This window comes from Camellia sinensis, chromosome 1, assembly GCF_055761805.1.
Source record: "Camellia sinensis isolate YWXY chromosome 1, ASM5576180v1, whole genome shotgun sequence".
NCBI classification, from domain to species: domain Eukaryota; kingdom Viridiplantae; phylum Streptophyta; class Magnoliopsida; order Ericales; family Theaceae; genus Camellia; species Camellia sinensis.
This window is the reverse complement of record NC_138961.1, coordinates 237,124,372-237,267,740: the sequence shown is the minus strand read 5'-3', so window position 1 is coordinate 237,267,740 and position 143,369 is coordinate 237,124,372. Positions and strand designations below refer to the sequence as shown.

Here is a 143,369-nt window from a genome sequence, read left to right as displayed (position 1 = left end):
ACTCACCAGTATTACCTCACCTTCATTGTTCTTCTTTGGGGAAAGTCTAAGGTTGTTGCATCGGCTTGTAAGCCCGCTAAAGGCTCTGTAAAGCGATAGTCTTCGCTTCAGAGAGCCTTTTGGGGTACGTGCAATATTTGGTGATGATGCATTCCTTTGTCGAAAATGCGAGATGTCTTTCAAGAGAGTTTTGAGATAGTTGTAGGCCATGTATGCTTCTTGCCATTCTTGCACCATCTGTGAAGCAAATTCCTTCCCAAACTTCATTGTTCTTGAACTAAACAAGGTTGACTCAATTAGGTTGAGCCATCAATCCAGAAGAGTCAAGAGAAAACCAATGTTTAAAATTGTTGCAGAACTGTAGAGGACACAGAACGAATATGGATAGACAAGATTTTTTCATGAAATGGGTCTCACCAACTATATCTGTAATGTGTAACTGTTTTTCTTTTCATTTGGTGTTGATCATACCCTCTTACTAATTTCAACAAACAATATGAACGCACATAAAGATCATATCAGAATTTTGAATCATTCATCTACATTTAAATAAACTAAAAATTCAAATGTAGATAGTATTAAATAAGCATAAATCAGTCCATGGCTGAGAGAGCAGTGGGGCCTCCCTTACTGTGGCGTTATAAATTGGGGTTTTAGCTTTTTGGTGAACTGTTAACTCCCTGCTGGTGAATGCATACCCTATAGGCTACAGCTATATAGTCTGCACTGTCGCGTTTAACATCGATACAAAGAGTACCCACCAAACTATGAAAAATTAGGGTTATTATTCAATAATCTCATAATATCATGCGATATTATTTATATTGTGTCCCAAATTAATCATGTAGTGAAAATTTTTACAATGTGACTTGTTGACTCAAATTGTACAGTAAATAAAATGATGACCCATTTAGTGTGTGTGGGGGGCTATTTTTCATTAGTTACGAGAGTAACCAATCACGTAGACAATGGCAACTTAGTATGGGTTGCAGCTTTTCATTAGTTGGGAGTAACCAACTACGTAGACAATGTCACATGATACTCTGAAATTATCTAATAATTTTCTGAAAAACAAGGGCAGCAATAAAGCCCTTATGTTAATTTATGCCAGCCTCACACCACTTCAGGTTGGCTAGGGATGCTTTTTTCTCTAGAATCTCTATGCTTTATTCCATAGGTTGTATTTGGATAATAAATTTTGCAATTCATAAAGAAAAAGAAAAAGTCTAAGGAAATGGGAGGGGGAGGGGGAGGGGGAGGGGGTGGAATAGCTTATATTTTATTCAAAATTTCCTTTCTTTTTCTAAATTACTACTTAAATCTATGGTTCAAATACAACCTTAATATATATTTTTAATCACACAATGTGAAAATTTTGAAACATGAGAACCTCCGAACTTTTTTACACAGATGATCTTAGGCCTTCAAGTCTTCAATAACATTGGTGTACTTGAATAGTGAGAATGAAAGAGCCAACAACATATTTAAAAAATGTCATATTCAAATAAATGCTTGGGCCCAACAACATATTTGCGCACTTGAATGATCAAAGGTGGTTGTATAAATATTTAAATGCCTAAGATGAAAGAGCTAACGTATGTTAATCAAATTCTTCAAAGGCTATACTTTTTTAACCTTGATATTACGGTCCCATGTCTTCTTTATCATTTTTACACTATCTATAGATGCTTTTTGAAAAATAGATCCATTGGCTTTCACCAATAGAATTGCTCTTCAAGTATTAATGTATTTGAGGCGTCTCTTAAAAAATGTATATTTTGAGAAGCATTTTCTAAATCAACCACTAAATTTTTGACAAAGGTTTTGCAGTTTTAGAGCATCTCCAATGCACTAGGCATATAATACTTGTTAGTTAAAATGCCTAGTGTGATTCACTTTTTTCAATTCCAATGCACTAGGCATATGATTAGGCATTTTGCCTCAACTCATATTCACTAGCTACATGTAGCTAGCCTTCAACGCTAGGCAAAATGTATTCATTCATGAGGATCATTTCCCTCCATCTTTGTTGTTGACGTGGCATTCTATAAAATTAATAGTATTTGGATAAATAGCTAAAATAAAGAGCATAGTTGGAGTAAAAACATAAAACAGTTGATAGGCAAAATAAAATATATATACTTTATAGTAATATTCAGATAGGTAAAATGCCTACTACCGTTGGAGATGCTCTTAGATGCAAATTTTAATGAAGTTGTCACTTTCTCACAAAGAAACTTTAAGCCTTGTTTGACATAACCTATTTTAGTCTATCTTTTTATCTTTTTTGGGTCACATCAATCAACATCTTCTCTTTACTTTTCTATACATCTTTTTATAAAAAATTAAAAAATACATTTATTTAAAACATCCCAAACCACCCCAAGATTCTATTATCTTTGCAGATGTGGCAAATTTGGCACAGGCTTTTTATGAGAATATAGCCAAAAATGATTTTGGCATACTATTAGAGATGCTTTAAATATAAGTAAAAGAAATTTTTAGCTAAATAGTTCTTTAAAATTTTTCAATATATATTGGAAAAAATCAAACTCTTACGATCTCACCCTTAAAATTTTGTATCAGAATATTAAAAAAGTACTCCATTTGTTTTGTGTCGCAAGTGACTGAGTGGTGGCCAATGAAACAATTAAATGATTGGCATATTAAAAAAAAAAAACAATGTCAACATTCTTAAAAATGTGAATAAAACAAAAAAGAAGAAGAAGAAGAAGAAGAAGAAGAAGAAAGAAACACCAATGTTATAGCAAGTTTGACATTGCATAACCGTTCCACACAATTTTTTCTCCTGTCACACACACTAGCACATGGATTCAAGCATAAACATCCTTATCCATCACAACTAATAACATGAAAACATGCACAGCCAAACCAGTAAGTTTTGGGATTTTATTATACTAAAGCAGAAAAACATCTGCACATGATAAAAAAGTTCAGATGGTTTCACACAACCAGAGGTTTATGATTCAAACACTCAGAAAAGAGTAGTGACAATGAGAGAAAAACACGCCTTCTCTTTATTTTAGTAGTAGCTTACTATGGCACAAATGTCATTCCCGATGCTATCCAGCAGCATTCCATTTAATCATCATAATGCTTGCGGTGGTGGTGCCCATGATGGTGTTTCTTCTTCTCATCATCATCATCATCAGAATCGTCATCTCCCTGCCAAATTCAATAAAATCCAAACAATCATAAACATGAAAATTACTTGAAATGACGATTCATATTTAAAAAACCCAAACAAGTAAAGTACAAGGAGACAACAACATTTTTTTTAACAAAAAAAACATAGATAAGTCGATAATTTTAGGGCTATTCTACTCATTGTAGTTTTTGTCCAGTATTAAAGTAGGTTTTATTTTCTGTGATACACTGAAGAAGGTTCTAGTAGTTATTGTCTACTGATAACCCATCTGAGCTGCTCACTTTCATATACAGATAAGGAAATTACATACAGGTATCCCTGGAGGGGATGACTCCACCACGTCACATGTAGGATCTGAGATAAAGTGGCTGTTTTTATAGCAGCAACACAACACCATATTTAATTTTTCTAGAACTTACTCAATCCCAAGGCAATCAGGGTAAGAAATGATTACCACTTCTCAATAGGCGATCGTGTTGACTAAAATGAGAAGCATGTGGAATAGCAACCGGGGGGGGGGGGGGGGGGGCGGGGATCACACTCCCCGTTCCCGATCCTCGATGGAGAACCTATTACTCTCTCCGTCCCCGCCCCTGATCGGGGATCGGGTTTCCCTGACCCTAAAAACTCCCCGGCCTAAATTTGTTTCAACATCATCAATAACAACATTACACATACATTTTCAACAACAAAAACACAGATCTGAGACTGAGACACGCACAAAACCATCAATATCATCAAATAGATCAACAATAACATAGATCATTAACACAGATCTCTTTAACAGATTAACAACAAATCATTAACATTTTCAACATCAACAACAACAAATCATTAACATTTTCAACATCAACAACAACAAATCATTAACAGATCAACTACAAAAAAAAAAAAAAAAATGATAACATAAGACACACAGATCTGAGGGAACGACGGAGGAGGGAGAGAGACAGAGAGAGAGAGAGAGAGAGAGAGAGAGAAAAACTAGATCTGTAATCGATCAATCATGCAGCAGCGAAGATCTTGAGTAAATCTGCACCATGCTCGATCGATCTGTAATCCCTGGAGTTAATCTGCAACGGCGAAGATCTAGTGAGGGACGAGTTCCACTGGTCAGGGGTAACACGGTGATAGTGGCGTCCAAGGAGGTAGGGGCGTCGGAGGATCGAGTCGACGTTGGACAACAGTGTCGGAAGAGAGAGTAGAGGGAACAGAGAGAGAGAGAGAAGTGGGTTTGTAAGGGAGAAGAGAAAGAGAGTCGTAGGGAGGGGAAAGAGAGAGAAAAAGAGGAAGAGGGGCTTGTATCAGTGAAAGGGGGTGAGGGAGCAGGCTATCTTCTGTTTATATATATATAGGGATAAAATGGTAATTTAACATCGGGGATAAACCGGGCCGGGGATCGGGGACGGGCCGGGTACGGGGATAGGACACTTATCCCCGTCCCCGACCCCGACCCGAATCTGTTCAGGGATTAATTTTTAAATACCATCCCCGTCCCGTCGGGGGTATTTTTCAGGGAAAACTCGCTCAATTCGGGGTAGGGGAGTCGGGTCCCCATCGGGCCGGTTTCAAATTGCCACCCCTAAGCATGTCTAGGCCTAGAGGCAATTATGGGTTATTATGAAAAGCAAGCAGAAAGAAAGTAAAAATGTCATTGTCTAGAAAAACAAAAGAAGTATGCACATCAAGGTGGAGCATTTATGTGCTCTACGAACAAAAATAGAGCCCACTTTGAAGCATTAACATATAAAACAGAACATAAGTACCAACTTATTTGGCGTGCAATCTTAAAAAATTTGCACAGATTAATAAAAGCCAGGGGATCCTAATTTTCATAACTGCTCCAATTCCACCATAAAGGATTTCCTCTAGAGCTCATGCAAATTCTCCACTTCATAACAGGGCATACAAACACAAGACGTGAACACAAACAATAATGAAAATAATTTGATATTTTTAATCAAACTTCAAAGACTTGGCTAAGCAAAAGGAGATGCGCTCAAGTGGAACTGGAGGGCATAGTACACCACTACAAGTTTGCACAAAAGCAAAATGTATGTGTAACTCATTAATAACCTGTATTGACTTTATCCTATCAGTCATGTACGATAATAAGACTACACCTTGTCTCATAATAACACAAAACAGCTTGTGCATCATAGGTTATATATGGCAATCAGCTCTTACCACAAACTTTCTTTTTTCCTTTTTTCTTTTTAACAATGCTAAAAATACAAAACCATATCTACTGATTTTGGCCTTGAACTATTTCCACATGTTCTCTACCAAACACATCAAGAAACGGGCAAAAAAAACACTTCAATTATCCAACTGCCAAGTAAAGGCATAATTGACCGGTGCCATAGGCCATGCATTAACCTTTTAGACCGTGTTAGATTTTATAAGACGATGCATTTTGGTCAATCTTATGCAGCCACTGTGTTCTTCAGGAAATGTAAAGATTTTTCGAACTTTATTGGCCTTATACTATGAAGCACAGACACTTCTGTGGAGGCAGTGTATAGGTGTTCAACACGTGTCGGACATGGACACGCAGTGGACACGTGTCGAACGCTCTACCTAGCGTGTCTGCCTTTTTTTTCTTTTATGAATTTCCCTAGCCAACCACACCTGGGGACATGTTGGAGACAAAGAGGGAGAAATCCTAACCCATCGAAGACAGAGAGAGAAAGAGAGAGAGGAGGGGGGGGGGGTGAAGAAGAACCTGTTGAAGCCCTCAGCCCTAGATTGGGGTATGTTCTTTTCTTCATTTTTCTTCTTCGTTCTTCTTCTTTCTTCGTTTCTGTTGTCTCTATTTCTTCGTTTCGTCGTCTCTCTTTCTGATGTCTGTGTTCTCTCTCTCTCTCTCTATGTGGTCGACTCTCTCTTGCTCTCCGTGTTCGACTCAAATCTTCGTCTCTGTTCAACGACTCTTTCTCTCGACTCACTCTCCTCCTCTTTCTCTGTGTTTGACCCCCTTTTCTCTGACTCTGTGTGCCCCTCTCTCTCTTTTCCTTTTTTTTTTTAACGAAACCCTTTTTTACCCCTTTTTTTTATTTTTTATTTTTTGAATATTTTTTTATGAATCTGAACATAAATACTAGAAAAAATTATTTTTATTCATAAATAAATTTAATTTATGAATGCTATTTGCTGTTAAAGTAAATAAATAAATAAATAAATAAATAATATTTTTAATTTTATATATAATAAATAAATAAAATTATACATATTGAGCGTGCCCTTAGCATGTCGTGTCCCCTATTTTTTGAAAATTTGCGTATTCTCGTGTCCGTGTCCGCGTTCGTGCATGATAGGCCTTATATATAGCACATTGTTGTGCATTGCCCAAATACCAATTTAATATTCCTTGATCAAGCAATCTCAATACCCCAAGCCTATCCCCACCAAAAAAAAAAACCAAAAAACGACCAACACAACATTTAAGCCATAAATTTCCATGATGTCCTTTGGTACTAGAATGTTTTTGGAAAACACTATTCCACCAGAATTTGTCTATCTAATATTGCACTAGAGTGATGTGGCAGTATTATTTGGGTAATTAAAAGCATCTCAATGGACTCTTTGTTCTAAAGTGATAGACTCAAAACTCAGCCAAGTCATTATGTATCAGTTTACAGCATGGATTTTTTGTTTCTAAATCACTACTCAATGTTTTTTGAATTATTTGTCCACCTTGCACAAGCATGTATAATAGTTGGAGCAATTATAGCAATTATTATATACTTGAAAAAATGACTTTTCGGTAACCCATGGGACATATAAACAACAATGCATACCATATATTCTATGAAGCATTCAAAAGAAAAAGAAAAAGAAAACGAAACCAATAAACGAATGACAAAGAAAAAAAATCAAGAAAATGAATGATAGAGAACATCAACAATAGTTTTAACAGATACTCAACAAAATTAACACGGGGAATATGAGAAGTTCAGTGACAAGGAACTAGGAAGCCATGAAAGTTGAAGGAAAAAAAGATGGAAATTTTTTAATCCTTGGAGGGCATGGTGCAGTTCAAATTTTGGTGTTAAGACGTACTATAGGAACATGCATTTTGATCAATACAATGAATTAACATAAGAGGACCATTGTTTTATTATCATAGGCCAACTAAGCATGTGCATTTATCATCAAAATGGGAATTTCCTAATTAACACTACAATGCAGAGAAAATATAAAATCCAAAGAGTTAGACTAATTTCAACATAAAGATCTGTGATCGATTGAGTAATATGGGAGCTAGTGAACAATACTCATTCAATGAAAGAAAAAGGCACGGCATTGGTGTAACGAGGAGTATAACACCGGAATATCTCAAAATCAAGACTAAGGAGGATTTAAAATTATGATTATTGCACACTCATGCATTGAAATGGGAATCTCCATTTCAAAGTTGTAATAGAGAGGATCTTGATCCAAAAATCTCAAAAACTAGAAATCCAAACACAAATTATCATGAATTATTAATATTAAACAAAACAAAACAACAAAAGAATTTGTAAAATCACAAGTAAACCAATCAAAAGGAGAAAGGAATGTTAGGCTCACATATTTCTTACGGCCATAGTCCTCATCGTCATCACCGCGCCTCTCATAACTCGGTTTCCGGTAATCTTCCTCCTCAGACCGCCCATAGCTTGGCCTCTCATAACTAGGTTTCCGGTAATCTTCCTCCTCCCCGTAACTCGGCTTCCTACCATACCCAGATCCATATTCCGACCCAGGCTGCTCATATTCACTCTTCCGCCCATACCCAGACCCGTATTCCGAACTGGGCACGTCCGATTGAGGTCTACGATCGTATCCCTGAGTGGGTTCATCAGATCCAGTCTTCCTACCATACCCAGAAGAACCGTATTCCGAACCGGGTCTCTCATATTCAGGCTTCCGGCCATATTCCGAACCAGATCCAAACCCAGTGCCGCCAAACTCGGCTTCTCCGCCGCCGCCGTAGGACGGAGCAGGGCGGGGCTTGGGGCGGGCATAGCTCTTGTACTCGTTGTCGAGGGCTTCGTCGGCGTAAGCGGAGGGCTGAGAGTAGGAGGAGTATTGAGGGCGATCGTAGTCGGAGGTGGAGGTGGAGGTGGTGGGGTAGCAGGTGTTCTCCGATGGGGGAAGAGGGCGGCCGTAGGTGAGGGCAATGTCGTAGCCGCCACCATAAGGGGTGGGATCGAACTCGTCGAAGTCGTCGACGTCGTCACCGTCGTGGTGGCCTTTGGGATAGTACGACATCGTTTCTTTCGCTCTTCTGTTTTTGCTTCTGGATTGATGACAATGGAGGGAGATCAGATCACAGACAGAGACAAGACATCCATGCAGTGGGCTATTCATATTATATCCATGTGTTGAAGCTGTTAAAACGATGTCGTGCTGTTCTCAATTCTTACGACACGACGTAGTTTTTAATGTCAAATGACAGTGGATAAAAAATAAAAAAATAAAAAAGATATTTTATTTTGATTATTTATAGATTAATGATTCAGGCCTCGAATTTGAGGCTCGAATTTGCCTCGAAATCATTTTTTTTTTCTTCGCAGAACTAGAGGGGAGGGGAGGGGAAGAAGAGAGAGAGAGGAAGGGGAGGGGAGGGGGTCCGGATTCGCCGAAGACTTGCCGTTGCAGCTCGTCGAGCTCGCCAACCGTCCGATCGTCGCCCGATCCAGCTCGTCACAGCAGCTGCACCGCCGTCGCCTCCGCCTCCGCCTCCTCCTCCTCCTCTTCCCGGTGATTATGGTCCCCTCCAGTCTGGCCCACCGGCGGCTCCCTCTTCTTCTCCCTTCCTCTCTCTCTTCTTCCCTTTCCATCCCCTCTGGTTCTGTTCGAACGAGGAAGAAGAAAAGAAAAAAAAAAACCAAAAAAAACCCCAAAACAACGTCGTTTTGGGGGCTGCTGGGATTCGAGCCGAATTCGAGGCCTCGAATTCGAGGCCTCTATCACGACTCTTATTTATATGTTGATTTAGAACATCTTTAGGCTCCGTTTGGCAAGAGCTAAACGGGGCTTTTTTAGTTATTTTAGCCACAAAAGACAAAATAGGTTATTTTAGTCATAAAAAATAAAATATCACATCTAACCCATAATCATTACATTCTTCTCTCACAAAAAAAGTCAAAAAAGCCAAAAAGTCCTTCCCAAACCAAACTTTTTAGCCCAGGCTAAAATAGCAAAAAAAGCCAAAAAACCAAAAAGCTAACCCACTTCCCAAACAGAGGCTTAATGTTGTATCAAAAATTTTAATAAATTTAAATAAAAATTTAATTTAATATTGTTCTCTCAATGTTAAATTACAATTTTTAATAAATTTTTTCACATTTTCGATTGTCTAGGTCCAAATGTGAACAAAAAATTTAATCAAATTTACTTTTGAGTAGATATCCAAAAAGATGTCCGGTGGAATGTTTAACCCAAAGGTAATAATTTAAATTTGACAAAAGGGAAAGGCTCCCTTCATTTAATGAATTTTTTTGATTTTTTCCTCCTTTGATATGGGTATTTAAAAAAAAAATATTTAGATAATTAACTCACTTTTCAAAATATTTAAAAAACTAACCTATTTTTTGAAGTCGTATTTTGAAAATATAATTTTAAATTAAAAATACTATATATCTTAGTGAAATTTATGTCATTATAAAATTGTATTTTTAACATGTGATTTCAAATTAAAATTACATGTTGAAAATGTAATTTTCAAAAAATATGTTAACTTCACAAATAATTTGAAAAGTGGATGAATTCTCTAAATTATTTTTTTTAAAAAAAAAACTCTTGATACTTTGACACAGAAAAAGTTAAATTTGATGAAAAGTATAAGGGTTGGAGATGCTATTAGGGATTGTTTGAGAAGTGCTAGATTAATATATTTTTTTAATTTTTTATAACAAAAAAAAATTATAAAATATGAATTAAATTTAAAATACTGTAGTAGATAAGTGATATGATTCAAATAAAATATTTATAATCCAAATAAAATAATATGTTAAAATAACATGTGTTATTTAACTCATGCTTAAAAAAGCCTTAATTAACTTAGACCTTTTTAAATATATATTAATTTTTATATATTATTCACAAAAAAATTAAATTAATCCTATAATTATAATTTACTTAACTTATAAATAATTCGAACCGCTCATTTGGACGAAGTCACGCAACCTCTCCCTCAATAAGGATTGTGGAACAAAATAAATAAATGACAGAACATAGAAAATAGGGGGGACCAAAAAATTTTTAAAAAAAAAATAATCAAAACGACGTGGTTTGACTCGCCGCAAGGACCGTCACAGGAAACTGCGGCCGAGGGTCCGGACTCATCCAGACTCGGGCTAGCAAAGCCAAAATTGGGACACGTGGAAGTGGACAAGGCATGGCAGTGTGACAAGCTCGCATTGACCACCCATAGATAGCCACGTCAGATAGATATCGCGCCCAAATTAGATAATGGTTGTCCTTGTTTGTTCCTTTTCCCCCAAATGCCTTACCTTTACACGTGTGCGTCTCTCTCGCTCTCTCTCTTTCTCACTCTGTGTTTGTTTACAGTGTAATGCCTCTGCAAGCAACAACAGACGAAGAAGACTGGGTGAGATTGTGATGGGTTCGCTGGTTCCTCCTTCATGCAGCAAGAGCTTGCTGTTAATGTCCACTACGACTACTGGGTTGCAATTCAGCGGACGAGGAAGACGATGGAAGGGGAAGAAGCTGAGTCCTCCAAATTGGCAATGCCTTGAGCTATTAATGATTGATAAATCACAATCAAAATCAAAATCAAAATCAAAATCGACAGTGATGATCATTGAGAACCAGATGATGAAACCCGCCACTTACTCCTCTAGAATTTCCACCGACATCCCTCTCTATGAATCCCCTCGGGTACTCTCTCTCTCTCTCTCTCTCTCTTTACGAGTGGAATTGGGCATTTGAAGTTGATGGTTTTCTTTTGCAGGCTTCTTTCGATCAATATTTGGAGGATAAACCCAGAGTCTTCAAAGCAATGTTCCCTGACAAACAAAGAAGCCAACGACTTAATGAGGTTTTTCCTTTTTCCTGTAAACCCTTGTTTTCTTCTCCCTCTGTGTGTGTGTGTGTGTGTGGGGGGGGGGGGGGGGGGGGGGGTGGGGGGGGGTTAATTTATGTAATGTTTAATTGTAGTAATGAGGCCATGAGGTTACATCTAGTCTTGCGTTGCGGTTGTATCATGGGTTTCATTCATAGATAACACCCATGGTAAACAGAGTGCTCTGTAGTCCTTAACACTGTGGAATCGATTCAATTGCTTGGCTTTTGTTTTCCTCCTGTTGAGATGCCAAAACTGTGTTTGAACATATGTTTGTGGTGATCTCTTCACATGCTCTATACGATTGCATCTAAAATATGAAGAAAAAAAGAAAAAAAAAGAAAAAAAAGGCCTCACATCAGTCAAATCATCATGCCCAATTGGATGTGCAGTTGGGGAAGGCTTTCTTGTTTTGGGTATTACTGTAATGTAGATTTCCAAATGAGTTGTAAAATTCTCAACTCTTAGACATAGCTGAGGTGTAAGGCACATTCTGGGTATTACTGTACTTGGGTTCTCATTATAGCTATATTGACAAAAAGAATTACATTCTGAAGTGTAAGGCAAAAAATTTCTTTGCGCAAAAAATTTCTTTGCACAAAAAAGAAAACAGAAGCTAAAAATAGTACAGTTTGAGGTTGGCCGCATTCCATGGCCGGGGTATACCTCTACCATCGAGATCCTCCAAGTGGTATGCCCCCTTGCCCGCCAGACTGGTTATCTTGTAGGGTCCTTCCCAATTTGCCCCTAGTTTGCCTTCACCTGGCACCAGGGTGTTACCCATAACTTTCCTCAAGACCCAATCACCCACCTTGAACGGTCTGGGGTGCACCGTCTTGTTGTACTTCCTGGAGAGCTCTTGCGGGTAGGCGGCCACATGGATAAGAGCCTTTTCCCGGCGTTCTTCCACTAGATCCAACTCCAGAGCAATGGCCTCGGCATTCAGCTCGGGCTCAAAATTTTCACTTCTGAGAGTGGGCATGCCAACTTCTAATGGAATGACCGCTTCCATGCCATAAGCCAAAGCAAACGGAGTTTCCCCGGTCGACCTTCGAGGGGTTGTGCGGTATGCCCAGAGGACGCTGGGGAGTTCCTCAGCCCACTTCCCCTTCGCCTTCTCCAGCCGTTTCTTCAGCCCGTCAAGAATGGTCTTGTTCGACACCTCGGCTTGATCATTGGACTGTGGGTAAGCCGGGGTGGAGTTGTAGAATTCAATCTTCAAATCTTCACAAAACCCTCTGAATAGACGACCGTCAAACTGGGTGCCGTTGTCAGAGATCAAAATTTAAGGACGCCGAACCGTGTTACCACATTCTGCCAGACAAACCGTTTCACGTCTTTCTCCTTGATTGTTGCCAAAGGCTCGGCTTCAACCCACTTGGTGAAGTAGTCGGTTGCCACGATGAAGAACTTCCGGTTGCCTGGAGCTGTCGGGAGCGGCCCCACTATGTCTAATCCCCACATTGCAAAAGGCCAAGGGCTGGTTAGGGGAACAAGTTCTCTGGCCGGCTGGTGAATCTGGTGCCCAAACTTCTGGCACTTCTCGCACTTGCGAACATATTTCTGGGCGTCGACTTGCATGCACGACCACCAATAGCCTTGCGAAATAGCGCAGTAGGCCAAGGACCTGCCCCCTATGTGACTGCCACAGATGCCTTCGTGAATTTCATACAAGAAGGTTTCCACGCTACTCGGGTGCACACACCTCAGGTATGGACCGGTGAAAGACTTTTTATACAAAATGCCTGAAGGAGAGAGCCAAAACCGCTCTGACTTTACACGCACTTTGTGTGCTTCTTTCTTGTTGGTTGGAAGAGTCTGTTCTCTGAGAAAAATGACGATAGGGTCCATCTAGGAAGGACCTAGCTCGGCACAGAGTACTTCCGTCTGCCTGGTTTCTTCAATACTCGGCTGTGGAAGATATTCAATTAACAGGGGGTTAGGAGATGCGCAATCAACCATTGAGGCGAGGCCGGCCAACTCATCAGCTCGGTTGTTCTCTTCTCGGCCAATCTGTTGAACTCTGATTGCCTGAAATTGCTTGATGCGTTCCTTGACCAAAGCTTGGTACATTGCCATTCTGTCATCCTTTGCTTCATAAATCCCAGCGACTTGGTTAACCACAAGCTGGGAACCACTGTACACCATTAGCTCGGAAGCTTGCATCTGAAGCGCGCTTTTGAGACCGGCCAAAAGCGCCTCGTACTCAGCCTCGTTGTTGGATGCTGGAAAGCCAAGGGCGATAGAGTGTTCAATTGTCAACCCGTCTGGCGATATCAAAACTATATCAAGCCCGGCGCCGTGACGGTTCGAGGCTCCATCAATAAAAGTTTTCCACATCTCCCCCACAAAGAGCTTCCAACATTCTGAGGGGTCTTGAGAAGCTTGAAGGTTGATGGAATCCCGACTGCTCGGCTGTGCGGTTTCAAGTTCTGTGTTGATCAGTTCCAATTCAGTCACCCTTGACGATTTGGCACCGGACTCAGCAAGTTGATCTGCAATGCTCAAGTCCGTAGGCGAATCACCAGGTTGCGGTATTATGCCGGCCGCAGGCTCTGAGCTGTGTGGTTCCATTTCTTCCCTCCTTGGTGATGTGGGACCGGACAGAGCTGGTTGGTCGGTGATATTCAACTCCGTCATTGCATTACCGGGTGATAAAACCGTACAGACTGAGGGTGCTTCAGTGGTGTGCGCAAACTCCGCATCGCTACCTCCACCAACCTATTGTATCCCGGATGGTCTTGCGTGTACCTCATCATCTGCCGCGGTAATATCGACCGGGCATACCGGATGAGTTCCAGGCGAGAATTCGGCGACGAAGTCGGCCAAAGTTTGGGCTTTGATGGCAGTGCGCGGCTGGAACTTCACATCAAACTGTCCCAACTTGACCGCCCACTTAAGAATCCGACCGGAGAAGTCTGCCCGCTCAAATAAAGCTTTGAGGGGGAATTCGGTCAAGACGATGACGGTATGTGCATGGAAATAGTGTGCCAACTTTCTTGAAGCCATCATTAATGCCAAAGCAAGCTTCTTCAACGGCAAGTATCTCGACTCTGGCGGTAGCAAAGTTTTGCTGACATAGAAGATGGCTATGTTACATGGACTCGGGTACGGGTGTTGGGTGCGGGTATGTATCTAGAGGTCGGACTCATCAAATCATAAATTTAAGGATACGCGGACTCGGCAAAAAAGGTCATATTTTTATATTTTTAATCTAATATGTGAGATAAAATGGTATTATATTTAACTTAGTGTCAAAATGACATTTATAGCAATTATATAACAATATATACATATAATAATAGTGTTATATACAATTATATAAGAAGTATCCGTTGAAAAGTATCCGACACATATCCCATACCCTTGTCCGAGTGTCGGGTGTCCGACACGGGTATTTGATTTAATTTGAAGAGTCCATGTAACATAGGAAGATGGGGAGGTGCTTGATTCCTTCAGCCCGGACAAGCACCGCACTGACTGCATGCTGTGATATGGCCAAATAAAGATAAAGCTCTTCTCCAGGCTCCGGTGTGACCAACAGTGGCGCTGAAGACAAATACTCCTTGAGCTCGGCCAAGGCTTGGTCACACTCCTCATCCCAGGAGAACTTAGATTTTAGGGACTGAAAGAAAGGGCGGGAGCGATCTGACGACCGGCTTATAAATTGATTAAGCGCGGCGGCCATTCCGGCCAGATGATGCACATCTTTTGCCGAGCTAGGCTGTTTTAACTCTTGCACGGCTTGGATTTGTGTAGGGTCTGCTTCGATACCTCGGTTCGTGACTAGGAATCCCAAAAATTTTCCAGATCCCACGCCGAAGGCACACTTAAACGTATTCAGGCGTAGCTTGTGCTTTTTGAGAATGGCAAACATCTCAGCCAAGTCGGACAAATGATCTGCCTGATGCTGGCTTTTAACCACCATATCATCAATGTAGGCTTCCATTGTCCGGCCCAGCAAAGGAGCAAACATCTTGGTCACCATCCTCTGAAAAGTCGCCCCGGCGTTCTTCAAACCAAAAGGCATGACTCGGTAGCAAAAGAGTCCCCTTGGTGTAGTAAAGGAGGTAATTTCTCAGTCGGGGCCATGCATGGAAATCTGATGATAGCTACGGTAGGCATCCAAGAAACTTAGTCTGTTATGTCCAGCCGTCAAATCCACAAGCAGGTCAATTCTAGGCAAGGGAAAGCTATCTTTCGGACAAGCTCGGTTGACGGTCTTGTAATCAACACAAACCCGCCACTTCCTATTTTTCTTCGGTACCGCCACTGTATTTGAGATCCACTGAGGATAGTGTACTTTTTGAATTGCTCGTGCCTCTAGCAAATTCTTGACTTCTTCCGCAACTACCTCGGCGTGATGCAGCGCCGATCTCCTTGTTTGCTGAATGACTGGCTTGGCACCGGGGAAGACATTGAGATGATGGCAAATAAAACTAGGATCGAGGCCGGGCATGTCGTAAGGCGACCATGCAAAAACTTCGATGTTGGCCATCAAAAACTCAACCATCTCGGTCTGTTCTATGGCCGTAAGGCTTGAGCCAAGCAAGAAGAACTTGTCCGGCTGCTCTATATCAATTCGCACCTCCATCAATTCCTCGACAGCTTTGTCTTCGGCCTTGGTGCCCACATCATCCAAGACACCCTGGTCCTCCGGTCCCTCAATCATTTGGACAAGTCCTTTGGCTGCCCGGCTCCCGTTGACCGCCACGAAGCACTGCTTTGACATGACCTGATCGCCCCAAATCTCCTCGATTGCCCCCATAGCCGAGGGGAATCTCATTACTTGGTGGAAAGTCGATGCCACGGCTTGCATAGCGTGAAGCCACCCCCTTCCAAGGATTAAATTGTAAGTAGATGGCACCTGTAATACCCAGAACTCCACCTGTTTGACCACGGATCCCGCTTTAACTGGCAGGATAATCTTTCCCAAAGGCCACTCTGGTTGTGAGTTGAAACCAACCAACGGCGATGTCACCGGGGCCAAGTCCGTATCTCGGAGCTTGAGCTGTTGGAAAGCATCGTAGTACATGATCTCGACCGAGCTTCCCTGATCGATCAAGATCCGTTTCACTTCAAAGTCTTTGACGCGGAGTGTAACTACCAAGGCGTCATTATGCGGTGTCTGAATGCGCTCCAAGTCCCTTGAGGAGAAACTGATCACATCTTTCGTTTCCGTCTTCCCCCTCTTGAGCGCAGGCTGAACTGACCCTCATGTGCTCTGCTTTCTTGATCATACCACGGAGCTCGCAAACACGCGCCGGTTCCACGATGCCGTGGATGATATTCACAACCCCTTGAGGAGGCGCATCTCGGTCATCCGGTCCTCGCGGATCAACCGGAACTTGATTTGCCTTAACGCCTCCATCAATGTAAAGATCCAGGTGCCCGGCCGCGACTAGCTCTTCCAGATGTTGCCTCAATGGCAAACAATCCTCAGTCTGGTGGCCTCGCTCCCGATGAAACGTGCAACGATACCAAGGATTGTAGCCCTTTTGTCCATCGCCCAACTTAGCAGGAAACCGGACATACTCCTCGTCTCGGATTTCACTAAGTATGCGATAGATCGGAATCTTGAAGACCGTGGTTATGCTAGTCCTTGCCTTCAACCTTCTGTTTGCATCTGCTACGTCATCTCGGGGGTAGTCATCCCGGTCATTCCGACGTCCTCTACCCCGATTTTTGCGATTCGAGCCACGGTCCGATTCCTCTGCGCAGTCACTTGAGCGGCTGGACTCTTGCCCAACTGCGTGCACTTTGCCTGCTGTCTTCTTGTCTGTTGCTATCGGAGTTGCCTTCACGGTAGATGCTGACGCATCATCCTTGACTCGGATGTGCTCATTGATGCGCTGCATGAGCTGGCCCATGGACGTCGGTTGGTGCATGGTAAGCGAATCCCGCAGTCTGTATCCGACCGGGAGACCACGCTTGTATTGAGTGATTGCAAGGTTGACCGGGCAATCTAAGATCTCGTTGAAGGTCTCCCAATACCTAGAGTTGTATGCCTTCAATGTGTCGCTCGGTTCCATCTTGACACTCAGTAAATAATCGACTTCCTTTGGTGTTTTTGTGTTGGTTTTGAAGCGCGTCACAAAGGCCTCAGCCAACTGATGCCACCGTTGTATGCTCCCTTCCGGCAACCTCTCGAACCACTTCAAGCCCAGCTCGCCTAAACTTGACGGGAAGATCAGGCACATAAGTCCGTCATTTCGTCTATGTCCGGCCATAACCTGTCGGAAGTGGCTCACATGCATGTAAGGATCGGTTTTCCCGTCGTAAAGTGTGAACTTTGGTTGGTGGAAGCCTGCCGGAAGCGGTGTAGTTTCTATTTCCAGGGAGAAAGGGGTGGCACTCAGCTTGGCCAAATCTGAATCCACTAGGAGTGGCGCTGCTTGGCGGGGTGGAGGCATTCCGACCTCCTCGCTGGCGTGAACCCCGTAGGATAGCCGCTGGAACGCCGGTATCCTCTGAGCCTCGCGCCGGCGAGCCCGCTCCTTTAAGACCGCCCGCAAATCCTCTGAATGAGCGGAGTAAGAGTACCTCGACGTCGTCGCCGGACGTGAGGGTCGGTAGGTGCTGTCTTGCGCGCTAGACTTCTCTGCATGCACGTCGGAATCACCAACCCGGTAACTTCTGGTAATAGAAATGGATGGAGTGCGTCGCTGACTCTGACCGCCTGAACGGCGGGATGGGGTGCGCTCACTGTGGTCACCCACTCCAGCTACACCCTTCCCTTTGACATGCCGCCTGAGCTCCTCCATCTCTGCCGCCATTCGCCGGATGACAGCGTCTTGGTCCCTCAACTTGTGTTCCAGACGTCGGGCATGTGATTCTCTCCGCCGCCGATGACCGTCCGGACTTCGTGAATGACCATAACTTCTTCCGCGCTTATCCCGCGTGTCTCCTGACTGTCCTCCGATGGGTGTCTCCAAGTCTGCCATTGGATGGATGGCAGGAGGTCCTTCTCTCCTTCGGGTGAACTCCGGGGTGGCTTCGTCTATGGTAGACAACGGAATCTCATCGTTGTTCGCCGTAGACGGCGATTAGACGAGCCTGGAAGACAAGGTTTTGTTTGTCAAGGTTCCCACAGACGGCGCCAATTGTACGGGGCGCAAATATTCCGGCAAGCCCGTACTCTTTTCTTCTGAGCTCCGTTACTGTCCGATCACCTGCGAGCAAATAACGATGAGCTACCCGGCGGTGTGTGGCCGGAAAATCCCTCCGACGATCAAGTTAGAACACACACGCAGGGGATAGATAGAGAGAAGGGAGAGTGTTGAGTGTTTAGTGTATGTCTCACCAAATGTTCATCTGTCGCGCATGGGGGGCGCAGATTCGCTTATATACCTTCTGCACCCCAAATCTACTCCCATTCGTCTCTCGACACGTGGTGCTACTATCCCATCTGTCAGCACAAATCTTGCTGGGCACCACCTAACCCAACTGCCCTCCCATTCTCCTGGGAGCTCGGCAGCCGGTCAGTACCATCTCGGCCATCGTCTGCCATGCTGCGCTTCTTGCTCAAGTATTCCAACAGCTATGCTCAGATGGGGACCGGACTCGGCGGCATCTCGGCATAGCCGAGCTTGGGACAACTCACGCTTGTCCGCGGTCAACCAACCTGCCGAGCAAACAGGTACCCCGGCGTCATTACCACGGATCCTCGCAGCTTTGTTCAATTCACGCGCTGCCTTAACCAAGCAGCTTTCTTCACGGCCGGGCCATACAACTTGGCCCAGCGCTTGTCCGGCATAACTCTGTCCGGCCCAAATCTGTCCGGCATAACTCTGTCCGGTCCAAATCTGTCCGGCTCAACTCTATATCATTAATCTCCCTCTCAGCAAACACTGATTATTGTAGTCTCTTCTGAGAGTTAACTCATCATGCCAATTAAATTTCATGGCATACAACAATGATGTATCATGTAGGATAACTGAAAGGTAATTCTGGGGAATTTTGAAGCTGGAGAACATATGTCTACCCACACACTGGTTAGTTGAATTTGTACTTCAAGCCCTGTCTTGAAAGGAATTGGTGAGGCAAAATGCTCTATCAGATAGCATTAACGGAGGTCAAAGTTTCATCAGAAAATCTTGTAGATGTTTATTAAGGTTCCATTTGGATAGATGGATTTTAAATTTGAGCTTTTCTGCTTTGAATGGCTAGTGCCCAATTCATTTCAAATCCAAATGCAACCTTCAAGGTTTTGCCCCACTTGATTAGTTAGAGGGCTTCTTCACACGGTAAGTGTTTCATCATTCTCTTAAAGCGATGCCAGGAAACTTATGCTAAATACCCTCATGTCAATTTCAACATTTCGGTACGCACCAGGCATCTTCAGTCGGGGGGACCTCTCTCTCTTTCTCTCTATCTCTTCATGTTTGTTTGTGCATCAGTGATGTTTTTGGGCATTTGTTCCATGCAGGAAGAGTGGAGAGTCCAAATGTTACCCATACAGTTCCTATTCCTGACTGTCTGGCCAGTGATAGACATGAGATTGAGATGTAAATCAGAAGGGGTTGATTATCCACCTGGAGTTCCTCAAGATATCACTAGGGTTGTTGAGCTTGACATCGTAAGTCTGCCAAAAAAAAAAAAAAAAAAAAAAAGATGCAAATATTTAATGTCAAGCTATATATAATATGCATGAACTATTCTTCATTCTCAAGCATTTCTAACATACATTTCAAGTCGTTCTTTGTGCAGATAAGGTGGGAACTCCAAGGTCTAAATGACATCGTCAAGCCATCTGAATTTTCCCTCGGTGTTAAAGGAGCCTTGCACGCTCAGAGACGGGGAACTCAAACCCGACTGAAAGGTCAATTACAGATGAGCATAAGCTTTGTTCTCCCTCCCGTCCTTGCTTTGGTGCCTGAAGATATTCGTCGGGACATTGCAGAGTCGGTTAGACCATCAAACCCATTTGTGCATTAATTACTCTCCGCTGTGATTTTAAATAGTTTCTACTAGAAATAAAAACTGCAGGAGGTCTATAAGTTTTTTACATTGGTATCATTTATGTCAGGTGCTCGAGAGATTGGTGGAGAACATGAAGGATAGAGTTAATGGTAGGTTGTTGAAAGATTATAGCGAGTTCAAGAGGGAGAAGCTCAAGGCCATAGTTTGAACTTGTGCTGTTTGCTCCATTGATATAGATTCAGAGAGCTAGAGTAGTTTTACAGGCCCCGAGCAGGATATAAGGCAGACCAAGTTTAAAGGACTAGAAAAGATGCCTAAAAGGGAACTAAAAGAACATGGAAATCCTGTAAAGAAGTTTTTCTCACTCTTTAGCGTTTACAATCTGTGGACAATTTATTAAAGATGCGTGGTTTATACCCAACCAAAAAAATGAGGAAGAAGTTTCACTGTGATGGCAGTTTTGGTTCTTCCAAAGATAGGAAATTATCAATATGGATGTTACCAACATCAATGAAAATATCTTGAGCTTTTACTGCTCTGTGGACATTATTTATCTATGGCATTCCGAGGAAGAAGATGGGTATTCATCTGCTTTATTATTTGTGGTAGGAATTTTACAGAAAAATAAGGGTTAGGAGGAGATTATCTATGGTATGAGGATGGATATTCTATCTAGCTTCTTGTTTATTGTTTGTGGTAGGAATTTTACGGAAAATATGGGTTAGAAAGCCCTTCTCTGTTTACTGTATATCAGGTCGAGATATGTAGGGTCAGATATAATATGAGGTGGCTCTTACATGTTTTTTTGTTTTCCTATATCTCGTGTTTAGTTGCTCCAGATATAGGGAGGCCGGATAATATATGATGCAAAAGTGAATATGCAATACTACCCCCCCATGATATGTATATCCTCACTGTCGGATATGGGGAATTTTTCATCCACAAGTCAAAAATAATCACTCTCTTATCCCATATTATACGGAATCTTTCATCCACAGGTCAAAAATAATCACTCTTCTCTTATCTCATCCTATATTAATCAAATATAGTATAAGTGACCTTACAATATATGTAACCCATCTCATATCTTACAACATATTATATCTTCTTTTTTTTTTAAGTATTATATATTCTCCTTAAATTTTTATATCAAATCCGGACAATCAAATCTTATCTTATATGTAACCCATTTCATATCTTACAACAAATTATATCCCATTTTTTTTTTAAGTATTATATATTCTCCTTAAATTTTTATATCAAATCCGGACAATCAAATCTTATCTTATATTAACCAAACATAGTATATCTTAAATTCTTATATTCAATCCGGACAATCAAATGGATCTGAAATGAGAATCACTCATAGAAAGAAAGGGAAAAAAAAAAAAAAGTAAAAGAAGCTTGGAGATGTGGGGGATCGAACCCAAATGGGTCTGAGATGAGAACCACTCATATAGAAAGAAAGGAAAAAAAAATGCAAAAGAAGATTGGAGATGCGGGGGATCGAACCCCGTGCCTCTCGCATGCAAAGCGAGCGCTCTACCATTTGAGCTACATCCCCATTTGTACCATCATGTGCGACTAGATATATGTATATACATAACTACACAACTTAATTAAACTTCCATTCTTAACAAAATTCAATATTAGGGAAAAGTTTGAAAACATGGCTCCGCCCATGAGTGCATGTCAGTTGCTTAGTATGAGGAACCCAAAAAATAAATAAATTACAATATGTAATAACACCATCCAATGACAGGTTGTCATGTAAATATGATCAATCTTATTATGGCGTGGTTTGGGAAGCCTCGACGGAGACTATTTTAGTCTCAAATGAAAAAATAGCCAAAAAGTCACACCTACCATTAATTTTCAAAAAAAAAAAAAAAATTGACTTTTGACCGGCTGCTGCAGCAGCGCAGCCTACACTGCCTCCAACAGTGTAGGCTGCAGGTTTGTTAAATTACAATATTACCCCTATATATCAATTTTGGGAAAAATAAAGTCAAGGGTAAATTTGTCATTTTAACTTCAAACATCATTTCAACATATTTTTCAATACAACAACTCAAATAAAATCCATCTTATCTTCCCAAACACAAAAAACTAAACTAGCGTACTAAAATAGCCAAAAAGCCAAATAGCCTACTAAAATAGCCACTTCTCAAACGAGGCCATGTATATGTAACAGTTATATAATCATGTTACGGTGGGTGATTAGATTTTAATTATGGAGTTTACCTATTCATGGAGAAATTTATAATGTGCACTCTTTTAAATGGTGCACATTATAAAAAAATTATGATTTTTTATGGTGAATATTATGATTGCTTGTAATGTGTATTATGACATTTTGTAGTAAAGTTATAAATAACGAATTTATGATGTGCACTCTAAAGTTAGGAATGATAATGTTATGACATTTTGTGAGTTTTGTTATAACACTGACATTTTGTTATGACATTTTTCAGTGAAAAAAAGTTATGACTTTTGTAGTAAAAAAGTTATGACATTTTGGGTTTAAATTATGAAATTTTGTGAAAAAGTTATGAAAGGCATACCATATGCATCTTTTTTAAGAGTGCACATTATAACATCTCTCCTTATTCATATATAAGTTCATTATCGATTGATGATAGCACGTATCAATGATAACGCGATATCATTAACATAATACTAAATCAGAAAAAATAGCCCAATTTTTCTTGTAGAAAGTATATTCAACCCTTTTTTACCTCGCACAATTAAAAAATGTGAATAGTTTTTCCTCCTCCGTTTTTTTTCTTCTCTCTTTAATAATAGAAAATGGAGCACATTAAGGTAGACAGAGAGTTTGAATAAATATGTAAAAAATGATTCATACACCAAATTTGAGCTCACTTGAATCGTCCAAATTTTGTAAGTCGGACTACTAGGATAACCCTTGTTGACCGTAGTTATCACCCTTGTCAACTGCAGTTGTCACCCTTGTTCTTAGATGACCAACCGAACGATTGGTATACACAAATTCAGAGCAAAAATTCAATGGATATAGCATTGCTCTAAATATTTTTGCTGCAATTGCCAGGGGAGGACGGTGAGAAGTTCTCTTATTGCACTGCCTTTCCAAATTCTCGTTGCCAAACAAGAATATCACAAGAAAGCACAAGAGCACAATAAAATAGACGAGGCACAACTTCTTTTTATTGATCAAATGAATGTCAAAACTCACTGTTGCAGAGAAATAAACAGCAAATGAGAACAACAAACTCATGTTTATCCGAAACACTCACAAACTAAGTCAAGGACATTTTGTCTATTTGGAAAGTTTGAAGTACAAGATCAAGATGATAGCAACGACAAGGACTGCGATTATGGAGCCAATAATCCACTTGTTCCTGCTCATCCTTCTTGATATGTTGGTTAAAATTTTCTTACTCCTGCCAATGTTATCATCCACTCCATGAAGCTGCAACAGAAATAGGAAAAACATCAGATAAATACACTTTGGCGCACATCATTGAACATTAAATCGGCAGTGATTCACAAATTATATAAAAGCTCAAATACAGAAGAATTGAGTTGTGTTCCTAGAAATGTGGAGTTGTCTTAAACGAAGACGGACACAGAGCAAGTGCATTTGACCCCACATGGAGGTACGCTAATGTTTCTGGAAAAAGGGTACCACAACTGAAAAATGATCGATAATTGAATCATAGACATTAGTCAGGTAATACCGTGTCATGGGTGTGTAAGAGAGACTGGCGCTGTTGATGCAAATCTTGAAGAATTGAAACACCAAGCTCCTCTGTCTCCAGCATGGTCCTTCTACTTTCCCTAACCCTGTCATTGGACTTGTTTATTCTTTCAGTAGACATTAACAATCTCGCCCTTTGATCAGCTGATACCTATTCCATCCATCCACAATTAAAATTATTGACAGAATCAAACAGGAGAGCTAGTGGATCTGAAATGTTCAAAACAATACAATTTCTGTAGTCCTGGAAATCGGACATTAAATGCATTTTTCGTATCATTTCAAAAAAATCATTAAAAAACATAAAATTTTGAGAACACAGACATTTTATGGGTTGTTTCAGTTTTAAATGAATCCAAATTTATCAAAATGTGAAAATTATTTCAAATAGTTTCCTATGAACTGCTAGTTTCCAGGGAAATTTTCAAAACCAATTTTAAATACTGTGCCAAACAGCTTCAAACAGGCCTTCCCCTGATGAGAAGAAGAAACAGGAGCTGCAAAATTATCCCAAGCAATAACATACCGTTAATGCATCAGCCATTCCAGATTCCAACAACTCATCCCGTGCAGCCTGGTTTAAGTTAGTTGATGTAATTCGTTTGACTTCGGCTTTCAAGTTGTTCAGATCAGATTTATATTCCCTCAACTTAGAAAGCAGCACAACCTTCACATTTGGCTGCAAACTTCGTGCCTCAAGGTCCATTTTCCGGATCTAGAGAAACAAGAAGCCAATGCCACATTCAACTCCTAGAATTTGAAAAAAATAACATTTTAGGCTACAAGAAGTCACTTTGATACCAAAGATTCCGCTTCATCCAGCCCAGCTTTTACTTCAGAAAACTTTTGCTTCTTTTGTTCTGCAAGTCATGAGATATTGTAAATTCATAAGTTCCATGCCTTAATATATGTAAATGTCCATAACAAAGGAAAAAATTTAAAAAGAAGAAAGATTGAACTTTTCAACATAAGCATCTGTGAAAAAGTCTTAATCACAACCTAATCAACAGTTCTCCAATCCACCAGTTTAAACTTCAAAGACAATGCCAGATACATTTCCAACACAAATAATGCAAAAGATTTAGGTAGTGCCAAAAGAGAAGTGTCGGCTGCAATTTGTAGTGCCATAGTTTTTTCTTTAGCAATCCAATAGCATTTGGCCATTACAGAAAATAACGGCATTTAATCTTTCACTGTTCTACATTACACCTTGCTTTTCTTTTCCCTTTTACACCCTTCTAAATTTCACTGCAAAACAATGAGAGGCAATACTGGAAACTAGTCTTAATATGGGTTTGGTGGGAATGTATCAGTCATGTCTCGTAAAGGCTTGCACCCTTAAAAGGTTAACCATTATTGAATTAATGGATGTTATGTTACAGAACATATTTAACTGCACAAACCAGTTGTGAGAAATACAAACTTCCAAAAAGAGGGCAACAAGATAATTAGTTAGAATATCCTCAAACTAGATAAAAATATTAGAAAGAATTTTTTCTTTTGTCGCATCATTTCTGTGTTGGCAATTTCCTTCCAAATTATCAAGTCTGTATTTGTTAAGTTTAGTTCAGTCAGGTGAGCAATTCCACAGTTGAAGATTCAAGAGACCATAACCAAATAAATAATCGTTCTATCACGAGGCATCATGGCTTACTAAAACCTAAAACAAAAGACAGTATATAAGTCATAACAAATTGGAGTGAGAAATTGATTAGAAATACCAATTCCAAATCATTTATGCAGCAAATCTACTTGTTAGGTTAGGAATGACTATTTTGTTGTGATACGCAAGAGGCAAGACCAATGTAGGAGGCCATATCATTATCTCACACGCCAGAATCCAAAAGAATGCCAAGTTTAACGTCAAAGTGTTAGCCATAGACTAAGGTCTGACCACCAAACTTCACTCCTAACAATTTTGTAGTCAATCATCTCACTTCCTTTTTGTCTTATTAAAACCCTAAACAATATAATAACCCTAGAATGTTTTCTTCTCCTTTCTATGTTTAAAAATGACTTCTTCATCCTTAAAGAAATTAACCCAACTTATTTACATGAAAGCTAAACATGTCCTGATAAGAAAAAGAATAAATAAATGAGAGAAGGGGCCACAGATCATAAATTTACAATGTTCACCCCCAAACAGAATAAATAAAAACAACTTGACAAAATCATATGCAACCTCATTCAAATCTTTCTAAACTCAAACCAGAGAGTTTTCCTATTATACTAACATATGTAGGAAAATTCCAACATCTGTTGCCTTGAAAACACACTAATTACACGGGGTTTCATTGGTACCCAGTTACCCAAACCAAAGAATAAGCTAAATCAAACAAGTAACCCAAGTTGAATGAGGGGGTTTTTTTTTTTTCCCCCTCTCACCTCCATCAAGAAGACTGGCTGATGTGCATTTTTTGGACAAATTTGCAGAAAGCTCGCAGTATTGACGCTCGTAGCCTTCGAATACCTCACTCATCGCGTTCAAATAAACTCTGTTCAATCAACAATCCCTATACAATCAAATCCAATGAACCAAATTAAAAATCGAAACCATTAATCGAGATTATCTTTCTGATTCAATTTGATTAACAGACCGCTTCGATCGCTCGATCCATCGATCGAAGCATTAAGAACAATAATTTTGGATTGTGCTAATTGGAAAGAAAGACAGAACCTGAAACTGTTGAAAAATCTGATATTCGCCGGAGAAGAAGGAGGTGGCCGGGAAAATTGTCGGACTCCGGTGGTGGATCTGATGACGACGACGATGAAGAATGATTATTTATTGTGTTTGGCCACAGAGAAAATGGTGGCAATGTTTTTTAAAAGTGAATATTACATTCAGAGCCCCAAAGATTTATACAAATTATAGATAGGCCCCTCTACGTTTTTTTTCTACAACTCTTCTCCGTGCATAATGTAAATCTATTATTGTGCCTAACGTAAGTCTTCATGTGTGTTGAACAAAAAAATATTCTCGTGCAATTATTCTGTGATTGTTCTATCTATTTGTAATTTGTGCTGCTGTTAAGGTTTATACAACTTATGAATACTTCCCTCTACATTTTTTAAATTACAATGACTTTATCATCTATACTTTTATTGTGGTGGGTGCAATTGTAATTTTATGTTTAAATTTTTTTAATGATGTAATAAATGAAGAAGATAGATGGATTTGATAACTATTTTACTCCTAGCAATTATTTTCTAAAGTAATAAAAAAATATGTGTATTTTTATAAGAAGAAAAATGTCGAAAAGTTTTAAAACCTTCTTAGTTATATGCTTTATCATGTAGATATAGATAATAATTTTTTTTTTTTTGAAGAGATATTTACAAGGTAAATTATGCTGATATTTGATAAGATTTGTGCTTAATAAAATTATGTCTTTACATTTTAAAAATTATACTGACTTTTTTTTTCTTTTTTCCTTTTTCCTTTTCTTTGTACATCGGATCGGAAACGACCTTCCTTATTTGTGTTTATTTTACATCTTAATTAACCTCTCTAACAAAAAAATATAAAACCATTTTCACTCTCTTCATTGTTGCTTTACTAATTTATCAGTTAGGACTGAAAATCTAAACATGTTGTTATGTCGTGTAGTAAAAAGGCTACCCATTTGTCTCAAGGAAAATGCTTCGGACTCCCGTGGGTGCTGGGTGTCGGTTGTGATTGGTTCAAAAAAACTGTTTTTTTTTTTTTTTTTTTTTTTTCAGCCAATAAAAGGTTGACACCTCACTAGGGGTGCCACTGGGTCGGAAGCATTGTTGTTTGTCTCAATAATAGAATTCAAATGTTGTGTTATCATGAATCGGTGTGGGAGGGGACCTCTGGCTTGTTGCTGCACTTCCACGTGGAGGAATAAAAATGGCTATGGAAAACACCATTAAAAAACAAAAAAACTAAGCTAATATATTGTTTTCTTAAAGCTATGGGCATCATCCACAACTCCAAATGGAAAATGCTAGGAAGAGCAAAAACATAATTTAATCAGATCTTTAGTGTAGTATAAATTATAATGTGCCCTTTTCTGTGAGTTTTGTTGTTCCGCTCTCTCTCTCTCCCCCTTGAAATATTAAAATGCTTTCAGAAAACACATTGTCGGATTAGCGACTTGGACATATTTTTTTTTATTGTTGTGGCGCTTCGTTAAAATCGTTTCTCTTCGACAATGACAAATAAATACCATTTGATTACAACTTTCATTGCAATGGCTCACTATCCAAAGCATTTTTGTTTTTGTTTGAGACCCCAATGTAGCGCTTAGTTCATTGCAATGGAAGTCAATTAGAACGGAATTTTCATTCTACTTACAACAATGAAGGATGATTTCTAATTCATTTCTATCATTTTTAAAGAGAAATTATTCAATATTTTTAAAATATCACGTATTTATATTCCTTAACCAATTATCATTTAATATGCAACTCATATTCCCTAATCACTTAACACAATACTCCACCTATCCACCTTCCCCACTAATTATAATACAAAAGAATATCACGTGTTCATATTTCAAAATTATTGAATAATTATCCCATTTTTTAATAAGTAAAACATGGAAAATAAACATTTTGATAGAACAATCATTTAATTTTACATTCATCCCAGTAAATCCAATTCGGAATAAATTACTTTTCATACCTCATCTCTTTATACCTTTCTTATAGGCCCCAATTCGGATTCACACAAATCATCCAAACCGTCTATTTTGTAAGTTTCGTAATAAAAGTCATCTATGCAAAAAATGAGTGTCATCGGAAAATTATTAACTCAAAAAAAAAAAAAAAATCACATTTTGTTTAATAAAATGCACAACAAAAGTGATTGTGAGCTTAAACCATCATTTTTATAAATAAAAAAATATTGTTTTTCGTTCTTGTGTTTATAATTTTTGAATAAAACTTAATTTTTGCATGAATAACTTTTATTATGAAAATTACAATATAAACGGTTCGAATTATTAATGCAGATCCAAATTAGAGCCTACAAGAGAAGTATGAATAGATGAAAGTATAGAAGGGAGTCCATCCCAACGAGCTCTTACCAAGAGTGCCACGGTTGACATTTTATTAATGTAACATTTGCACCATGCCACTAAACAGTTATTCAAGGCATTCAATTTCTCAATAAACTAAGAGTTAAAACAAAGCATATAGGGGGTAATAGTCAAAATGCACTTGGTCAAGAAAAACTTTGAAATGCATTGTTCTTGTTTGTGTCCCTCCCTTCTGTTTCAATTCAATAATTTATCTAAAGCTTGTATGCCAGACAATGAGAAGGGTACAATTAGTCCCTTTCAAGACAGTGATGACTTCTATGTAAAATTTAAAAGATAATTTACTAGCATCATAGAATAATCATTTAAGCGAGCAAAGCAATTTAAGATGTGTTTATCTACACACACACACACACACAAAAAAGAAGAAAAAAGATGTAACAAATCAAAAAACAAGTGTAAGGACCAATTCAGGATTGAATTTTTCAAATTAAAATTTGTATTTAAGCCTTAAATTAATAGAGCATAGAAGAGAAAGCAAGACACTATATACTCTTTGGCTACGTCAAAGCATCCCTAAGTTGCATCACAAGATTCACAACACAACATTTACCTCTCTCTCTCTCTCTCTCTCATAACAAAAAGAAGCCTCCACATGGTTTCATATGAAACTGCATCCCATAAAGAACAAAGAAGTATGAATGAGCATTAAAGACCCTTTCAACTTTCTTCTCCATTTGACAGGATATTCCCCTCTATAAATGTGTAGGTGTCTGTGTTCAACTTAGCACAATACAAGGAAAGCAAAGTAAACCTTCACAATCTTCCATATCACCCATTACTATTCCAAGCCAAAAAAACAAAAGAAAGAACAGGGGATTATCCAAATGGCTAGGAAGAGAAAGGCTGGTGAAGGGGCATCTAAGAGAAATTCTGATGACGCAAACTTGGTTTGGGATGAGATGATGAAGGAAGCAGCCACTGCTGCAGCACTTGGTGGGGCCCGACGAGCTCGGAAGAGATTTGTGGGGGTACGGCAAAGGCCATCAGGTAGATGGGTGGCTGAGATTAAAGATACTGTACAAAAGATTCGGGTGTGGTTAGGAACTTTCGACACAGCTGAGGAAGCAGCAAGGGCCTACGATGAGGCTGCGTGCTTGCTTCGCGGTGCCAACACTCGCACAAACTTCTGGCCTTCTTCTCCGTCATCTACTTCAACGCCTGCTCTTCCTTCAAAGATCACTAACCTTCTCCTCCATAGGCTCAAAGCAAGAAATAACCACTTAGCTGCTTCATCTACTTCTTGTGTGCCTACTAACCAACAGCAGAAGCAACAACAAGAATTTATAGGTGAAGTAACTGATTTTTCAGAAACCCAGTTCACTGATTTCCTTAATGATCCTGAAGTCTACTATTCCACCGCAGACAACATGATGATCACCAACACTAGTGCAAGTATTGGCGATTACACAAGCACAAGTACTTTAATGTCATGTTTAACTGAGAAAGATGAGTGTGGGATGGTGGAACAGGATTTTGACTATAACTGGAGTGATATAGCTCAGTCTTCCAGTGGTGATGGAAATTCTGGAGGGGGAATAGAAGAGGATGGTGAAGAAGAGCGGACCGACCCAGGGGTTGTGGATTTCCGGTTTATGGATGAAGTTGGATTGTGTTACTATTCTCCTTTTGAGATTGCTGAAGAGATCACAGATCCTATGGAGCAGGAATTTTATGGAGACGAGCCATCAATGCTCAGGGAGGCAATGAAGAGGATGAAATATGAAAGGAAGTTCTCAGCTTCTCTCTATGCGTTCAATGGGATAACCGAGTGCCTAAGGTTGAAGCTTGGATCGGGCAGTGTCAAGCAGAGCAGAAGGTCTGATCTAACCAATCTCCGGAATGCATGTACAAAGAACCAAGAAGAGAAGAAAGCAGAAAGCAATGCCATGGAAGTGAATAAACAGGACAAAAATGAAGAAAGTTCAACTGATATGGGATCTTCTGCTAGTAACGATGGTGAATTGTCACTCTGGAGCTCCCTCGACCTACCTCCTATCTGTTTTGTTAATTAACTGGTAGTTCATGGTTGAATGAATGAGCAAACAACTATCTTTTAGACTGTTTTACCCTTCCCTGATCTCTCTCTTGAATAGCAGGAGACATGTAATGCCATGCTTCTAATGTGGACTACCAATGTAATTTTATTTTCCATGACCATGAGAAGAGACTACTTAGGATTTACTAAGGGAGATATTGATGTGGAAGCAATTTGTTATTATCTGATAGCAATATACATTGGTGAGAAGTGTAAGAAAAAGATTGAGGCTTCTAGGGCTTTTTTGTACCAACAGTTCAAGTTTCCAGATAGATTTTTCTGATAGAAAGACTAATAATATTCATGTAATATGGAAATGACTTACAAGATTAGGATCAATTCACAAATGGAGCCCGTGGGGAAGAGCGTTGGACAACAGCAAACAGGAACAATTGTGCAATCCTGGTGCATAGCTAAAGTGATATTCTTCTCGATCTTTCTTTGTTTTTCTTAATTTTGAGAATCAAAAGACTTCTATTTTGCTCAAACTTTCTTCTGTATTTGTTTATATGTAACATACAATTGAAGGTAGATTGATAATTATAAAATGCAAGATTGAATACAGAGATATGAGAGGTGTTTTGTTTAGATCCTAGTACAGTTGCACAAACAGAATCATTCAAGGTCTTCAAATAAATATAAATTCGCCAAGTTATTTCAAACAAATTCCTGAAATATAAATCTAAAAAACAATCTCGTATGAGTTACGTTGAATCCATAAATCCAACTGAAACCTAACCGTTTCTATTCTCTTTCCATCTTTCAAATCAAAAATAATTTATAAACTTCCCTATGATATCTGGCAATATGCCGATACCTACTTCACCTTTCATTAATGCATAGTATCCCCATTTAGGAAATAATTAGAGGGCACTGCCCACCATTAAGCTTCAATCAAGATCCATCACTCAAATAATGTACCTAAAAAATTACTAAATCAATAACTTTATGGCTGCATCTATACACCCACCCTCTCATAATCGTAAATGGATCCCAGAATAAAAGAGATAAGAATGCAGGTACAACTATAATGCTCCTGGATTTAACATTCCCTTGCAACTAATGTGATTTTACAATTGAAATCCGAACAAAATCCTTCCATCATCTGCTCATCATCAGGAGCCAGATGGGAGCACTGAAACTAGCCCAGAAAAAATGTTCTAATAACAATAGTGTAATTCTAGCTCCCGGGGACATTCCTGAATGACAGATATCTGCTTGTAAACTCCTCTTCTTTATTGAACCTGCCAAATGGAAGCCAGCCATCTTTACCAGTGTACTGGGTGGCTTTGGTTTTCAAACTCTTCTTATTTAGTAGTTCCTTAGTTTCTCTTACCTTCACTATTAGACATTTTCCTGCTGAAATTTAACCAGCCTCATAAGCATTTCCAATCCTTTTCTAACTACACAAAACTTTAATAAGAACCAGTTTGAAAGTATAATGAGCAAACAAAATATGGAGGCATGCAGTTTGCACAATGACCTTCTTAATTACACAAAGTCTAAAACAAAAACAAAAAAAGAAGTGGCAGTGTTCACCAATGCATTATGCATGTCCTCAAAAATCTGGGATGGAAGCGAAGTGATATCCTTTGGCACCCCTCCACGAATAATATGCAATTCGAGTCTCATAAAATCCTGCAGTCGTTAGTTGGATAATCAGCAGTTTCTCCAGTGACAGATGGATAAGACGACGTATAATGTGCACGATTACAAAGAGCAATTTGGTTATAGAGAGCTATTTGGTGATGAAAATGTAAAAATAAAGAAAAGGTGTTACAACATATATTTGAGAAGCAAACCACAAAAAATAAAATAAAATAAAATAAGCAACCCTCATATGCCATCTTTTCTACGGGGAGAGTATTCTATTAACATAAAGCTGCAAATACTATAACACAAATTATAGTTGGCAGTTCAGGTGCCCCTAAATCTCTAGAGCCTTAATTCGGCAATTCAGGTGCCAATCCTTCGCGAAAATTCACATCTTAAATTTAGAAACCACTTACAATTCTCAATTTGTTTTCGAGTTTTGAGAAAGTACTCAATTCTTTCTTTCCTACTTTGAGCCAGACTTGTTTAAAATAAAAAAATTTATCAAAATATTTCATGACCAAGCAAAGGTCTTTGAGGAAAGCTTGATATCAACTTATATGAGAAAATCTACTTGAGAGTTAAAAACAAACAATTTGCTTAGAAGGCTTTATCTACTTAGAATTTTACATTAACTTTTCAATTGGGATAATAATTGCAATATGCTTAACCTATTCACATTTAAGTTGATATACATCACTGTTGGTTCCAACAACTACAGTAAGAGGACCCAGTATTGCAGATCTCATGAGTCTTTGCAAGCTAATAATGTTTTACAAACAGGAAGGCTCACTTCAAATTGTCAAATAAATTGTTTTAATTCAAAGAATGGCTCATCAAGGAGCACATATAAATTTTCCAGAGTATAAAAAAAATAAAACTAAAAAAGGGGCACAGAAATGCCCAAATGTGGATGCTCCAGGGTAAAACTTAATTCATTATATAAGCAGTGATCATTTTTAGCAAGCAAAATCAATAAATATAACGAGCCCAAATTTTTTAAACATACCTGGGAGGAAAGTAAGAATTCCAAGTCCTAAAAGACCATAAGCTTGGGATCGTTCTCCTCCCATGTGACCTATGAAGACAAAGTAGGACAGAAAGATAAGCATGCACCCTAATGTTGTGTTTGGTTGGGGGATTTGGGGAGGGATTTAGAGAGGGAAAGAGAAAAAGTGTGTGAAACTAAGTGAAATGTAGGTGTATTTTATTCACATTTCATCTAACTTTTCCCTTTCCTTTTCCAAATCCCTCCTCAAATCTTCCAACCAAACACAGCGTAAGGAGAGTAGGAAAAGTGCAAGGAAAATGGATTTCCAAGGCACTTTATCAAAGGACTTTGGTGTATAGTCATATCGAGGGTCATATCCACCAGCATGATAATCATTATCTTCATCAGCTGCAAGACGACTGTAACAAACGTGCCACCTAGATGCCATATCAATGCCCTGTTTGATAGAGTTTATTTCCAGTTTATTTCAGCTTTTAGCTTAATTTAAGCTATTTTGATGTGTTTAGTTCAACTTAACAATACAGCTTATAACTTTTTGTAAGTCAAAAATCAACTTATTCTTTGAGTGGGGAAGGAGAAGCTTAATTTATAAGTTAAAAATTAGTTTATGTTTACAGTTATAAGCTATAAGCTGTTAAGGTATAAGTTATAATCACTTTCCCACAACTCTACCAAACGGAGCCAATAAGTTGCAACTTTTAATTCTCCTTCTTCAAAAAAAAAAAAAAAAAGACATGTCTCTGAACACCTTGAGGCTTCTCAACCCACCAATTGATTACTGCTTCAAAAATTAAATGAATAAAGAGAATTCTTCAATTAATTAATTTATTGGTTCTAGTCCAAATCTAAATCCAAATCCAAATCCAAATTCATTCAAATTCCTGAACTTATCACCAATTTTCCTATTTATAGATTTTGTGGAGAATTTGATTTGTTAGTTTGGTTAGTCTTTTGAGGCCGCTCTTGTATTCTTTGCATCATCTTGATGCTTTCTCAATAAATTTTGGTTATTTATCAAAAAAAAAAAAAAAAATCACCAATTTTCCTATTTATATTATTATCTAGTTTCCATGCTATTCATTCAGAATTTCTGCTGAATTAATTAAAAGTTTAATTTTTTGAAGCTAATTTCTACAATTTTGGGTCATTGCCTGAATCTAAATTTGGCACTACTGCTAAATAGTAGATGAATTGAAAACACCACACGCACACAGAAAATTCCAAATCTTTGCAACTAATGAAGCATGACAATATTAACGAACAATAAAACAGCAATATTTGATGGGTTCAATTGCTTACAAGCAAAGGCCCCTAACAACAATTTACCAAAATCATCACAGATAGATATATCTAACAGATTCAGATCTCAAAGTCTATAAAAGGAAAGATGATAGATAGAATTGGACTACCGAGAAAATAAAATTCAGATCGGAATAACTCACCGGTACAAGCTAAAGTCGCTGACTGACTGGGTGTGGAGGATTCGGAAACGGGCCACTAGGGATGGAAAAACGAAGCTGGAGAGTGACGGTCTGTGAGCATTTTTAGGTCACAGCCCGATCCTGACCGTCTAAGCAGCCTCATGCCAATGCCATGATGGATTTGCTAGGCTACTTTTGATTTCTCGGCTCAAAACAGTGTATCATGACGTCAATATTGGGTCCATAAGTTTGACAGCCAAATATTTTATGAATCATGATGGGTATGAAGCCCGGTATTGCTATCCTCTGGGGAGTTCCAAACGAGTCGGGTTGAGTTGAATTTTATTATGTTTAAATTTATTTATTAAGATTTTAATGAGATTGATTTCGAATTAAATAAAAATTTAATGAATAAAGTTTGAGCTAAGTAGGTTTAGGCTCGACTCGAGTTCGAGCCTGTTCACGAGCCTTAACGAGCCAAAAAATTTATAAATTCATATTTGTATGTGAGACCAAAGTTAAAATTAAAATTTTGATTATATAATTATATATATAATATATAAACATACTAAAAAAAAGTTCATATTTTACTAAAATAATAATATCTACTACCACTATTATATAAATGTACTATCTATAGTTAACTATTATTTATATTTATATTTTTTAAATATATAAATAACATATTTCTCTTATTTTTTATACATATTTTTATATTATTTAATATATAAATAATAAATATTAAACAAGCCAGCTAACGAACCGAGCTTACGAGCCGAGTTTTAGAATGTTTGAGCTTGTTTATTAAAAATCTAACGAGTTCGAGCTCGAGCTCGAACTCGAACGTAAAAAAAAATTAACGAACCAAATTCGAACGAACTCTTACCGAGCTGAGGTCGAACCTGTTCACAAACGACTCTGTTCATTTGCAGCGTTTAAATTTAGTACTGGCTCCCTATCGTAGATTGGTCCAACATAGGGTTGGTTTGGCAAGGGCTCATTGGGCTTTTTTGGCTCAATGAGCCATAAAAGACAGAATAGGCTCATGAGCCAAAACAGACAAAACATCTCATCCAACCCCATAATCATTACACTCTTCTCTCACAAAAAAATCAAAAAAACCAAAAAGTCAAAAGCCCTTCCCAAACTAAGTTTTTGAGCCCAGGCTCTTATAGTCAAAAAAGTCAATCCACTTCTCAAACGGAGGCATAGGAATTCTTTCTAATATGAGTTTAATCTTTTTTCAGACCTCTTATGTTATGCTTATAGAATCCTAATCCTATCATTAGTGGATGAAATTTTAAAAATTTTAAAAAAATTCACTCATGTGATTGTGTTCAATTGTGCAATCTCTCGCTATTGTTCTTAAACTATGTTAGCGTATTTTTCAAGCTGGGCACAACGATAATGATAGCTCTCTTTATCTAAAATAATGCGAGATTTAGGGGTTGTTTGAGGTGTTTTAAATAAGTATACTTTTTGTCTTTTTAGATTAAAAAATTGAGATTGAAAATATATATGTTTGGGTTAATTTTTTGACTTTTTATGAAAAAATGTGTAATAAAAAATTATAAAAATTGATTTGTAGGGAAAAATTCAAATTGGGAGTTGTGCAGCCGTAATTGTTGACTTTTGGTGAATAGTATTAACTTTTTAACTTTTTGACTTTTTAATTTTTTTACAAGTTCCCAAACTTGGCCTTAATTCAAATTTTTTAGTATTATGTCAAAGAAATTTAACTAACGTAGTTACATAACACCTCCAACTTTTGGAGAATTTTGTTTGAACCCAAAATATATCTTAATACGCTCAATTTAAATTCATAAATTTTAATTCTTATTATATCTAAATTTACTAATAAGGACAACACATATTAAATCTTAAATACAAAAAAAAAAAAATTTCATGGTACACCCTAATTTATTATTTCTATTCAAATTTTTATATCTTTTCTCCAAAGATCAAAGTTATTTCTTCCTACTCTTCTTCTTTTTCCTCTTCTTCTTCATCCTCCTTCTAAAACTCCAATCAATCCTACCAAAACTCACAATTATCATCAATATCATTATTTTTTATTATTTTGAAATCCTAAACCCTAGAAGAAAATTTGAACAAAATCAAATAATGGATGAGAGTAATAATCAAAATAATTTTTTGAAGCAACCCATAAAAAAGGAGATGAGTATTCATATAAAGGAATTTCACAATTTTTGTAGAGCACCATCAATTATTTTCTATATCGTTTTTTTGATTAAAATTAAAATTTCTTAGTACTCTCAAAATAATTTTTGTAAAGCACCGTTATTATTTTTTATTTACACCCAATTTCTGTGGAAATCTTACGCACCATGAAAATTTCTAAGTACTCCCAAAATAATTTTTGTAAAGCACCATTATTATTTTTTATTTACACCCAATTTCTGTAGAAATTTTAATTTTTAGTCAAAAAAAAAAGGAATAAAAAATAATTGGTGGTAGTCTACAAAAATTGTAAAGTCTCTTTATATAAATACTTATCTCCTTTTTGATGGGTTACTTCAAAAAACTATTTTGATTATTACTCTCATCCATTATTTGATTTTGTTCAAACTTTCTTCTAGGATTTAGGGTTTAAAAATAATAAAAAATAATAATGTTGATGACGATGGTAAGTTTTAGTAGGGTGGATTGGAGTTTTAGAGGGAGGAGGAAGAAGAAGAAGAAGAAATAACTTTGATCTCTTGAGAAAAAAGATATAGAAATTTAAATAGAAATAACTAATTAGGGTGTACCATGAGAGAAAAAAATTTATTTTAGGATTTAATATGTATTATCCTTATTAGTAAAATAGGAATTTAAATTGGAAATATTGAGATATATTTTGGGTTCAAATAGAATCCCCAACTTTTGATGTTTTTTCAATCTGATGAAAAATATTCTAGAAGGTCATCTATAAAATCTATTTTGTTCAAAGCAACAAGCACCAATTCTGAGCTAACTTTTGTCAAGCTCCACTGCTCCATCTATATACCAAAATTTTTTAAAGAAAAAAAGTAAGGTTACAGTAAACTAATTTCAACCACATATTTATTATATCCATGTAAAAAATATGGGGAAAAAAATGACCTTCAATATTTATTTCTGAAATTGAGTAGTATATGGACAAAATCAAACCACAAGTCACAACACAAACATATATTAATTTGTATTAAAAAGGAGATGGCACTAACAATGCTGACAATCGCCATGATAATAAACAAATGTTCAATTGCACACTCATTCCTAATTTTATTCGAATTGACTTGAAATATACAGTGACATTAGCTTTTGAATTCCAAATCACTGAGAATTTCCCATTATCTCACAATAAAATCTGCAAAATTAGTTAATGCCATAATGGCAAGGCTATGTCACTGTCCAGAGTAAAAATCTTGTATTTTTTCTTCACAAACTTTTACTAAAATTCATAATTCAAATATAACTTAACACTTGCAAATCATGTTTTTCATGCATTTAAACCATTGAAGTAGTAATATATAAAAGAATAGTAAATTTCTGAATTTTCAAAAGAGAATAATTTGAATCTTAAAATTAAGAAATTTTTGTTGATTTGTTTCTAGATATAATTTATACGTTACTAAATTAGTATCATATGTTAGAATGAGATGGAAGACAAGTCATGTGTTAAATTGATCACAGAAATATTTGATTATATTTCTATTTTTCTTTATTTCTTCCCATGTCAATAACTAAAATGAAAAAAAAGAAAAGAAGGGAATGTTACCCCTATGACTACCTCCTAGTGAGGTGCAACATTGTTTCGGTCAACCAAACTAATCCAAATTAAGTATGTTTTTTTGGAAAAAAAAAGGAGTTATAATTCGGACACAATAATGTTAGGGCCACTTACACTTTCACCCACAAATACATCAGCACGAGCATAATTTTTGAGAGGATCTATTAACACTTGTAACCGTGTTAATATGTATAGTTATGCCACTAATTATTTTAAAATCTTAAGGTAATAATAAATAGGTCTAATAATATAAATCAAGATAATATTCTTTCCTCTTGTACCAAAATGCATATCCAACATACAATCAAACCAAAAGACGTTGCGACTCTTTTAGACTATAGTTTTGCTTCTATTTGGAAAATTGATAATCTTCGTGCAAGCTACGTATCACCCACAATATATAATAGATTGCCAATTGGTGGGGATATGTAGATATGTAGATAAGACAAGGGGTAAAACATACATATCCATAGCAATATGCGCCATCCATCCCATGTCTATCCAAAACAGTTTTTTGTTTTGCATCAGCCTAGGTAACAACATGAGCCCTCTAATCTCGCAATAAAAATAACAGAAAATATTTTCACAATAACAACGACCTCAAAAGATCAAGGAGCAAACCAAAACCATGCTTTAATTACTCCAATAAAATCTCAATCCTAAAATGTGCAAATGCTAGTGTTAAGAACACATAATTGAAATAAAGAATGAGTCGCAAAAAGTGTATTAGTTGACTGAGATTTATTCTGAATGTGGAGTGTGGATCCCATTATAACTGTGTTTAATTCCTGTCTAGCATTGTTGTTTTATGAATTTACTAGTACCTTGGTGGTTATGGGTTAGTTTCTGGTAGTTGAGATAGGAAGGAAAATATGAATCTCACTCACTAAAGAAATCTTGAAACTCTTCAATATTGAAATATCAGTTCTCTCTCTCTCTCTCTCCCTCCCTCCCTCCCTCTCTCTCTTTTTCTAAGGCAGAAGTGCATATATGCAATTCATTGCAAGTGCAAAACCGATTCACTCACTCACATATCTAATGGAAGAAGAATCCACATATGTTCATATGGAGAATCCAAGAAAGATCATGAGGAGGTCAATCCACACCTTTCTTAAAAAATTTGAGTATTTCACCACCATTCCACTTCTTCTTATTCTGCCCTTCTCAGCCTCAGTCCTCCTCTCACAGGCCCTTTCTTCGTCTTCTTCGCCGCTACTTCTGATCATCCATGCTTGCTTTGAACCAATCTTCCATCCCTCTTCCCAGTTTCTCTCTCTTCTCAACAGTAATCTTTCTCAAAACATTTTCACCTCTGTTTTCAGTCTAGTTTTTGCACTTACATCCCTTGTCATAGGCAAATTGCTCATAATTCAAACTCTGATTCACCACAAATCATCTTTTCCACTACCCTTTTCCTCATTCATGAAGCTGTACAAGTCCCAACTCTTGACTCAACTTTGCAATTCAGTCCTCATCGTTGTTGTCAGCGCAGCCGCCTTCTCTCTTCTCTTTGTTGCCTTCAATACCCTCGAATCATTTGGATTCTCAAAAACAAACCCTCTTGCCCTTCTGGTTGCCAAAGCAGTTTTCTATTCAATTCTTGCCAATGTCAGTCTCATCTGCAACCTAGCTTTGGTTGTGGCAGGATTGGAAAATTGTACCGGGTTTAGGGCAATTTATAAGGCCTGTTTGCTTTGTTGGACTAGGAACTCAATAGCACTTTCTATGAATCTTCCTATCAATCTGGGTATCCTTGCGGTGGAGGGCTTATTTCGCTACCGGGTGGTAAGAGCTTATCATCTAGTGGGAAGGGCTTGTCCTTCCATGGCTTTTGAAGGGATGTTCATTGCTTGCTTGTATTCCATCCTTGTTGTGCTCGACACGATTGCAAGTTGTCTCTTCTTCAAGAGTATCAAGGCAACTCTAAAAGGACAACTCATTGCACGAGACTCTTACCACTGCATAGTCTGAGAAGAATCAGATTCAAAAGTACTTCCATGAATGGCAGCAGCCAAGACCATTCCACCAACTCTTCTCTTGTGGAACCATTGCTTCAGCATATGATGATGTATGGAAGTTGAGAAAAGGTTTTGTACATCATTTCTTTTTGGCATTTAAGCAAACAGAAAGTGAGCATTTGTTAAAATTCTTTTGATTTCTAAGCAAGAAAATTGCAATCAGTGTGACAGTGCCTTGTTTCATTCAAGTATACAAATTCTCTCATTTTACATCAAATTCTTTTGACTGTTGAAATTGAAATTAGTTGACGTTTGGATCCATTCAAGGAATTCGAACCGGACTCAGCTGGTGTTTGTTACTGTTCTGTGCTTAATATTGTGTGATTGGTTTATGTGTAGTTATCTTAGTTTACAGAATCTTGTGTTTTGGTTCTGTTAACAGGATTGAAAGTGAGTCAAATTGAGATTTGAGTATTAAATTGTTGAAGTTTAATTTAACAAATTTCAATATGCTTGTTTAATTTTTTTAGTTCATTTCAAATGAGGTTTCATCGAGCCAAACTTAATAACTTAGCCTACGTTTGGGATGAGAGTTAATTTTTTGGTTTTTGGCTATTTTAGCTTGGGATTAAAAAGTCTTGTTTGGAATACTTTTTTTTTTTTTTATAAGAGAAAAAATGAAATAATTATGAATTAGATGTGACATCTTGTCTTATTTTGCTAAAATAACTTATTTTATTTTATATGACTATTTTAATCCAAGTAATCTTCCCAAACAGATCCTTAGTTTATTAATTTGAACCAAAAAAATTAATGAATGTTAAAATTTATTTAAACTATATTTTTTAGCTAATGAGATAATTTTAAATGAATTTTTAACAAGATTAACACAAGACTAATTTAAATAATTTACTAATTCATTTTACAACAATAACTGCAACAAAGCCCAATGCAATAAGAGAGTAAAAAATGATACTTGGCCTTTTATCTTTTAGACCAACAAAAATTAATGGGCTGAAAGACATAAGACATTCTTATTTATTTTTGGGAAAATTATTATGTAGTCCTATATAGGGGATCTATTTCCCTTCTAATCCCAATATATTTTTAATAGATTAATAGGTCCACAGTTTTTTAAGTTTTATACCCAGAGGTCCCGTTTTTTATTTTCGTATTTTGTAAATGACTGTATTACCCTTTGTTTTGAGATCTATATATACGTAAAAAATCAAAATTTTGCTCCGTTCAAAAAAGAAAATCAAATTTTCGTCTCTGCGATCTCAATTTCTCTTCGTTATGGCGATCTCATTGTGCTGTGTGGTCGATCTCATTGTGCTGTGAGGTGGATCTAGTTATGCGATCTGAATCTCTGTGTACAGGCGATCTCTGCGTACAGGCGATCTCTGCGTACGCTCTCTCTCTCTCTCTCTCTCTCTCTGTATCTGGTTTTTATCTGTCGATACATATATGTATGTGTACGTATGTATCTGTCGATACATACATATACATATATATATATATCTCTGTATGTGTATGTGGTTTGTATTTGTCGATACATATATGTATGTATATATAGATAAACAAATTTGCGTGATATCTGGTTTGTGTTTGGCAATGTTGTTTTAGTTCTTTGTTTTGTGATAAATTTTGTTTGTTTGATATTTATTTTATTTGATTTTTGTATGTGATATAGTATAATGATTTTGATTTTGTTTGTTGTATAGTGTAATGTGTTTTGAAGTTGTAGTTTGGAATTGTGAATTCTGGTGTTTTGATATTGATATGTTGTAAGTGTATAATTTTGCAGTTTGGAATTGTGAATTGTGTAGTGTTAGTACTGATATGTTGTAACTGTATAATTTTGCAGTTTGGGATCTGTGAACAATTATTTGTTAGTTTGTGATTATGTAGTATGAAGGGGTGTTTCATGTTAATGTGCAAATACAGTAATTGTTGTGCTGCTATTAAGATTAGTGAAGGATATAGTTATGATGAAGTTGTTGAGAAAATATGTGCGAAGTTCAAGGAGTTGAGTGTTAGTAACTTTTGTTTGTTTTTCTCTATTGCTGGATATTCTAATTGTATTGTTAAACGTGATGATGATTTGTGGAATATGCTGTCAATGGTAGGTGGTAGTGGTTGTCATGTTGTTGATATTGTTGTGGGTGATAAGAGAATTGTGGAGATTGATGATGGTAATTCTTGTAGGATTGATTCTGTAATTGGTGAGAGTTCTTTGGTTAACGATTGTGATGATTTTGGTGGTTTGTTGCCTAGTTTTTATCCAGAACCAGAGAGAGTTTTGTTGTCTACTAGTTGAAAGGGGATTATACATAGTGTTGGTCAAGAATTTAAAGGTGGAGTGCCGGCATTCCACATTGCATTGGCTAAGTATGCAGTTGAGTGTGGTTTTTGTTACGACCCAACTCCAGAGGCTTAGGGTTGAAATCGCAACTTACTAACTTATTCTTATTCGAAGCAAATTAAGCTGCGCAAGCGAAAATAAAAATAATTAAACAGAAATTTTACTTCATTTTACTATTTAAGAAAGAGGAAATACATTTCTAGGGTTTTCATTATTTTATTATTCAGTGACCAACCCGAATAGAAACAAAAGGGAGCAAAAATATAAAAAAAAGAAAGATAAAATAGTGATTCAACATCAGTCCATATGCAGGTTCCATTTTGTGGGGTTATGGATTCCCCTATATCTCGTCACCTGAAAAGGGTAACAGCTATAAGCACACAACAGAGTGAGAAATATTATGCCAAGAGTGTAGGGAATACAAAATAACCATGGATAATTAGTTAGGCTAAAATATTTACATAATTTAATTTGAAATAACAGTTTATTTAAAGTGGCGGAATACAGAAATCATGTACATAAATAATCATAACCACGGTATAAAACAGAACAGAACAGAGGTCACAGAAGTGACAGTCAGAACAGAGGTCAATGGATCCATGACAAACAGAGGACCACAAAGTAGCCAAACAGAGGCTCATGGCTATTTAAGTCCCTCAAGGCGTGGGACTCCCGTGGTGATACTTACAAAGCATAATTGTTTATAAGGTTATAGTCAAATATATTCTAAAATTTAAACAAACATATCCATGAGTTTCCTTTTAAGTAAATAGAGTTTAGAAAGTAATCCACGTAACTGAAATATTTATAAAACATAACTTTTATTTATATAACTTAATAAAATATAGCTTGTATAAAATAAGCTATGGTGACTCAAAACATCCGTAAAACATATAATGGTAAATCAAGGTATAATATAACTCACCTTAATTATAACCCTTAGCCTTACTTTACTATCAGAACTTCCCTACTATAAGTTTCTTACTCTCAACTTACGTACCTCTCTCTCAGTTTTCCACTCTTTCTTTTTTTCTTTCGTTTTTTTTCCTCTCTTAATTCACAACACCCTTGTCCCTTATATACTGCTAACCGAGCCCTAAAGTGAATGACACGTAGCCTCTCTCTATGGAGGCCATTATGATGCTAGAAGATTGAGTTTTTAATTGTAGATTCAAATATGAGATTTGAATCTTTATAGATAAGTATAAATCTTCTTAATGAATATACATACTTGGGCCTCTTTTTTTTTGCTTGGGCCAAAATTCACAAAGCATTGCTGGGCCAACTAGCTTATAAATTTTCTTTTTCTTTTCTTTTTATTCATTTATTTATTTGTTTTGGTGTTAAGTTTTTTAAAGTTCCTAATGTAAATTAAATTGCATCTTATCATTTAGCATTGTAAAATTAATTATTTTATTTTACTTTATAGATTACTATTATTATTCCATATTATTATTTATTTACTATTTTTAACTTTAATTTGACCCAACTAGTATTATAATTCCATAAATGTGTTAATTTGCCCCCAAATAATTTCTAATTAATCCTATATTTGATAACTCAATGCCAAATTAGATTTATATATTTATTTATTTAATAGTCTATCATCACATGCAACCATAATTATATATAATTCTAAATATTTATGTGGTACTTAATTAAACGTTCGGGTTGTCACAATTTTGCAGTGAATTATTTGAAGAACGATGCAACAAGAGTAACTGCTGAATGTATGATGATGTCGTCTACGGGTTGTAAATGGTTTGTGCATGGAAGGGTGTTGATGAATTCCGGTATTTTTTTTCATAATGAAGTTGGATAATATGCATACTTGTGGGGTTGTTGCTCGTAGATATTGTAGCAAAATTGTTGGTTCTAGACTTGTGTTTGATATTGTACAAAATAATATTAGTGATAATCCGTTGACTCGTCCTATTGAAGTTAAAAAAAAGTTGAAGAAGCAATATGGTATAGATGTTTCTTATCAGGTTGCATGGTTAGGAGTTGATAAGGCAAGAGGTGGGTTGTTTGGTGATTTTGCAACTTCTTTTGACCAACTTCGATAGTACCTTGAGACGATTATGAGAACGAATCCGGGAAGTGTGTTTGAATTAGATGTGGATGAAAGTAGTGGGTGTTTTCGGAGATTGTTTGTGGCATTTCATGGATGTTTGTATGTCTTTCAATTTTGTCGTCCGTTGTTGTTTGTTGATGGTACATTCTTGAAGGGGCGTTACAAGGGGCATTTGCTTGCAGCAACATCAAAGGATGATAATCAAGGTATGCATTTATTTACAGTTAGTATAGGTTTGGTTTGTCAGTGTGTTATTGTATTGTGAGTCTGCTAATTTTTGCAGTTTCATGTTATTTTGTTTGTAGGTCTGTTTCCTTTGACTTTTGCGATTGTTGACGATGAAAATCAAGATAATTGGATGTGGTTCTTAAGTCAGTTGTTAAAGGGTGTTGGTTCAGGCCGGAGATTGACCTTTGTGTTGGACCGTCAACATAGATTGCTAGATGCTCTTTCAGTGGTTTTTCCCAATGCACATCATGCATATTGTTTGAATCATTTGAAGAGAAATTTGATTGACAAATTGGTGGGACTTTGTACTAACTATAAGTTGAGTTTTATGAAAATATTAGTTAAATGTGCTTATGCGCTAACGGTTGCTTCTTTCCAACATTATATGGAGAAATTGAGGCATATTGCTGGGAATGGTAGAGTTGATAGTATGTTGGATGGTTTGCAAAATGATAAGTGAGCGAATGCATTTTTTAGAGGGAAACGATATGGTGAGATGTCATCTAATGCTGCCGAGTCTTACAATAATTGGATTGGTGGGGCTCGTGAGTTGCCTATTACTTGTATGGTTGATATGATTAGGGTTCAAATCGTGACTCAATTGTCGAATTGAAGAGCTGAATCTAAAAGATGGACTACGAAATTGTGTCCAGTTATGGAAAAGAAGTTGGTGGACTCTTTGGAGCTAGCTAAGTCTTGGGATGTGATTGTTGCTAGTGATACTGTGCTTGAGGTTCATTCTTCTATTTCTTTTTATGTTGATATTGGTAGACAGACTTGTTCTTGCCATGAATGGCAATTGAATGGTTTTCCTTGTTGTCATGTTGTGCATGCTTTGCGTAGTAGTGGTAGAGATATGTATGATTTCATTGATCTTTTTTTTCATGTAGATTGTTTTAGAGAGTCATACAAGGAATCTGTTTATCCAGTGCCTTCAAGTGAGAGATTTGACTTTGATGGTGCCAGTAGTTCGATTATCAAACCTCCTATAACGAAGAAGTAGCCCGGGCGGAACAAGAAGAAGAGGATACCTTTTAGGGGTGAGAATGTGAAGCAAATCAAGTGTGGGAGGTGCTTGAAATATGGGAATCACAACAGGAAGACGTGCAAGGCTGCTATTTGAGGCCACAGTCTATTCTTTTGGATTTGTATTTGAATTTGAGGAATTATGATAATAAAAAATGTGATACTTGGTATTATGGAAGTAATGAATAAAGTTGGCTGAATTTTTTTTTTTTTTTTTTTTTTGATGTGTTCTTTAGTTATTGAAGTTGTTTTGTAACAGTTTTGTTTTTTATTGTTTTTTTTTTTTTGCGGGTTTGGTTGGTTTTATTTTTATAGAATACAGAGAAGGTTATTGAAAATTTCTTATTGAAACTGTATAATATTGAAATGTAGTTTTACTACATGATTCATTTATTTCATATTTTATAGTGAGAAAACTGTAAAATTTTACAATTTTATTTTTAATTTTGAAATGTAGTTCATCTTTTTGTTGAGTCATGAAATTAGATGCATAATTGTGTAGCATAAATTTTGTTTGAGTAATGAAACTGTATAATTTTACAGTTTTAAGAATTATAAGAAACAACCTGATGAAACTGCATAATTTTGCAGTTTTAAGAATTATTAGAAATAACCTGATGAAATTATATAATTTTGCAGTTTGAAGAATTATTAGAAATAACCTTTACTGTATGAAAATATATGCAATCACAAACAAGTACGCAAACAATCAGAAGTACAAGCACAATAATAATAACAAGAAGAAGAGCAACAACAATATCAATGACAACAATAATTTTCACCATAATAACCAGAAGAAGATTATTCCCAAAAGTATATAAAGTACTTGTCACATGTTAAAAAAGAAAAGAAAAGAAAAGTACAAAGATATGTTTACTTGAATATTTGTATTGTCAAGAAATTTGTTCATTGTTTCTATGGTTTGGTATGTTTTGTCAACATTTGGTAGTGCTCGAGTTTCCAAGATCGGATTTCATCATTGAGGAATTGACTGACGATTTCTGCTCGAAATTTGACCCACTCAGTTGATCGAAGTGATTGCTGCACAGGTTGCCAGTTGATATATTGGTTGATAATATTGCATACGACGATTGCACAATCATTCCTGCAAATTTTTAGATAAAGTTAATTAGTTAGGTAAAACTGCAAAATTTAGCATATTGGAAGATTAGTTTATTGATTTTGTATCTTACGAGTGTGGGGTTTGTTGTGGGCATTCCTCAATTAATGCAATTATTGTCTTGCACTCTTGAGATGATAACATGTTTCCTTAATTGCTGAGTAATGCTTTATTCCATCTCAGTTGATGTTGTTGTTACAAAATAGTTAGTGGATGTTTTTGTTAGTTATAGTAATGAGTTGAGATGTTTTTAAAGGAATGGAACTAAGTAGGAAATTTTATTTAACTTACAATTTCCTTTGCAATTTCAATGTGCTTGTTGTGGCAATCTTTTGCTGGTCTCAAAGAGTCATAGTGTCTCCATATCCCATCAGCATTGTCAAAGACCACAATTGTCCAATGGTTGTCGTGGTTGATTGGGAAATGGATATATCTGTTTTTCATTGCTTCTGGAAAATGATTGTCTATCATTTTTTCTCTCAGTGCTTGATCTTGGTTTTGTAGTGGAGTCTGTAAGTTATATATATGTTTGAAATATGTTATAAAACTATGTAGTAAGACATGTTAAGAAAGTAGAAAATTTTACAGTTGAAAAGTATGTTAAGTTTTGCTTACATTGATGAGTGTTGAGAAAATGTAAGATCTTCCCGCGTATGGATTTCTTGCAAAGGTTAGATCATTTTTCTCAAATTCTTCAATGGTTGGTTGGAGTGCCAATTGCTTTTCTGAGAAGGCATCAATGACCTAAAACATGTTATATATGAGAATGTGTTAGGTTTGTGGAATAGGTTATTGAATATGAACAGAAACTGTAAAATTGTGTAGTTGGAGACCTGCATTCCCATATAAGGGTTCTCTCTTGGTCAATCTGCATATATTTGAAAAGTATACGTAATTTTTATCTTCGCTGCCAGACCAGACACAAGCACTTGATTGTGTGTTGTTGATGAGCTGAATTTGGTCTTGGTCTTTTTTGGATAGGCTATGCCAAACCTTGTTTGTTTTGCGACAAGAAATGACGAGTGGCTTGTTTTGGATTGATTCTTCCTTGAAATCATCATCACTTTCCAATACTTGAAGTTGTGTCTTCTCTTGTTTAGCATGCTCTTTGGGTTAGTTTCAGCAGCAACTGCTTTCTCTTGGCCAATATCTTCTTGCATCTTTTCTTTCTGCTGTTGTTTTGCTTCATGAGCACCCTCTTTTTGCTCGGGTTCAGTAGCAGGTTCTGTCTCTGTTTCGATTTCTTCTTTTTTCTTTTCATTATTCTTCTCTTTTTCTTCATCGGTACCCTCTGTTGGTTTGGGTACATCAGCAGCAGTTTGTGTCTTGTTCCTTGTGTCTTCTTTGACTTTTGTCATTGGTTGGTATTCAAAATTTGGGTCATGTGCTTGTTTTCTTGACTTTTGTTTGATTCTTTTGACCATTGATCTTTGTTAGGGACTGCCAGTTTTTTTGGTGGACATTTTCTTCAATTGATCTTCTTTTTTACGTAATTCAGCCATGAATTTTTGTTCCATATCTTGCATTTGTGCTCTCATAGCTGATATGAGCTTGTCCTTATTGTCCTCTTTGGTTGGTGTTTGTTGTTGGTCATGACCTATAAAAATGTTAGATTGTGTTTTGGTTAGTTTAATTAAATTTTACAGTTTGCTTTAGTACTAGACAATAGTTTACCTTGTGTATGAAATATGTTGGATTTCTCTTGGAGTTCTTCTTGTTGGTTTGTCAGTTCTTGTTCATTGACTTCTTATTGTTGGTTTGTTTGTTGTTCTTCTTGTTCTTGTTGTTGGTCTTCTTCTTCATCAGTGTCTTCTAGTTGATCACCTTTTGCTTCTTGTCTTTCTTCTGCTTCATCATTGTCTTGTTGTTCATCAGGTTCTTTTTCTTCTTTTTCTTCTTTTTCTTTTTCTTTAGTTTCTTTTTTTTTTTCTTCTTCTTCTTCTTCTTCAACTTCTTCTTTATCAGTTACTTGTTTTTTTTCTTCATCACTCTCTTCTTCTTGTTCATCACTTTCTGGTTCTTCTTGTGGTTTTTGCTTTCTTTTTTTTTTTTGTTGTTCTTTTTGTTCTGATTATGATTCTGATTCTGATTGATGTTCTTCTTCGAGAAAGTCATCATCATCACTGTCTAGAAGTCTTTTTTTTTTGTTGCTTTTGTTTTCTTTTTTCACTTATTATCCTTTTTGTGGTCATGTTTCTTTGTTGAAGAGTCTGTTGATGTGCTTTGATTGATATGCAATAATTGTATTTCTTGTTCAGTTGGGGTTAAAGCACTTTGGTTAACCTGCATTGGAACAATGTGGCATATATCAGTAATACTGTAAAATTGGTCAGTTTCATAAGATGAGTTGTACTGTGAGTAATGTGGGTTAAGTGTCGAAATATGTTGCTTGAAACTGAAATTTTTTACAGTTTCATAATATGAGTGATGTGAAAGAGATTTGTGTGTTTAAACTGTAAACTTTTGCAGTTTCATAACATGAGTGATGTTAAATAAGTGTGTGCTTTGAAACTGTAAACTTTTACTGTTTCATAATATGATTTGTACTGTGAATAATGTGAGTCAAGTGTTGAACATATGTTGTTTGAAATTGAAGAATTTGACAGTTTCATAACATGATTTTTACTATAATGACTGTGAAAAGAGTGTTGAATAGATTTGCGCTATGATAGTATAGAAGAGTTTGAATATCTTTTCAAAGTGAGCAAGGCTGATGTGTTTCCACTTGGAGTACATTTTGCCAAGGTTCCATTTCATAAACCTTGGGAAACCTTCTTTGTTGGATGGTCAGAGGAGTTTACTGTGCTCACAGTACCAGTACTGTAAAAAAAAATTAAAATATGTTATATAGTTAGAAATAAGTGGATGCCTGATATTTTTGTGTGAACTAGTTGAGTAATGTGTTTACCAAGAGTAACATGACGCATCCCGTGACATGCCTTGGATTGTTGTTTGCATTTGCCATTGAATTCATCAGTGTGTCTTTTATTACCTCAACTCAATTGTACTTCTTGATGTTGTTGAGATTGTCAACATAGTCGAGGAAACTCCAATTGAGTGTATGGCCTGTTGTAGGCATGAGAAGTTTCAAGCACAAGTAAAGGGTGATGACCCTTGCAAGATCTTGACGATCATTAGTTGATTTTCCTTTTTTTGTTTGTTGAAACATTTTGGTCAAAGACTTGCCATTCAATCTCTTTACTGATTTGCATTTGTAAAATGGAAGCTCAAAATCCTTTGGTCTTGCATAGGATTTGGTGGTGATGTTGTCTTCTCCATAGTCGATACCAAAAATGAGCTTGACATCACTGTTTCTGAGTTTCATTTCTTTTTTGCCAAGTATAAATGCTCTTTTCTTTTGTTGTAGAGTGTTGTCATTTCTGCTACAATGGAATTGTAGCATTTGCACCAAGATGCCTTCAGTTGTGTTGAGGAGAGAGCATTTATAATGGGCCAAAAAGGGATTTTTTCCAGCTCTGTCTGTTGGGCTTTTGTAAATTTGACCCCATTTAATAGTTTGATTACTGTTCCGATGTTGGAACGGTAATTAAATTGTTAGACTCTCTTTGCAGGGACTGCTGTTTTTTTTCCTTTTGATGCCTTGGTTTTTGTTATGGGAGTTGATTGTCTTTCTTGGAGCTTACTTTTTTTGGTTGGAGGAGCTTCTTGTTTTTTTGTTGGCTTTCTTTTGTTTGTTTTTGTTGTGGTTGAAGGCGTGGTTGGTGTTTGTTGTGTGGGTGGGGTCTGTGGTGTAGTTCTTGGGCTTTTTCTTGTAGGTAGTGTGGTTGATTTGTGGATTTTTTGGTGGGGTCTGTGGTGTTTGGTTGTTTTTGGTTGTGGTGGTTGGGTTTTTTTGTGGAGGGGGAGATGTTGGTGGCATTTCAGTGGATACAGGAGACGGACTTTCAAAAGGGGAGATACTTAAATCCCTAATTGGATTTTTGGGCATATGGGTTTGTTTCTTCCAATATCTTCCAACAGCTATTTCTGAAAAAATGAAAGCGACAGCAGGGTATGAGTAATATAATGACAAAACTGTATAATTTTGAAGTTTTATATGCAGTTTAATATGAAGTTATATGTATTTGTTGGTAACAGTTACGAAACTGTATAATTTGACAGTTTGATTTGCACTTTATAATGAGTTACCTATTTGTTTTGAGTAGTGATTAAACTGTGTAATTTTGCAGTTTCATTTGCAGTTTGAATAAATTTAGATATGTTACTTGTAGAGTGATGAAATAAAACTATATGATGTTGCAGTTTTTATAAACAATATCAACAATAGGAATAGCCCATTGTATTTTGTAAACAGTAACAATAACAACGAGAAGATTAAATATTCAAAAATAACGACAATAAGAAAAACCAATATTGAACAACAAGAATAAGAATAAGGTGTTGAATGTGTAAAAACAGGGATTTATGTGTAAAAACTGTGGATTAGAATGTTTAAAAACAGGGGACTATAATGTTGTAAAACAGGGGATTATATATGAAAGAGGGTTTATATATTTTGAAGTATGTAAAATGTGTATATACGAAATATGAAAGAATAATGTACAAATTTGAATGAAAAATAATGAATAGGTGAAGAGAGATGTTACTTTTTTTCCCCATTTCAGTGAATCGGAAGTCAGGAACTACGAAATTTCTTCAGAGTAGTGATGATTCTTCGTGTTGTTGAGAGTCGCCGATTGGAGAATATGAACGGCTTGGTGTTGTGTTGAAGATGAACGGTTTCGTTTTGTGGTTAGAGTAGGGTTTAAGAGGGAATGGAGTCGAACGGAGAAGAGATGGAGGAGTGAGAATGCGATTTCGAGCGGTGGAGATGTAACAGTGTACTGATCAGACTAAGATGATCGTGGGTGTTGAAGATGAACGGTTTCGTTTTGTGGTTAGGTGTAATGACCCCGACCTCTAATTAATGTTAATTCACACTTAATTATGCCTTGTAGAAGATTATGATGGATTTGGGATTTATTTGTATGTGTATTGCATCATTTACGTGTTTCTATCTGTTTGCCATAGAATGATCTGTTCATGTCTTTGACTTTAAACTGCAAATTGAAAGTCTTATCGGCGTTCGAATCAGAAATTGACTTGATTTATGTGCTAGTTAAGATTTATAGAATTTTATGGTAGGTTTAACTAAAATTCGGTTCGGAGCGATTAAATTAAATTAAATTAAATCATGTTAATTTATACTTGTGTGAGTTATTACACAAATGCCACTTAGTGACTTGTTTGAGACCAACTTCATTACACTTAGAAATATCTCTCCTTAGCCATTTTTCTTGTCCAAACCGTGGGATAGAGTGAGAGTGAGAGAAACTGATAGATTTTGGTTCTACACATTCCTTTGTATCGCATGCTTTCTCTCGAAAATTGACTAGACCACTAGAACCAATGACATATGTGTTATCTGTATCCACACCGTTTGGGGATTCTATGATGTGTACTCATGTTTATCCAGTGTGTGATATTATGATTGGTGATATGGTGTTATATGTGGATTTATTACCCTTGGATATTAGTCATTTTGATTGTATTTTAGGGATGGACTGGCTGACTAAATACTGTGCTACCATTGACTGTGCAAATAAAACCGTTGTGTTTAGACCACCGGGAATGCTTGAATTTATTTTTATTGGGAATGGGGTAGTTCTTCCCCCGTATTTGATTTCGGCTATAAAAGTTGGAAAACTCCTTAGGAAGGGATGCAGGGGTTACTTGTGTTGTATATTGACTGCACCATCTGACAGTACTACTGTAGAAACAATCCCTGTTGTTTGTAACTTTCCTGATGTGTTTCCGACTAATTTACCTAGGGACTTAGTTGATAGAGAGATTGAATTCACTGTTGAAGTGTTTCCGGGGACACAACCTATTTCCAAGACTCCTTATAGAATGTCTACCTCTGAAGTGAAAAAATTGAAAACTCAACTTCAGGAACTGTTAGATAAGAAATTTATCCATCCGAGTACTTCACCTTGGGGTGCTCTAGTTTTGTTTGTCAAAAAGAAGGATGGGTCTTTGAGATTGTGTATAGACTACCGAGAATTGAACAAAGTGACTATCAAGAATAAATACCCTCTGCCCCGAATAGATGACTTGTTTGATCAACTTCAGGGTGCCCAAGTGTTTTCTAAAATTGACCTCAGGTCCGGGTATCATCAGTTAAAGGTTAGAGCTGAGGACATAGAGAAAACTGCATTCTGAACTAGATATGGACATTATGAATTTTTAGTAATGCCGTTTGGGATGACCAATGCACCTGCAGCTTTCATGGACCTTATGAATAGGGTGTTTAAATCATATCTGGATGATTTCATTGTTGTATTTATTGATGACATTTTGATTTATTCTAAAGACAGGGAAGAACATGAGAACCATCTGAGAACCACCTTGCAGATTTTGAGAGAAAAGAAATTGTATGCTAAATTGTCCAAGTGTGAATTCTGGCTTGACAGTGTGGCATTACTGGGACATATAATTAACAAGGATGGAGTTTCCGTTGACCCTCAGAAAATTGAAGCTGTCGTGGACTGGCCTAGACCGACAAATGTGACAGAAGTCCGAAGTTTTCTGGGACTTGCAGGTTACTACAGGGGGTTTGTGAAGGAATTTTCTAAGCTTGCCCTGCCATTGACTCAATTAACTCAGAAAAACGTGCCATTTGACTGGAGTGAACAAAGAGAGGCAGCTTTCCAAGAGTTGAAAACCAGGTTAGTGATTGCACCAATCTTAACTTTGCCTAATGGTATTGATGGGTCTCAAGTGTACAGTGATGTTTCCTACAAAGGTTTAGGGTGTGTACTAATGCAAAATGAAAAAGTGATTGCCTATGCTTCTAAGCAACTTCGACCTCATGAAAAGAATTACCCAATGCATGATCTTGAGTTAGTAGCTGTGGTGTTTGCTTTGAAAATCTGGCGCCACTACTTGTATGGGGTAACTTGTGAGGTGTACACCGACCATAAGAGCTTGAAATACTTCTTCACCCAAAAGGAACTGAACATGAGACAGAGGCGATGGTTAGAACTAATCAAAGATTATGATTTGCAGATCTTGTACCACCCAGGGAAAGCTAATACCGTAGCGGATGCCTTGAGCCGAAAATCAATGGGAAGTTTGTCATGTCTGTTATCCAATCGGAAAGAATTGCTGAATGACCTAGAACAAGTTGGGCTGGTAACTGCTACGTTCGCTCAACCTACAATACTTGACGAGATCAAACAGAAACAATGCGAGGATGAATACTTTAAAAAGATCACGGAGGAATTTGATTCAAAGCCGAGGCCAGGATTTATGTTTGAGAATGATGTGCTGAAATTTCAGAACCGTCTTTGTGTTCCCGATTGTTATGATTTGAGGAAACGTGTTATAACCGAAGCTCACACTAGTAAATTTGTTATGCATCCGGGGAACACAAAGATGTATCATAATTTGAAACAGAATTTTTAGTGGCCTGGAATGAAAAAGAGTATTGCAGACTTTGTGGCTAGATGCCTACATTGCCAACAGGTTAAAGCTGAACATCAACGGCCCGCTGGTCTGCTACAACCACTCCCAATACCAGAATGGAAATGGGAGCACATCACCATGGACTTCATTATAGGATTGCCTCGTTCTTCTCGAGGTATGGACTCTATCTGGGTTATAGTTGACCATTTAACTATGTCTGCCCATTTTCTGCCTGTCAAAACTATTTATAACGCTGATAAATTGGCCAATATCTACATGACTAAAATTATGAGATTGCATGGAGTGCAAGTTTCTATTGTGTCTGGCAGGGACTCAAAGTTTGTATCGAGATTTTGGCAGAGTTTGCAACAGGCTTTGGGAACTGAATTGAGACTGAGCAGTGCCTATCACCTACAGACAGATGGCCAAACTGAACGAACGAACCAAACTCTGGAGGATATGCTCAGAATGTGTGTGTTAGACTTCCAAGGGAATTGGGAGACCTACTTGTCATTAGCCGAATTTGTGTACAACAACAGTTACCATTCGAGCATTGGAATAGCTCCTTACGAAGATTTGTATTGGAGAAAATGTCGTTCTCCGATATGTTGGGCTGAAGTAGGTGATAGACCTTTGTTGGGACCAGAACTTGTGCAAGAAACAACCGAGAAAGTGAAATTGATCCAGCAACGTCTGAAACTGCACATAGTCGGCAGAAGAGCTATGCTGATGTTCGAAGACGAGATCGGGAATATAAAGTTGGGGACCATGTGCTCATGAAGGTGACCCCGATGAAGGGTCAAACTCGGTTTGGTGTTAAGGGCAAGTTGGCGCCAAGATATGTTGGACCTTATGAAGTCCTCGAAAAGATCAATCCAATATCATACCAGGTAGCTTTACCACCGGTAATGGAGCATATGCACAATGTATTTCATGTATCGATGCTTCAAGAATATTTGAGAGATCCATTCCACGTCATTGAGCCAACACATGTGCTTTTGAAAGATGATTACACCTACGAGGAAAGACCTATCCAGATTGTGAATTGGAGGATCAAAAGACTGAGAAATAAAGAAATACCACTAGTAAAAGTTGACTGGCAAAACCAGGGAGAAACTTATGCAACTTGGGAAATCGAGGAAGACATGATGAAAAGATATCTAGATTTGTTCCCATTGGACCTAATGTTGATTCAGAATGAAGGTAATTCGAGTTTGGAGGACCAAACTCTTTTAAGGGGGGAAGACTGTAATGACCCCGACCTCTAATTAATGTTAATTCGCACTTAATTATGCCTTGTAGAAGATTAGGATGGATTTGGGATTTATTTGCATGTGTATTGCATCATTTACGTGTTTCTATCTGTTTGCCATAGAATGATCTGTTCATGTCTTTGACTTTAAACTGCAAATTGAAAGCCTTATCGGCGTTCGAATCAGAAATTGACTTGATTTATGTGCTAGTTAGGATTTATAAAATTTTATGGTAGGTTTAACTAAAATTCGGTTCGAAGCGATTAAATTAAATTAAATCATGTTAATTTATACTTGTGTGAGTTATTACACAAATGCCACTTAGTGACTTGTTTGAGACCAACTTCATTACACTTAGAAATATCTCTCCTTAGCCATTTTACTTGTCCAAACTGTGGGATAGAGGGAGAGTGAGAGAAAGTTGAATTCATCTAGAGATTGGGCTTGGAACATAGGAGAATTGAAGAGGCTTGGCAAATTTGAGCTCCTAGACTTGAAATTCAAGACTTAAGGTAGGAGATTTCCCTTTTAATTGTGAATTTCAGATTAATTCTTTCATGGTTCATGGTTAATTAGTGTCTAAAGTCAAGAATTGGTTTAAATGTTAAATTGAGTAGTAATTCATGCATGCATGCATAAATTTCCATGTTTTGAGTTTGAATTCTAAGATTTCTTCCATGCATGTATTAATTTCACTCACATTGTGGCCATTTATCTTGTTGTCCATCGAATTATCAAGTTTGATCATGTTTTGGAGGGTTTGGTTTCAAGGAGATTCTTGCGTGTTACATTCAAGTTTTGTTTTTGAGATTTTATTTGAAATTGTGTTCAATTGACTTACCCTTGGGCTCTGATTTTACAAATTGATCTTTGAAACACCTTATACTATGAGTTTACAAGAGTTTTCCAGAAAATTAGCCCAAGAGGATCGAAATTGATGCTTTAAAAGTTGGTCTTGAGCTTGGAGGTTCAATCTGGAAATTTCATATTTTGGACCCACGCTCGAGCGTACACTCAGAATACATGAGCCCCGCTCAAGCGTGGAAGGTAACGCTCGAGCGTGAAATACGTGCATCCAGTACTTTTCACATGTTTACAGTCCGCTCGAGCGAGAGAATGCACGCTCGAGCGGGGACTTGTGTCTTACGCTCAAGCGTGGATCGAGCGCCCATCGAGCGTGATTCTTGTGCATCCAATACTTTTACTGTAGTTTATAATCCGCTCGAGCGAAGGAAGTCATGCTCGAGTGGAGATCCTTTTTCTGCATGTCCGCTCGAGCGTAGAAAGCCAAGCTCGAGCGAGACCCCCTATTTTCTGAAAATTTTGAAAAGTGTTTTAAAGTGCATCTTTACATCCTCATTCCATCCTAGGCATTCCTAGGCCATGTTTAAGACTCTATAGTGAGGGTAAGAGATTAGAAACACACTAGAGCAGTGAATAAGTTTTGTACAATTAGAACGTGTGTTTCAAGTGTGCATCTGTTATGTGTTGTGCAGGTCACGTGCCACGTACCGTTTGGCCAAGTTTACTCCGTCTGTCTGACTCAAGGCCCACTGTGAGTAATAACTCTGTAAAGTTATGTTCAACTTAAGTATTTTCTGACTGGTATTGTATGATCTATTTTCTGAAATGCTATCTTACGAATCATTAATGAATGTCCAATTTTCTGAAAAATAATTGTGTCACCCTTAGTTCACGTGGCCCTCGCCTGGGGGTAACAATACCGTGGCCAATCTGCATGTGGCCCTCGCCCGGGGGTAACAATACCATGGCTAATCTGCACGTGCCCCTTGCCTAGGGGTAACAATACCATGGCTACTTGCGCGCAAGATATGGACCTTTGTGGTCGTTGGTACCAACTATGTATGTAGGTCTCTGGACCAATCTGATCTGATAGCTAATGGGTGTACCACATATGATCTTATGCAAAATCTGAATATGAAAATGTATATGAATCTGTTTTTGTTTGAAGTCTGATTATGCTCTTATTTAAATGCTGGATTCTAATTTGTGCTGGACATCATTCATATAACCCTTTACTCTGTTATTATTCACTGGGCTTTCGCTCACAGTTTATATTATGTATGAAGGTGAGCCGGCACATGACCAGGGCCAGAGTTGACGGCCTTCTGTACTGTTTTTGTTAGCCAACCGTTGTGCCTCTCGAGGAGGTTCCGAACGAAGCCTAACGCCATGGCTGTTTTTGTATTTCATGCTAGTGTTAGTGTTTGCACTGTATAGTCAGATCTTGGGAAGTTCACTTCTGTAATTATGTTGTAAATATTGGTGTCCTTGACTGGCATGCTTATATTTATATAAATAAGTTTTAAAATGTTCTGTCCCATGTACGTTATCACAGCTCATTGAACCTTGTCTATTTTGTATTATTGCTTCCGCAGCCCTTTATTATTTGCTAATCTGTTCTGAGGCCTTTGGTAATCCATGGATTACTGGCCGGTTACAGTGCTAAACCTACAGGGGCGGGTTTGGGTCGTGACAGAGTGGTATCAGAGCACGTGTTTTACCGTACACACAGGTCCGTATGAGCTTAGGATGTCCTAGTAAGAGTTAGGGGTATTCCGTCTGCATGTGTGAGTGTGTGGTAATGCAACTGAATACGAAAACTGAATGTACATTTAAATCAAATGAATTGAAGGGAACGAATAAGATTATGCCTGTGTTTATTATCATTTGATATCTGTATAGTAAGATGGAGAATGCAAGGGGAAGTGGTGAAAGTGAATCTTCAGAGGCTCGTATGGGCCGAATGGAACAGATGTTAGCAGCGTTGACTGAAGCCTGGACATAACAACAGAGACAACTACCTTTGCCCCCTCCGCCTCTACCGGCACAAGCCGAGGCAGATAATACTGACATCATCAATCTGACACAGAAATTTATGAAAATGAAACCGCCAACGTTCTATGATGGAATTGAACCTTTGAAAGTTGAGACGTGGTTGCTTGAGATGGAAAAATTGTATGAAGTGTTTCCTTGTTCTGAAACTCAGAAAGTCCTCCTAGCCACCTACACTCTGAAAGATGAAGCTCACAGGTGGTGGTTACTGATCCGAAATGGCAATGGAAATATGACATGGGCAGAGTTTAATGCTATCTTCTACGACAAGTACTTTCCCCAATGTTTCAGGGATGGAAAAGTGTCGGAATTCCAAGAACTTAAACAGGGAAGAATGGCTGTAGCGGAGTATGAAGCTAAATTCACCGAACTGGCATGGTTTGCTTCACATATGATGGATATTGATTACATGAAAGTACAGAAGTTTGAGGGAGGGTTGGACCTGGAAATATTTGACCGAGTGGGTGTCCTAAAATTACCTACTTATGTGGAGGTACTTGACAGGGCATTGATGGCAGAAGCCACAATAGCAGCTAAGAAACAAACTACAACACCAACAACAGAGTGGAGAGGAAAGAGGACTGGATTCAGTTTCAAGAAAGGCCGGTCGTTTTCGAAAAGGCAATATACAGGGTCCTCCGGCAGCTCTAGCCAAAGTAGCAGATCTACTCCAAATTACCCCGACTGCGGAAAGAAGCACAAGGGTGCCTGTTATCGAGCATCAGGTGTGTGTTTTCACTGTGGCAAGACTGGCCACATGGTGAGGGATTGCCCGATGAGATCCAATGAGGTTAATCGTCCTATGACAAGTTCCACCGGGTCTGTTTTTCGCAGCAAGACCAAATCCAAGGGCCGATATTAGAGGGAATGCAAACAATAAAACATTAAGGCAAGGGAGAGTGTTCGCCTTAGTGCCTGGTGATGTACCCAACACCTATACTGTGGTGCCAGGTACACTTTCTGTATGTTCTCAAAATGCATGTGTACTAATAGATTTTGGTTCTACACATTCCTTTGTATCGCATGCTTTCTCTCGAAAATTGACTAGACCACTAGAACCAATGACATATGTGTTATTTGTATCCACACCATCTGGGGATTCTATGATGTGTACTCATGTTTATCCAGCGTGTGATATTATGATTGGTGATATGGTGTTATATGTGATTTATTACCCTTGGATATTAGTCATTTTGATTGTATTTTAGGGATGGACTGGTTAACTAAATACTGTGCTACCATTGACTGTGCAAACAAAACCGTTGTGCTTAGACCACCGGTAATGCTTGAATTTATTTTTATTGGGAATGGGGTAGTTCTTCCCCCGTATTTGATTTCGGCTATAAAAGTTGAAAAACTCCTTAGGAAGGGATGTAGGGGTTACCTATGTTGTATATTGACTGCACCATCTGACAGTACTACCGTAGAAACAATCCCTGTTGTTTGTAACTTTCCTGATGTGTTTCCGACTAACTTACCTGGGGACTTAGTTGATAGAGAGATTGAATTCACTGTTGAAGTGTTTCCAGGGACACAACCTATTTCCAAGACTCCTTATAGAATGTCTACCTCTGAACTGAAAGAATTGAAAACTCAACTTCAGGAACTGTTAGATAAGAAATTTATCCATCCGAGTACTTCACCTTGGGGTGCTCCAGTTTTGTTTGTCAAAAAGAAGGATGGGTCTTTGAGATTGTGTATAGACTACCGAGAATTGAACAAATGACTATCAAGAATAAATACCCTCTGCCCCGAATAGATGACTTGTTTGATCAACTTCAGGGTGCCCAAGTGTTTTCTAAAATTGACCTCAGGTCTGGGTATCATCAGTTAAAGGTTAGAGCTGAGGACATAGAGAAAACTGCATTCTGAACTAGATATGGACATTATGAATTTTTAGTAATGCCGTTTGGGATGACCAATGCACCTGCAGCTTTCATGGACCTTATGAATAGGGTGTTTAAATCATATCTGGATGATTTCATTATTGTATTTATTGATGACATTTTGATTTATTCTAAAGACAGGGAAGAACATGAGAACCATCTGAGAACCACCTTGCAGATTTTGAGAGAAAAGAAATTGTATGCTAAATTGTCCAAGTGTGAATTCTGGCTTGACAGTGTGGCATTCCTGGGACATATAATTAACAAGGATGGAGTTTCCGTTGACCCTCAGAAAATTGAAGCTGTCGTGGACTGGCCTAGACCGACAAATGTGACAGAAGTCTGAAGTTTTCTGGGACTTGCAGGTTACTACAGGGGGTTTCTGAAGGAATTTTCTAAGCTTGCCCTGCCATTGACTCAATTAACTTAGAAAACGTGCCATTTGACTGGAGTAAACAAAGAGAGGCAGCTTTCCAAAGTTGAAAACTAGGTTAGTGATTGCACCAATCTTAACTTTGCCTAATGGTATTGATGGGTTTCAAGTGTACAGTGACGTTTCCTACAAAGGTTTGGGGTGTGTACTAATGCAAAACGAAAAAGTGATTGCCTATGCTTCTAGACAACTTCGACCTCATGAAAAGAATTACCCAACGCATGATCTTGAGTTAGTAGCTGTGGTGTTTGCTTTGAAAATTTAGCGCCACTACTTGTATGAGGTAACTTGTGAGGTGTACACCGACCATAAGAGCTTGAAATACTTCTTCACCCAAAAGGAATTGAACATGAGACAGAGGCGATGGTTAGAACTAATCAAAGATTATGATTTGCAGATCTTGTACCACCCAGGGAAAGCTATTACCGTAGCGGATGCCTTGAGCCGAAATTCAATGGGAAGTTTGTCATGTCTATTATCCAATCAGAAAGAATTGCTGAATGACCTAGAACAAGTTGGGCTGGTAACTGCTATGTCCGCTCAACCTACAATACTTGACGAGATCAAACAGAAACAATGCGAGGATGAATACTTGAAAAAGATCATGGAGGTATTTGATTCAAAGCCGAGGCTAGGATTTGTGTTTGAGAATGATGTGCTGAAATTTCAGAACCGTCTTTGTGTGCCCAATTGTTGTGATTTGAGGAAACGTGTTATAACCGAAGCTCACAGTAGTAAATTTGTTATGCATCTGGGGAACACGAAGATGTATCATAATTTGAAACAGAATTTTTAGTGGCCTGAAATGAAAAAGAGTATTGCAGACTTTGTAGCTAGATGCCTACATTGCCAACAGGTTAAAGCTGAACATCAACGGCCTGCTGGTCTGCTACAACCACTCCTAATACCGGAATGGAAATGGGAGCACATCACCATGGACTTCATTATGGGATTGCCTCGTTCTTCTCGAGGTATGGACTCTATCTGGGTTATAGTTGACCGTTTAACTAAGTCTGCCCATTTTCTGCTTGTCAAAACTATTTATAACGCTGATAAATTGGCCAATATCTACATGACTGAAATTGTGAGATTGCGTGGAGTGCAAGTATCTATTGTGTCTGGCAGGGACTCAAAGTTTGTATCGAGATTTTGGCAGAGTTTGCAACAGGCTTTGGGAACTGAATTGAGACTGAGCAGTGCCTATCACCTACAGACAGATAGCCAAACTGAACGAACGAACCAAACTCTGGAGGATATGTTCAGAATGTGTGCGTTAGACTTCCAAGGGAATTGGGAGACCTATTTGCCATTAGCCGAATTTGTATACAACAACAGTTACCATTCGAGCATTGGAATGGCTCCTTACGAAGATTTGTATTGGAGAAAATGTCGTTCTCCGATATGTTGGGCTGAAGTAGGTGATAGACCTTTGTTGGGACCAGAACTTGTGCAAGAAACAACCGAGAAAGTGAAATTGATCCAGCAACGTCTGAAACTGCACAGAGTCGGCAGAAGAACTATACTGATGTTCGAAGACGAGATCGGGAATATGAAGTTGGGGACCATGTGTTCATAAAGGTGACCCCGATGAAGGGTCAAACTCGGTTTGGTGTTAAGGGCAAGTTGGCGCCAAGATATGTTGGACCTTATGAAGTCCTCGAAAAGATCAATCCAGTATCATACCAGGTAGCTTTACCACCGGTAATGGAGCATATGCACAATGTATTTCATGTATCGATGCTTCGAGAATATTTGAGAGATCCACTCCACGTCATTGAGCCAACACATGTGCTTTTGAAAGATGATTACACCTACGAGGAAAGACCTATCCAGATTGTGAATTGGAGGATCAAAAGACCGAGAAATAAAGAAATACCACTAGTAAAAGTTGACTGGCAAAACCACGGAGAAACCTATGCAACTTGGGAAATCGAGGAAGACATGATGAAAAGATATCTAGATTTGTTCCCATTGGACCTAATGTTGATTCAGAATGAAGGTAATTCGAGTTTGGAGGACCAAACTCTTTTAAGGGGGGAAGACTGTAATGACCCCGACCTCTAATTAATGTTAATTCGCACTTAATTATGCCTTGTAGAAGATTAGGATGGATTTGGAATTTATTTGCATGTGTATTGCATCATTTACGTGTTTCTATCTGTTTGCCATAGAATGATCTGTTCATGTCTTTGACTTTAAACTGCCAATTGAAAGCCTTATCGGCGTTCGAATCAGAAATTGACTTGATTTATGTGCTAGTTAGGATTTATAAAATTTTATGGTAGGTTTAACTAAAATTCGGTTCGGAGTGATTAAATTAAATTAAATCATGTTAATTTATACTTGTGTGAGTTATTACACAAATGCCACTGAGTGACTTGTTTGAGACCAACTTCATTACACTTAGAAATATCTCTCTTTAGCCATTTTACTTGTCCAAACTGTGGGATAGAGGGAGAGTGAGAGAAAGTTGAATTCATCTAGAGATTGGGCTTGGAACATAGGAGAATTGAAGAGGCTTGGCAAATTTGAGCTCCTAGACTTGGAATTCAAGACTTAAGGTAGGAGATTTCCCTTTTAATTGTGAATTTCAGATTAATTCTTTCATGGTTCATGGTTAATTAGTGTCTAAAGTCAAGAATTGGTTTAAATGTTAAATTGAGTAGTAATTCATGCATGCATGCATAAATTTCCATGTTTTGAGTTTGAATTCTAAGATTTCTTCCATGCATGTATTAATTTCACTCACATTGTGGCCATTTATCTTGTTGTCCATCAAATTATCAAGTTTGATCATGTTTTGGAGGGTTTGGTTTCAAGGAGATTCTTGCATGTTACATTCAAGTTTTGTTTTTGAGATTTTATTTGAAATTGTGTTCAATTGACTTACCCTTGGGCTCTGATTTTACAAATTGATCTTTGAAACACCTTATACTATGAGTTTACAAGAGTTTTTCAGAAAATTAGCCCAAGAGGATCGAAATTGATGCTTTAAAAGTTGGTTTTGAGCTTGGAGGTTCAATCTGGAAATTCCAGATTTTGGACCCACGCTCGAGCGTATTTACGCTCGAGCGTACAGTCTGAATACATGAACCCCGCTCAAGCGTGGAAGGTAACGCTCGAGTGTGAAATACGTGCATCCAGTACTTTTCATATGTTTACAGTCCGCTCGAGCGAGGGAATGCACGCTCGAGCGAGGACTTGTGTCTTACGCTCAAGCGTGGATCGAGCGCCCATCGAGCGTGATTCTTGTGCATCCAGTACTTTTACTGTAGTTTATAATCCGCTCGAGCGAAGGAAGTCATGCTCGAGCGGAGATCCTTTGTCTGCATGTCCGCTCGAGCGTAGAAAGCCACGCTCGAGTGAGACCCCTATTTTCTGAAAATTTTGAAAAGTGTTTTAAAGTGCATCTTTACATCCTTATTCCATCCTAGGCATTCATAGGCCATGTTTAAGACTCTATAGTAAGGGTAAGAGATTAGAAACACACTAGAGCAGTGAATAAGTTTTGTACAATTAGAACGTGTGTTTCAAGTGTGCATCTGTTATGTGTTGTGCAGGTCACGTGCCACGTACCGTTTGGCCAAGTTTACTCCGTCTGTCTGACTCAAGGCCCACTGTGAGTAATAACTCTATAAAGTTATGTTCAACTTAAGTATTTTCTGACTGGTATTGTATGATCTGTTTTCTGAAATGCTATCTTGCGAATCATGAATGAATGTCCAATTTTCTAAAAAGTAATTGTGGCACCCTTAGTTCACGCGGCCCTCGCCCGGGGGTAACAATACCATGGCCAATCTGCATGTGGCCCTCGCCCGGATGTAACAATACCGCGGCTAATTTGCATGTGGCCCTTGATTGGGGGTAACAATACCATGGCTACTTGCGCGCAAGATATGAACCTTTGTGGTCGTTGGTACCAACTATGTATGTGGGTCTCTAGACCAATCTGATCTGATAGCTAATGGGTGTACCACGTATGATCTTATGCAAAATCTGAATATGAAAATGTATATGAATCTGTTTCTGTTTGAAGTCTGATTATGCTCTTATTTAAATGTTGGATTCTAACTTGTGCTGGACATCATTCATATAACCCCTTTACTCTGTTATTATTCACTGGGCTTTTGCTCACAGTTTATATTATGTATGTAGGTGAGCCGGCACATGACCAGGGCCAGAGTTGACGGCCTTCTGTACTATTTTTGTCAGCCAACCGTTGTGCCTCTCGAGGAGGTTCCGAACGAAGCCTAACGCCATGGCTGTTTTTGTATTTCATTCTAGTCTTAGTGTTTGCACTGTATAGTCAGATCTTGAGAAGTTCACTTCTGTAATTATGTTGTAAATATTGGTGTCCTTGACTGGTATGTTTATGTTTATATAAATAAGTTTTAAAATGTTCTGTCCCATGTACGTTATCACATCTCATTAGACCTTGTCTATTTTGTATTATTGCTTTCGCAACCCTTTATTATTTGTTAATCTGTTCTGAGGCCTTTGGTAATCCACGGATTACTGGCCGGTTACGGTGCTAAACCTACGGGGGCGGGTTTGGATTGTGACATTAGGGTAGGGTTTTAGAGGGAATGGAGTCGAACGGAGGAGAGATGGAGGACTGAGAATTCAATTTCGAGCAGCAGAGATATGACAATGTACTGATCAGACTGAGATGATCGTGGGTGATGGTTGCGCGCATGTAAATTGGATGATATATTGTGGGTATTTTTGTCTTATTGATAATTTGAGGACTTAATGGAGTATTAAATTTGTTTTGGGCCTAAATAGGGTATGATATGTTGGGCTTGGACCTTTGAGTCAGTTCCCCTTTATTTTTTGGTCCGTGTTATAAGTTTAGGGTCATTGTCAATAATATGGCTATGATCATGATAGTGGAACAATAAAAAAAATAGAAATCCAAATAAAAAAAAATTAATATTTGAAATAATTTTCAAATTAGGGCCATGATTATAGTTTTTTTTTTTTTTTGAACGAAGCAGATCACTGTATTAACCAGATAAGACTGCTAGCAGAGCAGCAGGACAATAAGAAGTCCAATTACAAGGGAGGTAGCCACCAAGGCAAGCTTGGGCTATCCAATGTGCTGCCTCATTGGCATTCCTAGCACACCAAGAAAAACTCAAATTACAATGCCTAGCAACAGATTTAATATCAATTATAACAGTGCAAAACTCCCAAGGAGGGGCATCTTCAGACACACACAGATGAATTACTCTCTTGTTATCACCTTCAACCTCCATCGAAGATAGTCCCAGGGAGCTAACCATGAGGCATGCAAGACGAATAGCGAGTGCTTCTCCCTGAGATGCTGAAGAAAGAGCAACCTCGCGAGCCAAGCCGTCCACAAGGCGACCTCTGTCATCACGAAGCAAAACTGCAATGGCCCTTTTAGATAATATTGGATGGAAAACTGCGTCACAGTTAACCTTCAAAAGACCATGAGCTGGGAGTATCCATCTGGGAATCGAGCTACTCCTAACCCGATCACTTACACTAGTTTGCACAGAAGGAGATGCTCGGGCATCAATAAATTCAGATTCCTCTCAATTAGCTTTTGCAATGACATGGAAAGGATCAACTGGCTCATGGTTGAAAATGTAAGCATTTCGGGCCTTCCAAATACTCCAGTAAAGCCAAATAACACGGCAAAACAGAGGCTTGCAACTCTCTTCCTCAGTCATCTGGCCTCTGATATCACTAAGCCATTGTTGGAAAGAAAGGATAGATTGAAGCTCAACACGGATGCCCAAACCGCTCCCAAACCAGACAGCCTTAGTCCAGGCCCAACCAAAGAAAACATGTTCAATAGATTCTGAGGATTGAGAGCAGACCTGGCACAAATCTGGGGTTGAATAACGCCTATGGTGAAGATTCTACTTGGTAGCTAAGAAATTATTGCGCACTCTCCAAACAAAGTGCTTGAGCTTGGGGGGGAGGTTGAGACTCCAAACAAATTTCCAATCAGATTCACACCATTGGGTAGAGGAGGATGAAATATTAGCTGGAGGATCTACTATCAAATGTAATGCACACTGATAGCCAGACCTGACAGTATAAGACCCAATAGAATTGTAATGCCAAATCAAGGCATCTACCTTGTCCTCCATTGAAATTGGAATTCGGGCAATGGCATCATGTTCTTCATGGTAGACTAAGCTTCTTATCTTCCAATGATCCCAATCCTCGAGAGTGGAATTTGTGACATCTTTAACCAAAGAAACCGAATTATTAGCTGGCTTAGGAGATTTGATCTTGAACTCACCCACAGTTGGAATCCACCTGTCATCCCAAAAGTTGATAGAAGCGCCATTATGCATTTGCCATCGTAACCCATCACGTAGGATCTTACGACCTTGAAGAATACTAGACCAAGCCCAAAATGCGCGAGCACCCCGCGAAGCGTGCAAAAAGTCTGAGTTGGGGTCATAAATACCCTTCATGACTTGAGCAAAAAAGAATGGGGGGAGTTTAGAAGTCTCCAACCTTGATGCGCAAGCAAGGCTTTGTTGAAAGCTGTGAAATCCCGAAAGCCAAGGCCACCTCTAGATTTAGGCAGGGTCAATTTTGCCCAGCTAGCCCAATGAACACCCCCACCGCCCGAGTCTTCTTTCTACCAAAAGTTGCGAATATACGAATTAAGTTTGTTACATAGTTTTTTGGGGAATAAGAAGCATGCCATAGCATAGGTTGGAATGGCTTGGACAACCGCTTTGATAAAGATCTCTCTACTTGCTTGAGATAAGAATTTAGCTTTCTAGCCGCTAAGCTTTGAGAGCACCCGATCACATAAGAAAGCATAGGCTTCAGATTTGGACCTTCCCCAACAAGACGGTAGACCCAGATATTTAGCACCAGTGTTAACAGAGGAAATGCCCAAAAGTCCACAGATTTGGTGTTGTGAGAGAAGAGACGTATTGGCTAAGAACTGAATACCCGATTTATGAACATTGATTGTTTGGCCTGAGGCATTCCCATAGAGTTGGAGGACATTGAGAACTTCTCTACAGTGCTCCACACCTGCTTTAAAAAAGAGAATAGCATCATCGGCAAATAGGAGATGGGATAAGATATGACAAGATCGCCTAATTTGTAAACCAGATAACCGGTGCTCGGAAACACTTTTGTTAATTAACCGAGACAACACTTCAATCACAAGGAGAAATAAGTATGGTGACAGAGGGTCTCCTTGACGAAGACCCCGTGTGGGCTGGAAACTGGTTCGCCGAGCCCCATTAACAAAAATTGAAAAGGATACCGTAGTGACGCATTGCCTAATCCAATTAACCCAAGTGGAACTGAATCCTAACTTGATCATAACAGCCTGAAGAAACCCCCATTGCACCTTGTCATAAGCTTTATTAAAATCCAACTTTAAGGCCAAGTTCGCCACCCTGCCCTTACGAAATTTCAAAGCATGGAAAGCCTCATGAGCAATAGTGATGTTATCTTGGATAAGCCGCCCAGGCAGAAAAGCAGATTGTTGTGGGGAAACAATAACGCCGAATACCTCTTTAAGTCTATTCGCAAGAATTTTAGTGATAACCTTGACATAGAAGTTACAAAGATTGATGGGCCTGAACTGTAACAATTTCTAAGGGATATGAACTTTAGGAATAAGTACCAAGTTGGTATGGTTCATTTCCTTGAGCAGGAACCCATTTCGGAAGAAACTTTTCACGACTACACAAACATCACCACCAACCACATCCCAAAATTGGTAATAGAAAAAGCCCGGGAAACCATCAGGTCCAGGGGCCTTCAAGGACCCAAGTTGGAAAGCAGCTTCCTTAATTTCCAAGTCATTTACCTCTCGAATCAAACGGGAATTCATAGCATCAGTAATCACAGAGTCCAACACATCCACGACTTTTTCTATACGACTGGGCATTTCGCTATTGAAAAGTTGACAAAAGTAACTGAATAAGTAGTTGTCAATCTCGGCATCAGTTTCCAACCACGCCCCTTCCTCCGTTTGTAATTTAACCAATTGATTCTGCTGACGCCTTTGATTAATTGTAGCATGAAAGAACCTGGAATTTCTATCGCCAAATTGAAGCCAGTTAATCCTTGACTGTTAATGGAGATACATTTCTTCACGGAGTAACACCGATTCCATCTCTGATTTTACCTTGTCTTGGGCACGTGAATTTGAGGCTGACATTGGTTGCCCTTGGAGTACAGAAAGATTGTGTCGCAAAGATTCCAACAAGAGTTTATTGTTGCCAAACTCCTTCCTACTCCATGCTTGGAGGTCCCGCCGATAGCTCTTCATTCTTTGCACCAGCTGATACATCGCTGACCTAGATTGCGAGTGTTGCCATGTGGATTGAATTGTAGGAACACACCCAGGATTGGTTACCCAGATGAATAAGATGTTTCCATAATTCCTTCATCGCAGGAGGTTAAGGAAGAGCATACACAAAAGTAGCAACCCAAGGAGGATACCCATTTCCGGAGAGGAGACACCTGATAATATTTTTTGATTTCGAACGAACATCCACTTGAACCTCATCTTTCCACCAGAGAGCCAATCTGCCAGAAAGACCAATCGGGTCCACATAACAACTCTGAGAGAACTGAAGTCTACGTCGAATTCTTTCTAGTTTTGTAGCTTTATTTTTGGTTTCCATCAAGAAAACCACAGCAGGGCGATAGGTTAGACACAGCCCTCGTAAGATCTCGATTGTCAGGTAACGCCCCAACCCCTGACAGTTCCAGCTGATCATTAACATGGGGTGAATGGCTGGATAGGGCCAGCCAACCCTCTGCAGTTTGAGCCTCATCAACATTACAAGAGAAAGTAGTAACAACTTGGGAACAATAGTCTTCAGGATGAGAATCAAGACGAGTTACAGAGATAAACCCACTCGAAAACACAGCCATGTTAGACTCAGAGTTGCCTACCACCACATCAACCAGTTGAACCTTTTTAGGCCTCTCAACCTTTCGCCCAGAAGACCTGGCCTTCTTCTCCTTCCCCACAACCTTAGACTAAGCACCCAAAGAAAAGTGCATTTCCACCTTGTCCATAGATTCATCCAGACCATCTCATTTCAAGAGTTTAGGATGACGGATTGTGGGAAGGTCCTTATGCAGAGCTTTCCTCTTGAGAGAGAGGTCCATGAAGTTTCGAGAGAGACATAGTGCCTGTTTGGTGCAGCTTAAAAGCTGCTTATTTCAACTTTCAGCTTAATTTAAGCTATTTTGATGTGTTTGGTTTAACTTGTAACTTATAGCTTATAGCTTTTTGGAAGTCAGAAATCAACTTATTCTTTGAGTGGGGCAGGAGATGCTTAATTTATAAGTCAGAAATCAGCTTATGTTCATAGTTATAAGCTATAAACTGTTTAGGCATAAACTATAAGCACTTTCCCACAACTCTACCAAACAGGGCCATAAATCCAGGCCAGAACTATGAAAACCACCTTGAATTGGGCTAGAAGCAGTCACCTTCAGCCCCAAGTCTATCGAATTAAAGGAGGGGGAGTGGTTAGGTGAAGATTGGATACCCAAAGAAAGTGGGCTATCTGCAGGTTCAGTGACAAAATAATTAGGTGTTGGAGATTCAGACACCCCCAATGGGTCCATATTGGAAAGACGAGGTGTAGAGCCCATGAGAGGCCCAGACCCAGAACATGGCCCATGGAGGCCCACAGAGCTCCCACCCAGACTTGGCCCAGAAGAGTTGTTAGGAGTAAAACCAGGCCTAGGAGGGCTGGAAGGAGTGGAAGCAAGCCCAACAGAAGCGATGATCTTCTTATCCTGCACACACTTAGAGAGATGGGGTACAGTTTGCATACCTGCAGAAATAGGTTAGCAAGAATCACCCTGCGACAAAGCAGATTCATGAGCTGGCGCACAAGCCAGAGGATCCCCTTCCTCACACTCACAACATACAAGCACGCCCCTGACCATTGCAGGGACATGGCCCCTGATCCCTCCACCTGCAGTAGTACGGGGCTCCGAAGACGTGCCCCTCTCGGAGCGACGAGCCAAATCAGCATTTGGTTCATTTTGGTGACAATCAGGATGAACCTCAATGGACTTGACCAAACCAGTGCGCATGTTAGGCCCATACCCAAAGGTAGCACCATCGGCTCTAGACGTGAACTTATAAGAAGTGTTGTCATGCCCTATTCTGCCACAGTCATAGCAAAATTCAGAGAGTTTCTTATACTTATACAAAACGTGAATATCAACCATGGCTTCTCCGGACGGATTTCGACGGTGTAGGATGAAACCTTGCAGCAAAGGCTTAGACACGTCTATCTCAACTCAAATTCTTAAAAAACTCCTTCCCAATAGGAGTCCATCAGAAAGGGCCTCAACTGTAATCAGTTTACCTAGATGATTCCCAATAGTTACCTCGTGCATCTTAGTCATTTTATCTAGGGGGAGGCCATGTACCTGGACCTAGAAGGGACACCAACGGAACTCGAAGTCAGAAACAGCCATCCCAAGATAGAGAGGTTAGAGAATCAGGTGATTCCCCATGACCAACCAAGGGGCTTCGTCTAACACTTTGCACCGGTCCTTACTATCGGCAAACTGGAACATATACACATTATCACCCCACGGTGAGATCACCAACTTCGAGCGCAACTTCCACGCACTTTGGAGAATGTTGGAAACGACTATCTGGTTAAGAATTTTAGAGGCTAGAATCTTTCCCACCAAACAGCGTTCCAAAACATCCTCACATTCATCGCAGCCTTCAGAGAGGTCAAGAGTTTCCATCAGTAAAGCAGAGCACCCAGAAGACCTAGAGCATAGTAAAATAGGAGAAAAGTCAAGCTCAGAAAAGGACTTAGAAAGAGGAAGAGAAAGATGCACACAGTGCAATAGAAGGGATTGAGATTCCCAAGGGAGCTACCAAACAGTAGACAAACTCTCAAGATTAGAGAAAGAAGCTCTCATGAAGAGAGAGAATAAGGCCAAGTTTAGCAACTCTAAAATAATTTATCTTTTTATTTTTTTTTTATCACATTATCTCTCTACTTTTCTGCACATCTTTTTGTAAAAAGACAAAAAGTATACTTATTTAGGTTATCCCAAACAATCCCGAAGTTAGCCTGTGTGCTACTGTTTGATTGTAGTTTGATAACAAAAAAATTGTTGGGCAAAAAAAAAAAAGATTAATAGGTATTTGTAAAAAAAAAAAGTATTTTTTATTTAATTACCCATAAAAATAAGGATTTTTTAGATCTCTCATTAGGTTCTTACTAGTATAAGGGTACATAAATAAAATTTGGTATTTCAATTCTTGCAATAATATGATTTATTTATTTTTTGAACAAAAATATTCTTACTAAATGTTAAATTTATCACCTCATCTACTTATATCAACATGAAATTATTTATAAAAAATAAAATAAAATAAAATATATACATGAGAGTTAAAAGAAATAATAATAAAATGATGAGACTCGCAGAGGAAAACGTGCATTCATGTTTCTTTTTTTTATTATTCAAACACATAGCATACCTAAAATGGTTTCAGTCTAGCAACAACGTGGCTTTAGGCTACTTCATTCATTTATTTTGAGAATTTTTCGTCTCCTACAAATAAAATTTAAGGAAAAGATATAGCCACAATATTATGTTTAAACCGTAAGATTATCAACATATATGTATTAGACCCACGTTGGGTTGTTTTGTAAAGTAAGTTAAAGACTAATTTTTTGATTTTTTTTTTAAAAAAATGTATAAAAAATAAAAAAATAATATGACGCAAAAGAAATTAAAAATAAAAAAAAACTAATTTTAACATTTTTCCCAAAAGAGGCGACACTCAAACTCATTGGCAAGGCACCAGTTCAAATCAAATTGCAAGTAAAAATTCTGCTCAACACTTTGTCTCGTATTTCAATGTACAAAGATAGGTTTGTAAAAAAAGAAAAAATAAATAAAATTAAAACCCTTAGAAATAAGATCTAATATGTTAACATTCAACAAGAGGAGCAATCCCAAATTTTAGAACTTTAAAGGGTCGAGACAGTCTCCAGTTCATATTTGAGACAGTCTGGTTCAGTTTAATTCATTGGGCCTATGTTTGGATCATTTTTCGATAATTCAAACCGTTCACATTTAAAGATTTCTTTAGTATATTATTTCTATAAAAAATCAAGTCAATCGGATAACAGATACTTTATATTCAGATCACTTTTGTCTAAAAGAATAGATGGTAAAAAAATTAACGATGCATAAAAAAGTGATTCGAATACATAGCATTTGTTATTTGATCGACGTGATTTTTTACAGGGATAATGTTCTCAACAAATCCTAAAATGTGAACAGTTTGAATTATCGAAAAGAAGTCCAAAAGTAAGTCCAATGGGCCGAATTGGACCCTCTAATCCATATGGTAGCCTGGAAGCAAGCCATTGCCAACTTTAAAATAGGACCTATATTACAATTAGATATTTATTGCTAATTTTTCTTTTAAAAAAGCTGTAAATATATATATATATATATATATTTTTACAATGGAAACAAAGGGATTTAGAAAAAGAAAAATGTTAGGAATACTAACTGTGGGGATATATTTTCTGTATACCAACACGTGGCATGGTGACGCCGACGTGTCAGTCGAGGTGCCACGTGCCCTGGTAGTTAAGCCGAGGTAATCTCGGAGAAGCCGAGGTCATCTCCGAAGATATCAGAATCCGAGATATGGGGCAAGAGTCCTAAGGCACAAAGAGGATTGAACCAAGATAAGGATAAAACTCTCAAGGAGTTTATCTATATCATTTAAAAGAGTCCAGAGTAAACAGTAAACTAGAATCCATAGAAGTCATACTTCTAGTGGGACTTGGATTGAGTATATTATAAAAGAGAGGCACCCCCATGGGTCTAAGGTATGTAACTTATACTTTGAGTATTCAATTTGGTACTTGATTATCTTTGAGAGATATACTGACTTGATCGTCGGAGTGCCCCCGGGTGGAAGAACCACCGCCGGAGCTTTTTCTTTCTGTTTCAGGTTACTTTAGCCATCTATTTTGCTTGTGCTCTCCAGCTGATCACTAAACGGGCAGTGTGGTCAGATTTTCACCCACACAATTTGGCGCCGTCTGTGGGAATCGAAGGAAGAATAGATGGCCAGTAACGGACAGCAGGAAAATATTGGGGAGGACGCTCCCACTGGGAGGGACAGCCCAATTGATCTCGATATCGAAGGAGATAACCGCAATGCAGAAGCCCGTGACCAGGGTCACAGAGAGAACGACGTCATCCCAGAAGGCGACACGTCAAAAAGAGCTAACCAAGGAAAATACTACAATGAAGATAACCTCCAGGTATGGAGGGACAGGTGCCTACGGAGGGATGAGGAAGTAAAGGAACTAGCAAACAAGTTGGCGGACCTCCAGTCAGTCGTCAACTTCATGATGCAGAATAATGTTATGCAGCCACCATACCCGCTGCAAGATACGCCGATGCCAGCGAACAACACTCAGAAGGAGGTAAGAAAAACAATCCCCGAGGTCCCTCAGCATACCAGAAGCGGAAGGCATTCACACCGACCTTCCAGGGAAGTCGGACGGGAAAAGTCGAGGCAAGAGGAGTCCCGACGGACACATCACATGAAGAATCCAGACCCCAAAGAACATCGACATGTTCAGGGGCAAGTACTCCATTTTGACACATCCCACGAAGAAAGATCCAAACGACCCCACCACGAGGCCGAAAGCAGTGTACCAAAAAGACTAAAATCCAAAGACAGCCGAGCTCCAGGGAGGAGCAAAGAAGACTTGAGGGACTACCTCAAGAGGAGGCAACAGAATGGAGAAGCCGAGGTAAACTCCCCAGTGAAACCAAAGACAGCCTTCTCGGCGGAACTGGACAAATTTGAACCACCCAAAAGATTCAGTATGCCGAGGTTTCAAATCTATGACGGTAAATCAGATCCGAACTTTCATGTTGGGTTGTACCTAAATTCAATGGCGCTATATAGCGGAAACGAGCCGTTGCTCTGCAAAGTATTCCCCTCGTCCTTTGGGGAAATTGCATCTGATTGGTTCCACAAGTTACCAAAAGGAAGTATAAAGACATGGGAAGGCTTGGCCGAGATGTTTGTGGCCAGATTCGTGACCAACAAGCTGCAACCCCTGAGGGTTGATGCTTTGATGGCTCTACGAATCACAAAAGAAGAAGGCCTCAGGGCCTATGCGAAGAGGTACTACGAGGTGTTCAACCGAATACCTGAATGCAACCAGGAAGTAGCAGTCGTATCCTTCAAGAACGGCCTGAAAGATGACTGCCCACTACGGAAATCTTTGGCAAAAACATTGCCAAAAAGCATGGAAGAACTCATGGCAAGGATTGAGAAATACGCCAGGGCCGAGGAGGATACATCGGGAAACAAGGAGGTGAAACAAGAAAAGGGAAACGGCTCGCCAAAGCGAGGCCGAAACAAAAATGGACCGACCAAACAAGAAATAGAATTGAGAAATAAACAGGCGGTAACAACGGTATTCCGGATCCCAATCCATAAAATCTTAGATCGGATTCGAAATCAACCTTATTTCAGGGCTCCAGCAAGAGCACCAGGGGAATTCATGGGAAGGAACGTTGGTAGACGTTGCGCCTACCACAATGAAGAAGGGCATCCAACTCAAGGTTGCAAAGCCTTAAAAGCACACTTGGAAGACCTAGTAAGACAAGGCCTTCTGAGGGACCTGGTCGACGAGGCCAGAACGAGGGAAGAACAGGCAAGGTTGCCTCAAGCACCAGCGGCACCCCCTCCCCCGGCACAGCTACCACAAGCAGGGGAACCGAGGGTGGTTAATGTGATCCACTCAAGGGTCAACGAAAACGAAGTCAGAGGAGAAACCCAGAGGGTAAGACATTTACAGCATATCTACCAAGTCGGGGAAAAGAGACATCGGCCAGAAGAATGCCAAGGGCCAATGATAGCCTTTACTGAAGCCGACCTAGACCTGGTCCAACATCCGCATAATGATGCCTTGGTAGTATCCCTCCAGGTTGGGGAGTGCCAAGTAAAACGCATCCTAATAGACCAAGGCAGCTCCTGTGACATCATGTACGTCAGATGTTACAAAGAGCTAGGTCTTCACCCCGACGACCTAGAACAATCCAGCGGCCCGATGGTCGACTTTAATGGAACGCCGACATGGCCACTGGGCGCAGCAAGCTTGGAGGTACAAGCCGGCACTAAGAAGATCAGGACGGAATTCCTGGTAATTGACACACCTTCACCATACAACATCATCCTGGGAAGACCGTGGTTGCATGCAATGGGGGCAGTTCCCTCGACGTTGCATCAACTACTCCGGTTCCCAACAGAGCATGGGATTGAAGAAGTCAGAGGGGATCAACTACAAGCCAAAAATTGCTCCATGGCAGCAATAAAATCCACCTGTAGTATACGAGAGCCAAAGAAAGCAGAAGTTGAAGACGAGGACATGGAAGTCCTAGAAGACGTTGGAAAAGAACCAGCCAAGAAAAGTGAAGAGGCGCTAAAAAAAATCCTCGTCCAGGAGGGCGACGAAGAACGGTTTTTTCTTATCGGCTCCGGCTTAGCTAGAGAAGAAGAAAAAGAACTGGAAGATTTTTTAAGGGCAAACATAGAGGCGTTCGCCTGGACACCTTATGAAATGCCTGGCATTGACCCCGAGGTCACTTGCCACAGTCTGAATGTCGACAGATCGGCAAAACCTGTGATTCAACGAGCCAGGAGGCCGAGGTTAATGCACGTCGAAGCAGTCGAGGAAGAGGTAGACAGACTCCTTGAAGCCAGGGCCATCCGAGAAGTCCAGTACCCAACGTGGCTGTCCAACACAGTAGTAGTAAAAAAGAAGAATGACAAGTGGAGAGTTTGTGTAGACTTCACCAGCCTCAACAAAGCTTGCCCAAAAGACAGCTTTCCTTTGCCCAAAATCGACCAACTGGTAGACGCCACCTCGGGACATGAAAGGATGAGTTTTTTAGATGCATACAGAGGGTACCACCAGATTGCTATGTACCCTCCAGATGAGGAGAAGACCGCGTTCATCACCCCGTAAGGCCTGTACTGTTACAGGGTAATGCCTTTTGGGCTGAAAAACGCAGGAGCAACCTATCAGAGGTTAGTGACAAAGATGTTTAGACACCTGATTGGCAAAACGGTAGAAGTTTACATCGATGATATGGTCGTAAAGACCAAGGAATCAAAAGGTCATCTTGCCGACCTAAAAGAGGTCTTTGACATACTCAAAACATATCGGCTCCGACTCAACGCCTCAAAGTGCGCATTCGGAGTTGGGTCAGGTAAATTCCTAGGATATCTGGTAACAAGAAAGGGCATTGAAGCCAGCCCAGACCAAATCAAGGCCATCCTGGAACTACAGAGCCCAACATCGGCAAAACAAGTTCAAGTGCTCACTGGAAGGGCCGCAGCCCTAAACCGATTCATCAGCAGAAGCTCAGACAAGTGCAGACCCTTCTTTAACCTGGTGAAAAAAGCCACAGACTTCCTGTGGACAGAAGAATGTGAAGCTGCCTTAGCCGACCTAAAAAAGTACTTGACCACAACCCCGGTCCTTTCTAACCCAATCCCAGGGGAGGAATTGTTTTTGTACTTAGCAGTCTCTGAGCACGCAGTCAGTGCAGTGCTAATCCGAGAGGAAAAAGGGGAGCAAAAGGCTGTCTATTACGTAAGCAAAACTCTGGCTAACGCAGAAACAAGGTACCTACCACTGGAAAAATTGATGCTAGCCTTGGTAATGGCCTCAAAGAAATTAAGCCATTACTTTCAGGCACACAAGATTGTGGTTCTAACAGAGCACCCACTGAAGTCCTTATTACATCAAGGAGACTTAACAGGAAGAATAGCAAAATGGGCAGTAACACTAGGCCAGTTTGACCTAGAATTTAGGCCAAGAACAGCAATAAAGGGCCAAGTTTTGGCCGACTTCGTCGCAGAACTCACACCTGAAGCCATCACACCTCGGGCTCCGTCGAGCCAAGAGGAACATTGCCCCGACAAGCAAAAAGAATCCCAGTCAAAGACAAAAAAGCAAGAGAAAGAAAAACTCAGACCATGCAGCATCTACATCGGCGATTCATTCAGACTATTCGTCGATGGAAGTTCAAACCGCCAGGGAGCAGGAGCAGGAGTACTGCTGATATCTCCAGATGGAGAAATTGTAGAACAATCCATCCGTCTGGGGTTCAAAGCCTCCAATAACGAAGCAGAATATGAAGCATTAATTGCAGGGCTAAAGCTAGCAGCAGCAGCAGAGGCAGACGAGGTAATTGTTTTTTGTGATTCACAATTGATTGTTAACCAGTCAACAGGGGAATTTGCAGCCAGAGACGAAAGAATGTCGGCATGTGCAAAGGAAGTCATCCGACTGGCAGCCCTATTCCAGAACTGCAGATTACTCCAAGTAAGCCGAGATGACAACACCCACGCCGACGCGTTAGCCAACTTGGCCAGCTCAATTCAAACTGGAAAAACAAGGACAATTATGATCGACTACATGTCGGCCCCGAGCATAGATAAACAAAGCATCGAACAAGAAACAATGTGCGTGGGCCTTGGACCAAGTTGGATGGATGCAATCATTGCATTCCTAAAAGAGGGGAAGCTGCCAGAAGACCATAAAGAAGCACATAAAATTAGGCTGAAATCGGCCAGATTCAGTCTAACAGCGGAAGGCCAACTCTACAGGAGATCCTTCACTGGACCACTTTTAAGGTGCGTACACCCTTTGCAGGTTGAAGATTTCCTTTACGAAATTCATGAAGGAATTTGCGGAAGCCATGCAGGGGGCAGATCGTTAGCCCACAGGGCCATTACCCAGGGGTATTGGTGGCCCTACATGCAAAAGGACGCCGAAGCCTATGTAAAGAAGTGCGAACAATGTCAAAGGTTTGCACCTTTGATACATCAACCAGCTGCCGACCTAAACCCAGTATCCAGCCCTTGGCCGTTTGCCCAATGGGGCATAGATCTGGTTGGACAACTTCCCCAAGCAACTGGGCAAAGAAAATACTTGCTGGTAGCAACAGACTACTTCACAAAATGGATAGAGGCAGAACCTCTTGCCAAAATCCGAGATGTGGATGTCAAAAATTTATTTGGAAAAACATAATCACCAGATTTGGGATTCCTAGAGCAATTGTTGCCGACAACGGGACACAGTTCGACAGCAAACTCATCAAAAACTTTTGTGCGAAATTCAAGATCAAGAATTATTTCTCAACACCAAGTTTTCCTCAAAGCAATGGGCAAGCAGAAGCATCCAACAAAGTAATCCTGGATGGAATAAAGAAGAGGCTGCAGGCAGCAAAAGGAAAGTGGGTGGATGAATTGCCCAACGTACTTTGGGCATATCGGACTACGCCGAGAAGATCAACAGGAGAATCCCCCTTTGCCATGGCTTATGGCACAGAAGCAGTCATCCCATTGGAGATTGGCATCCCAGGGATCAGAACCCAGGGAGTGGAAAATGGCACCAATGACATACTGTTAGCCCGAGACCTGGATTTATTGGAAGAACGAAGAGAGAAAGCTGCGATTCAGCTCGCAGTATACCAGCAGCAGCTTGCCAGAGCTTACAACAAGAAGGTTAATCCAAGAGATTTTCAAGTTGGCGACCTAGTCTTAAGAAAAGTCGTCGGGAACAAGAAGGATCCCAGGGAAGGCAAGCTTGGCCCAAACTGGGAAGGACCCTACAGAGTCACCTCAGTATTAGGCAATGGAGCATATCGGCTTGAGGACAATGAGGGCAAAGCATTGCCCAGACCTTGGAATACTTGTAATTTGAAATTTTTCTATCATTAGAAAAACATCATTGTTTAGCCGATGTTATCAATAAAGTCTTTTTCAGAATCCTTTCAACATGATCGATTGATAAAGTTATGCACAGATGTTTTTTGAAGACATATCAAACTCAAAGCTAAGCTGATTCCTTATCTTCACTTGTTGAAATTTGTAGCAATTTACAAGTTGAAGTTAAGCCGATATTATTCCTTAATCCACTTGTTGAAATTTGTAGCAATTTACAAGTTGGAATTAAGCTGATTCCTTATCTTCACTTGTTGAAATTTGTAGCAATTTACAAGTTGAAGTTAAGCCGATGTGATTCCTTAATCCACTTGTTGAAATTTGTAGCAATTTACAAGTTGGAATTAAGCTGATTCCTTATCTTCACTTGTTGAAATTTGTAGCAATTTACAAGTTGAAGTTAAGCCGATGTTATTCCTTAATCCACTTGTTGAAATTTGTAGCAATTTACAAGTTGGAATTAAGCTGATTCCTTATCTTCACTTGTTGAAATTTGTAGCAATTTACAAGTTGAAGTTAAGCCGATGTGATTCCTTAATCCACTTGTTGAAATTTGTAGCAATTTACAAGTTGGAATTAAGCTGATTCCTTATCTTCACTTGTTGAAATTTGTAGCAATTTACAAGTTGAAGTTAAGCCGATGTTATTCCTTAATCCACTTGTTGAAATTTGTAGCAATTTACAAGTTGGAATTAAGCTGATTCCTTATCTTCACTTGTTGAAATTTGTAGCAATTTACAAGTTGAAGTTAAGCCGATATTATTCCTTAATCCACTTGTTGAAATTTGTAGCAATTTACAAGTTGGAATTAAGCTGATTCCTTATCTTCACTTGTTGAAATTTGTAGCAATTTACAAGTTGAAGTTAAGCCGATGTTATTCCTTAATCCACTTGTTGAAGTTTGTAGCAATTTACAAGTTGGAATTAAGCTGATTCCTTATCTTCACTTGTTGAAATTTGTAGCAATTTACAAGTTGAAGTTAAGCCGATGTTATTCCTTAATCCACTTGTTGAAATTTGTAGCAATTTACAAGTTGGAATTAAGCTGATTCCTTATCTTCACTTGTTGAAATTTGTAGCAATTTACAAGTTGAAGTTAAGCCGATATTATTCCTTAATCCACTTGTTGAAATTTGTAGCAATTTACAAGTTGGAATTAAGCTGATTCCTTATCTTCACTTGTTGAAATTTGTAGCAATTTACAAGTTGAAGATAGGCCGAGGTTATTGCTTAAAGTTCTCATAAGCAATATGTGGGTTGTTTAAACCTAAGGGAAGATGCTTAGCACTTGTTGAAATTTGTAGCCATGTACAAGTTTATGTTAAGCCGACATATGATCACCCGCCGAGGTATACAGTAAGTTACAGGTTAAAATAAAGACATAGTATATTGTTCATTACTTGTTAAAATTTGTAGCAATTTACAAGTAGGTAGGATTAAGACTGCCAGTTAAATACTTGTTGAAATCTATGAAAAGATTGCAGGACAGTATCTTGCCGAAGTAAAAGTCTCATGGTTATACCCGAGGTATATAACTCCGAGAAAATTGCACAAAGGAAGTAACATGCAAAAGATTAAGCAGTCAACAGAATAGCGCAAGATCAAAACATCCAAAAGAAAGAACTGTTACAGTTACATGTTGAAAAAACCACGTCGGCCAAAAGAAAGAGTTTTGCATTTCCCAGAAAGTACAAAGTGCAAAGTACAGAAAAAAGAAGGAAAAAAGTACAAAAAACATTTTCAAGATTCTTCAGTATCAGCCACTGCAGGAATGGGGACCTCGGACGATTCAGGTGGAATCTCCTCGGCCACTTTCTCCGCTTGTATTTCGGCATCTATCTCTGCCAATGTTGTGTCAAGACTTCTTTCAGTCAGAAGGAGGTCCGATGATAGATACCCTTGAACAGACTCTCTGGGCACTTCCTCAGCATCATCACCCCCCTCATCTTGAGTTAAGTCCATAACCAGTTCAGCGGGAGGAGGGGACTTGACTTCGGCAGCATTCTTGGGTTTTCTCACCAAGGCCTCACCATCATCTTTTTCTTCATCTTCCTCCTCGGCCTCGGACTCTGATTCACCTTCAGGAGGAGGTGGAGGAAATGGTAACGGAATAGCATCGGCCTGACGCAATGGCGAGTCAGCAGGAAGGTCAAGTTTCTTTATCAAGGACATCCAACCAAGGGAAAATCCCCTGTTGCATGCCTGCCTGACTTGAAGCTTGTAGTCTTCTGCAACGTCGGCCATACCTTGAGCATAGGCCTTTTCATCGGCCTCTTTGGTGGCCAAAGCTTGTTGTAGTTCTTTCTCCGCTTGGGCCTTCTGAACCTCGGCCTCTCTTTTCTCGGCCTCAGCAACCTTTTTAACGGCCTCAGCAGCCTCGGCCTTCTCAAGAGCTAGAGTTTGAACCTTAGTTGCAGCCTCGGCTTGATCCTCCAATTTTTTCATTTTTGCTTCAAGAGACCTGATCTCTCTCTTCATAGAAGATGCTTCCCTCTTCATGTCAACCAACCTTTGACGATTTTCAAAGGCTTGCATGGAAAATGAGTGGGCATGCTGAATGGCCTGCAAAAAGAACAGAAATGTGAGACAGTACTCTCAGTGAAGAACGGAAGAAAGAATCACAAGTACAGATAGAAATACTTACTTGAGCAGAGTGTTGGAGCATCAGAGCGTAATTTTCATACTCGCTAAACTTGGCATTTCGCTCCAAGTCATTTGGTAGAAGAAGAGCAGTACTAAGGGCGACAGCGACGTTGATATCATCAGCACTTTCACTAGCCATGATAGGCCTATCCTCCAGGGATAGATCAGGGGCCCAGGGGACGTCGGACTTCTTCGAAGCCGAGGTCGTCGCAGACGATGACCTTGGCCTCTTTGTTTGTACAGACTCTGAGGGTTGGCCCTCAGCAGACCTTTTGGTTGAAGTAGAGGCTGATTTTTTGCTTTCAGCCAGCTGCGAAATCGGCAGAGCATCCTCAGCCTCGGCATCTGTAGCCTTGGCCTTAGGCTGAGCCTTTTTTACCCTCTTCGGTTTGGGTGGAAGCATTGTTTGCGTTGGTGCGGCTTCGGCGTCAGTTGGAATGTCGGCAAGAAGATCTTGGACGACAGGCTTTGGACGAACCATTTCGGCTGTTTTTACAAGCTTTCTTCGGCGTCTACGTTCTGGAATTGGTATTAAGTAGGGGGCCGAAGTTGATGGAAGATCGGCTGGGGCAGATGTGGATTCTTGATCCGTTCGGGATGTAGAAGCAGTTAAGGTTGTGGCTGTAGGTGGAGAAAGGCTCTTTTTCCTTTTTCTTGGGACGTCGGGTAAGGTGGATTTGTATGTAGGGATGAAGTTTAGTAATACTGGGGCTTTTCGTTTATGGATTGGGAGGCCAATAAGTGTTTTCAGATCTGTTCCTGGGAAGAAGGATTGGCGAAAATTTTTCGGTGGCTGATGAAGATCTGCAAAGGAACAGACGTCAGAAATAAAGTATTAAAATCTTAAGTAAAAACAACTAAGTGTTGACTCAGGGCTCTTACTCTTGCCCTCTGTAAGTGTTCGAGGAAGAGGGTAGAGGTGGACATCTTCATCTGGGCCAAATTCCCAATTTCCAGAAGCAATGAGAAAATCATCTCCAGCCCCCTTGTTGGAGTCTGGGAGGTCGGCTATAATTTTGTACTGAGTGGATCTCGGCTTAAGGTAATAGACAAAACCCCTATCCTTCAGATCGAGAGGACACATGGTATAACAATATTGAAGGTCGGCTAGGGTGATTCTAAGGTTTTCTTGCCTAGCTAAGGCAATAATACCGTTAATTACCCTATAGGAGTTGATAGTAAGTTGCATAGGGTTCAGCTTATAGAAATGGAGAACTTGACGAAAAAGGGGATCGAGTGGAAGCCGAAGTCCACATTCGGTAAAAGCAACTATTGGAAAGGGCATTGTATGATCTGTGGGCACGATGGTATCATTATCCCCAGCCAATTTAAGATGAACATCGGCTGGGATAGAGAATTCTTGTCTAAAGTATTCAAGTTTTGTTGGGGTATTCACCCTATGCCTCCACATACCCATTATGTTGGCTTAAACTAAGAGGAATCTGTTTCAGAAGGTGGGCGTTTTTCAGGTTTCCCTAAAGATTAAGGGTTCTACAGATAAATCCCAACTCTATAGGGTATGAAGATAAAAATCGAGGGCACAGATCTGGGGCAGATACAAAAAAGAGAAAATAAAGATGAAGTTTCAGATTCAAGAACAGAGGTATAGTTCTCAGAAACAATAGAAATACAGAAAAAATCAAGGACAACGGCAAAGAGAATGATGAAAAAGCATAGAAATTTAAGATACAAATAAATCCAAGACCTCGAACAAGATCAGTAATGGCAACAGACAGACAAAAGCACATAAAGAGAATGGAAAAATTAAAGAAGAAGATCTTACCAGGACAAATGAAGCTAAGGCTGTGCTCGCCGAACTCAGAAATTGATTGCAACAGCAAAGAGGGCTTTTGCAAGAATTAAGAGCAGTTCCAGAAGAAAGAATGAGGCAATGGCAGATTCAAAGAAGAATGAGCTTTTCAGAGAGAGAAGGAGCGAGAAGATGGAATGCAAAAAGTGAAGAAAAGATAGAGGCAAAAGAAAAGTTTTGTCAAAAATATGAAACGGCGGCAAAATTAGGGCAATCATTACGCCTAGGGTAACGCACGCGTCAGACGGCGCAGACGAAATGAACAGACAGCTTAAGGCGCGTCACTAACACGCTCCAATAAAGACGGAACACGTAAGAGAAACAGTTAGAGATGCATGACAGCTCATGCGCATGGGAGAGTACGATCAAAGCCTTATTCTCCGAAGAGAACACGTCGGCTGAAAGTAGATAAACTTGGCAAAATGGTTTTTGAGCCATTACTCAGGAAAGAAGCGATAAAATTTCGGAATAGGTTCCATCACCTCAGAATGCCGAGGTAATAGAACCTAGGGGGCAGTTGTGGGGATATATTTTCTGTATACCAACACGTGGCATGGTGACGCCGACGTGTCAGCCGAGGTGCCACGTGCCCTGGTAGTTAAGCCGAGGTAATCTCGGAGAAGCCGAGGTCATCTCCGAAGATATCAGAATCCGAGATATGGGGCAAGAGTCCTAAGGCACAAAGAGGATTGAACCAAGATAAGGATAAAACTCTCAAGGAGTTTATCTATATCATTTAAAAGAGTCCAGAGTAAACAGTAAACTAGAATCCATAGAAGTCATACTTCTAGTGGGACTTGGATTGAGTATATTATAAAAGAGAGGCACCCCCATGGGTCTAAGGTATGTAACTTATACTTTGAGTATTCAATTTGGTACTTGATTATCTTTGAGAGATATACTGACTTGATCGTCGGAGTGCCCCCGGGTGGAAGAACCACCGCCGGAGCTTTTTCTTTCTGTTTCAGGTTACTTTAGCCATCTATTTTGCTTGTGCTCTCCAGCTGATCACTAAACGGGCAGTGTAGTCAGATTTTCACCCACACACTAACAATCTTACTAACATACTCATAAGTTGATGTGAGTCTCATAGTAAATAATGACTAATCTTATCAAAACTTGTGAATGTGTTAGTAAATATTTTAGTAAATATGTAAATATTTCAAACATTATTGTTTAGAAAAGTAAGTCGCATCACATTGAAAGCAAAACCTGAAACTAATAAATGAATACTTGAACTACTACGCGAACCCTTGATCTTCTAATTTTTATTTGTAAAATACCAAAATTAAAACATATCATAAAAAATATAATATGCATAAGCTGATTTTTGTGGAAATGGTTGTATTGTATCCACAAATCTAGGAGGCTTGATTCACATGAAGAACAAAACAGCCGATAAAATATGGGACAAAAATAGGAAAAAGAAACGGTAGTTATGTAGAGTAATAATAAAGACCATTCATTCGTTCAAATAAAATAAAAATGTAGTAAGAAAAACGCGGAAAATATACTGAAAATCTAGGGACGGACCCTCCCTCCGTGTCCTCGTCTGTTTCTTTCTTGTTCTACATCTACTTATTTGTAGAATTTAAATTAGAGATTTGGATCCGAGCAGTCGAACCGACTCTCGGACTGTGCGTTTCGCGTCTCTCTCTCTCTCTCTCTCTCTCTCTCTCTCTCTCTCTCTCTCTCTCTCTCTCTTCCGGTGCCGGTGCTGTTTATTGTCTTTGCAGAGAGAGGGAGACGATCATAATCCTCATTCTTCCACTCTTCAGGTCTCTCTCTCTCTCTCCCTCGCCCTCTCCCTCTCTCTCTCATCTATGTATATGCATTGGTAATGTATGTTTAAAATTTTATGATTTATACATATATGTGATCTGTTTCATTGTTCTAGTTTTGTTTTGCAATCTCAATCATACTTTTTTTTTGTTTATGTCAATTGCTTCATTGCCATCTGATCTGTATTTTGTAAATTTTGTTTTCTTTTCCTTTTCATATCATTCTCTTAAAGTTTTGTTATTCTCTTTTTTCTGCGTTCAAAAAAAGAAAAAATGATTGGTTGGTTGGTTTACGAACTAGGTGAGAAAAAAGAATGAGAAATGAATGAAGAGAAAGATAACTCTATTATTTTGTCGGTTTCATTTGTCACCCAAAAAAAAAAAAAAAAAAGATAAGATTTAATGAGAAACAAAACGTTGAGAGTTACTAAATACATCATCAAATTTCTTTCTACATTCACATATACATGCATTTTTTTTCATTAGGTAGATTTTTTGTTTTTAGAATGCATATGATGGGTGTGTGTAGGAATTAATTGAATGCATTTAGAAGATCCCAAAATGATTGGTTGTGTATTTTTTATAATATTGAAATTGCCCATCAAAATTCAAAGGAAGAGAAAGAAATTTCACTGCTATCCTAATCTCACCTGTTTACATTTCTTATTCATCCGGACATGATAGTAAAAAATCACAATCATATATATATATATATATATATATATATATTCTCAATCAGATTAGAGACCATAATCATTAATTTTTTTTTCTCACCAATATATCAAATGGACTGTTAAAATCTAGAAACAGTTTTTTTGCATGGTACGCTGGTGAGGCTTGTACAGTGGATTGGCTTTTTACTTTTTCTTTCATTTATTTTTCAATGTGGACCCAATTGTCTTATTCTCATTGTATCTTTTGTTTGATTTATTCTTTGATTTGAAGTCAAGTCCATCCTCTCTCCCACTCCATCTTCTTTCTGTGTGACACGTTGGAATGTTTGAAAAAGACAAATAGGACTTCTTTGTGCATGTTGTAGTCTGCAATTTTTTTCTTCTTCTTTGCTTCAAGGTTTAGTTGTTTTTCTCTTATTTTCAAATCACAATGCAGCTGTTGAAAATTCTGTGATACTGCGTTTGCTAGCAAATTCTTTTACTGATTAGTCAGTTTCCTGGAATTTTGCATCAAAATGTTGTTGCCAGGTTCATACAAATTGAAATGCATTTTCTTCAAGTTTTTATTACATATGTGATTCTTGTTTTATTTTTCTGCAGGTTACTTTCAGTACCGAAACATCTAATTTTTGCAGCTTTTGACCTGTGATTTTTGCAGTAGGATCACTATCTGTTGTTCTTTTTCTTGCTAGCAGCGGTCACGTCATTGTTGGTTTTACTCTAAGATGGCTGTTGTTCGCTAAATAAAGGCAAGCTTTTCTGATTAAGTAGTGTGAGATTTTATAAAATACACGAACACAATATGATGATATTTGGATTATATAAAAAAATGCATTATATGATGATATTTGTTCAAATAAATGATAGAAGAATGTTGTGTCATTAAGATCAACATCCATATTGGTGGAGTGTTGTGTCCCCATTTTTTGTTACTTTATAATTGTTATTGTTTCTAGTTAATTGGTATTGCAAAGCCCATAGTTGGTTGCCATTTCAGCAAAATGGTTGTCCCATAGAGCAACATTAATTATAGTTCTTTACTTCATTCAATTGCTTGTGCATGAGCCTTACTGCCATTTAGGATTTTTAAGTTCAAATTAATGATTTTCACCGTAAAGAAAAGTGGGTTCTATCTACTTGTTGCATGTGTGTGAGTGCTTCACTGCTTGTGACGAATATGTATTTGCATGTTCATGCCAATATATTATGTGGATATAAAAGATTCTTGGAGTAGAAATTGTAGGAAACCAACCTGTAGGGTACTCGGTGTGAATCTCTGTTATTGTCAGTGGTGAGGATCCATTTGTTACATGTCTATTATCAGTTACAATATTGGAGTTTCTTCTCTAAGATGATGAGGGCTGACGTAGTACTATTCGATTTAGTAGTTAGGACTGATAAGAAATTGATGGTGAGGTACAAGTTACGACACTGGAATTAGAGAATGTAGTAACTTGGGGTCAATCTGCTTCATGTTTGTATGCTTATTCATTGTTTCTAGTAGACTTTATATCTATGATTGCTATTTTTTCTAATTCTTTTAAAACTTTCCCTTTCATGTGAAATGGAAAAAAAAAAAAATCGTTTAGAATATCCTTACCTGCCACTTTTTATGGACATTTTAGCTCTTTTTCTGTTTATTCTCAAGATTTTGGTGGCCAAAATCCCTGCCTGCACCCCTCTCCTCCACCACTGCCTATATGGTCTTCAATTACTAACACCAATTATTTGCTTGATTGAGAGCCTCTTAGCTTGGTAGCCATTGAAACTTCTATAAGAAATGGATGAGTTGCTAGTTTTCTTGTCATGCATTTTGATGAATGAAAATTGCTCTACTTCAACTTTATTGGCTGCTATCTGGTCTTTTATGCTTCAGGTACCTCTTTTTCCTTTTCTTGGTATTCACAATGGGCAGTTGTGCATCCACACCATTGCGCACGATTAAACCAAGGAGGAAATGCCATCATCATTCTGGAAAAAAGCATGGAAAGCGTTGTATTTCTATTCCTAAGGGAATAAGGAAAAGGAATAGTGATGCAGGAACTCTCATAACAGATTTTGCTGTTAGTGAGTTTGTTCAAACAACCACCTGCAGAAGATCTGAAAATTCCAATTCGACATTCCATCTCACTCAAATGCAATGGCACCATAGTCAGGTTGATGCTAATGGTATACTCTTTCTTCCTGTTTAGTGTTTAATAATTTATCTGAGAGTAATGTGATTTTACATGATTGGATGATCCTGCTTGGGTTTTTTAAAAGAAAAGTTTTGGCCTGATGAAAGAAACAACAGCTTGCTGTAAGCAATGGTCTCTGTGAGGTGTGCTCTTTCCTCCGCAGATTCTTCTTGGTTGGGTAATGTTTTGATTGGTGACTTCTGGAGCAATTTTGATTAATACAGCCTTAGTCCAAACATGTACATGCTCTGAGTATTCCCAGTATATGAGAAATTATATGGTCTAATTTTCCTGGCGTAAACCTTTTTTGTTATTGTATAAACTGTAACTGCTTTCTACATTTTTCCATCCATGTCTCATTTTTCAGCCAAATTTTCTAATTTATGGAAGAATATCAATTTGATATGTGCCCCCTGTTTGAATCAAATTGGGTTGATTTTGGGTAAGTAGTTGTAAAGAAATGTTATTTTTGAACATCTCGTTGCATCAATCCCCAAAGAAACCTGCAGTTTTGATGGTCTGAGAATTTTTATATTAAAAGCGTTAATTATTTCCCAGGTTCTTGTTCTTGCTTATAATAAGTTGTTTGGTATTACTTAGAATATGCTCCCAAGCTATGCAACCTTGATTTATCTGACGGTTCACATTTAGAATTGATCAATGGCATGTATATTTGATGTCTATAAGTTTTACTTTTTATTCTCTCTCTCTCTCTCTCTCTCTCTCTCTCTCTCTCTCTCTCTCTCTCTCTTTTTCTTTCTTTTCTTTTCTTTTCTTTTTTCTTTTTTTTTGGTCCCTATCATAGCCTCTCATGGATTAATGGTTGTTTGTGATGGAAGAGTGAGGTGCGGCAACTTATGCTTGTTTATTTGCCATGCATGCTGTCTTTTTTTTTATCGTATGCTTTTTATGTTGCTTGATTTTGCCGATGAATCAAGTATACTATTTTTTATCCTCTCAATCAGGAAGAAAAACTGCTGAAGTTTTAAGTTCTACAGCTACCAAGTTAGAGAGCTTAATGACTTGAAAATGACCTAAGAAATTCATCTTTGCAGTAATTTGCCAAGAGGAAGCATGGTTTGACTCGCTCAGTATTCTGGAGTCTGATTCAGATGATGAATTCAGTAGTGTGTTTGGAGGTAATGAACATCAATGTTGTTTTGACTATCTTCAAAAGATAATGAATTCAGTAGTGTACTTTTGGTCATCTAGATTTTATATTTTGTAAATATCTAAAAAAAATTTGCTCAAATCGTATTAGATGTGGGTATGTCTACATGACTATGCGAGACTACTTGCTGTATTGACGAACTGATTAGTAAAGTAATTACTACTTCTCATGTACCTAAATGAATTTTTTATTTGTTTTACTTTTTTTTTTCTTCATGCAGACAGTTTCCCTAGCATTTCGAGTGGCCAAGTGCTTCAATATGAAACTTCATCATGCTTTGTGGATAACAAGTTATACAAAGAATGCTATGAAAGGTATCTGAAAATTGATGGTGGTAAAACAGAGAAGTTACTGAGCAAAGATGCGTTCAAGGACTCGAATGGATTTGCACTTATAAATGCCCAGGGCTATGAACTTGCTCGCTTGGGAAAGGCTGAAGAATTTTCAACCAAGACGAAGACAAAATTAGACAGGTCTTATGGAAGCTTTAACTCTTTAAAGGAGAATAAACATGACTTTGAAGAGAAAACCCAAGAGAACTTTATGAAATCTGGCTTACCTCGGCTTATTCCTTCTTTAAGCTTTAATGACAAGATAATCAATGCAACGTGTTGTACAGCTCAATCTCAAAAAAGGAAATCAACAGTTATCAGGCTTTCATTAAAGAGGACATCTGTTGATGCAGAAGAGTATAGTAAGTGTACTACCAATTCATATCTCCTTCAGTATTAATTTCTTGGATTGGGTCCAGAAGACTTTAAAAAAGAATATTAAAAAAACAAAAATGAGCTGAGTGCTTTCCGTGTTTTCTTTTTCTTTATTATTCATATACACCTGCATGAAATTTCTAGGGGGGACCTGAAAACCACAATGTGTTTTATGTACAGATCTCTATAATTTCCAAAGCCAGAGGCTCAATTATTAATTGTTAGCTAAGAAGTGTGGATAGGGATGCATTACATAGATACGACACAATTCGGACACAATGACACAACAGCTAATAAATATGTAACTTTGAATATATAAATGAAATTAATATTAACTTCTTCATTTTATGTTGTAAATATATTTATATTTTATTATATCAAAATAGTATGAATTTTTTTCGATAAGCTTTAAGGAGGAGAGATTAATAGGTAAGAAAATCATGTTGTTTAGATTTTAATGGTTGACTCTCAAGGTATTTTCTTCAAACTTATGTGTTTTATATTGATGGACATGTGTGTCTTCCAAGTGTCTGAAGTGTGCCCAACTCAAAATATTTTAAAAATAACAGGACACATTTGGACACGTGTTGACAGGGTCACACCATCTTCTTAGAAGTGTTTGTGCTGTTTAATTTTTAGCTAAACACTTTATAATATGTTTAGATTAATGGACGATTCAAGTGTAATTTAAGATGTGTTAGCTCAGTTCCTTGATTCACCTGATTCTATATTAAAATTTTTAAACGCAATCCTTAATCTGATTAATTTACCTCAAATCTTGATCAGAAACTGGTAGTTTGATGTTTTAGTTTGGTTTTGTGTGTTCGGAAAGATTATAATTCTATACTGCATTTAGACAATTTCACATTTGTGCAGGTGCATCAAAAAGATTCGTGTATCGTCCTAGGGCTGGACTCCTAATCCCATGTTGCAAGGAATTGAAGCCAACTCCAGGATGTTGGTCTGAGATTGAACCCTCAACTTTTAAACTCCGTGGTGATAATTATTTCAAGTATGCTGTTAACTTCCACGTGTAACTGTTGACAAGGTATGTGTTATCCGAATGCTTGTTGTAGTATTTAATTGTCTGACGCATCAATATGCAGAGATAAGCGGAAATCCCCTGCTCCAAATTGCAGTCCTTATATTCCAATTGGTGTTGATTTATTTGTGTGCCCAAGAAAGGTTAACCACATTGCCCAACACCTTGACCTTCCTTCTGTCAAAGCAGATGGGAATCTGCCTCCGCTCTTAATTATCAATATTCAGGTTTTATTTCCACATCTCTTGTTCATTTATGTATTTTCTATTCACACTATTTACTCTGCACATGAATGCCATGTTGTTCTGGTGGAATATAGATATTAAACTTCATTAGTTTAAATTCAAAGTTTGGCTACTGAGCAGTTTCTCATCATTTATCTATTGGCTTATTGTATTTTGTGGCAGTTGCCTACTTATCCTGCTCCAATGTTCCTTGGTGATAGTGATGGCGAGGGCTTGAGTCTTGTCCTCTATTTCAAACTTTCTGAAAGTTTTGAGAAAGACATCTCTCCCCAATTTCTGGACGGCATCAAGGTAATTTACTTTGAATATCTCTTCCTAGACTGGTAGCCTAATACTTGCATTTTCCCTTTGTTGGAGTGGAATCTTATTATAAATTTTGATAAGATGAAACACTGGCGATTTACTTGTCATTAGAAAAAAAAAATATATATATATATATAAGATGATACACTTAGGTCTTACTCCTGTCCTCTTGACCTGTGGTACCTTATCTGTTTTTTCCTTCTGCTGGAAATCAAACTGCAAGTTAATGGTAGGATGCCTCCAATATTGTTGGATCAAGTGAGCATATATTAAATTGGAAAAAATTGTGTTCACTGGAATAAAGTCCATAATGCTTTGGCTCAGTTTTTAAATGAAGTTTGCTACTGTTGCCCAATTTCTTGATTCCTGTAATGCACCTGCAGCTATTGCATTTAATGTCCAGTTGATCACTTTTTTCAAGTCTGTATAAATACTGTTTCAGTTGGTTAAAAAATGTTGGTTTGTGCGACAGAGATTGATTGCTGATGATATGGAAAAGGTTAAAGGGTTTGCAAAAGAAACCACAGTTCCTTTTAGAGAAAGGCTAAAGATCATGGTTGGGGTGGTTAATCCCGATGATCTTGTCTCATCTTCTACTGAAAAGAAGCTTTTACATGCTTATAATGAAAAGCCAGTCCTTTCACGCCCCCAACACAATTTTTATCAGGTGGAGTATCATACCCTCTTTTTTTTCTTACGTAGCTAAACTTCATATTTGTTATGCCTTTGGTGTTGTAGTATCTGAATCTAAAAAGTACGGATATGGACCCGTGACATGACACGGATATGACACTGACACGCAGACACGACAATTTTCAAAAAATGCAAAACACCACACGTTGGGAACATACACAGAATATATAAATTTGTATATTTATTATGTGTCATATATATGAACATATCATTCTAAGATAATAAATAAATATAATATAACACTAACTTCTATAAATTGACATTATTTGTCTTTTATCATTTTATTCTAAGTTATTTTGTTCAAATTTACAATTAGTTTCATGTGTGTCTAGTCAATGGACATGCATGTCCTCCAACTGTCTAAAGTGTGTCCGAATCTAAATTCTTTTTAAAAAATCAGGACACATTTGGATGAGTGTCGAACACGTGTCGGGAAAGTACGGACACGACATGGATACGCCACCTTTTTAGAAGTATCCGTGCTTCTTAGATCTGAATCTTGCCTTAATGCTGAGGTGATGATACTTCTGTCTGAATCTTACTCTCCTGTCTGATCCAGGGCCCAAATTACTTTGAGGTTGACCTCGACATTCACCGATTCAGCTACATAGCAAGGAAAGGACTTGATGCCTTCCGAGATCGTTTAGGAAATGGAATACTCGATCTGGGTTTAACAATCCAGGTATTACTTTTGTCTTGTTAAACACACCATTGTTGGGAATTCCGGGCTTTTTAATCTATTGGAGCTCTTAGAAAGAAACAAACAGAGAAATGGTTTTGTTATTATTTGATGATTGATCAATGCTTGCTTAAAAATATAAGAGCAATATTGTTTGTCAGAAACGGATTCTGACTTATTGGTTCAATTCCTTTAAGACAAACGACTTTTTTGTTAGTTAGTTTTTTAATTTTTTAATTGCAGGCACAAAAACCAGAAGAACTGCCAGAAAAATTGCTTTGCTGTGTGAGACTGAACAAGATTGACTTTGTTAATCACGGCCAAATTCCAACTATAGTAGCAGCAGATGAGGGTTGATTTAACATGCATATCAAAGTTTTCTATTCAGCTTGTGGGAGGGGTTGATTTAAATAAAATGTATATCAAAGTTTTCTACGCGGCGTCTGGGAGGATCGTTCAATATGCCAGTTATACATGTACACATTTAAATTCCCTGCAATTCCAGCCTTGCATAATTGAAAGGAAAAGGGAAAAGGAAAAATTTGTTTTTTCTGTAGGCAAAAAATAAAATGTCCTTTCACCTTTGATGTATAAAAATTATGTTAACATTGAAATGCTTTATTATTATATTATGTTATATTGTTTCAGACCTTGTTATCTGAAGAAAGTGCTTGGTCACTGGCATTATAGATGTAGAACCATTGATTTTTAGTTGTTGTGTTGTCACTGTTTAAAGAAACACATTCCCCCCAAATGATTTCACATTTATCTCATTACTCAATACCAATCTTGGGACCTTTTCATTAGGTCTAGATCTCTGTTTTTTGAATTTTTTTTTTTTTTATATTTATAATTTTTTTGTCGAAATTTATCAAACAAAGCCCATGATAAACGTAAAATCTCAACAAAATAATAATAATGAAAATTTTGCTATCCTTGGTCAGTAAAATTTCATTGTTGTTGACTAAAAGTCAGTGAATTTTCAATTAATGGCTAAAAGATACAAACTGCAGGTTAATTAGGAAAAAAAAAGAGTATTTAGGCCTCGTTTGGCAACCAAACTTTTTAGCTAAAAAGCCAAAAAGTTACTAAATTAGCCAAAAAGTCAACAATCCATACCAAAAAGTCAAAGATTCTCTTTTCTCTCTACTTTTTGCACATCTATTCGTAAAAAGCCAAAAATTCATTCCAAACATACTAGTTTTTTTTAGCTCATATTTTAGCCAAATAGCCAAAAAGTTATTAAATTAGCCTCTACTAATAAACATTTCAAATTGCCAACTCAAAAATGCAAAAATTGAAAGGCCTTGTTTGGTTTGTGTTTTGAAATATTATTTCAAAAATAATTTTCTAGATAAAGTTTAGAAAATTTGTTTGGTTGTCAAATAGTTTTGGAGTTTTGGAATTTGGGATGAGTTATATTTTTTTGTAGTTGAACTGATGGGTGTGAGAAAAAAAAGTGATTGAGAAAGAAAGACGAGAGAGAAAAAGTGATTGATTGATGTGTATTAGAGAAAAAAGTGATTTTGGACTTTTTTTAAAAAAAATTCAACCAAACATGTTTTTAGAATTTTTTTCTCCAAAAACATGTTTTGAGATATAAATCAAACATACCCAAAATTTCTCTATTTCAAAACAGAGAAATTTCACTTTCTAAAAAATATATATATAAAAGAGAAGAACTTTTTTGGGGGATTTGGTGATAGCCCCCTCACTATCTAATTTGTCTTCCAAAATGATAAGAATTATATAAGTACTTTCAAAACTCCCTAATATTTTAAAACTTGTTTTTTTTACTATATTACCCTCATATCATTCAGCTCTCCTATTAAGCCATCTTCACTGTGTATTTCAAAGTAAAATTTTACTCTATATAAAAGTAAAATTTTACTCTGAATAAGAGTAAAATATTACACTCTGAAACTAAAAGTAAAATTTTACTCTGTATAAAAGTAAATTTTTACTCTGAAAAACTAGTAAAATGTTAGACTCTACACAAAAGTAAAATTTTACTCTGTATAAAAATAAAATTTTACTCTGAAAAATGAGCAAACTATGAAACTCTGAAGCTAAAAGTAAAATTTACTCTGAAAAACTAGTAACTTTACACAAAAGTAAAATTTTACTCTGTATAAAAGTAAAATTTTACTCTATATAAAAGTAAAATTTACTCTGAAAAACTAGTACAATATTAGACTTTACACAAAAGTAAAATTTTACTTTGTATAAAAGTAAAATTTTACTCTGAAAAACGAGTAAGGATTTGGTGATAGACCCCTCACTGTCTAATTTGTCTTTCAAAAGGACAAGAATTATATAGGTACTTTCAAAACCCCTTAATATTTTAAAACTTGTTTCTTTTACTATATTACCCTCATATCTATTAGCTCTCCTATTAAGCCATATTCACAGTGTATTTTAGAGTAAAATTTTACTTTGAATCATAGCAAACTTTACTCTGATTCAGAGTAAATGTTACTCTGAATCAGAGTAAAGTTTACTATGATTCAAACTAAAATTTTATATTGTTAAGCAAATCAACATGTTTTTAACCAGAGTAAAATTTTACTCTAATTCAGAGTAAAATTTTATATCGTTAAGCAAATCAACATGGTTTTAACCAGAGTAAAATTTTACTTTGAATCATAGTAAACTTTACTCTGATTTAGAGTAAAATTTTACTCTGAAAGTACAATTTTACTATGATCTAAGGAGAATATCCACTTTGAATCACACTAGTGTCATGTATTAATAACCTTGTGTGTTTGGTTGCTGAGAAAATCACATAAATGTAACAAGAAAACCAAATATAGTTTAGTTGCTGAGAAAATCAACATGTTTTTTAACCAAAGTAAAAATTCAGAGTAAAGTTTTACTTTAAATTATAGTAAACTTTACTCTGAATCAGAGTAAAGTTTACTATAGTTTAAAGTAAAATTTTATATTTTTAAGCAAATCAACATTTTTTAACCAGAGTAAAATTTTACTCTGATTCAGCAAACAGCAAAAACACTAAGCCTGCGTTTGGTTATGTTTTATAAATGTGATTTGAGAGTATGAGTTGTATTTTGAGTTTGTAGGTTATAGAATTATGATTTGAGTGTAGAAAATTTGTTTGGTTATGGTTTTTAAATAGAGTGTTGAATTGTGTTTTGAAGATGTATTTTGAATTAAGTTTTGAAAGTTTGACGTGACATGTGAAAGATGAAAATTTGTTTGGTGATGTGTTTTGAAAATAGTTTTCAAAACTTAATTCAACCAATAATTTATCATCAAACATACAACTCATATATCGATATCCATATTTTTTATCAACAATAATAACCAAACTATTTTTAAAATACTGAAATTAAAAATTGATTTTTTTTGTCAATTATTTTTTTTTTTGTAATTTTTTTGAATAATTATTTTTTCGAAATAATTTTTTCATTTTAAAATAAACCTATGTCAATTATTTTCTGCCAATTAATTTTTCTATCAATTCATTTGTAAAATACGTTTTTAATTTTTTTCTAACATTTTGTTAAAGTCAACAACTTTTGAAAATACATATTAAAAAGAAGGAATAAATACACTAAATTTAATATTTTAAAATACAAATCATAACATAAATCTTACAAAACATTATCAATTTTTTTTTCATTTATTACATGTTATGAATTTCGTCCAGATGTGGTAACAGAAATGCAATGCATTATTGTACTCGTTGAGCTCATATAATTGTGGGGATTGACATACGAAATGACTATTATACCCCTCTTGACTTAAATGGAAAGTGGTTACATAGAACAAAATATAAAGGGTAAGATAGTAATTTCACTTACTTACTACCTACCCCCTATTGTTTCATAGCTGTGTGTTCAACACTGAGGTAAAGAAAAAGGAGAGGCTGCAGCTGTGTACTCAGTACACGGATGTGATATCATTAAAAAAGTAATAATATTAAAAGCAAATAATATTTAACAAATAAAAAGTAAATAAAAAAAAAAATACAACATGAACCTTTTGAACCTCACCCTTTCTATTAAATCTGAATCTCATTCCGTTTACCACACCAACTTCACCATCTCAGAAACACCTTCTCCAGTTACATCAGAAAACAAAAATTAAAGAAATAGAGCATATCCACCATCTCATTAGGTCCTCCTTCTCCACTTCCATAATTTACAGGTTAGTTATGATGCCAGTTCATCTTCATATTAGCTTCAGATATTAGCTTCAGACATTAGCTTCAGAGGGAGTGAGGGAGGGGAAGAAGAGGACAACCGAGCAGTCATCCCACCGGTCTACTAGCCGGTCATCTCGGCCCAGTCACCATTCCACCTCCGTATCTGTTGGCTTTGTTTCATATCTGTTCCATTTTCATCTGTTATATTTTCTGATTTCTGTTCTAATTTTGTCACACTATCATTTATTTTTCTGATTATCAATTTCTAAGTTATAATAAACTGTATGAAACAAACCCAATATAAATGAGAAATATCATTCTTTATGATTTTTTTTTTTTTTTGTATAAAAATATGTTTCTATGGCATCTGCCTAATTAAATTTTGTCACCAAATTTTTTTATATTTATTTTTTACATAAAAATAAGTTTGTATGCACAAAAATGAACTAATGGTTGATATATTTTTCATACATTTTTCTTACCTCTCATATGTTTTAATATACAATTTTCTTTCACTTTTGCAGTCATTATGCCAAGAACAATCATGCCAAGAATAAAACGAACCAGGCCTGAGCTTGGTGAATCCTCAGACCCTGTACCACCACCACAGCAACAACATGATGGCTATCCAACTAATGATTTTGCAACAAATCATCATGAATAAGCCTATGAACATTTCATTACTCGACCAATTGTTACGGGGAGAAACGTAAAACTACCTTCTCAATATGATTCACTCTTACTTGGCAAATTAGATACAATGGGATGGTTACCATTAAATAATTTACCAAATAAGATATATCCCCGTCTTCTACGATTATTTTATGTTCACTTGACACCGGGTGACCAACAAAATGAACCGTTCAGTCTTACCTCTTATGTTAAGGGGAAAAGAATCACACTCTCTCTCCGTCGTTTTGCACAGATTATTGGAGTCGAAACAGGAGATTTACAATGTTATTTTCAAAATGAGGCCGCATTAGAAAAAATTGTTGATGATGTCACTCAGATTTATACCACAATTTGTGACAACCGATTTAGCGACACTAATTTACAAGTCAGCCATTTAAAATCTCACATTCGTATTCTCCATCGATGGATAGTTGAAAATATTACTCCCAAAAAAGGACATTATAATAGTGTTTCATGTTTTCAAGTTTACTTGTTATATTGTTTTGAAATTGGACAAAAATTAGATTTATGCTTTATATTACTAAAAGAAATGATGCTTGCAAAATTGGATATTCTGAGTGGCCGGTCACTACCTTTTGGAGCTTTGTTAATCATAATTTTCAAAGCCCATGATGTGAACCTTGAAAGCGAAGGATGGATCAGAATCACTTCACCAATTTCTGAGTATACACTGACCCGAGCTGGTGGTGCTGACACCTTGATGGGCTCTATTAATCTTGAAAATGAACCAATACCTGATGAGGAAGAACCTAATGACAATGCCATGCCACCAAATGAACAACCCCATTACTGGACTGATTATTTAGCCTTGGAACAAGAACGGTACAATCAGCGCCTACAATGGGAACAACAAATGGCTAATCAGCTCAATACGTTGGGTACTCGATTCGATGAATTTGGTACTCGGTTTGATGAAATTACCACCGCTCAGAACTCACTAATTCATCAATTTGGTGAGTTTCGTATAGACTTAGAGAGACGTGCTGAACTGACAAGGAACCGCATTGATCTGATTGACCATCGAGTCACTCAGCTGTACCATCAGCATTTCCCTCCACCTCCAACACCACCTGACAAGGATGCTTAACTTGTTTAAAAATCTAGTAAAATGGTTCACAGATATGGTAGTTATATTTTTTTTTCTTTTTTTGTTTTGGTTATTTATTTGGTGAGTTTTGTTGTGATTGTTTTACTTTTGTTATTTTGTTATAAACTTTTCTATTCACGTAATGAATAACAACGAGGGATTTTTTTTGGAATCATTTAATTACATAGTTATAATGTTATAACAATCTGTACAAAAAGATTATGCATTGAAAAAATTATTTGTACAAAAATTAATAAATAGTACTTCATAAATATCTACAAAATCCTTCATTTGAATAAAATGAATAAAAATTACACAATTATTAAATAATTTTTCTGCATCAATTAATTTATAAAATTAAATTAATGTTTCTGAAATTAAATAAAACAAGTTACAATTTAATAATATTTAATAAGAAACATTCTTTTTTTTAATGAAAAGAAAAAAAAAGTTAATATAAACTTCTGTACAGAAAATTAAAAAGAATACCCCAGCGTTTACACAAATTATACACCCATACTTGAAGATGTACCCAACAAATTTTTACACATTCTTCATATAAAATAATATTTTGCTATAAAATTGAGTGATATAAAACAATAAAATATAGTTTACTTTTTTATTTTATTTTATTTTATTTTTATTATTATTATTATTATTATTATTATTATTCTTATTATTATTATTTTTTATTTGTTACACTTTTAAATGGTGAACTTATCACCACCACCACTACCACCACCAACCACCCATCGCCAGCACCACCCACCAGCCACCACCATCCACCCGCCACCACCACCCATCACCACCCACCACCCATCACCCACCCATCTGCCACCCACCTGCCACCACCCACCTGCCACCACCACCCACCACCCATCTGCCACCTACCACCACCCACCACCCATCTGCCACCACCACATTTAATTTAATGACAACATATTTATTTATGAAAGTTACTAAGAAACACATTGCATATTAATAACAACATATTTAATTGTCTTTGCTAGACTATACATAAAATTGCATATTACACATTGCATGAACAACATATTTAAGCACACATGTACTAAGAAAACCATTATCTTCATTGCCCATGCGATGATGTTTGTGTTTTATTTCGTTTCATTGCCATTTAGCCCAATCGTTGTCCTCAGTATTAGTTATCCTACAAGAAGATAAAAGAAGTCAGTAAATCACAGAAATGATGGCTGGGCGAAGTTATGTAGTAACAGTGTCATAATGACTGAAATTAGTAAAATAATTACGCATTTACAACCAGTAGTCAGTACGATATTCACTTGCCTTGTTCACATCCCTTTTCTATGCATGGTGAACATGATTTTGCCACATAGTAGTAGCAATTGCATCCTTAACGTTCGATTGGGACGTTAACCCATGCTGTGACATGTCAATGTAGTTAGCTTGGTCTCCAGGAAGCCCGTCTGCTTTTGCTTCTGCGGCCATTTCATTATGAACTTCCATAAAGAATGGATCCATAGCTGCATGCAAACGGATCCAATTGTGCACTACACAACATGCAATCACGATAGGCCCTTGTCGTGTAGACTTGTAATTTGGCATGGACCGCAATATTGGGAAGCGCTTCTTCAAAATACCAAATGTTCTTTCTATGACATTGCGTAATGACGAATGTCGATGGTTAAACAATTCCTTAGGTCCTGCATAACGATGGCCACAAAACTCTTGTAAGTGATACCGTTGAGACTGAAATGGGGTAAGAAATCCAGGCATGTTCGTGAAACCAACATTAACTAAATAGTACTTGCCTACATGGAAATAATGAATACACAGTTCTGTCAATTGATATGTACAAAAACAGACAAGGAAAAAAGTGAACAGTATGTTATTCAGGGACAGTCACCATTGGATGGGTGTGGGAATTGTAGATCAACTCGTGTAATAGAGTCAACCATAATAACGTTGTTGTGAGCGCTACCTTCCCATCCAGAATTAATAAATGTGAACAATATATCGAAGTCGCAAGCTGCGAGTACATTTTGCGATACCGTTGCTTTCTAACTGTGGAATGTATTTTGTCTTGAAGTAGGGACCCATGCATCCACCAATGTGCCATCGATAGCACCAACACAATCCTAATTGACAGATATTTGTTTGATATTAAAAGCGAAACAAACTTCGATATTACTTTCATAATTAAAAAAATATATATATTTATTAACACTTATTGATATGAACAAACTTACAGGACAGTCATACTGCTCGTACCTTGAACCAGGGAAAAAACCTCCTGTCATTTAAAATTTTTCCCGGTATGCCCTCTAGGTTATGTGGTTTGATAACCGATGATGAAAGCTTGCACAATGCCCGCATAACAATTTTTATGTGCCAACAAATTGTTTCCGTGGAGTGTTGAAATCTATCTACCATTATTCGATGGCGATCATTTTGTGCAAAAGTGTATAAAAAATTCCAAGCGATTCCTCCACACTAATATGCATATGTTCAGTATCGATAAAGCCATTATAGAGTAAAGTGTCTTTCAATAAAATGAATGTTTGTGCATCCATTCGCATAACGTTCATCATTGTTTCTGGATGGCCATTTAATAGGCCGAAGATGTAATCATCACCTCTGAATGGACACGTTCGTTGCGGTCGACGACTACTTGACGCGTTGATATGGTCATGCATTAAAGCAATCATCAAAAAATCTATAAAATCATCAACAACCTCATCCTCCTCTGATGAGAGCTCCATTGTATTGTTTTCTCTGTCGAATGACATATGTCTTTGTCTACATCACAGTAAAAGCATAATTATAAAATATGTTATTCATGCTGTAACAGTTAGCGTTATTGGTGAAACAGTAAAATTCAGAGGAGAACAAAATTTATTTAACACATAGTCATATTATAATAACAGAACATAGTTTTAATATAACAGAAAACACTTAAAAGTTCCAAAAAAAAAATAAAAAAAATACAAACATAGAAAAGGAAAGAGGATATGATGGAATGAAAAAAATAATAATAAAAACCAAATCAGGAATAATGAAATCATCAAACAGTTCAGCCAAGAAGATTTGCTAACACAAGCAAAACAGAACTTCTCAGTTCACTGCAAAGCGAGGATCATGGCTAGGCGCAAATGGGTAGGAGTGTGCATAAAAAACCTTCGCCATTCCTTATCCTTGAACAGTGTCAGTGCCCTAACGTACTGCAACGGTGGTATGTCCCCAAGCTCAAGCAATGCATCTTGACATGCATCAAGGGAATAATCATCACCACCTGCACTTACAGCCTCAGTCTCATTTTTTCGTGCACGTGAATGTCCTGTTTTGGCTTGTACATAGGATGTGAAAGTTGCGCACACATCATCAAACCCACTTGACCGTGACTTTTTGGAACGACCACTGTCAGTCTGGCTGATTGCAGGGCCCCTCTTGTGACTTTTGCCCTTTGTTGGATCCATATACTCATCCCCGAATAAGTCAACAATAATGGCCTCAGCAGCATTACTCCCACCAGCATTACTCCCACCAACATCAGCGTTCCAAAATTTATTTAACATGTCATCTTCTTCTTCTGAGTCAAGGGGTCCTTGTGTGGATGCATGAGACAGGGCCCCTATGGCACAACAATTTTCAACAATTTCTGCCATTTCTTGAAAATATTCAAACCCTTTTGTCCTAAACTTCTTCACATTTCTGCTAGCCTACAACAATTACAAAACAAGAATTACGCACTGTATATATCATGAAATATTTAAAATAAAATTAGAAAATAGTACAGATTAATGGAAAACCTTATCCCAAAATTCATCGGGTGCAACAACGGTGCCTATAATAGGATCCCATCCCAGACCAGTCTGTGCCTGCAGTCACTTAAATGTCTGGTAATAAGCTTTCAATTGTTGATATTTTTGGCGCACCTTGACACCTGTATACCGAAATCCATATATGTTGTGCAACTGATTTGTATAATGATTCCAATGCCTAATTGTCCACGAAGTAGTACGGCCCGTTGTTTGATTGTTTCTAACCTCATCTCTCAACATATTTATTAATTTCGTTTCAATTCTGGGTGTCCACATTTTGGTGTTCTCATTGTCATTGGAATTATTTCCATCCATCTATAAACATACAAATTATATTTAAACTAGTTTGGGATGGATATACAAGCATAACAGAGTATTTTAAAGTAGTCTGCGATGGATATACAAGAATAACAGCGCAAAATGGTTTGAAGGAGAACACAGATAAAGGAAAAAGAACAGATGATTTTATTTCGAGGAAAAAAGTACGTAGCAGATTAAATGAATTTAAATAGCAGAAATATAATCACAAAAAAAAACATTCAGATAGCAGAAATATAACCACAAATAATAATAAAAAAAAATCAGTTAACATTGTGTTTAAATAGTAGGAAACAAATCAGTAAAAGAAAAATTAAGGAAAAAAAATTAGTAAAAAAGCCCAGTAGGTTCAAACAGTTGAGGGGAGGACCGGTAGATTCAAACCATTAAGGAAGAAATGGAAAATCGGAAGACAAAATCGGAAGAGGTGGGAGGACCGGGTGGTTGACCGGCCGGTTGACCGGTCGGATGACCCGGGGGACGACCGGCCGGGTGTCCCAGGCACTGCCGCTTCAGGTTCTGATCGATGAAAGGTTCAAACAGTTCATAATTTAAAATAACAACCGATCTAAAATGGAAAATATGCCTGTACAAATTCTCATAAACCATTTAAGAACTGATTTCAACTTCTCCGAAATCATTTATACATGATAGATGAAGATTGATTTACTGACTATTCTTGAAGAACAAAAAAGTTGAAACAATTCAGGATGAAGGATGAAGAATGAAATCATTTATCGACTCGTCTGAAATCATTTTCAGATAACAGATGAAGGATGAAAGATTTATTTACCAGATTAGTGTGAGTTGAATAGTTATCGCTAGTGATGGAATGTGTATACTGATTGAATGTGCCACTGTTTGCTCATCGAATTCGACAATAAATTTGATAAATTTGACCTAAAAAAAATAAAAATAAATTAAGATGAATTTCTCAAATAATTTCCCTATAACAAAATATGTAAATAAATTTGTGAGTAATTTCACCTCGCAGTCGTCGTTGTTTGGTTGCCCGTAATAAGAATCGTCCGCAACGCACAAATCGTAACTCAGTCGATTTGTGAAATATGATACCAGTACAGAGCGGGTTGGGTGGATTCATTATTTATAAAATGAGTCTGACTTCTGAAACCCACCCGTGATGAACCTAAAGTACAGATGTTTGATACAGAGAAGCCACCCGTGATGAATCTGAAGGACTGATGTAGATGAGGTTCATGTGAAAGTTGCAGAGACGATGAAGAAGACAGAAACGTTGAAAAGGAGATACAAGCTGCCAAACAGATTTTCAAAATGTAATTTGAATCAACACGCAGAATCAACTTTTGAACGTCGTATCCAAACGTCATGCGCGAGCTCACGTGTTGAAAATTGATTTGAATTAACAACCAAACAGAGCCTAAATTTTACAAAATGCACATTCATTGTTGATCTTTCAATTCATCAATATCAATTGAAAAAGCTCGTTACTGCTGATTACTACTACACAAGCTACAAATGTATGAAAAAAAAAACATATATACAATACTAATGATACGTATAGACGAATAATCAAGCAAACTCTACTGGATTCAGTTCTAATCTTTATAAAAACACTATAATGGCACATTATCAGATCTTGGAATCACACATCCATAGAAAGAAGATCTCTAACATACTGAAGAAATAATGATGTACCGAAGATTCCAGCAATCTAAATTGAGAATGTTAGATTCTGACAATCAAGAATAAATCTGTGCGATTTGAGTATGGGGCTTCGCTGCGGCGGTGATCGAGTATAGATTTGTGCGATCTTAGTATATATTTGAGTATTCTCCGCCTTCTCTGCATGTTGTTTTTCCTGAGGATCGGACATCGATGGCATTGGTGAGGTCGATGCAAGAGTTTCGGAGCGGTAGCTAAGCTTCCAGATTTGAAGCTTGAAGGAGTTAGAGAAGGGAGAGACGGAGGAGAGAGACAGAGAAGGTGGGGAGAGAGTGGATGGAGAATGTGGAAAAATTTAGTTGAGGGTATAATAGTCTAATAAAATATTTAAATAATAAATTTTGTCCTTTATGCAAGATTTTATAATTATAAGGGGGTTTAAAAAATATAATATTTTTCTTAGTCCTTTTAACCATGAAAGGGAGGTAACGGAGGTTTATAGCCAAATGAGCCAACTTTTTTCTCACATTTATTTTTGGAAAAATTACAAAAAAATAGAAAGCAAGGAAAAGTTCCAAAAAAATGGAAAATCAATTTAATTACATTAGGTGTGGGAAGTTGAAAAAAAAATGCAAAATTATGATTTTTTAAAAAACATTTTTTTCCCTTTTCTTTTCGCTATATTTTTATTCTCTGCAACCTCAATAATAGTAATTCCATACAGGCAATCACCCTTTCCCTTTTACACAATGGTCCCTTTCCTGCCACCCCATAGCACCCCAACCTTCTCCCAACCTCACCGTTCCCCTGGCTTTTTGTTTTATCTCTTTGGTCGCTACAAACCCAAGAAGAGGTGTAAGGAAGGATAAGGATGAGTATGGTGATAGCAGGGTTAGATAAGGTAAAGTGGGGGGATAAATTTTTGTATGCGGATAGGGTACTACGTGACACTACCTTCCACTAATCACAAATGTATATGTTTATTATTGTTCCCCAAACACTCAACATAAATGTAGTAGATCCTACTGTTAAAACCAATCACAATAGTAGAAGGTATCACATAATACATATCCTATCCGCATACAAAAATTTCTCGTGAGAGTGGGTTGGCTAATGAATGAAGGAAATGTTGCTTGACGAGGGAGGGGGTTGCAAAAGAGGGAGAAAGAGAAGGAAAAACATGAGGGTGTAATGGACATTTTTGTCAATTTCTAAACAGATTTCATATTCTTGTAATTGTTTTTTATTTTCATGTTTGTGTAATTTTTCCATCTAATTTTCATTTATTTTAATTTCCCCTTTACCCCCATTAAATGGGTATAGAACTGGGTGTTGCCTTATTTATTTCTTTATGACTAACTAAATATAAATTAATTTGTTGATAAACAATTTTTATCCCAAGATAGTAAAAAAGGAATTTTGGCTTCCTTCTCTTTTATTTTCTTTTCCATTTTTTTTTACAGCACAAATCTAAGATTTCAAACACCTAATCATGTTATACAAATTTATGTTGTTGACACCCTATAGAGCTGTCTTTTATTATTTTATTTTTTTTTGTCTTTTTCATTCCACTTCGTAATCCCCAAATGTGTTGGACTAAATACACACTTAGTTATAAATATTTGAGATTGGATTGAAACGTATACAAACAAGTTGATGTTTTAAGCCAACTTAATCACTACTCAACTTGTTTCAACCTCCTCTAAACATAAAAAATAAAATAAAAAATAAAAAGAAATGAAAAGAAGATGTGATATAATAGAAAGCCTTCTTTATCAAGGGGAGAAATTTATAAAAAAGAAAAAAGAAAAAGAAATAAGAAGAAGAAGAAGAAGAGAAAGGGAAACTCAATTACATTAACAAAGTAAGGGTGGGTTTGGCCACTACCAAAAAAAACTCATTATTTACATGCCTTGTCTCCGAAGCAGTTGGAAGTTGAAACCACCCTGTTTTTTGCCATGTTGAAGGGACCCATTCACAACATTTTGCTCAATCAACTCTTCATTTATACATTACCTTTGTTGGTGACTCCATTCTCTCTTCTAATTATGCATTTTTATGACACTTCATGAATTAACTAACTTCCTTTTCTTTCACTTCATATATGTTAGCAAAGCAACAGCTCAAATCTGCTCAATTGGAGGAGATGGAAAAGACTTTCGGATTTTTGGGGGGACTCGTGAAGTTTGGCCATGAAGTTCTAATCTCCTCTCAGTTTGTGAGCATCTCGGACTCCCAATTCCTTTCCATTACTAGCCTGCAATTTACAAAATACAAGTGTTAATATATGTTTTAGTTACGCATATACTAACTAATTCAATATTCTTGTTTAATCATCATCAACATTGTCTGCTATGTTCGTGCAAGACATTACTTTGGCATTGTCTGATTTTACAATGCAAACAAAATAAAATAGAACACAGAAACCTAGCTTGACAGTTAGGTACAGAATAATAATAGTAGTAGTAGTTTCCTACCTCTGTAAAACCGTGACCTATGAACACCTTGCCGGATATGATTTTCTTGCTCATCAACAAGTCTATTTGACCGAGATACCAATGGTCCTGAGTATTGAGTTCTTTCTTTTTTATCATTGTAATGCTGATACATTTTCAAGTTGACAAGTGATTTTAAAACCAAAATGTCGATGATAGAAAAACAAAGCACAACAAACTGAATTATGATCAACCCAATTATTTTTTAGTCTTTTAGTTTCCAAGTATCACTAAAACCAAAAATAATTCAGTTATTTGTATGAAAATAACTGATTTTAAAACTGTGTTTGGTTTATGGATTTGGTGAGGGAAAAAAATGCAAAGGAATCTTTAATTTCCTTTCTTTTCCATCATTTCTTGTTATTCCATAAAATGTTTTTTAAAGTACAAGGGAAAACTCGAAGTAAAATGGTCTCCTTCTCACTTACTTTCCTTTTCCTTTTCTCCCACCAAATCTAAGTTCCAAACAAAGTGTTGAAACATTCTTTTCTTTATTAGATAAACTCACCACCGAAAATTCCTGAGAATGGTACAAATCAGAATCATTGAAAGACTCTGGCCGATAAGGTTGGCTGTGTTGCCTCCACGTCGTACGCTTGGCAACCTCATAAGATTCATTGTCTCCTAAATCAATGTCAACCTTGCTTGAAAATTCTTCACTCTCTTGCTCCTCAGAGTCTGAGGTATTCCTTGCATGCAGAATGCTGGGCAGGTCTACATCATGCAAATTTCGACCTTTTGAACTGCCCTGTCTGTGAAATCTTGTGGAGACAGGATTGCCTTTTTGTTTTTTGGCCCATGAAAAATCACTTATTGTAGTGATCACCGGAACTGAGCGAATGCTGTCTACTTGAGATACCTCTGTTGCCTGAGAAGCTTCAGACACTGTATCATACAATGACATTGACTCCCGAGACTCAGTGACTCCTTTTGCCTTGAGAACATATGCATTTCCACGGTCCTTCACAGACAACAGTACACAAATTAGTTGCAACCAGCTTATTCTGTAACTGCTGAGGAAAAGAAAAGAAGGGTACGAGTGATAGAAAAGAGAAGGGAAAGCTCCTTTGGTACCATTTTAGAGATAGAGTTTGGTTCCTGCAAAGCTTTATGGTTTTTTCTTGAATTTCTTGAAATTCCAGATGTGCGTATTCTGCCACTAGCCTTCCTTCTGAAAAGATAGTGGTACTTCAATTCAGACTTTTGGGTAACAAATTATAGAATTGTTTGGGACAGAGCTAGCATTTTTTACTAGCAGGATTGGAATTGGAGGTTGGGATGAAAACTATTTAGGATTTGGAGGGCAATTAATAGCAAAATATATTTTGGAGGGCGGGGGGCTTCGTAGTTTTCAAAAAATTGAATCTAGTTTAAAGGGAAGGAAAAGGAATATTAGTTATTACATATTGTCCCCCTGAGGATACATGCGTGAACAAACTGCAGTCAAAAGGACCCACAAACAAATACAACTGCAAAGTTGCATAGATCTGACTCAAAAAACACTGAAACCAAGTGAACTTGTATACTAATGGTCCTTTTCTTTCATTTCTTGATTATTAGCATGTTCACATCAAAGAACATGTCATTAGAAAAATGCACCACCATAATCATTAGAGGATACAAAATAAGGTACTTCACCTTCGCTCTTCTTCACGAATTTTTGCATCCATCTCTTTGCTAGGCGGGTATTTTGGCAAGTTTGACGAATCACATGCAAAAGGCTTTGTAGTGAAATACTGAAAAACAAGTAGAATGCGAAAATAAAACTTGGTAAAGATTAGATAATTCATTATCATGATCCACAGTGGTGTAAATTGAGAAATAGTTCAGGGACTAAACTGCCTACAATCAAACACAAAACCTTAACTTAGAAGTTCATTAACTGCCACAATCAAAAGAAAAACACACACACACACACAAAAAAAAGAAAAGAAAAAAAAAAAAGGGTTCATTAATTTCAGAACATTCCACTAAACAAAATTACACGCTTAGAATAAGCATTCGTATTAGACCAACTTTTCCATTGAAGGTTACCTCGGAACCAAGGGCAGATGAAGCAGTCCCACGCTTGTGAGGTTCTATGGAAAGAAAAGATTCGAGGAGGTTCACAGCACTTTTTGGGAATTCTTTACACTTCTCTCGCAGAGAACTTATGTAAGGATGCTGGGGTTTGAACATACTTGCAAGAGGAAGTTTAGACCTTTTCCAGTACTCATCAGGTGGAGAACCACAAAGCCTGAAGATTTTGTGTAATTGCTCAACCTGTCAAAGGAAGGAAAACACTCATTAACTTAAATGTGAGATTAACAATAACTATCAACATGCATGTAAATAAGTGAGTTATATTGAATATTTATACATATACTTGCATAAACAAATTTTATGTTTTTCTCTAGGAGTATCTCATCTCAAGCAAAGAACTTCACTAGAACTTTTTTATTTTTTATTTTTTTTCAAAAAAAGAAAAATTGCATACCCAGTAAAGGAAAGGGGAACAAAGTCCTATACATAATTTATTACAAACACAATATATAAAATCTGCATATGATGATTTCATTCTCAAATCTAGACTACATAGTGTCTGCAAGGATGGAAAAAATTTCGATGTGGAGAGCTACGTCCGCTCAGGAAGCAGCTTGAGAATCATAAGTGAGAAATTTCTCAAAATTTGATCTAATCAAATTCTCCTTCCAAAAAGGCTGTAAACACATTTGAACAATGACGTGGAAACGTAAAGACCACAAAAGAATTTTGAAAGAACCAAAAAAACCACCCCCAAACCTCTAGACCACAAGATGTCTTATGCCTCTTTCTCCCCTCTCTCTCTCTCTCTCTCTCTCTCTCTCTCTCTCTCTCTCTCTTTTCAAGATAGTGAATTACTGTATAACTCTTTTGAAAAGCATATCGAAGACAACATACACATTAACATCTAATGTTAGAGCATATGAATTCATCAAAGGAGTTCACCTCAGTTCTCCCCTTAAGGATAGGCTTGCCAATAAAAAGTTCGGCAAAGACACAGCCCACACTCCACATATCCACAGAAGCCCCATAATTTGTTGATCCCAACAGAAGTTCAGGAGGACGATACCATAAAGTCACTACACGACTGGTTAAATCTTGCCGGTGCCTTGCACTAATATAATTTGCCAACCCAAAATCTGCTATCTTTAATGTTCCTTCATTGTTTACCAAAATATTGGACGTCTTGATGTCTCGATGCATTATTCCTCGTGAGTGACAATGCTCAAGTCCAGATAATAGCTGCCGCATGTAGCACTTGATCTACCAAAAGAAAGAAAGAAAGGAAGAGTCGATTAAATTTTCCAAGATGGAAGAACAAAAAAAATTTGCAGAATTAATCTCATATTTGAAAATTAGAAATAATGCAGAAGAAACATTCTAATAAAAACTGAAGTTGCTTATTTGTCAGCAACCTGATGTACAAAGTGATTGTGAACAAACCTGAGCGTCGCTAAATTTAATTTCAGAATATGATAGTAGTCCAGAAAGATCATGTTCCATGTATTCAAATACAAGGTATATGCTGCATGATAATCGATTAGTAATTAGCCCCTCCAATTTCATGATGTTTGGATGATCCAGCCTGCGAAGAATCATAATTTCTCGAGCCATAAACCTGACACTCTCTGGTTGAAAAGTGTCAAACCTGACCTTCTTCAAAGCAACTACCCTACCAGTTTGAACATCATGTGCACGGTACACACTGCTGTATGTCCCTTGTCCAATCTACAAATAAAATAGGAATAGAAAAGAACTATGGTCAGAAATAACTAGCATAAATATCAGTAAAGAAAATGAAAATAATGATATGAAATTGATCAGAAAACCGTAAAAACTATCAGTATCATCAAGAATTCGCCACCAACATCATCATAAACAGCTGCGTGTCACCAAAAGTGATTTCCTTGAATATCATTGTTCTTAAGTCTCTGTGCAAGTAAGGAACCATTTATTTATATGCTGAACCACACAACTAATTTTGTTTCCTTTTTTTACTTCGCCATTGGCTTCTTGTCGAAGTGTTTTTGACCAAAAAAAAAAAAGTTCATAGCACGTGTAAGTTGATTTCTTGATACACAATCACCTCTTCTTCTTTATTTTTTTTTTTGTTTGTTGCAAAATAAGACTTCATTACTCAAAAAGACAAGTACAATAAGGACAATCTGGCCTCTTTTTAATCCACTTGTCTAGATTTTTATTCATTATATGGGATTTTTATTTTTTTTTCCTCAGAGAAAAACACTAAGGAGTAAATGCATTGCATTGTTAAATTTAATGTTTTGGAATGAGAAGTAAATCATGTTTCAAAATATGCATTCCAAAACAAAAATCACTAAGGTATGAGAGGGTTTTCTAGCAACTATGGCCAACGATAATGAGATCTACATTGAATGACATGGTGTCTGGCAATTATGCAATGAATTTAAGGTGAAAAATAAAAAATTCAACGTTGAACGACCTTAACCTTGGAATATGGGAGTCAATGGTAATGTGATTTGCTACATAATGATTTGCATTCTTCCATTACTAAATGGACAAATATAACTATAAACTAATAAAACTAGAAAAGATGTCGAGATTAAAAAAAGACAGAGATAATATCTTGGGGTATTTTTCACTTACCTTGTCAAATTTCTTGAAAGAGTCAGCCCTGAGGGGAAGCCATCCGTCAATGGCCTCGCCGGCAACAGCACTGAGCCAAGCGGGCCAACCGGCAGCAATTTGTTCAGCTTCTGTGTACCTTCCAAATCTCAAACTGAAAATGGCTTTTTTCTCGGAACTTCCTTTCTTTGTGGACTTGGATCGCTTCAATTCGCGAGTATGGTTGTCCTCCGATTCCTCTTCATTCTCCTTCTCAGGCTCCTCCTTTATCTTCTCCAATTCCCCAAACACACCTCCTCGTGTAAGCAAGGAGGAATCGGCATAAGAAGAAGAAGAAGAGGCATTGGTGCGGCGAACATTGACGGTGTTGGTGGAGGTGGAGGAGGTGGTGGTGGAGGTGGAGGAATCGAAAGCAGGGGGAGGAGACCTCACCCGTTTCGAACTAACGCAACCCATCACCCCCAAAACCCATCAAAAGTCAGAGCGAATTCATGGGACGGGACAAAACCAACCCAGATCGACCCCTGATTGGGGGGAAATGGGTCAACAGATAGGGGATTGACTTCCCCTACATTTAGCTCAAATGGGTTCGCGTATTGTCGACCCAAAATGGATAAAAACCCTTCAAATAAGGAGATTAATTTGCGGAGACCTGCAATGCATCAAATATATTCATGTTTTTGGGGGGTATCCAGTGATTCTCTCTCTCTCTCTCTCTTCCTTTAAATTGAAAGGGGGGTTTGTGTTTGTGACAATCGTTACGAAACCAAAGGAATCGACACTCTTAGAAGGTACAAATTGCTTCATGTTTTCTACTTCCTCTTGTATTTTGCCAAACAAGGTTGGGTAGAGAGAGAGAGGTGAAATGTAGCCGTTAGGAAGTTAGTTGCTTTGGTGGGGTGGGGGAGATGGAGAGAGGGTGGTCCGGCGGTGGGTGCAGTGTGCAACTGCTCAACCAACTTCACAATTTAAGCAACTGGATTTAGATTAGATTAGATTAGACTGATTGGAGACAAAGTACTTAATCAACATAATTAAGCGGTGGGGCCCTGAAATTGTTGGGGGTAGGCCCCACCGATCCTCTCCAAGCCCAAACAATAATTACAGAACCAAAACTCTTCCACAAAATTTTATATAAAAATAATAATATAAAACATAGTTTCAATATTGGATTGTAGTATTAGATTTATATTTTAAAGGGTGTTACTAAATTAGGAAAGATAGTGGGTGTTGTAAGATGAGATGGTAGAACTTAAAAGGAGATAAACTATAAATATTGAAGAATATAATGAATAAGAAATGTACTTTGAACTTGAAAGATGATTCTAACACTATATAGAACTCGATGATCAATTGTATGAGGAAAATCTTATGAGAAGTTCTTGGAAAGTCGAAAGGAAATAGACCCAACTCTAAGGAAACTTGATGGTGGAGGGAAGAGGTTCAAGCAGTAGTGAAGGCGAAAAAAGAGTGTTTTAAAAAGTAGCAAAATAATAGAACTAAAGAAAACTTTAAGAGATATAGATTGGCTAATAAGTAGCGAGAGAGACTAAGTTGAAAGCTTATGATAACTTATATACTAGATTAGATAGTAAAGAGGGAGAGAAGATGATATACAGACTTGCTAAGATAAAAGAGAGGAAACAAAATATTTTAATCAAATTAAGTACATCAAAAGTGAGGATTTTAAGGTATTTGTGAAGGATGAAGAGATTAAGAAGGGGTGAAAGAACTATTTTGAGAAATTGTTAAATAAGGAATATGGAGGTACGTTAATAGGGAAGAAAATAGCCAATAATAAGGAAAACCAAGACTAAGTTCTATCGCAGGATTACGAATTTTGAAGTAGAGATTTCACTTAAGAAGGTGAAATCGAATAAGACTTTAGAATCCGATGATATCTCTATTGAAGCTTGAAAATATTTGTGTGATACCTCTAAATTTTGTAAATCCTAGTAAAACCCTTACTTTTGAATTATTATAATAAAAGCCCTTAGCTCCCCGTTTATTCGCAAAATTAATCCTAGAACTAAAAACATACCACGAATAAACCCGTACAAACCATGATTGATCCCAGTAACTTAGAAATCATTTCTAACACTCTAGTATTAATTATTTAACTCTCAAATTTTAGATTAGTAGCTTAAAATCTTAATTTTTGATTTTTATCATTTTCATTCAGTTATGTGTCTTTTAATTCAAAGTAAGATCATTCGAACCAAATTATTTTTCCTAACATTATTTTAATTAATACTACACTTGAAATAGATATTTTAATCAATTCCAAACCTACACATTTTATTTTAATTACATTTTGAGCCTAAATCATTCTTTATACATATAAAAGTACACCCCTAATATTATAATCTCTTTTTTCAAAATATCTACAATATGTATATATATAGATAAATGAGAAAAGTCCCTTAAATCTATATCAAATGGCCGGCCACCCTAGCATATACACTTGTAGTATACTTTTGAAAATAACATTGCATGATTCATGGAGACAAATTTGACCTTAGTACCATAATTCAAGCAAATTTTACTGCAAGAATCTGCACTTTTAGTGATCACTTTCCGCAAACAATATAAAAGTTGGTAACTAAAAGTTACCTTTTGGCGACCAAATATTAATTAGTCGCGAATGATCATTATTTTTGGCAACCAAATATTATTGGTCGCAACAGGTTATATTTTGGCGACCAAAAAATGAGTTGATCACAGAAAGTGGTATGCTTTTGCCGACCAACTACAAATTTGGTCGCGGAAGGTCACATATTTTTTGGCGACCAAAAATTTGGTCGCCAAAAACTTATTTTCAACAACTTATACTTTTAGCAACCAATATTTTAGTCGTCGTTGATTGAGATTTGGCGACTAAAAAAGTTTGTCGGCGAAGGTACCTTTTCTGCGACTAATATGGTCTTTTAGTCGCCAAAAGTTTGGGAGGGAAATTTGATTTTTAGTGGGGCGGGAATTGAAATTTTTTTGCGACAAATAAATTTGGTCGCCAATTTTAAAACGACGTCGTTTTGTACCATGAAAGCAGAAAAAAAAATTAAAATAAAAAGCCCTAATCTCCCTTGTCTCTGTCTCGCTCTGAGTCTCGGTCCGCCCTCTCCCTCCCTGTGTTCTTTCTCTCAATCGGTGCCCACTCTCTCTAGCTCACCGAAGTCCCTCACCACCGTTGCTCACATCTCTTCATCGGAATCCTCCACCAGAAAATCAACAGCCACCGAAGCTAATATGACGCCCAAGGACTGTAACAAGAGCGATAGCAGCATTATCGGTGGCAGCAGTAGTAACCTAAGCAGCGCTAGTATTATAGTATTGCCGGATATGGCTTTTGGTAATGGGAATCCGATGGATATCAATGAAGATCTGCACAGCAAACAGCTAGCAGCGTACGGACGCGAGACTATGAGGCGGCTCTTCGTCTCTAACGTCCTTGTCTCCGGGATGCAAGGCCTCGGTGTCGAAATTGGTAGGACTTTTGAACCTTGCTGGTTGTTAATTTTGTGTAATTTTAGTGATTAACACAATAGGATGGATTGTGTGATTTTGAATCTAGAGTAGTTTTTGACATCTGATTACGGAGTTGCACATTCTTAACTTATGCATCAGATTTTTTACATTTTTATTCAGATCATTCTTCATTTAGAGAATGGTCTAAATAAAACTTTTGAGATCTCTAAATTTACTGTTGTCGAATGAAAGTGTGTCATGTTTCAAAACATGCATATTAATATATAATTTGCTAGGGTATTAGTATTTTCTGGGAACACAAATTTAGACCCTATGCCCATTCACCCTACTGATTCGTATTTATTTGTTTGTTAATCTAATAGTTTATGTTATTTGATTTTTGGTTTCTTTCCGAAAAGGAATCTATATATAGTTTTTTTGTTTTTTGTGTGGTTATGTTGAACTCTCATATTAGAATTAAGTGTGTGATTTTCTACAATTCAATGTTTTCCTCTATATATGCATCAAACTGTTAATATTTTTCCAACTTGTGTCAGGAATTCGACTAAGATATTAGTAATAATAACAACAAACAGTTATGAAAAAACAATTGTAATAGAGTTGTGTTCCTTATTTATTTAAATTATGGGTTTTTTTATATTAAAAAAAAAAAATGGGCACCAGCAATGGGCATGAGATCGCGCACCTTGCGCAGCCATCTCAAGAGTATATATTAGTTACTGAACTGTGCCAATTTGATTAAGAAACTTAGTTCTGGGTTTGATTCTAAAGGTAAAGATTTTGGTTATCTGATTTAGAATTTCTCTTAACTCTTGAGCTTCACCGTTAATGCTCACAACTGATGAACCACATGCTTAATTAAATGTTGTATATAAATACCATAAAATATTATTTTATGTTTAGTTGTAAATACCACATGCTTAGTTATGTGCTTTGTAGTACCGTATCAAATTTTGGAATTAGTTCCTCTAGTACTTGCAATATATGTTGGTTGTACAAATACTTGAAATGTTATGAGAATGTAGCTGTTAGCATTTTTTGCTGTGGGCTTTTATGCAAGATCAACACAGTTTTAGTTTTCCCATCACATATTTGAAATGCAAGTTCTATTTTTTGTTTTGCTTGGGTGGTTCTCTCGGATGGCATTACAATGCGTGGTTGTGCAGGAATTTCAGTCCATGGGCATTTCATGTCGCAATTGATAAAACTGTATATATTGTTTCAGTGAAGGAATAATGCATGTAATTTCATAACCCAAAAAGTGCTCACACTTGTTTCTTATGATCTCTCATCTTTAAACTGTCCTTTTCCTTCTTCTTTATTTTTATTTTTTAAAGATGGGGAGCTTTAAGAAATCTTTAAGTCAATTTCAGAGAGAGGAAATAAAATATGCATGAGATCCCTAAATCATAGGATTACCATCACCTGCATTAAGGTTTAAACATTTAATTTTATCTAGGTGGAGATGGGAGGTTGATGGGGTTATGCTTAAAGGAGCTTAAATTTCCTTTTTAAACTAACCATTGCCCTTAAAGCTTCTTCTAAAAGTACAAACTTGCAGAATTTGCTGCATCATTCATTTTGAAGTGTGGTTCAGAAAGCCCAAGAGATCATAAAGTTTGTTCACATTTGTATAGTTGAAGGGATAGCCCGTAAGCGTGATAGCGTAGCAATGGCTTTCTCCTAAAATTGTTTTGAGGGTTATGGATCTTGATGTCATTGGTTAATGGATGATTTTTAAAGACCTGAAAGTGTGAAAGAGACCTTAAAAGTTTGTTTGAAATTTTTGGACGGGAAGGGAAAGAAAACATCTATTAGTATTTTTGATTGACTACCATAATTTTTCGAAAAGGCTTCATTATATGAGCATTTCTATAACCATATTTCAACAAAAGAAGATGGATGAATAAGGAGTTGGAATTTTTGATGGACTACGATAAGTTTTCTATCTGAAAAACTGATCTAGAAGAAGTAATATTTTTCTAATTTCTTTGAATTGGATAATAAAGCTTAGAACTGTCTATGTGTTTGACCATGCTTATATTTGGCTTGATTCTTCTAGTATTCAGATTTTGATATGAAGAACTCTGATAGATGGTCTGGTGGAGGTGGTGGAGAGGAAGCAACACAGGATAATAAAAAAACAGGGAGTCTAGAGCCAAAAAAACATGTACTTTTTGCCTATTGATGCATTTTGATGCAAGTTTTTTTAAAAAATTAGTGAGAATGGAGATATAATTCATTATACAAGATATAGTTTTACAAAAAAATTTGCAATAGAAATTATCCCTTTTAGTATCTGTCCTGTTTAAGTATTGATTAGATTCATGACTTGATTTTTCTGCTCTAGAAATTTTTAGTTCACACATTAATTCTCAAGTTGTAGAATGACTCTTATGTTTTCCAGTCAACATATTACAAAATCAAGGGACAGCCAGGGGACTTAAGCTAGGGAATTGATCTGTTGTTTTCTTACCATTGGAAGCTGCTAGATGGCAGAGAAAGCATGTGTAAAGCGCCTTCAGAAGGAATATAGAGCCCTTTGTAAAGTATGCCTTATTTCCTTTATATGTTTGCCAATTATAATGACCATAATCTATTATATATTATTCTCCCTTAGAACTTTAGTTTTTCTTTCCATTCTACTTTCCATCTAACGTTATGAAAAACCATCCTCTGGTTTATAGTTCAATTTCCTGTAGGACAGTGCTATTTGTGCTTCACTTCTTTATGGTTCTGTACCCCCTCTGCTTTACTGATTTTCAACCTGCACTTATTATGTGGAAAGTGGGACTATTGCTTGGTGCAATGGTGATAATGCGGAGAGCATGAAGCTGAAGTTGGGTTGCTTGAAAACTTTTTTCTTCTTTGTGGTTAAAATTATGTTTCAATTTCTTTTGCTCTACAACTTTTCCTGCTCTGCAAAATTTGTGGCCATCAGCTTGTCCTTTTGACTTTGCTTCTGTGCAATGCTTATTGTATTGTGTTATGTCCTACTAATATTGTTGATGAATAGGCCATTCACCACTAAAATTTTGTAGTGCTTTGACTTTTTGTTATTTTCTATTTTGTATTTGCAGATGATAACTAAATCTAAATATGATGAAATTGATGGGACTTAAGACTTGGTTTGGTTTGGTTTGGTTTGGTTTGGTTTAAATGTGATGAAATTCCATGTATTGATTTAAGGGGGGGGGGGGGAATTTATCAGATTGGTTTTGAAACTATTATGAGAGGCAAACCCTAAGTATATCTAATTGGTAGTTTTCTTTTCTTGTCTGCCTAAGGACTGAATAACTAAGAATTTTCATGTATTTACTAATAATATTGTGATAGTTTAAAAGAATAAAAATGTAAGATCTATTTACAAATTAACCATTCTTCATCTTGTTTTCACAACATCAATGTAAACTGTGTCTAGACAAGTGATGATTCAAGCTGCTCTTTTTTTATTTTATTTTTGTTTTAGATGCTGAAGTCCGATTATATTAGTGCTTTTTTTTTTTGGCCAAAAAACATGAGAAAATCAAGGTAATTGTCTCAAAAACTTTCTCACTCTACTAAATTTTTTTTATTCAGACCAAATGTTATAATAATGCAGAATTGTTCATTTGTACCTCGAAAAATTTCTAGAATATTGTCCCATACAGGTGTTTAGAAATTGTTATAATGGTAATGGGTTTTGGTTAATAATTTTAATTTTTATTTATGGATCGGGCGTAATGGATGACATGATAGGTCCAGTCAGTTTTAAAATTCTAATTAAGGAATGAACTAAAGCAGTGTGTTTCAAGTGAACTAGGAAAATGTAACCTCATTTGTGTTCCATCTTTTATTCTAGCAGTGCCGTAAATGAACGTCAACGTGCTATATTAGAAGAATTGGCGAAGGAGGAAATTATTCATGAAAATAGCACATATGAGGGAAATTGGTAAGTTTTTAATGTATTTGTTTGCATATATGTGGATTTTATTTGCATATACATTAAGACTATTGAGATTTTGAATTTTTGCTAATTTTTCATTATGACATTGCTTTTATGGGGTCATTGAATTATTTTATTAATTTTGGAAATGTTTTGTTGATGTTTTAAAATTTCTTGATCATTTCTTAATACCTCAATAAATATTTTTGTGGGTCGAAATTATTATGGGGTGTTCCCGTTGAGAGGTAAATTGCTTAATGTGAGGGAAGCAAGCCATAAACAGATCATGGAGAACGCTGAAATTCAGAGCATCAAGCAGATTCATGGACTTCAGCATGGAAAACAGTATGACAGTGTGAAGACTTTGAGATATGGTCATTTGATGATCATGACTGATCAGGTTTAAAACATTTTTACATTTTATAGTTGATCATGACAGTGAGATATGATCAGGTTTAAAACATTTTTACATTTTATACTTTGAGATATGGTCAGTTGGTCATTTGATGATCATGACTGATCAAGCCATAAACAGATCATGGAAAACATTTTTACATTCTTGATCATGGCAGTGCTGTTACTGCAATGGACAATGGTGAAATTTTATAGTTGAGTTACTGCAATCAACTAGTCTATTTGACATTTTTACATCATGTACTTTCAGTTGTCATTTTTGTTTTTTACTTTCATACTATTTCTGTCTACTGTGCATATGTAGTTTTGAGTGTTTCAATTATTATATGATGTACTTATTCAGTTTTCATTTTATTTTTCACATTCATACAGTTGTTATCTATGCATTTCTAGTTTTGAGGGCTGAATCTTGGCTAAATGAACTACTGCCCGAATCAATGTTTTTCCATCCTGTTATTGTTATTACTGTTAGTTTTTTTCTCTATCAAGGCACGAAAAGGACAAATCACAGCTCATTTATATGACAAAGAGTCTTGAATTTTGTTCACAAATAGTATATAATTTTTGATCATCATGCAGGTGGATTTTGTAGTTTGCCTTGTTGACGCATACGACAGAGAGAGATTTGCAGAGGCCAAAAAGGAGCTGGATGCCCTCCTCTCAGACGATTCACTTGCAAATGTCCCGTTTCTCATACTTGGGGACAAGATTGACATACCCTATGCTGCCTCAGAGGATGAGTTAAGATATTACTTGGGTTTGACTGGTGTTACTACCGGTAAGGGTAATGTTGACCTCGTTGACTCAAATGTCCGTCCTATTAAGGTCTTCATGTGCAGTATCGTGCGCAAGATGGGACATGGCGATGGCTTTAAGTGGCTTTCCCAATACATTAAGTAGGAGAATTGGAGAATGGTTTAAGAAGCAAGCGAATGTGCAAAGCCATCTAAGGGTAACTTTCATGCCACTGTTGCATGAATGGATATATTGGGAATGTAAAGTTTATTATGTAGCTTTTATCTTGTTATCTTGCAGACAGTCTTGCTATTTTTTTGGTGGGGAAGGTTAAGTTGATTCTGTTCTCTCTCTGTGTCTGTCTCTCTTTGTACTTGACACGATTGTAAAGAAATAAAGTTGTGTTGTAATGTTTATGATTGATGGGGAAACGTTCCGATCTTTTGCATTCCATGGCAACTGAGAGTGTGAAATGTTGTACATTTGTCCCAAATTCCCAATAGCTTTTGCTAATCAAAGCCCCAAAACTAGTAAGGGCACTCGTGCTCCAGTAAGTTATACTTTTGCCGACTAAATAGAATTTGGTCGCGAATAGGTCTATTGCCGACTAAAGTTTTAGTTGCGCAAAACATGTTTGGTCGCGGAATGTGACAATTGGCGACCAAAATTTTTTTGTCGTGGAATGTCACAATTGGCGACCAAACTTTTTGGTCGTTGAATGTGATAATTGGCGACCAAACTTTTTGGTCGCGGAATGTGACAATTGGCGACTAAGATATTTGGTCGGAAAAATATCACTTTTCGCGACCAAAGTGTTTTAGCGACAAAATGGATTAGTCGCAGTAATTCAATACTTAGCGACCAAAAATTTAATCGGCAAATCCAACTTTTGCCGACCAACTAAAATTTTGGTCGCGAATTACTTTTGCCGACCCTCAATTGGCAACCAAAGTAGCGATCAAAAAAATTGGTCGCGGATAACTTTTGCCGACTAAAAATGGACTTTTAGCGACCAATATTTTGGTCTGCAAAAGTGTTAATTCTTGTAGTGTTTGTCTTGTACTTGTAACTAGCTTAGTTCTAATTAAACATAACCCTAACTAGAACTTGTTTAAGTACACAATTAGGCCTTAATCACCACTCATTCCATTACATCCTAACTAAATCCAAGCCTATTCAATTGAATTGGAACTAAGAACACTTTGGACTTTTCACCAATTTTTTTTTTCCTCTATAAATACACCAATCCTCTCTACACTTTTGAGCACAAAACACACTCACACACTACATATTTAGAGAGGAGGGGGAGAGAAAAAGAGAGGAAATGAGCTTTGGTGGTAGAGGAAAGGAAAAAAGAGAAGAAATTGTGCAAACGCTTCAATTAGGTAACAAGTAAGCCACATCACCATCTCTTCTTCTATTTTCTTTTTCAAATACATGTTATTAGAGATTTAAAATCATATTTTAGATGTGTTGTAATGGTTTTCATGTGTTCAAAGTTGATGAATTAGGCTTGATCCTTCTTTTACTCATATTTCCTCTTAATAGATGCAAAACTATATTTTTCTTCCCATATCTCACATTATTTCCAAAGACATACCACCACTCTAAAAATCTGAGTTATTGACACATTATTTAGTATGTTTTCATCACAAAAGAAGTGAAATTTTTTCCTTAATTGGCCTCTTTACTCTCCAATCTTCTTACTTTGGAGTGTTGTGCATTAAAAACCTGTTTTACAGCCAACTTTTGAAAATTATAGAAAAATGTAGAAATATCTCTTGGACTTCGATTTTATGTCAAAAGCTTCCTTAAAGAGTTATTTTTCGAGAAAAATTGGTTTCATTGAAAAAGAGTGAGCGGTTTACAAGAAAATCTAATTTTCGTAACGGTTGACAAATCTGGACAGCGTTGGAATTTTTTTAAATAACTAAAAATCTAGAAAAGTTATTCTATTTCCGAAAAATATTCTGAAAACAAGATAAAATTCTCTACAAACCATAGGAGGTCCAAGCTCAGGAAAAATCTAAAATGGTCATTTTAATTTTAATCTTTAAATGGTATTGAATTTGAAAATTTAGTTTTGCATTGGTGTTTTCTACTCTTGTCTTCATGAATATGCTTATTAGTATATGATCATGTCTTGGTATGGTATTGCATGTGTTATGGTTATGTTCCTTATCTTCTTCATTTGATGAAGCTCATGCTTATATGGATATTACTATCTTGTTAAGTTGTTCTAACTTTAATTTAAAGCATCTAACTTAACGGAAACCTTGATTGGGGTGGTATTAGGTTTTTGATCACTTGAATAATAAAGGGATGATAATGTGTTATGTATGGATTGATGAGATTTGCTCCCTAATTTAATGTTAAGTCTTGCTCAAGCAGTTATCGTATAAACCCTAGAATGAAACGAACGTATTCGGACTCTTGCGATGATTTGATTTGGTGAGATAAGTTGGGTCCAGCTGGGACATTCAGGAGGATAAAATTTTTTGCAAGGATAAAATCTTTTCACCGTCTCTTTTGAGGTCCACCGATGGCGTTACGCGGTATGTAACCGTTGCAAGCATCCGTGGTAAGATCTGTAAAGCCGCAAAAGAGGGAGTTCCGAATAGTCCGGTGTCCAATTCTTGCGATTAGGAGAATCAAATCTCTTTGGGGGATTTCTAGATTACTAACATCTAACCTTGTAATCCTTTATTATTGAATGATTATCATGCTTCATTACTTACTTGTTATAATTGTGATGGTGTACTGGATTGGGAAAAATAAACGGGGTGTGCGTATGTTTATTGGGTATTCAAAACTCAAGGCATTTCATGCCAGGTGTTGAGGACTATTAGACCGGTCGAAAGCAAGACTGAAGGATTTGAAGATGTATGGCTACCCTATGAGAGTTAGGAAATAGTTCTGTAAAAACGTTTTGAGATTTTAAGTGATTAATTGCTTGTTGTATTTAAGACATGATTTTGTTAATATAATATATATATATATATATATCTATATCATTTGTAACCCATCCTTATGCTCTGTTAACTCATGTAGACTTTGTGTTAATACTTTGTCAAGATCTGTCAAAAAGATAGTTTTGCTATCTAAGGTGGTTGGACTTAGAAGGGAGACTATATTAACTCCTCTGACCTTCTTGAGATCTTACTTGGTTATTAGCTAAACGATTCATTAGTGACGTTTCCTACTCTTGTAACCTTAGATAAATCATATATTTATTTGTTAATATATTCTCTGATGTTCCCGATTTTTTGGGACGTCACAGTTTAGGTAAGAAGGGGCTTACTTGGTTGACTAGGTTATTTAACAAGATTTTATTAATTAAGAACATGCCAGATGAGTGAAGGAAGAGTATTTTAGTGCCAATCTATAAGAATAAAGGAGATGTCCAGAATTACAACTATAGAGGAATTAAGCTAATGTGTCATATAATGAAAGTGTGTGAGAGAGTGATGGAACGTCGATTGCGAGATATAACAAAGGTGTCAGAAAATCAATTTGGATTTATGCCAGGTAAGTCAACAATGGAAGCGATCTATCTTTTAAGGAGAGTACGTAATAAAAAAGTATAGAGAAAAGAAAATAGATATTCATATGATGTTCATCGATCTTGAGAAAACATATAATAGAGTGTCCCGGAATATAATCTAGTAAACATTAGAGAAGAAAGGGGTAACAAAAGATTACATTGATGTGATTAGAGACATGTATGAAGGGGTGTTGACCATTATCAGATTGCTTGTTGAAGTGACAAATGAATTTTCAATTACTGTAGGGTTACACCAAATATCTACCTTAATTCCTTATCATTTTACTTTAGTTATGGATGAGTTGGCGAGAAATATTCAAGATGATATGTCATGGTGTATGCTTTTTGCAGATGATATCATGGTAGTGGATGAGAGTAGAGAATGAGTTAACACGAAGTTGGAGATTTTGAAAGAAGCACTTGAATCTAAAGGAATTCGGATAAGTAGGACTAAGACAGAATACATAGAGTGTAAATTTAGTAATAGTAACAATGAAAGTAGATGAGAAGTGGAGATTGAGAATCAAGAACTATACAAGAGTGAACATTTTCGTTATTTAGGGTCTATTATCACAACGGCGAAGGAGATTGATGCGGATGTGATCTATAAAATTAAAACGGGGTGACTTAAGTGGAGAAGTACGTCTGGAATATTGTGCAATAAATGAGTATCCACTAGACTAAAAGAAAAGTTTTATAGAAAAACTATTAGACTAGCGATGTTGTATGAGACGGAGTGTTGGGCAACCAATAAACAACATGTAGATAAGATAAGTATTGCTGAGATGAGGATGCTAAGGTGGGATGTAGGGGTGCAACTTGGGCAGGCTCAATCCAAGCAACCCGAACCCAGCCCAAATTTTTTTAAGGCCAGGACAAGATATTTTCAAATTCGATACAGGCTTGGGCAAAAATTTAAAAACTCGAATTAAATTTGAACAGGCTTGGGCAAAGACGTCAAACAACCCGAGTAACCCGAAACCTGAATTATACATACATAGATATAAAAAAAATATTATATATATATATAAATTATTAGCCATTACATGATATTAAAGTAATTTAGATTATTAAATCATATTAAAGCTTCGTTTAGCAATATTACTTTTTAGCTTAAAAGTCAAAAAGTTACTAAAAAAATCAAAAAGTCAACAACTTACCAAAAAGTCAAAGATTCTCTTTTCTCTATACTTTTTGCACATCTTTTCGTAAAAAGCTAAAAAGTCATCCCAAACATATTTGTTTTTTTTTTACCTCATATTTTAGTCAAAAAATAAAAAAGTTATTAAAATAGAATGTTCCCAAACGAGGCCTGAATATATATTATATATATAAATAACATAAAATCTTACTTTTTTATTTTCACTCATAAATTGTAGAGACTACTATAGCGGCATCTTTTTTACGTTATATAAATTATTTGTTTTGATGGTATTAATGATTTTCTATAAATAAATTTAAAAAAAATGTAAATAGAGTCAAATTTTAATAATTTAATAATGCAACTGCCAAAAAAAATAAAATTCATTTACAATTCAGGCAATGCAGGTAACTCGGGTCGGCTTAGATAGGCAACCTCGGGTTACAATTCGGGCCTGAGCAGGTCTCAACACAACTTGGGTTAGGCTTGGACAACCTCCCTACCCGACCGAATTGCACCCCTAGATGGATATGCAGGCAGGCTAGAAAAGACAAAATTAGGCATGAGTATATTTGGAAATGGGTAGGAGTACCACCGATAGAAGATAAGTTGAGAGAGAATATATTGAGATGGTTTGGTCATATTCAACGGAGATCAATAGAGGCAGTAGTGAAGATATGCGATGCAGTGACGGTAGATGGAAGTGTTAGGGGACAAGGTAGACCTCAATTGATGTTGGCTAGTGTAGTTAGGGGTGTGCGCGGTGAGGGTCGGTGCGGTTTGAGAGAAAAATAGAAACTGTATGGCAGGTGGTGGATTGATAAAAGTGTCACTAGAATTTGTCATTTTCCTTATCAAAAACCGGCGGTTTGGTTGGCAAATAATGGCGGATTTGCCATAGCGGTTCGGGCGGATTGGCAGTTTATAAAAAATATAATTCAAATTACAAAACTTAAATCAAAGAGTAAAAAAAAGACGAGAGATACCGTGATGTTAAGCATCTTGCGAAGCTTTATTCTGATGCAGCAAGTGTAGCAACAACATGATAATATCAACGACTATGCCATCAGTTCATTACAAGCATCTGTGAAAGTTACAATGATCAAATACAATACATAAAATTAATATCATTCAGGGTTTATAATATATTGAAAATGTTTACTGTTGAAAAGTATTTAGATTGAAAAGTGAGCTGATGCAAGTTTGCAACATGGCCAGAAAAAAAAAAAAAGGATTGAAAAGTGAATTGGAATCCAACTTTATTTTGGATTACTGACATCTTGAATTCCCCTCGAGCAATAATGTAATACTATATTCTAAGGTATAGAATAACAAGCAAACTTAAGTAAAAAAGAATTTTTAGAATCTTATAAAACATGATTTAATAGCGGTGCGGGTCGGTGCGGTTTTGAAGAAAAATAAAAACCGGCGAATTGATAAAAGTGTCACTAGAATTTGCCATTTTTCTTACCAAAAACCGGCAGTTCGATTGGCAAATAATAACGAATTTGTCTTGGCAGTGCGGTTCGGTGCGGTTTTGGCGATATTATGCACACCCCTAAGTGTAGTAAATAGAGTTATGAATCTACGTAATTTGACTAACGAAATGATTGTTGATAGAGCCGCGTAGAGAAAAAAGATTCATGTAATCGATACCATTTAATGAGATTAAGATTTGGTTTGATTTGGTCTATACAATGAAACTAGTTTGGTAAGAAATTTTTTAAAAAAAACATGAATGTGATTATGAAAGTGATCCAAATTCACTTTATTAATAGTAATCTCATTTCTGTTCATTTTTAAAGTTTTTAAAATCATTCGAGTATAGAGTGAATTTGGATCGCATATTACTTTTATTAATTGAATATTTTTTATTTTTTGCATAAATTCTGCCGGAGGATATGGTAATCATGTAATTGGGAAATCATTGAAACAAATAGACATACAAATTTGTGACAGTTTCTTATAATTAGGTTTCAATCAATATTCATATTAATTCCACTATCATTATTACAGCTAATCCTATTTTTTCCGTTAATAAGGCAGCTAATCTTAATCGAGACTCATTGGTTGCCAACATTTCGAATTAGTCAAGTTTCTTGCCTATTATTAAATGATGATTTTACCTCCAAATTCAATGGAAAACTAATTATTAGATTGACACAATCACATTTCACTGGTTATGTGCCACCATTTGTGGCAAAACAGTTCAATAATGAATATAGAGATTGCCCAACTTTGTCCAACTTTGTCTTCTTCAGTCTAGTGATTTTGTTCACAAAACAATTAAAGTTGGTGACAATAAAACAATGAAACTCAAGAGGGAATGTGCATTTGGGCAAGCAGTGCTACTTCAGTTCATCACTTACATAATACAAAAGATAATGCCGGAAGAACTCACTTATAGATCACAACCCCCCATTGAAATTGTAAGTAATATCATAACCAAGTAAATTATCCAGATGGATTATGAAAACAAACAATCTCAAGCTAAAATTCCAAATAAAACATCACATTCAAACATTATATCCTATCACAAACTATGAACAATACACATACAAACCAGCTCTGATTTGCCATATACAGAAGATAATGAAGTGCAGATGCATATGGCACTTCATGCATTCACTGTACACACAGGAATCATCATAAAATGCTCAATGGCCTTTCAGATAATTTCTCTCTTCATTATTACTAACCTGTGCATGTGAAGCGGCAGGTCAGTTCAAATCCAATCCTCCATAGGAGTTTATGGCTGTGATTTTCTCTTCTTTTAGCTGTAAATAACTGATATTTGATCTTTGTTTCCAAAATTTATTTCTTCAAGTAGAGCAGGCTTCTTAGCCACCACCTTCTGTGGTTTTAACTTCAATGCATCACTATTTGCTGTGTTGTAACTAGTCCTTTTCTAGCTGCAGGGATATCATGGTTATGTTCCCCTTCGTATGTGGTTACGACAGCTTTGGGGTCCGTTGAAGCCCTCTCGACATGCTTACGAACGTTGCATCCAGCACTAGTGCATTTGTAGTAACTCCTGCAGCAGATAGAATCCAAAGCATCAGAGATGATTCTCATAGTAACTTAACTATTTCTCTTTTTTCTATTTGTTTATAATATTTTGGTCGCACAAAAAGTAAATGCAAATGAGAACATGAGCAGCTCTTAAGCAATAAAATATAGATAACAAAAATTTCCAACATCACAGACTGCAATAAATTTCTTTCCCAAATGATTCTCAGAACTGGTTATGTTACAATATCTAGAAGAGGGAGAAAGAGAATATTGTGTGATGTGTATATTCAATATTGTATTGAATAATTATGCAACAATGTATACAAGACTCTTTTATATAAAGAGGAGAGAAACCTAAATATGGTAATCCTAAATATGGTACTGAACATAATATGGTGGTATATATGATAGATAGAATATATAGTTACTATATTTAACACCCCTCGAATTGAAAAGCCCAGCCCACACTTTTTCTTAAAACCAGATATTAAGGAGAGGAAAACTGAAACCTTATAACTAGCACAGATGGGACAACGCCAGGCGATGTGGGACACATTCCAACACACCTGGCACACCAGTTACCCTCCTGGACCACAACATACACTAGTCGGACAAACGGCACACCAGTTACAGGCCCAACCAAGCTCTAATATCAAATTGAAAAGCCTAGTCTACACTTTCTCCTTAAAATCCAGGTATTAAGGAGAGAGAAACTGAAACCTTATAATTAGCACAAATGGGGAAACTCCAGGCGATGTAGGACACATTCTAACTCACCAATCACCTTCCTGGACCACAGCATACACTGCCCAAACAAACAACACACCAGTAACACGCCCAACCAAGTTCTGATACCAAATCGAAAAACTTAATCCACACTTCTCCTTAAAACCCAAACACTAAGGAAAGGGAACGGAAACCTTATAACTAGCACAAATGGGACAACTCTAGGCGATGTGTAAGGCACACCAGTCACAGGGCCAACCAAGCTCTGATACCAAATTGAAAAACCTAGCCCACAATTTTTTTAAAACCCAGGTCTTAAGGAGAGGAAAATTTGAGTCTTATAACCAATATAGATGAGGCAACTTCAAACAATGTGGGACACATTCCAACAGCTTACTGCACATAATTACTGTCAATTAAACAGTAAGGCCATACACCATCTATTCCATCAAGAGGCCAACAAAGTCGGAATAATAAAATTTGTGATTGAAAATTATATGGCAAAAAGAATCACATAATCAACTAGCATGAATCACGATGCAATTCATCAAAGAAAAACATAAGAAACGAAAATGAAAAGGATTTTAGGTCTCCTGTAAAATTATCATAGCATAGATCATTCTTGATGATATGGTATAAATAGGTAATATTAAGACCAACATATACCACCTTGGATGAGGATTTCCCTTGACCATTTTCTGCCCATATTTTCGCCACTTGTACCCATCGTCCAAATGATCAACTTCACTCTTTGTCTTCACAACATTTCTAGGTTTTGTGACCATTCTATGTGACGAAGTCGGCGCAGATGTACCAACCTCTGTGTTCCTGTACTACAACGCAATCTAGATAAGAAAATAGGAAGATAAGAGAAAAGTATTCACTTCAAGAAGAATTACTAGGAGTCAAACTTGCCTTTTCTTGGGATTTGGTTCGTCATTATTTTCCTCATCTAGTCTTGTTTCATCACTTGTTTCTACACAATCACTTGATGCTGGTTCATTTGGCCTGTTCATTTCTGTCTCACCCTGCAAACCAAGTTCAGACCTCACCCGAGAGTCCAGTCTTGGGTTCATATCAATAGTATCTTTTGCAAGTTTATTAGAATGTGGAAGTTCATGATTGTGGTGGCCATTGTAGATAATCTCAATTATCTGTCCATCAAGATTACGCTCAACCTTCTTCTTGGCAGGGCAATTGAGATGTGTACATTTATAGTAGCTTCGAGGATATTCACTAGCTTTGACCTGTTTCTGCCCATATTTTCGCCAGTTGTAGCCATCATTTGCAGATTTGTCAACAGCAACGGGAGGTAGTGATTTCCCATCGGATTGAGAAACCTCTGACGATTCCATTATGGAACTTTCGGGTTCTGATATCACGCTGTGCACCTTTTGTTGTATTGTTGTTTTGGAAGCACGTGATTGATGGTGGCTTAAAGATTCTGCAGAAGCTGCTAGTGAAGAAGGTTGATTTTCTGCTTGGACGTGCATATAAGATTGAGATAATGCAGCCTGAGCTGTAACTTGTGCCAGAGCCTGCTGGTGGGTCATTCCAAAGGGGCTCTGCATGGAATTCAAAAAGCATGTACATTAAAAATAATAATAATAATAATAAAATAAAAAACAGAAGTGAAAACATATCAAGAAGAAATTACCTAGATGGACATCTGAATTCCAAATTCAAATCTTTTGATTTATAAATTGCATTTAGTTAAGAGGGGTGAATCTCATGAACTTCTTCTACATTAAAAGAGGTAAAGAAAGCCTTTGGCTACCAATATGTGCATCATATATGAAGTTTTCATAAGTAAGGAATCCTATACAGAAAGGAACATTGATAAGTAAAACCAAGAAACTGCAACCATCACAAAATCCACAGATTTGAACGTAGGTCAAATTGCATCAGTTTCTCATCTTCCGATGTGAAACAATGTTTTGTATGCCAGGTATGGGTATTATAATAAATCATGGGTATCTTCAAGATTTTCTGGAATACAACTTATATTTTATTTTCTGCATTTTTTCAATAATTCTATATACTAACACTTTCCACAATGTCAAAGCAATAGCTCACTGCAGATGTTTTCAGATCAAACAGTGTAAAATCTCACATCAAACAAAAAAACAAAAAAACAAAAAACTAAAGCTTTAATCTCCAGGGAAAAAAGAAAAATTATAAACATGTATATGTATAGGCATTAGTTGCATAATCTGTCAATATTAGATGATCCCCTGAATCACACTGACCAGTTCCTATAATAACCAAAGGCCCTCATAATGTTGATAGCAAAGCAATTTCAAATCTTGATTGGGTCGCCACTTATCCAAGTGGAAACTAAACCTCAATATTTTTTCAAGCAGTGCCAAATGATGAGAGTAAAGAATTGAATGTCAGAAAACAAGCCCTTGTGAGCATGGATGCATTAACACAGGCACAACTACACATGTACACTATACAGGCCCTGCATATAGCACCAATCTATTGTTGTAGCAAAATCACAGTTGTTTTTAGCTTGAACACACCAGAGCCTATTCTGCAAAAATTATGCATAAAAAACTTGGTTTTCGAGCTTATAAACATTTTACTCCATCAATCTATGAATCTGACAGCCACAAAAATAAAATTGTTTCCAATTTATGATATTTCATGCATATCGTTAAACATAAAAACAAAACACTTCCACCAACAATTTCATAAAATTTTAGAAATTCACCTGAAGAGGCGAGAAGAAAGCGGGTGAGTTAAGAAAACCAGGACTCGACACAGGAGGAATCATGAACATAGGAGAATGAGCGAGCACCAAATTCACCGGCCGATTCTGCTTAAACCCTAAATTTCGATCCCAGCCACTTTCAGAATTCACTTCCTTGGGCGAATTATCGGCTAAAAAGCTGCTGGGCATCTTTGTGGCGGCGACCGGCGAAGCTATGGCGGCGGCGAGGAGCTGAGAGAAAGAGCGGCAGCCAGAGTCGGCGTAAGTCTCAGAGAAGAAGTTGGAGACGAGGGTTAGAGGACCAGGGCTTAAACCGACCACGCCAGTGAAGAGGGTATCGATGGAGGAGCGAGGCGGGAGTGTAATCGTAGGGCGTGGAGGTGCTGAGACCTTGGAAGCTCTGTCTTTCATGGCGATTTCACTGTAAATCTTCTCTCTCTCTCTCTCTCTCTCTATATATATATATATATAGAATTTGAGTTCTGCTGAGCCTTTAATTGCGGAAAGAATCGAAGCAAAACTTCTTCAACCCAATTCTCATCTGTCCCCTCTCCCTCTCTCTCTCTCTCTGTCTCTCCACTGTACAATATGAATATATATAGACACACAAGCATGCACTATATTGGGTCGACAATAAGGCAAAAAGAGAGTCAAACAGACCCATTTAATGAAAAGAAATCCGAAGACTTATGCATCAATTAATAGCAGCAAAGCAAGTGAAACGAAACACTCTTTTTATCAACATACACAAAAGTGAATTGATTTTTGAAAGCAATGAACTCACAGGACAGAGAGATGAGACGCGGCATTGACAATTTTGTCAGGAGTGAAGGATGAACCCATCGAAGCCGTTGGGGCGAGGCGTTGGAGCTTGGCATTCCAATATCCTTCGTCGAGGCCGCCATCTCCTCCATCCAATTTTCGCCATAATTTCCATGAAAGTATCAGTACAGACACCATTGTTAGCTCGAACCCAAAATTCAGATTCGATCATTCTGATTTTCTGTGTGGAAAATTGGTTAGAAATTGGACTTTTAATTTTTTTTTAAAAAAAATATGTAAAAAAATAAAAGAATAATAAGGTCTCGTTCAGGAACATGCTATTTAGACCAAGTTTGACAATTGCAAAATAATCTATCTTTTTATCTTTTTTTCATCACATTATCTCTTTATTTTTCTGTACATTTTTTCGTAAAAAGACAAAAAGTGCACTTATTTAGGTCATCCTAGACAACCCCTTAGTAACTTTTTACTTTTTGAGCTAAAATATGAGTTAAAAAAAATTAGTATGTCTGAAGCGACTTTTTGACTTTTTACGAAAAAATGTGCAAAAAGTACAGAAAAAAAAAATCTTTGACTTTTTGGTATAGGTTATAGGTTTTTTTTGGCTTTTTTAATAACTTTTTGACTTTTTAACTAAAATGTTAACTTGCCAAACGAGACCTAAGACTCAAAATAAATTAAAATTTAAAATTTAACTTTTAATCATGAGGGTAAATTAGGCTGACACTCTTGAGATTTGATTCAATTATATCTTACTTTTTAATATTTTAGAAATTATATTCTCACCATGTGATTAATAATCTCATTTCATAAACTACTATTTATATAAAAGACAACATCTCTTAATAGAAAACAAAAAAAATTACATTGAAAAATAATAATAATAATAAAATAAAGAAAAGGAAAAAAAAACAAACAAACAAACAAAACAAAATTTTAAAAAAAGAGTAAAACAAAGCAAGAAAAGAGAGAGTGAATTCAATATTTTCATTCCGTCTAAATAATTACAATAACAGAGAATTAGTGTAATTTTTCAAACGTCAAAAGATAATATTTAGTAAACTTAAATCTCAAGGGTGTATGTGTAATTTACCCTAACCATGATCCCAAATTAAGCCAAAGGCTAGTTTTGAAAATTAGGTTAAAAATTGATTTTTAATTTTTTTTAAAAATATATATATATATATATATAAATAATATAACTTAAAATAAAGTTTTAAAAAAAAAAATACTTTCAACCTCGTCCCCAGATAGGCGAATGCGACAGACACAAAGCAAGCAAATGTAATCACACCCCTGCCCTTTTTCTTTTTTCTTTTTGGGACTCCTGCTTTGTTTTTTTTTTTTTGTTTTTTTTTTTCAAATTACAATTTTATATTAACATAATTTTACTCTCATTTTAACCTCTCAAGCTTTAATGAAAACAAATCTAAAGACTTATGCCCTTTCACGCCATTTTGGGTATTTTTTGTTGATGTAATTATTGTTTGTATTTATCATGTAAAGCGGCATATTCTATAACTTTTATATATTACCTTCTATTCACTAACTTCTAGTGAACAAAACAAACGAGAAAAAACTTGTTGGCTATGCTTATAATTATTTTGAAGGCAGTAATTTTTTTATATGAAAAAAGTAAGGCTGTGTTTGGTTTAATCATAATTTCACCCCTTCATGTGAAGTCTTTGGTTGGATGGAATTTTCAAAAATTAATTCCACCACAAATTTCAAAACACATTTCTCTTTCATGTTTGGCAAAACTCCTTCCAAGCCAAAGCTATCACCTTTTCACTTGTCACCCTTTCATTCGTCTTTTCCATTCTGAAAAGATTCACGTGCCAAAGAAGATCTAAATTGAAGATGCTTCATGAGTGACCTATCACTTCCTCCTCTTTTTGAACAATACTCTGACCGTCAAATCCAAACCATGCATGTGAACCGATTCCTTCCCATCCATAAATTGGCATTGACAAGCTCCCACAAAGCAACTGACTTTCAATTTGTGCGTTGTGGTCGATTCACCCTCTTATTGTAGTAATTATTTACAAATTATTTTTTAAAAAGAAAGAAAATTTCAATTCGGTTGGAATATATATATATATATTTTTGAATGTTTTCAGTAAGTAGGTTACAAGAATTTTACATGGTATATCAAAAAAAATTTCAATTAAATGTGATAGTAAAATCATATCATCTTAACATTACCTTATTTATATATGATTGGTTTTTACAGACATAAATACTTATATTGATGGTTGTGATTTCTTAAGAAAAATATGTGTATATATATATATGGTATTATATAATGTGTATACTCAATTTGATGTGAACATTCTCTCAGTTTTTTGTGTTTGTTTTTTTGTTTTTTGTTTTAATATAAATTGGCCTCCAAAACAAGCTCACATTCTAGACCCTTGTAATTGTTTTAAATATTTTAATAATTTTTTTCTTAATTTTTAAATTCACTTAATCTTAATATACTTAAAAAGCAAAAATTTGTACAAATTTCTTTAGAAAAATTCATTAAATACAACAAATATAAAAATATATTAAATTTTTGCATTTTTTTATATTTGGTAAATTTTTTTAAGTTTTTTTTCACAAATATTATATTTTTTAAATATATTTAGATTAAGTATATTTAAAAAATAAAAAAGTTTACATAAAATATTAAAAAAATTCACTAAAAATACAAAAAATAGAAAAACTCAAGATTTTGAAAAATGAACTCAATTTTCTGAAACCAAACATGGTAATATTTCCAACTAAATTTTTTTGCCCTTAACGTTTTTTGGACCTTACATTTAAATTAAAAATTTTATTAAATTTCTTTGACCACCCCCACATAATATCAAAATTAATCTCAACCATTGACGGGTTGGCATTGCATGCATTTGTGGAGGTTCGTAATCAAGCAACATGATTTTCCTATGGGTTATTCGTGCAAGAGGAATACTGATAATCCCTCTCTATTTTGTTTAACATCTTTGTGCTTGCAATTCTTTGATGCAAACACTCAATTTGTGTAAGGTCGACTACCGAAGCACCTGAGATTCCATTATGTAATGTGAAAAATGGAATGCAAATTAATTTCTCAATCTGATCACTCAACTAAATGATACAGTTCAGAAGGAAAACGTATGCATAACATTTCCAAGACATTCAAAAATAAATAAATAAATGTACAGTAAGATACAGGGGGCACTCACAATTTGGTCTCAAAAAAATAAGTCGAAGAGACGGCTAAGCCCTCGACATCATAAGTGCGAACCAGTCTCTGTCTCTTGCCAGGTGACTCAAGCCAACAGAACTCCAAATGGAATGACTTGGATTCTGCAACACTCTTCGCCACATCAGATGGGCATCCCATGTACATGCCCCCAGGTAATAAGGTCACCTGGAAGCCACCATCAAATTTGACCAAGTTGTTGGATATGGTACCGGTCCAGTGTACATTAGTTGTGACATAATCTCCGCTAGATGTAGAGGTTATATCCTGTTTTAATTAAAAATAGAAAAAAGACAGATGAGGAAGAAGTAGAAAAAAGAAGAGAAACTCAGAATATGACATGTTACATGAAATTAAGAACAGAGGGATACACTAAACAATCCAATCCTCCAGTCACTCAATTTGACTAGGAGCAACAAACTTAATTCATCCCCCAAGCACAAGACAAAAAGTGTTAAGTGACTGAGAGATGGAGGAAAGCTACATGTGGTACATGCACTAGGGCACTTATTGTTTTTCATTTATGTTAATATTTCTACCAATCATGTGTTCAATTTACTAATCGTTTCATGCCAAAATAACGGATTTTTATTTTATGAATCCCAAGTTTCAACCAAGCCATCCCACAAGGAAACAAAGAGAACTATACACAGACTAAATGGCGGATATGTACAAGTTAGCATGTTAAAGTTGGTGAATCCTACATTTTCTTTTGAAATTGGAAATTAAGAAAAATAAATAGTCCTACAAATATTGATTCAACTGCAAACCTATACAAATCTATAAAAGCAACTAATTGATCAATGGAGGAAATGACAGTTCTACAAAGATCAGCAAGAGGAATTTTGTCATATGGAAAACCAGTGTTTTTTTTTTCTTTTTTCAAACCAATGTCTAGAGTGAACAGTGTTATGCCTCCTCCAATTAAAGATTTCCCTGGAATTCTACCCTGACCATCAATTCGTAGCATGCTTCTGAGTGACAGAAAAAACAATGTTATAAGTGCAGCCGACTAACTAAAGGAAATGAAAACAAATAAAATCTAAAATTTTCCACGGCTTTGGAACAGCATGCAGAATAGTTGTTGATGAGTTAAAAGGAACATGTTCCATCATCAGCCAAGAATTCTCTTGCATTCTCCAGTCTCCATTTCATGAAAAGTCAATTCACCTTTTCCTCTAATGCTACGTTTGGTTCACTAGAATGAAAGTAAAATGGAATGGAAAGCTCATTCCATAACCTCCCTATGGAATGACCATTCACTTACAATGGTTAATGATAATTCCATTTGCAATGTATTTTTCATCATTTTTTTTTTAGTAAACTAAACATGGGAAAGGACATTGTGATAGAATGATCATTCCATTCCATCTTCATTTCAATTTCCAACGAACCAAACATTACCTAAGAAGGATTAATTGCAAAAACTGCCACAAACCTGGATTAACTGACCCTCATCATTAATTTCAAGCACAGTAATTGTCTCAGCTTCAGCAATTGTTGCTCCATAAACACCACTGCGCTTTGTTATAGAATGACCTTTCCATTTACCAAGATATGGTATTATCCTGTTTGTATTGTCCTGCAACCAAACAAGAAATATAATACTGTAAACGTCATACTTTTGAGGACAATATAGTATACCATGTAGTGGCAATTGTCTAAATGGAATGAAGATTAACCTGAAGAAAAAATTTCAGCGAATGAATTATATGAATTTTACCGTAGAATTGTCCAAGGAAGGAGGAATAAGCACCCCACAACCTCTTTCTTCAAGGAAGATAAGAAGCATTTCTACAATCCCTTTTGGATCCAAAATATGGAATGCTCTTGCTCGCATATCTTTCTCCAGCGAATAAAGGCAATTCTCACATACTATAGAAGGCCAACGAGAGGGAAGCTTCAGGTTTCTGCATGGAAAAATAAAAAAAGATAAAAAAGAAAATATAGTGAAATAATGGCAGCTATAAGTGCAATGAGAGCTTCAAATACATGAAAGGGCAATTTATTTGAACTGGGGGTGAGACATAAATTCACAGAGTACTCCACGAGAACTATAAAACCATTAATCTTCTTTTTCTTCTGTCAAAAGTGATATAATGATGTGCGAAATTTGAAATTATGTTCTCTCTCTCCAAATTGATCGCTTGCCGTCTGCTAGGTAGAACAAAAGCATTGAAGCAGTCTATAAGATAAATGGTGAAATGTAACCACTTGCATTAGCCAATGGAGGCCACAAAACTCATTAGTGGTACGAAGTATGATAGTACAGACTATTAGTGGTTAGAAGTATGATATGGTGAGTCACTATTTTTACTGTTACCAAATTATCAATTCATGCATCGACAAACTATTTTAGTAAAAAAAACACTCACTTGGGCGATTCTTCTCCAGTGTCATCTTCACCTAGCACACCTTGCCTTAATACAGTTTCTAACATGCCAGCTGTCTGGTACCGCAGTGCAAAGGCCTTTTCATTGGGGAAAAAACCAATCTGCAAACTACTCACGATGGATATTCAACAAGAAACAAAGAAACCATGCAAATTATGGCAAAAGTTTTTTTCCCAGGGAAAATTTGCCAAAGAGAACAACAAATCCTTGAAGTATTGAAGGAACTCACCTGCTGATATTTGTCTACAGTAAACATGTTGGTTTCCTTGATTTTGTACTCTGCCCATTCCGGCTCAAATGCATCTCCTGATATTGAAGTGGTCGATGGCGGTTGTTTGATGTATAACCTAAAGAAGTCAAGCACATTAAGCTACTTCGCACAGGTAGACATTAAAGCAAAAGGCTAATATTATCAATTCTTGCAGTGATATTAACATTAGAATGCTTTCAATTGTTGGAAAAGGGTATACCTAAAAATATCCCACAACCTTTTCTTTCAAGGTAACAATTCAATTAGTTTGTCAATTTGAATATATCCAATGTAATTGATAGATTCATTTTGTTATTTTACTTTCCTTTGAAACATATGTAATCTACAAACTTATACTTTTATTAATTATGTCCCAAACACTTCAGATTCATTGATTCAAAGAATTAAAAAATGCTTACTAGATAAAGGCTGGACTGCATCTCATCATATGTATATATACATTAATGTTATTGCAAACATAAATGCTATTTCAAGGATTACATCCGAACAATATCTACTTAATCTTGCCGTGTCAAACATAGAAACCCAACGGCACTGGCGGAGTGCAGGCACAATAGGCATGTCTGAAGGTCCCATTGAAATTGAATTTTTGTTAGTCTTTTACACAGTCTTGTCCAAAATTAAAGCAAAAACTAACAGAATTCCATGCAAAAAAATGGCAACCATCACCACAAATGCAATGAAAATTTAAAACATAACATTTCATCAAAGCATAAAGCCAACCCTATTGGGAATATTATACAGATTCATTCACTATCGAATTGTATCATAAAGGGGAATAGTATACGGTAAAGAGTCCTTCAACTTAATTTTAATGGAACAGAAATTTCATTCTGATCCCAATTAAACTACAAATTCTCATTGCAAATTAAAATGTGATAATCAAATAACATAACATTGTTGCAATAAAATTCACAACAATTGGGCAAACAAACACGCCTACATTTATCTCTAATACACACCCGCACATACTTGCTGCACATTACTTAAAAATATATATATATATATATATATATGACCTAGATGTGCATGTGTTTGATGAAGCTTACGTTTGAATTAAACTAAGGAGTTCATCTTCGCCGTAAGAGCTTACCGCGAGCTTCGTACTCAATTTATGCAACAAATTCCCGTCAGGATCAAATTGCTGAGAATCAATCAAATAAACGCGAATCAAAATAGTAAGAATTCAAATAAATGCTTCATATGAACAAATACACACACATATGAGCGTATTGTAAAATAAATACTGACGTAAAAAGAACCGATCCAGTTGCCCAGGTTCAAGTCGACGAAGCGTTGGAGAGCGTCGATGCTCATCGATACTTGGTTTTCTTTCTGATCATCTTCAACCTCGGTGGAGGATGACGATGCTGCTGAATTCGTAGGTCGAGTTTTGGGAGAGCGAAGAGAGGGAATGGGACTAAGAAAGGGTTTGGGAATGGGGAAAATTGGGGGGAGGGGTAGGGGATTTGTGTTTGGATTGAGGGGTTTGGATATTTGAGAAGAAGGAACAACTGAAGCGCAGCATAGGGCTGCCATGGAGGGAGCGTAGTGTCCTCAACCCCGTGTGTGTGTGTTTCTGCGTGTGCTGGGTTGCATCTCATACCAGAAGAGTAATGCTAGGACCCAAATATTTTATCAAACCTGTATACGTAGATTTTGGACTTGTTTGGTTTCTTAAAAAATTTTGGAAAAAATTCTTTACAAATAAGTTTTTAAAAGTAATTAAACTAAACAAATTTTTTTAAAATTTTTTTTAAAAACTTGTTTGGTTTATAAATTTTCCAAACAAATCTCTCTCTCATACGCATCAAATCAATCATTTTTTTCAAAACTCTCTCTCAAAATAATTTTTCAAAACATCTTTTGACAAAAAATCAAACCAAAATTTTTTTTGTACTTTTTATCTCAAAACATATTTCTCAAATACAAACCAAACAAGGCCTTTATATTTATGTCAGAAGTTTGGTAGAATATTTAGTAATTTATTTAGGGTTTATAATATTTTTTATTTCAAAAATATTACTAAAATAAATTAAGAAAATTAAATTTTTTTAAAAAAAAATGAATGGAGTACACATTATTTAAAGAGTAATTTAATTAGTGAAGTGGATGGAACAAAGTGGCAATGCACTTCAATATGTTTTGATCGAGAGTGAAAGAGGCTAAAGCTATGGCAGAGACATTATCACACCAGAGAAGACGAATTATATGAGACACAATACAAAGGTCATGGAGTAACATGCCAATCCAAGTAAGTTCTGCAACACTATGAGCCAATGATCGATACTCTGCTTCAGTAGAGGATCTAAAGACAGTGGCTTGCTTCTTGGCTGACCAAGAAATAAGATTGGAGCCCAAAAATACACAGTATCCAGAGGCGGATTTCCTGTCAACGGAGTCTCCAACCCAGTTGGAATCAGAATAGGCCTGAAGAGCAAAGGAGTTGGGTGTATAGGTGAGGCACTGAGATAGAGTTCCTTAAGATACCTAAGCAACCTTTTCACGCTAGCAAAATGGCCAATAGTAGGATTATGCATATGCTGACAGAGTTGATTGACTGCATAAGACAGGTCAGGCCTGGTAATTGTTAAGTACTGCAATGCCCCGACTATACTTCTATAGAAAGAAGGATTGTAAAAAGGAACATCAGAATGGTGAGGCAACCTAGGCTTAACAGATATAGGTGAATCACATGGCTTACAATCCAACATGCCAGCCTTTGTAGCGCCCTCAAAATAAACCATAAATCATACATTCTTAACATGATTAGACATAAGAGAGTAAAGCATTATTTCATTCATCAGAGTATTCATTTCAAAAGTATTACATGTTGACATCAAAAGTAAATACCCTACGGACTTACAACTTTCCAAACCAGCGCTTGGTTACAAAAGAAGAGTACTAACTCTTAATACAAAATAAGCCCTTGGCTTAATTTACATGTAATACACAATTAATCACAAAAAGGAAACCTTTAGCTCCCACAACCTCCCAAGCTACATTCTTGGAGGCGGCATGTCGCCTGTACCTGAAAATAATGTCCCATATAGGGTGAGCCAACGCCCAGTAGAGATATGCTAAACATAATATGGGCAATAACTAAAACATTAGCATTTGATAAATGTTTAACTGATAAAAACCAACATACAGTACAATCCAGTTCCATAATCCTTTACTTATCCAATTCTCAACTTATAAACACGGCTCAGAACCTGGCCAAACAACTTAAATGAGACTACATCTCATGCCAACAATACTTCAAACTGCCATTTTACGGAGATTGCGCTCGCGAGATTCGACACCCATGTATAATTATTTTCTAGTTGCCATTTTACGAAAATTCTGTCTGCGGGACTCGGCACCCATGTATAAATATTTTCGAATTTGCCATTTTACGGAAATTTCATCCGCGGGACTTGGCACCCATGTCTAATATTTTCAAATTTTCTATTTTACGGAAATTTCATCCGCGGGACTTGGCACCCATGTCTAATATTTTCAAATTTTTCATTTTACGAAAATTTCATCCGCGGGACTTGGCACCCATGTCTAATATTTTCAAATTTTTCATTACCGAAATTTCATCCGCGGGACTCGGCACCCATGTCTAATATTTTCAAAATTGCCATTTTACAAAAATTTCATCCGCGGGACTCGGCACCCATATATTCGGATACATATCATATACAATGACCAATCAATACGCATATTCGCTGTATTATTCCAACCGTCATACTCAATGACATACTCAAATTGATTAGTTTTAATTCACCTAATCATCATGCAGTGTCTACAACAATCAAGACTATCCTTCACCGATAGCCCAAAACAGTTATTTCTAAACAGATAATAAATGCATCAACAGATAAAATTATCAACAATTCTCAAAAGTGAGTGATTATTAAATCCAACTCCACCATTCTACTACATAATGAGCCAATTTCATTAT

At 36.9% G+C, this 143,369-nt stretch overlaps 8 protein-coding genes, 1 long non-coding RNA gene, 1 other non-coding gene and 2 pseudogenes across 25 annotated transcripts in view; 3 read left to right on the top strand and 9 right to left on the bottom strand.

The window, feature by feature from the left end:
* LOC114296550 (phosphate transporter PHO1 homolog 3-like) overlaps positions 1-615 on the bottom strand; it is a 5,223-nt pseudogene extending 4,608 nt beyond the window's left edge. The window contains exon 1 of the transcript XR_014346794.1: positions 1-615. This exon is cut by the window's left edge and continues 298 nt beyond it. The product of XR_014346794.1 is annotated as a phosphate transporter PHO1 homolog 3-like (transcript).
* A 2,265-nt stretch (positions 616-2,880) lies between these two features.
* Positions 2,881-8,590, bottom strand: LOC114296516 (uncharacterized). The gene is made up of 2 exons (XM_028240819.2): positions 7,742-8,590; positions 2,881-3,186 (listed from the first exon to the last, which is right to left on the bottom strand). The coding sequence occupies exons 1-2, from the start codon at positions 8,522-8,524 to the stop codon at positions 3,103-3,105; spliced, it is 867 nt and encodes a 288-aa protein (XP_028096620.2). The 5' UTR covers positions 8,525-8,590; the 3' UTR covers positions 2,881-3,102.
* A 2,041-nt stretch (positions 8,591-10,631) lies between these two features.
* On the top strand, positions 10,632-20,718 carry LOC114296496 (uncharacterized). Of its 2 annotated transcripts, XM_028240792.2 has the most exons (5): positions 10,632-11,059; positions 11,133-11,219; positions 19,672-19,821; positions 19,953-20,150; positions 20,272-20,718. In XM_028240792.2, the coding sequence occupies exons 1-5, from the start codon at positions 10,781-10,783 to the stop codon at positions 20,371-20,373; spliced, it is 816 nt and encodes a 271-aa protein (XP_028096593.1). In that variant the 5' UTR covers positions 10,632-10,780; the 3' UTR covers positions 20,374-20,718. The 2 variants fall into 2 exon arrangements, with proteins under 2 accessions (XP_028096593.1, XP_082755322.1); XM_082899196.1 differs by lacking the exon at positions 19,672-19,821 and having other exon boundaries at positions 10,655-11,059.
* Positions 20,719-21,656: 938 nt separating this feature from the next.
* TRNAA-UGC (transfer RNA alanine (anticodon UGC)) lies at positions 21,657-21,729 on the bottom strand. Its single transcript has one exon. It is a non-coding gene; the product is annotated as a tRNA-Ala (tRNA).
* Positions 21,730-23,322: 1,593 nt separating this feature from the next.
* On the bottom strand, positions 23,323-27,100 carry LOC114296522 (vesicle transport v-SNARE 13). 2 transcript variants are annotated; one of them, XM_028240825.2, is made up of 6 exons: positions 26,582-27,100; positions 26,290-26,417; positions 24,706-24,764; positions 24,431-24,619; positions 23,885-24,055; positions 23,323-23,616 (listed from the first exon to the last, which is right to left on the bottom strand). In XM_028240825.2, exons 2-6 carry the CDS (start codon positions 26,381-26,383, stop codon positions 23,464-23,466), a joined length of 666 nt encoding a protein of 221 aa, XP_028096626.1. In that variant the 5' UTR covers positions 26,384-26,417; positions 26,582-27,100; the 3' UTR covers positions 23,323-23,463. The 2 variants fall into 2 exon arrangements, with proteins under 2 accessions (XP_028096626.1, XP_028096627.1); XM_028240826.2 differs by having other exon boundaries at positions 26,290-26,399; positions 26,582-26,720.
* Positions 27,101-29,390: 2,290 nt separating this feature from the next.
* Positions 29,391-31,496, top strand: LOC114296510 (ethylene-responsive transcription factor ERN1). The gene has a single exon (XM_028240811.2). It carries the CDS (start codon positions 29,798-29,800, stop codon positions 30,983-30,985), a length of 1,188 nt encoding a protein of 395 aa, XP_028096612.2. The 5' UTR covers positions 29,391-29,797; the 3' UTR covers positions 30,986-31,496.
* Positions 31,497-32,028: 532 nt separating this feature from the next.
* LOC114296521 (uncharacterized) lies at positions 32,029-35,313 on the bottom strand. 4 transcript variants are annotated; one of them, XR_014346779.1, is made up of 5 exons: positions 35,056-35,313; positions 33,611-33,679; positions 32,548-32,646; positions 32,345-32,411; positions 32,029-32,252 (listed from the first exon to the last, which is right to left on the bottom strand). It is a non-coding gene; the product is annotated as an uncharacterized LOC114296521 (long non-coding RNA). The 4 variants fall into 4 exon arrangements; XR_014346780.1 differs by having other exon boundaries at positions 32,345-32,367; XR_014346777.1 differs by lacking the exon at positions 32,029-32,252 and having other exon boundaries at positions 32,297-32,367.
* Positions 35,314-86,249: 50,936 nt separating this feature from the next.
* Positions 86,250-94,858, top strand: LOC114296536 (uncharacterized). 6 transcript variants are annotated; one of them, XM_082899149.1, is made up of 11 exons: positions 86,250-86,517; positions 87,853-87,943; positions 89,071-89,363; positions 90,427-90,510; positions 90,763-91,236; positions 92,126-92,261; positions 92,356-92,518; positions 92,699-92,827; positions 93,312-93,506; positions 94,092-94,214; positions 94,455-94,858. In XM_082899149.1, the coding sequence occupies exons 3-11, from the start codon at positions 89,102-89,104 to the stop codon at positions 94,566-94,568; spliced, it is 1,680 nt and encodes a 559-aa protein (XP_082755275.1). In that variant the 5' UTR covers positions 86,250-86,517; positions 87,853-87,943; positions 89,071-89,101; the 3' UTR covers positions 94,569-94,858. The 6 variants fall into 6 exon arrangements, with proteins under 6 accessions (XP_082755275.1, XP_028096635.1, XP_028096634.1 ...); XM_028240834.2 differs by having other exon boundaries at positions 86,346-86,517; positions 87,830-87,943; XM_028240833.2 differs by having other exon boundaries at positions 86,346-86,517; positions 87,795-87,943.
* A 6,624-nt stretch (positions 94,859-101,482) lies between these two features.
* LOC145822822 (uncharacterized) lies at positions 101,483-102,438 on the bottom strand. The gene is made up of 4 exons (XM_082921097.1): positions 102,388-102,438; positions 102,204-102,276; positions 102,045-102,119; positions 101,483-101,949 (listed from the first exon to the last, which is right to left on the bottom strand). Exons 1-4 carry the CDS (start codon positions 102,436-102,438, stop codon positions 101,483-101,485), a joined length of 666 nt encoding a protein of 221 aa, XP_082777223.1.
* Positions 102,439-107,677: 5,239 nt separating this feature from the next.
* Positions 107,678-114,040, bottom strand: LOC114296512 (protein IMPAIRED IN BABA-INDUCED STERILITY 1). 2 transcript variants are annotated; one of them, XM_028240815.2, is made up of 9 exons: positions 113,064-114,040; positions 111,882-112,166; positions 111,384-111,701; positions 110,451-110,678; positions 110,055-110,152; positions 109,491-109,587; positions 108,925-109,377; positions 108,399-108,522; positions 107,678-108,178 (listed from the first exon to the last, which is right to left on the bottom strand). In XM_028240815.2, the coding sequence occupies exons 1-9, from the start codon at positions 113,496-113,498 to the stop codon at positions 108,174-108,176; spliced, it is 2,043 nt and encodes a 680-aa protein (XP_028096616.2). In that variant the 5' UTR covers positions 113,499-114,040; the 3' UTR covers positions 107,678-108,173. The 2 variants fall into 2 exon arrangements, with proteins under 2 accessions (XP_028096616.2, XP_028096617.2); XM_028240816.2 differs by lacking the exon at positions 108,399-108,522.
* Positions 114,041-128,708: 14,668 nt separating this feature from the next.
* LOC114296533 (putative WRKY transcription factor 4) lies at positions 128,709-133,152 on the bottom strand (annotated as a pseudogene). The gene is made up of 4 exons (XR_014346730.1): positions 132,742-133,152; positions 130,941-131,590; positions 130,695-130,853; positions 128,709-129,321 (listed from the first exon to the last, which is right to left on the bottom strand). The product of XR_014346730.1 is annotated as a putative WRKY transcription factor 4 (transcript).
* LOC114296534 (uncharacterized) lies at positions 132,892-141,061 on the bottom strand. 3 transcript variants are annotated; one of them, XM_028240831.2, is made up of 8 exons: positions 140,669-141,061; positions 140,467-140,561; positions 139,376-139,493; positions 139,129-139,247; positions 138,477-138,663; positions 138,192-138,335; positions 136,734-137,020; positions 132,892-133,744 (listed from the first exon to the last, which is right to left on the bottom strand). In XM_028240831.2, the coding sequence occupies exons 1-8, from the start codon at positions 140,954-140,956 to the stop codon at positions 133,732-133,734; spliced, it is 1,251 nt and encodes a 416-aa protein (XP_028096632.2). In that variant the 5' UTR covers positions 140,957-141,061; the 3' UTR covers positions 132,892-133,731. The 3 variants fall into 3 exon arrangements, with proteins under 3 accessions (XP_028096632.2, XP_028096631.2, XP_082755256.1); XM_028240830.2 differs by lacking the exon at positions 132,892-133,744 and adding an exon at positions 136,527-136,571; XM_082899130.1 differs by lacking the exon at positions 132,892-133,744 and having other exon boundaries at positions 136,588-137,020.
* Positions 141,062-143,369: the final 2,308 nt, after the last annotated feature.

Bases quoted from the DNA above. Each gene is read 5' to 3' on its own strand.
- LOC114296516 (XM_028240819.2), bottom strand. From the start codon at position 8,524: ATGAATAGCCCACTGCATGGATGTCTTGTCTCTGTCTGTGATCTGATC. The intron at 3,187-7,741 runs GTGAGCCTAACA...TGAATTTGGCAG, and splicing joins ACTATGGCCGTAAGAAATAT to GGAGATGACGATTCTGATGA.
- LOC114296496 (XM_028240792.2), top strand. From the start codon at position 10,781: ATGGGTTCGCTGGTTCCTCCTTCATGCAGCAAGAGCTTGCTGTTAATG. The intron at 11,060-11,132 runs GTACTCTCTCTC...TTTCTTTTGCAG, and splicing joins CTCTCTATGAATCCCCTCGG to GCTTCTTTCGATCAATATTT. The intron at 19,822-19,952 runs GTAAGTCTGCCA...TTCTTTGTGCAG, and splicing joins GGGTTGTTGAGCTTGACATC to ATAAGGTGGGAACTCCAAGG.
- LOC114296522 (XM_028240825.2), bottom strand. From the start codon at position 26,383: ATGAGTGAGGTATTCGAAGGCTACGAGCGTCAATACTGCGAGCTTTCT. The intron at 24,765-26,289 runs GTGAGAGGGGGA...CATGACTTGCAG, and splicing joins AGCCAGTCTTCTTGATGGAG to AACAAAAGAAGCAAAAGTTT. The intron at 23,617-23,884 runs GTATTACCTGAC...TTTCTGTTGCAG, and splicing joins TCTTACACACCCATGACACG to CTTCATGGAGTGGATGATAA.
- LOC114296510 (XM_028240811.2), top strand. From the start codon at position 29,798: ATGGCTAGGAAGAGAAAGGCTGGTGAAGGGGCATCTAAGAGAAATTCT.
- LOC114296536 (XM_082899149.1), top strand. From the start codon at position 89,102: ATGGGCAGTTGTGCATCCACACCATTGCGCACGATTAAACCAAGGAGG. The intron at 90,511-90,762 runs GTAATGAACATC...TTCTTCATGCAG, and splicing joins ATTCAGTAGTGTGTTTGGAG to ACAGTTTCCCTAGCATTTCG. The intron at 92,519-92,698 runs GTTTTATTTCCA...ATTTTGTGGCAG, and splicing joins TCTTAATTATCAATATTCAG to TTGCCTACTTATCCTGCTCC.
- LOC145822822 (XM_082921097.1), bottom strand. From the start codon at position 102,438: ATGACAGGAGGTTTTTTCCCTGGTTCAAGGTACGAGCAGTATGACTGT. The intron at 102,120-102,203 runs GTTAGAAAGCAA...CTGGATGGGAAG, and splicing joins AAGACAAAATACATTCCACA to GTAGCGCTCACAACAACGTT. The intron at 101,950-102,044 runs GTGACTGTCCCT...ATTTCCATGTAG, and splicing joins ATTCCCACACCCATCCAATG to GCAAGTACTATTTAGTTAAT.
- LOC114296512 (XM_028240815.2), bottom strand. From the start codon at position 113,498: ATGGGTTGCGTTAGTTCGAAACGGGTGAGGTCTCCTCCCCCTGCTTTC. The intron at 112,167-113,063 runs GTAAGTGAAAAA...TTTTATTTGTAG, and splicing joins CTTTCAAGAAATTTGACAAG to ATTGGACAAGGGACATACAG. The intron at 109,588-110,054 runs GTGAAGTACCTT...CTATCTTTTCAG, and splicing joins ATTCGTGAAGAAGAGCGAAG to AAGGAAGGCTAGTGGCAGAA.
- LOC114296534 (XM_028240830.2), bottom strand. From the start codon at position 140,956: ATGGCAGCCCTATGCTGCGCTTCAGTTGTTCCTTCTTCTCAAATATCC. The intron at 140,562-140,668 runs GTCAGTATTTAT...ATTGATTCTCAG, and splicing joins ACTGGATCGGTTCTTTTTAC to CAATTTGATCCTGACGGGAA. The intron at 139,494-140,466 runs GTAAGCTTCATC...TGACTTCTTTAG, and splicing joins CTCCTTAGTTTAATTCAAAC to GTTATACATCAAACAACCGC.